We start from the raw sequence: 144,179 nt of genomic DNA on the forward strand, positions 1-144,179 counted from the left end.
AAGTGTAATTCGCTGTTAGATGGGGGCCACCTTCCGAAACAAGCATTGGGGGCTCATGTCACGGTCCTACCAAAGGAGGGCAAGGACATTACCTCTTGTGCTAGTTACAGGCCAATCTCGCTACTCAACCTCGATGTGAAAATTTGGGCCAAGATCCTAGCTAACCGCCTAAGTGTGGTCTTACCAAAACTGATACATCCAGATCAGATGGGCTTTGTGAAGGGGAGGGAGGGGAGGCATAATGTTATAAGGGTTCTCCATGCGATCCAACATGCACAAGAGTGTGGCATCCCTCTGATACTCTTAGGTACAGATGCCCAAAAGGCCTTTGATAGAGTAGCGTGGGATTTCATGGAGAGCACTTTACTCAAATTTAACTTTCCTCCCCAACTGATCTCTGCCATATTCTCTTTGTACACTAAACCATGTGCTAGGAAAAAAATAAACGAACGGCACACTCTCACCGCCTTTCATGATACGCAATGGGACACGTCAGGGCTGCCCCCTCTCGCCTACACTGTTCATGTTGACGGTTGAGATCTTCCTTCAGAGCATTCGCCAGGACCCAGAGATATCTGGTCTAACAGTGGGCAGACATACGCATCTCACCTCAGCATTTGCGGATGATATATTGCTCCTACTAACTAAACCGATGAAATCGATGCCTGGAGTTCTTAGGGCCCTGGCGGCATATAGCGAGGTCTCAAACTTTAAAGTCAATTACACGAAATCTGAAATTTTGAACATCTCAGTTCCCACAAATCAAGTTACAAAATTGAAGACATTGGCCCCCTTCCTTTGGCCTAAAACTTCCATGAAATATTTGGGCATACAACTGACCAGTTCTTTATCCCTATTGTATGAGGCTAATTATATCCCCTTTCTGCGTAAATTCACTAACTTACTTAAATCATATGACATACCGCTCATCTCTTGGATGGGACGTAAAAATCTCCTCCAAACATATGTGTTCCCCATTTACCTCTATACGCTTACTCTTATGCCTATACACCTCCCTAAACATTTCTTTCAACAATTGAAGCGCCTGTTCTCCAATTTCTTGTGGAGGAATACCAGACCTAGGATGGCACATTCTCTTCTGACCTGTGGAAGAGACGTGGGGGGTTTGGGATTGCCTGATGCTGAATTGCAATACAGAGCCATGCACCTAAAACGTTGGGTTGAAATAGTCACAGGTATGGGAATCCTACAGGGACCTGATTTAGAAACCGAACAACTAGGGGAGAAAAAACTGAGCCTACTGTGGGTAACCCGCAAAACGGAGTTGTCCACTTTACATAATCCCTTATTAAAAGGCACTCTACTTGTCAAACAAGCCTTTTGTGCCGAAAACAGGAGTCCTCAACTGATATCACCCATGGCCCCGGCTGCTCTTATCCCACAGGTTATGGATGTATCGGCACTACCAGGTAACCCTCTTTGGCCCTTACTTACCTCAGTGACACTCGAAGATTTCCTACCGAACAACGCACCTCCCAGCCTAGAACTACTCCAGTCTCTGGTGGGGTCTCACCCTTCTGCTGTGCTACATAGCTACTCTGCAAAGCAAATTTGTAAGGCTTTCCTAAAGAAGTTTAACGTAGCCAATTCTACTACTTGGTTAGATGATATCTACACTAATAGCAATAGAACTAAACTTAGGCTAGCCACTTTCAAGAGATCCCTCTCGCAAGACAGAATCTCTAATGCCCCTCTGTACTTACATTCTTGGGAGAGGGAACTACATATCACACTTACAGAGGATGAATGAAAATTCATACTCTGTAACTCCCATGGTTTCTCTCGCTGCACTAAACTACAAGAGAACCATTTCAAACTTTTATCTAGATGGTATAGAACACCTGAGGCACTGTACAGATTGGGATTGCCGAGCTCTAGCTCTTGCTGGAGATGCGAGAGTGATGTGGGTTCATATACACATATATGGTGGGATTGCCCCATGATCCAACCTTTCTGGAGGGAAGTAGAACGATTCATTATTAATTTGGTATGTGACAGCCGCATCTCGCTCTCCATGACAGTTATTGCCATCGCCATACCTTCACCTTCCTTGCGGCCCTCTGCCAAATCTCTTCCAACACTTATGCTTACAGCAGCGAAGACACTTATTCCCCTAATGTGGCACCAAAATTCACCTCCCACAAAAGCACAATGGCTAGAGAAAATAAAGCAAATATTTAGATTTGAAGAGATGTCCAGCTGGGTGTCCAATACACATTACAAATTTGAAATAGTGTGGGAGCCCTGGATATCACACAAACGCTTATATACTTCCCAGCTTCCTCTAACACACCCTCATGTAGTGGGTGACTTGATATATATCGATTTATAGCCTGTCCACCACGAATTCACCAAGCTTCCTATTGACCACCATACCCGACCTTCCGCCCCCCCTCACTGCTTCCCCTCCCGCTATTCCACCTGCCTCTCCCCGTTACCACTAATGTGTTTTGCCCAGACCGTATCTTGGAGGGCGGGTATATGTTTTGCACATCTTAAAATGACGTTTGCTAATTTATATGCTCTCCAGGTGGGGTTACACGGTTCTTTCTGTGAGAAAAACTACGTGACTTGCTCTTTTAATTATTATGTTATAGTTGATTGAATGAGATTCATCAATGGACTCTCTTGACTCTTGTTTTTCTTGGTCTGGATCAATTGTTATAGAGTCCCAAACTGTATGTTTGACACAGCTGAACTGAACCTCATTCCTTTGTTATGTTTATTCTGTTATCTATGTTATAAAATAATAAAAACTGATTTGAAAAAAAAAAAGGCGCTCCTTCTCTTCTGACCATTGTAGTTTGCCTGCAGAGCACTATACATCCACATTTGGAGTATTTCCATACTAAGAAGAAATGGGGTTACAGATCCAACTTTAACCTCTTAAGGACCCAGCCATTTTACACCTTAGGACCCGGCCATTTTTTGAACATCTGACCACTGTCACTTTAAACATTAATAACTCTGGAATGCTTTTAGTTATCATTCTGATTCCGAGATTGTTTTTTCGTGACATATTCTACTTTAACATAGTGGTAAAAAAAAATTGTAACTTGCATCCTTTCTTGGTGAAAAATTTGAAAATTTTATGAAAAATTTGAAAATTTAGCATTTTTCTAACTTTGAAGCTCTCTGTTTGTAAGGAAAAGGAATATTCAAAATATAAAAAAAAAAATTCACATATACAATATGTCTACTTTATGTCTGCAACATAAAATTGACGAGTTTTTACTTTTGGAAGACACCAGAGGGCTTCAAAGTTCAGCAGCAATTTTCCAATTTTTCACAAAATTTCCAAACTCACTATTTTTCAGCGACCAGTTCAGGTTTGAAGTGGATTTTAAGGGTCTTCATCTTAGTAATACCCCATAAATGACCCCATTATAAAAACTGCACCCCCTAAAGTATTCATAATGACATTCAGTCAGCATTTTAACCCTTTACGTATGTCACAGGAATAGCAGGAAAGTGAAGGAGAAAATTCACAATGTTCATTTTTTACACTTGCATGTTCTTGTAGACCCAATTTTTGAATTATTACGAGGGGTAAAAGGAGAAAGTGTATACTTATATTTGTAGCCCAATTTCTCTCGAGTAAGCACATACCTCATATGTCTATGTAAAGTGTTCGATGGGTGCAATAGAGGGCTCAGAACCGAAGGCGTGACAAGGGGATTTTGGAGAGTACGTTTTTCTGAAATGGTTTTTGGGGGGCATGTTGCATTTAGGAAGCCCCTATGGTGCCAGAACAGCAAATAAAAACCACATACCATACCATTTTGGAAACAAGACCCCTTGAGGAACATAACAAGGAATTAAGTGAGCCTTAATACCCCACATGTGTTTCACGACTTTTGCATATGTAAAAAAATAAAATTTCACTAAAATGTGTGTTTCCCCCCAAATTTCACATTTTTGCAAGGGTTAATAGCAGAAAATACCCCCCCAAAATTTGTAACCCCATCTCTTCTGAGTATGGAGGTACCCCATAAGTTGACCTGAAGTGCACTACGGGCGAACTACAATGCTCAGAAGAGAAGGAGTCATATTTGGCTTTTTGAGAGCAAATTTTGCTCGGGGGCATGTCCCATATAGGAAGCCCCTATGGTGCCAGGACAGCAAAAAATACCCACATGGCATACCATTTTGGAAACTAGACCCCTTGAGGAACGTAACAAGGAATAAAGTGAGCCTTAATACCCCACACGGGTTTCACGACTTTTGCATACGTTAAAAAAAAAATTCATTAAAATGGGTGTTTCCCCCCAAATTTCACATTTTTGCAAGGGTTAATAGCAAAAAATACCCCCCAAAATTTGAAACCCCATCTCTTCTGAGTATGGAGGTACCCCATAAGTTGACCTGAAGTGCACTACGAGCAAACTACAATGCTCAGAAGAGAAGGAGTCATATTTTGAGAGCAAATTTTGCTCGGGGGCATGTCGCATTTAGGAAGCCCCTATGGTGCCAGAACCGCAAAATAACCCCCACATGGCATACCATTTTGGAAACTAGACCCCTTGAGGAATGTAACAAGGGGTACAGTGAGCATTTACCCCCATTGGTGTCTGTCAGATCTTTGGAACAGTGGTCTGTACAACATTTTTAATTTGCACAGCCCACTGTTCCAAAGATCTGTCAGACACCTGTGGGGGGTAAATTCTCACTGCACCCCTCATTACATTCCGTGAGGGGTGTAGTTTCCGAAATGGGGTCACATGTGGGGTTTAGTTTTTTTTGCGTTTGTCAAAACCGCTGTAACAATCAGCCACCCCTGTGCAAATCACCTCAAATGTACATGGTGCACTCTCCCTTCTGGGCCTTGTTGTGCGCCCCCAGAGCACTTTACGCCCACATATGGGGTATCTCCGTAGTCGGGAGAAATTGCATTACAAATTTTGGGGGCTTTTTTCCCTTTTACCTCTTGTCAAAATGAAAAGTATAGGGCAACAGCAGCATGTTAGTGTGAAAAAATTATTTTTTTACACTAACATGCTGGTGTAGACCCCAACTTCACATTTTCATAAGGGGTGAAAGGAGAAAAAGCCCCCCAAAATTTGTTAGGCAATTTCTCCCCAGTACGGAGATACCCCATATGTGACCCTAAACTGTTGCCCTGAAATACGACAGGGCTCCATGCGCATTTGAGGCCTAAATTAGGGATTTGCATAGGGGTGGACATAGGGGTATTCTACGCCAGTGATTCCCAAACAGGGTGCCTCCAGCTGTTGCAAAACTCCCAGCATGCTTGGACAGTCAACGGCTGTCCAGCAATACTGGGAGTTGTTGTTTTGCAACAGCTGGAGGCGCCATTTTGAAAACAGTGGCGTACCAGACGTTTTTAATTTTTATTGGGGAGGGGGGCTGTGTAGGGGTATGTGTATATGTAGTGTTTTTTACTTTTTATTTTATTTTGTGTTAGTGTAGTGTAGTGTTTTTAGGGTACAGTCACACTGGCGGGGGGGTTACAGCGAGTTTGAGCTGCCACGCAAAATTTGCTGCATTTCAAACTTGCAGCCTGATACTCACTGTAAGCCCCCTGCCCATGTGAATGTACCCTGTACATTCACAGGGGGGGGACCTCCAGCTGTTGCAAAACTACAACTCCCAGCATGCACAGTCTATCAGTGTATGCTGGTAGTTATAGTTTTGCCACAGCTGGAGGCACACGGGTTGGGAAACACTGAGTAAGGAAACAGACAATGTTTCCCAACCAGTGTGCCTCCAGTTGTTGCAAAACCACAACTCTCAGCATTCTCAAGCATGCTGAAAGTAGTAGTTCGGCAACATCTTTAGAGACAGATGTTGCCGAACTACAACTCCCAGCATGCTTGGAGTTGTAGTTTTGCAACATCTGGAGGACTAGTTTGTAGACCACTAATACAGTGGTTCCCAATCTGTGCCCTTCCAGATGTTGCAAAACTACAACTCCCAGTATGCCAAAACTGTCCAGGCATGCTGGGAGTTGTAGTTATGCAACATCTGAAGGGCCAGATGTTACAGAACTACAACTCCCAGCATGCCTGGACAGTAAGGGCATGCTGAGGATGTGTAGTTTTGCAACATCTGGAAGGGCACAGTGGTCCCAAACTGTGGACCTCCAGATGTTGCAAAACTGCAACTCCCAGCATGCCCAGACGCCAAGGACTGTCTGGGCATGCTGGGAGTTGTAGTTTACAGGGTCCCATTACAGCAATGCATGTCGCTTTACGGCGATGTGCATTGCTGTAAAGGGCCCGACCGCGGCTGAAGATATACTCACCTGTCGCAGCCGCCGCCATCTTCCTCGCCGGGATCCGGGTCTTCAGGGACGAGGTAAGTACCGGGGCCGGTCCCCAGCATTCCCCCGTCCCCCGCCACGTCCTCCGGTCTTCCTCCCGTCCTCTCCGGACTTTCAGGGGCCGGGCAGGATAGGAGGAAGTAACCGCCCCCCTCCTGCGATTGGTCGGTTAACTAACTGACAGATCGCAGGGGGATCGGAGAAGGTGGCAGGCTTGCTTGCCACCTCGCTCCTAGGCTCCAGCATGGTCCTGGCTGTCTGTGACAGCCGGGATCATGCGAAATTACCGGGCGGTCGGGTCCCAGAGACCCGATCAGCCCGGTATCGCCGCAGATCGCAAGGGCGATTTCCCTTGCGATTTGCGGCGATCGCCGACATGGGGGGCCTACATGGCCCCCCTCGGCGTTTGCCCTGGATGCCTGCTGAAGGATTTCAGCAGGCATCCAGTTCCGATCTCTGCCCGGTGCGCGGCAGAGACCGGAAAACGCCAGGGCGTATGGATACGCCCTGGGTCCTTAAGGCCAGGGGTGTGAGGGCGTATCCATACGCCCTGGGTCCTTAAGAGGTTAATGAAAAGTCAAACACCTGTGGGGTGTTAAGGCTCACTGTACCCCTTGTTATGTTACTTGAGGGGTGTAGTTTCCAAAATGTTTTTTTTTTTTTTTTGCTGTTCTGGCACCATAGGGGCTTCCGAAATGTGACATGCTCCCAAAAACCATTTAGAAAAACTCACTCTCCAAAATCCTATTGTCGCTCCTTCCCTTCTGAGCCCTCTACTGCGCCAGCCGAACACTTTACATACACATGAGCTATTTCCTTACTTGAGAGAAATTGGGCTAGGAATTTTGGGGGGATTTATTTGCTTTTGCCCCTTGTAAAAATTCAAAAACTGGGTCTACAAGAACATGCGAGTGTAAAAAATTCAGATTTTGAATTTTCTCTTTCACTTTGCTACTATTCCTGTGAAATACCTGATGGGTTAACACACTTTCTGAATGTTATTTTGTATACTTTGAGAGGTGCAGTTTTTATAATGGGGTAATTTATGGGTTATTTCTAATATGAAAGCCCTTCAAATCCACTTCAAAACTGAACTGGTCCCTGAAAAATCCAGATTTTGATAAAAATTTGAAAATTGCTGCTGAAAAGTAAAAACATGTCAACTTTTTGATGCAAATATAAAGTAGACATATTGTATATACAAATCAATATATAATTAATTTGGTATGTCTATTTTCCTTAAAAGCAGAGAGCTTCAAGAAATGATGCAGGTATCGGTTAAAATGTAACACTATGTTAAAGTAGAATATGAATTATAGAGAAAACAGACATGGTTGCACAACCACAACATGCGCAATGATCTAATGCTTCTAAGCAATATTTATTAAACTAACAGGTAGTTAGTGTACTTTATGATCATGAAATGCAAGCCCACAAGCCACGTCACGGCCACCTGTAAGTGGTGGGTCCCTAACGTCCCTATCATAAAATGGCGTAGCACTGGGCGTCGACCACCACTACAACACCAGTGCCCATAGGGGGAACGACCCACTGGCAGAGCAGCCCCGATGCCACTCAAACCAGTCCAAGGACCGCGCCTCCCCATGGACACGGTGCCATGGCAGCAATGGACGCTGCACAGCACCACACCAGTCTGAACAAGGTATAAAAGCTCACTTACCATGTGCTCCCAGTCAGACTGGGAGGCTGCCGGAAAGGAAGGGGCCCTGTGCAGCTTTCTGCTAATCTATGTAGGGCTGGGCTGAGGGGGAGGGGCAGAGCGCAGACCAAGTAAAAACAAAAAAAAGAGGAGGATAGAAAACACAATGAGGGATATTTATAAAAACCTGTCCAGAGGAAAAATTGCCCTGTTGTCCATAGCATCCAATCAGATCACTTCTTTCATTTTTCAGAGTCCTTTTCAAAAATTAAAGAAGCGATCTGATTGGTTGCTATGGGCAACTCAGTAACTTTTCCTCTCCCAATGTGAATTCAAATAGAGAAAACAGACAAGGTTGCACATCCAAAACATGTACAATGATCTAATGCTTCTCATTTATTAAACTAACAGGTCATGGTGTACTTTATGATCATGAACTGCAAGCCCACTAGCCATATTACGGCCACCTGTAGGTAGTGGGTCCCTAGCATAAAATGGCGTAGCACTGGGCGGCAACCACCACCGCCCCAACAACAGTGCCCACATGAATTCACATTGTGTTTTCTATCCCAATCTTTTTTTTTTTTGTTTTTACTTGGTCTGCGCTCTGCCCCTCCCCCTCAACCCAGGCATATATAAATTAGCAGGAAGCTGCACAGGGCCCGTTTCTTTCTGGCAGCTTCCCAGTCTCTGGCTAGTGGTCGCCGCTCAATGCTACGCCATTTTATGTTATGGACCTGCTACTTACAGGTGGCCTTGAGGTGGCTAGCAAGCTTGCACTTCATGATCATAAAGTACACTAACGACCTGTTAGTTTAACAAATATTGCTGAGAAGCATTAGATCATTGTGCATGTTGTTGATGTGAGAACATGTCTGTTTTCTCTACATGAATTCTTAAAGTAGAATATGTCACGAAAAAACAATCTCGGAATCAAATTAATAAATAAAAGCATCCCAGAGTTATTAATGCTTAAAGTGACTGTGGTCAGATGTGCAAAAAAGGATCTGGTCCTTAAGGTCATAATGGGCTGTGTCCTTAAGGGGTTAATGTTTTGCATAGCTTTGTCATATTTATAAACAGGAGATTACAAATATCTTTCCTCGTGGAGGTCAATTTAGCTGGTTATGCTTTTCAGAATCCAGGAGCTTGCACAACAGCTTGCACAACAGTACTGTTCCATTCTCTGTTTCTAAGTGTTTGCAGCCAACTTAAACGGGTACCCCGCCCCCTAGATATCTTATCCACTATCCAAAGGATAGGGGATAAGATGTTAGATCGCCGGGGTCCCGCTGCTGGGGACCCCCGGGATCTCCGCTGCGGCACCCACCTGAAGCGGCTTCTGGAATCGCTGGAGGTCCTCACGCTAAGTCCATCCCGACCACGGGGTCTGAAGATCGTGACGTCACAACTCCGCCCCCGTGTGACATAACACTCCGCCCCCTCAATTATAGTCTATCGGAGGGGGCGTGACAGCTGTCACGCCCCCTCCCATAGCCTTGCATTGAGGGGGCGGAGCGTGACGTCACACAGGGGCAGAGAGACGTCACAATGCTCCGGCCCCGTGATCGACAGTAATCAGACCCTGAGCAAACACGCCACGGGAACTGATTTTAACGGGGGGCGGCGTCAGTCCCCCGCGATCAGGCATCTTATCCCCTATGCTTTGGATAGGGGATAAGATGTCTAAGCACCGGAGCACCCCTTTAATGAGAAGCTACAAATAAATTCTGTGTGAGGGTTGCATAGGGTCAAGCTGTTCACTTCCTCAGTAATCCTCTAGTTGCTAAGTAATTTCTGATTCTTAGAATGGGACAGTAGGAAGTTGTTGATTCTCCACAGGCCGGATGGGGAGCAGGTAAATTGGCTAGAAATGGAAAGAACCAGCTGGGCATGGTCTGACCATGTGATAGTCCTTATCTTGGTCTTCTTTACCAAATATAAAGATCAGTTATGGTCACATCTTATGGATGTGAGAGTAAAATGTGTATTCTCTAGCTGAGGAACCAAGAGTGTAGGCCATGTGGGGGATTTTTACCTGTGTACATAAAATTGAAACCTCCACCAATGATTAGATGGCTCTTTTGGGTAGTCCCTACCATTTTCATCACTGTACAGAGGAAATAAATTTGTGCAGTTTTAGGTGAGAAGTGTTACGCCGAGCGCTCCGGGTCCCCGCTCCTCCCCGGAGCGCTCGCTTCACTCCCTCCGCTGCAGCGCTCCGGTCACGTCCTCTGACCCGGGGCGCTGCGATCCTGCTGCCAGCCGGGATGCGATTCGCGATGCGGGTAGCGCCCGCTCGCGATGCGCACCCCGGCTCCCCTACCTGACTCGCTCCCCGTCTGTTCTGTCCCGGCGCGCGCGGCCCCGCTCCCTAGGGCGCGCGCGCGCCGGGTCTCTGCGATTTAAAGGGCCACTGCGCCGCTGATTGGCGCAGTGGTTCCAATTAGGGTTTTCACCTGTGCACTTCCCTATATTACCTCACTTCCCTTGCACTCCCTTGCCGGATCTTGTTGCCTTAGTGCCAGTGAAAGCGTTCCTTGTGTGTTCCTTGCCTGTGTTTCCAGACCTTCTGCCGTTGCCCCTGACTACGATCCTTGCTGCCTGCCCCGACCTTCTGCTACGTCCGACCTTGCTTCTGCCTACTCCCTTGTACCGCGCCTATCTTCAGCAGCCAGAGAGGTGAGCCGTTGCTAGTGGATACGACCTGGTCACTACCGCCGCAGCAAGACCATCCCGCTTTGCGGCGGGCTCTGGTGAAAACCAGTAGTGGCTTAGAACCGGTCCACTAGCACGGTCCACGCCAATCCCTCTCTGGCACAGAGGGTCCACTACCTGCCAGCCGGCATCGTGACAGTAGATCCGGCCATGGATCCCGCTGAAGTTCCTCTGCCAGTTGTCGCTGACCTCACCACGGTGGTCGCCCAGCAGTCACAACAGATAGCGCAACAAGGCCAACAGCTGTCTCAACTGACCGTTATGCTACAACAGTTGCTACCACAGCTTCAGCAGTCATCTCCTCCGCCAGCTCCTGCACCTCCTCCGCAGCGAGTGGCCGCTCCTGGGATACGCTTATCCTTGCCGGATAAATTTGATGGGGACTCTAAGTTTTGCCGTGGCTTTCTTTCCCAATGTTCCCTGCATCTGGAGATGATGTCGGACCTGTTTCCCACTGAAAGGTCTAAGGTGGCTTTCGTAGTCAGTCTTCTGTCCGGAAAAGCCCTGTCATGGGCCACACCGCTCTGGGACCGCAATGACCCCGTCACTGCCTCTGTACACTCCTTCTTCTCGGAAATCCGAAGTGTCTTTGAGGAACCTGCCCGAGCCTCTTCTGCTGAGACTGCCCTGTTGAACCTGGTCCAGGGTAATTCTTCCGTTGGCGAGTATGCCGTACAATTCCGTACACTTGCTTCAGAATTGTCCTGGAATAATGAGGCCCTCTGCGCGACCTTCAAAAAAGGCCTATCCAGCAACATTAAAGATGTTCTGGCCGCACGAGAAATTCCTGCTAATCTACATGAACTTATTCACCTAGCCACTCGCATTGACATGCGTTTTTCTGAAAGGCGTCAGGAACTCCGCCAAGATATGGACTCTGTTCGCACGAGGCGTTTCGTCTCCTCGGCTCCTCTCTCCTCTGGTCCCCTGCAATCTGTTCCTGTGCCTCCCGCCGTGGAGGCTATGCAGGTCGACCGGTCTCGCCTGACACCTCAAGAGAGGACACGACGCCGTATGGAGAACCTCTGCCTGTACTGTGCTAGTACCGAACACTTCCTGAGGGATTGTCCTATCCGTCCTCCCCGCCTGGAAAGACGTACGCTGACTCCGCACAAAGGTGAGACAGTCCTTGATGTCTACTCTGCTTCTCCACGTCTTACTGTGCCTGTGCGGATGTCTGCCTCTGCCTTCTCCTTCTCTACAGTGGCCTTCTTGGACTCTGGATCTGCAGGAAATTTTATTTTGGCCTCTCTCGTCAACAGGTTCAACATCCCAGTGACCAGTCTCGCCAGACCCCTCTACATCAATTGTGTAAATAATGAAAGATTGGACTGTACCATACGTTTCCGCACGGAGCCCCTTCTTATGAGCATCGGATCTCATCATGAGAGGATTGAACTTTTGGTCCTCCCCAATTGCACCTCGGAGATTCTCCTTGGACTTCCCTGGCTTCAACTTCATTCCCCAACCCTGGATTGGTCCACTGGGGAGATCAAGAGTTGGGGGTCCTCTTGTTCCAAGAACTGTCTAAAACCGGTTCCCAGTAACCCTTGCCGTAACTCTGTGGTTCCTCCAGTAACCGGTCTCCCTAAGGCCTATATGGACTTCGCGGATGTTTTCTGCAAAAAACAAGCTGAGACTCTACCTCCTCACAGGCCTTATGATTGCCCTATCGACCTCCTCCCGGGTACTACTCCACCCCGGGGCAGAATTTATCCTCTCTCTGCCCCAGAGACTCTTGCCATGTCCGAATACGTCCAGGAGAATCTAAAAAAGGGCTTTATCCGTAAATCCTCCTCTCCTGCCGGAGCCGGATTTTTCTTTGTGTCCAAAAAAGATGGCTCCCTACGTCCTTGCATTGACTACCGCGGTCTTAATAAAATCACGGTTAAGAACCGCTACCCCTTACCCCTCATCTCTGAACTCTTTGATCGCCTCCAAGGTGCCCACATCTTCACTAAATTGGACTTAAGAGGCGCCTATAACCTCATCCGCATCAGAGAGGGGGACGAGTGGAAAACGGCATTTAACACCAGAGATGGACACTTTGAGTATCTGGTCATGCCCTTTGGACTGTGCAATGCCCCTGCCGTCTTCCAAGACTTTGTCAATGAAATTTTTCGTGATCTGTTATACTCCTGTGTTGTGGTATATCTGGACGATATCCTAATTTTTTCTGCCAATCTAGAAGAACACCGCCAGCATGTCCGTATGGTTCTTCAGAGACTTCGTGACAACCAACTCTATGCCAAAATTGAGAAATGTCTGTTTGAATGCCAATCTCTTCCTTTTCTAGGATATTTGGTCTCTGGCCAGGGACTACAGATGGATCCAGACAAACTCTCTGCCGTCTTAAATTGGCCACGCCCCTCCGGACTCCGTGCTATCCAACGCTTTTTGGGGTTCGCCAATTATTACAGGCAATTTATTCCACATTTTTCTACCATTGTGGCTCCTATCGTGGCTTTAACCAAGAAAAATGCTGATCCCAAGTCCTGGCCTCCTCAAGCAGAAGACTCCTTTAAACGACTCAAGTCTGCCTTTTCTTCGGCTCCCGTGCTCTCCAGACCTGACCCTTCCAAACCCTTCCTATTGGAGGTTGATGCCTCCTCAGTAGGAGCTGGAGCTGTTCTTCTACAAAAAAATCCTTCCGGGCATGCTGTCACTTGTGGTTTTTTCTCTAGGACCTTCTCTCCAGCGGAGAGGAACTACTCCATCGGGGATCGAGAGCTTCTAGCCATTAAATTAGCACTTGAGGAATGGAGGCATCTGCTGGAGGGATCAAGATTTCCTGTTATTATCTACACCGACCACAAGAACCTCTCCTACCTCCAGTCGGCCCAACGGCTGAATCCTCGCCAGGCCCGGTGGTCTCTGTTCTTTGCCCGATTTAATTTTGAGATTCACTTTCGTCCTGCCGATAAGAACATTAGGGCCGATGCTCTCTCTCGTTCCTCGGATGCCTCAGAAGTTGATCTCCCTCCGCAACACATCATTCCACCTGACTGCCTGATCTCCACTTCTCCTGCCTCCATCAGGCAGACTCCTCCAGGAAAGACCTTTGTTTCTCCACGCCAACGCCTCGGAATCCTCAAATGGGGTCACTCCTCCCATCTCGCAGGGCATGCGGGCACCAAGAAATCTGTGCAACTCATCTCCCGCTTCTATTGGTGGCCGACTCTGGAGACGGATGTTGGGGACTTTGTGCGAGCCTGCACTATCTGTGCCCGGGATAAGACTCCTCGCCAGAAGCCCGCTGGTTTTCTTCATCCTCTGCCTGTCCCCGAACAGCCTTGGTCTCTGATTGGTATGGATTTTATTACTGATTTACCCCCTTCCCGTGGCAACACCGTTATTTGGGTGGTCGTTGATCGATTCTCCAAAATGGCACATTTCATCCCTCTTCCTGGTCTTTCTTCTGCGCCTCAGTTGGCTAAACAATTTTTTGTACACATTTTTCGTCTTCACGGGTTGCCTACGCAGATTGTCTCGGATAGAGGGGTCCAATTCGTGTCTAAATTCTGGAGGGCTCTCTGTAAACAACTCAAGATTAAATTAAATTTTTCCTCTGCATATCATCCCCAGTCCAATGGACAAGTAGAAAGAATTAACCAGATCCTGGGTGATTATTTGCGACATTTTGTTTCCTCCCGCCAGGATGACTGGGCAGATCTCCTTCCATGGGCCGAATTTTCGTATAACTTCAGGGTCTCTGAATCTTCCTCCAAATCCCCATTTTTCGTGGTGTACGGCCGTCACCCTCTTCCCCCCCTCCCTACCCCCTTGCCCTCTGGTCTGCCCGCTGTGGATGAAATTTCTCGTGACCTTTCCATTATATGGAGAGAGACCCAAAATTCTCTCTTACAGGCTTCTTCACGCATGAAGAGGTTCGCGGATAAGAAAAGAAGAGCTCCCCCCGTTTTTTCCCCTGGAGACAAGGTATGGCTCTCCGCTAAATATGTCCGCTTCCGTGTCCCTAGCTACAAGTTGGGACCACGCTATCTTGGTCCTTTCAAAATTTTGTGTCAAATTAATCCTGTCTCTTATAAACTTCTTCTTCCTCCTTCTCTTCGTATCCCTAATGCCTTTCACGTCTCTCTTCTCAAACCACTCATCCTCAACCGTTTTTCTCCCAAATCTGTTCCTCCCACTCCTGTTTCCGGCTCCTCGGACGTCTTCTCGGTCAAGGAAATTTTGGCTGCCAAAAAGGTCAGAGGGAAAAAATTTTTTTTAGTAGACTGGGAGGGTTGTGGTCCTGAAGAGAGATCCTGGGAACCTGAGGACAACATCCTTGACAAAAGTCTGCTCCTCAGGTTCTCAGGCTCCAAGAAGAGGGGGAGACCCAAGGGGGGGGGTACTGTTACGCCGAGCGCTCCGGGTCCCCGCTCCTCCCCGGAGCGCTCGCTTCACTCCCTCCGCTGCAGCGCTCCGGTCACGTCCTCTGACCCGGGGCGCTGCGATCCTGCTGCCAGCCGGGATGCGATTCGCGATGCGGGTAGCGCCCGCTCGCGATGCGCACCCCGGCTCCCCTACCTGACTCGCTCCCCGTCTGTTCTGTCCCGGCGCGCGCGGCCCCGCTCCCTAGGGCGCGCGCGCGCCGGGTCTCTGCGATTTAAAGGGCCACTGCGCCGCTGATTGGCGCAGTGGTTCCAATTAGGGTTTTCACCTGTGCACTTCCCTATATTACCTCACTTCCCTTGCACTCCCTTGCCGGATCTTGTTGCCTTAGTGCCAGTGAAAGCGTTCCTTGTGTGTTCCTTGCCTGTGTTTCCAGACCTTCTGCCGTTGCCCCTGACTACGATCCTTGCTGCCTGCCCCGACCTTCTGCTACGTCCGACCTTGCTTCTGCCTACTCCCTTGTACCGCGCCTATCTTCAGCAGCCAGAGAGGTGAGCCGTTGCTAGTGGATACGACCTGGTCACTACCGCCGCAGCAAGACCATCCCGCTTTGCGGCGGGCTCTGGTGAAAACCAGTAGTGGCTTAGAACCGGTCCACTAGCACGGTCCACGCCAATCCCTCTCTGGCACAGAGGGTCCACTACCTGCCAGCCGGCATCGTGACAAGAAGACATTACAGAGGGTATTGCATATACCCTCTGTAATGTCTACTCACCTAAAACTGCATTGTTAACCCCTTAAGGCTGCGGCCTGTATTTACCTAAATGACCAAGACCAATTTTTTATATCTGGCACGTGTCTCTTTAAGTTGTAATAACTTTTACTTTTAGTAAGCTAAGCTATTCTTTTTTTTTTGTGTGTGTGTGTGTGTGTGTGTAACATATTCGACTTTATATTAGTGGTAAATCTTTGTTGATATATGCAGCATTTTTTGTGAAAAGCTCCAAAATATTTTTGTGAAATACTGTGAAAAAATTGAAAATTTCTGCTGTTTTTTAAAATATTTTTTTATGACAATTAGTGTTGCTCGCGAATATTCACAATGCAAATTTTATTCGCGAATATTCACGAATATAGCACTATATATTCCCAATAACGAATATTCTTTTTTGTTTGTTTGTTTGTTTTGTTATTTTTTTTCCCCAGTACACATCACAGTGATCATCCCTCTCTGCTTCCAGCTTGTGTGGTGTAAAGAAGGCTCTAATACTACTGTGTGAGACTGGCGTACTAATTTTCGCATAAGGCAAAATTTACATATGCTCATTTTCGCAAATGCTAATTTTAGCTTATGCTAATGTTCGCATATGCAAATTTGTGTTTATGCTTATTTTTTGAATATGTAAATGTTCGCATGTGCGAAAATAAAACGTGAATATTATGAATATGCAAATTTAGCGAATATATGACGAATATTCGTCCATATATTCGCAAAATATCGCTAATTTGAATGTGGCCTATGCCGCTCAACACTAATGAAAATCACTGGCCAGTAAAATTGATGTTATCTTTATTCTATGGGCCAGTACGACTATGGCGATACCCAATTTATAAAGCTTTTTATGTTTTTTTCCTTTTCACAACAAAATCCTTTTTTCCCCCTTTTTTGTGTTGCCTTATTCTGACAGCCATAACATTTTTATTTCTGGTCCCATGCCATTATGTGTCAGCTTATTTTTTGCGGGAAGAGTTGTACTTTTTATTGGTACCATTTCTGCAATGCATGCTACCTTTTGATCTTTTTTACTCCATGTTTTGAATTAAAATTAGCCACTGCGGAGAGATCCCAAATTAGCAGCTGCAGTAGGATCCTGGCCGTGATTGCACCTGGGTTCCGCCTGCGATCTCCTGAAGCACATTGCTCTGAGCAGAAGATCACTAGGACGTATGCACATGTCCAGTTGCATTAACATGTCAGCAACTGGGACAAATGCATATGTCCTGTAGCAGGAAGGGGTTAATGAAACAGAGTAAAATTAAGAAGCACCCTCCAGAATCTGCATAATATGAGGAGTAGGAAAATTAACTCCTTGGGGACGGAGCCCATTATGACTAGAGATGAGCGAATTGAAGCAGACGGACCTGAATTTGTTACGAATTTCAGGATATATTCAATTCGTAACAAATGCGAATATCGACGCAATTCTATAGCGCAAATCGCTTCCTTAAACTCCATTTTACAGCGTTCCAGGCTCCAGGACACCTAAAATGGCGGATCCACATGTCAGTACATGGGGCAGGGGATTCTGGGAAGGCAAGGCGGGAAGGGAGGTAGGCGGGATGACTCTGAATCATGCAGGATGCAGCCTATCAGCATTCATTGACCCCTGTGATGTCGCAGCCCTAAATAAATCGGCAGCCATTTTGTGGGTACTCATTTCACGCCATACACTGCAGAGGGATAGAATGGACTGCGTGCCTCTGTGTGTTGCACAGACACGCTGAATTGATCATAGCGCAGCGTTCCACTGCCAACTGCTAGTCACATTAGAGTTGTGGACATGGAGCTGTGCAGTGCTTTGCTTGTTGTAACTGAGAAGGATTTTTACGCTAGCCATAAACCTCCCAGTCACTTTATTCTGCATTTTATCAGACAGGGGCAGATAGCTTTTCGTTGCCTTATACTTATCAACAAGCTGCCTCATGAACCGTATCACAGGCAGGAATGAATTTTCAGTGCAATTCTGTGTATTTTTCCCACAAGAAATCATCAGCTGCTTATACTAGTCTGTAGATGGTATAATAACCAGCAATTCCCACCATTCTTAATACTCTGTGACAGAGTGCAAATGTTTTTTTTGTGGTGCTGCACTGTTGTGTCCTGCTGCTGTGCAAAAATAAGTTTTTTCAGCGGACTGTAGTGCATTTTTCTGCCCTCATACATGCATACCACATACCTAGATCAAAGCAGTCTACTATTTTGTATCTGTAAATCTGTAACAAGTCTAGATACTGGGATAGTCCAGGTAAAAGTAATCACCGGCTGGTGTTTTACAAAAATAAGTTTTCCAAGTGTACAGTAGTGCATTTTTTTGCCCTCATTCATGCATACCACATACCTACATCTAAGTAGTGCACTTTTTTGTACCTGTTAATCTGTAACAAGCCGACATACAGTGAAAGGCCAGGGAAAACTAATCACTGGCTGTTGTTTTATGAAAATTGATTATCCAAGTGTACTGTAGCGAATTTTTTTGCCCTCATACGTGTATACCACATGCCTACATCTAAGTAGTGCACTTTTTTGTACCTGTTAATCTGTAACAAGCCTACATACAGTGAATGGCCAGGGAAAACTAATCACTGGCTGTTGTTTTATAAAAAAATTGTTTTCCAAGTGTACTGTAGCACATTTTTTAAATAATTTTTATAATTCTTCACTCATACTTGAATACCACATACCTACATCTAAGTAGTTTACCATATTGTACCTGTTAATCTGTTAAGGGCGTAGATACTGTAAAAGTCCAAGCAAAAGTACCCACCGGCTGGTGTTTTACAGAAATACAGACTTTTTAATGCGTATTGTATCACATTTTTCTGCCCTCATCATTGCATACCGCATATGTACTACTAAGTAGTGTACCATTTTGTACCTGTTAATCTGTCAAGGGCCTACATACTGTGAAAGTCTAAGCAAAAGTAATCACTGGTTGGTGTTTTACAAAACTTTCAGAGTTTGTAGGCTCATTGTAGCGCATTTTCCTGCCCTCCTAAATGTATACCGCATACGTAAATCTAAGTAGTGTACTATTCTGTACCTGTTAATCTGTCAAGGGCCTACATACTGTGAAAGGTCAGCCAAAAATAATCATCTGCTGCTGTTTTAGACAAATGCTGTTTTAAGAGCATATACGCACTAAGTATGTCAGGCAGAGAAGTGCCAGGACGTGCACAGAGGAGTGGCAGAGGCATAAATCCTTCAGGCAGAGGTCACAGCAGACTAGGGGCGAGTGGCAGCAGGAGTCGCAGCGAGAGGCCTTAGCTCCCGTAGTCGGCTAGCGGTCGTGTTTCGACCAGCAATCCATCTGCCGTTGATTGTTAACACGGTCATCTACTTCATCACAAGTGACATCTGACACCCCCAGTCAACAGTCGGTGGGTTCCTCAGACACAACCCTCAGTTGGCATGGCCCGAGAGCAGTCCCTGTCCTCCCATTGCCTCTGTACTATGCAGTTCCCTCTCCTAGAGAAGTATATTATGCTGTGGGTTCAGATCCTCTATTCACTAAGGATGATCTAATAGAGGACAGTCAGCAGCTACTGCCCAGCCAAGAAGGGGAGGAGACATGTGCCGCTTCCTCTGCTAGTCGGGCAAGTAGTGATGAGGAGAGTGATGTGGGAGGCGGTGTTGCCAGGGTTCAGGGTCCTGAAGCAGACACTGTTGAGGAACTTGAGGAGGACAATAGTGACGTGCAGACACGACTCGATGATGAAGCCGATCACAATTGGGAGCCGGGTGCAGAAGGGGCTTCATCATCATCAGGAGAAGAGAGTTGCAGGTTGCCCGTGAGACAGCAGCTGAACAAGCAAGGTTGGCAGAAGTAGAAATTCGTGGTGGCAGAAGTAGAAATTCTGGAGCCAAATGTGCCCGGGGGAGACCACCTGCTTCGCAACAGCCTACCTTTCTGGGAGGTAGTGGAACAGGGGTTCCTGAAGACGGCGGCAGTAGCAGTCAATTAGTGCGGACTATTGGTGGGAAAATCAGCTACTCGGCGGTGTGGCAGCTTTTCATCAAGCATTCGGAGGAGGTTCACATAGCCACATGCAAAATATGTCGGCAGAAGATGAAGCGTGGCCAGAGACCCAATGTTGGCACCACGGCCCTGCGTGAACACATGCTTTGCCACCATAAAGCGGCCTGGGAGAACCTTGGCTCCGATGTAGTGGTCCAGCCTGCTGCATCACCCAGTGGCCAGCCACTCCCTCCTTCAGCCAGCCAAGGCTCCACCACCTCAGCTGAAGGGAGCTGTGTGTCTTACCCTCCCACTTTTAGTCAGCCATTCTGCCAGCATTCCATCCGCGAAGCCATGTCCAAGAGACAACAGTATGCGCCCACTCATCCAACGGCGCAGAAGCTGTATGTGCTCCTGTCTAAGTTGCTGCTGCTGCAGTCTCTCCTTTTTCAAGTGGTGGGCTCTGCACCTTTCAGAGAACTGATGGCTTGTGCCGAGCCATGGTGGAGAGTACCAAGCCACCATTTTTTTGCTAAGAAGGCAGTACCAGCCCTGCACAATTTTGTGGAAGAGATGGTGGGCCAGTCCTTGAGACAGTCAGTGTGTACCAAAGTGCACAGCAGCGCTGACGTCTGGAGTCATGTCCTTTACGGCTCACTGGGTGAATGTGATTCCTGCACAGCCACAACCCCAACTTGAACAGGTCACGCCGCTTCCTCCTCCATGCTGTCAGCCTGTTGGTCCTGTGACAGTGTGCGACTTTGCCTCCGTGTCCTCAGCCTCCACTGCCCGGACAAGTCTCAGTTGCCCTTCAGTATACCATGTTTGCAGGGCACGGCGGTGTCAGGCTGTTATTCACATGGTTTGCCTTGGCGAAAAGAGTCACACAGGGGATGAACTGCTAAATGAATGAATCAGGTAGGGATCAGCCAGGATTTCCATCCACCAATGCCAGATGCATAAGAGTTGATTGACCATGGTGCAACACCAACACTGCAGAAATATGGATAGCGCCAAACAGACTTAAGCCACTTCTCCCCAGTTACAAACATTCCAGCATCCTTTATCACCGGGTACTGGTATTGCCACCCACCGCACCACTCTGTCACCGGGTCACTTTCAGGACTCCTGATGCTGCTGCTGCCACCTCCAGGCTGTTTCATTCAGCCACTATTTTGTATCCATATGCTTCTGTCAACACCAGGCTGTGTCATTCAGGCAATACATACTCTCCCAGCATTATTGCCATGTTGATACCAGACCAGTAATAAAAGGAATATTGCCAAGGACCAGCAGAAACAGGGAACTGTGGCTACTGACCACCGGCTGTTGGAACTGACTGACTATCCCAGGTGGTATATTTACCATTTTGAAGTTCGATAGTTCCAGTAGGCTTTAAGTCGCTCATTCTTTGTTGTGGTTCTTCAGTTGCAGAATTAAGTTGTATCATCTTTTCCTGTTCCTCCGATGAGCCAATGTCACTGGAACACACAATACTCATATTGTCATCTAATGAAGGATCCTTTTCTGAAGAGAACATATCTATCATTTTATTATTTTGAATGTCAGGTGGTATTTTGAAAATTTTTGTGAAGCCCTAGGGTCTCCTCATGCTTCAGCCAACTCCAGGCTGTGCCAATCAGACACTATGTGGTCTCCTCCTTCTGATGACACATCCAGGCTCTGTCATTGTGCTGACATGTGACTGCTTGTTAGAATTGGTCCTTTGTACCCACACGCCGGGGCCCGGGCCACTAAAACTTGTGAGTTAAAAGTTCCATTTCAAAAACCTCAATTTCAATTTCAAAATCTTAGATTTCTATTTAAAATTATTGTATTTCAATGGTCCCCTCATGCTTCAGCCACCTTCATGCTGTACCATTCAGACACTTCATGGGCTCCTTATGCTTTCCCCACCTCCAGGCTGTGTCATTCAGCCAATATATTGTTTTCTGATGCTACTGGGACTGGAATATTAACTCCAAATATGTTCTGGTAGCACTAGCTAACATAAATGTTTAATTGAGATTTCAAGATTGATCTTTCAATGTAAGGGGTTATGAAACCCTCTTGGGTACTGCTGATGCCTGTTCCTGACTGCTCCTGAGTCTTTCAGGAAATACTTGGCTTACTGATGCTTCAGGGTTTGGGCTTTAAATTTTTGGATGTTTTGCACTAGCTTACATACATGCTTAAATGAGATTTCAACATTGATCTTTCAATCTAAGGAGTTATGAAATACTCTTATGTACTGCTGATGCCTTTTCCTGACTGTGTCTTTCAGGACCTACTTGGCTTACTGATGTTTCTGGGCTTGGGCCTTAAATTTTTGCATGGTAGCACTACCTAACATGCATCTTCAATAGAGATTTCAACATTCACCTTTTAATTTTCGGGGTTGTAAACCCCTCTTGTGTACTCATGCTGCTTCCTGCTCCACTCTGTCAGCCCGTTGGTCCTGTGACAGTGTGCGACAAGGCCTCCTCATCCTCCAACGTATCCTCAGCCTCCAATGCCCGGACAAGTCTCAGTGGTCCTACAGCATACCATGTGTGCAGTGCATGGCGGTGTCACGTTGTTCCTCACATGGTTTGCCTTGGCGAAAACTGTTGGAAACAATGGCTGGTCATGGCAATGGAGATGTTGCGCCTAAATCTCACGGCCACATGAGCCCTGTGGGGGCTTGTTAGATTTGGCCCTTTGTATCCACACGCCAGGGTCCAGGACACTGAAACTTGGGAGTTAAAAGTTCAATGTAAAAATCATTAAATCATTAAATTTAAATAAAAAAAAAATCATACATTTCAATGTTCTCCTCATGCTTCAGCCAACTTCAGGCTGTGTCATTCAGGCAATATATGGTTTACTAATGCTGCTGCTGGGCCTGGGTCTGTGAATAAAAATGTTATGAAAGGTAGCACTAGCTATCCAAAATCTTCATTTTAAATTTCAAAGATTCTTGTGTTTTTTCTTAGGGATTGTGAAGCCCTGGTGTGTACTCATGCTTCAGCCAACTCCAGGTTCTGTCATTCAGGCAATATATGGTTTACTGATACTGCTGCTGGGCCTGGGAATAAAAATGTTGTTATGGTAGGTAGCACTAGCTATCCAAAATCTTCGGTTTAAATCTCTGAATTGCTCTTTCTGAGTGTTGCTGTGTAAGAGGGGGCGTGAAAGAGGAGTTTCAAAAACTGTGATTATCTGTTGTGCGGAGTGAAACTGTGGAGTGGGTGCGACTGTCTATAGTCCACATTCATATTTTGGGGGGAGGAGGAGTAGATTGGGCACAGGTGTATAAATCTTAGCTTGGGACTCTTATTGAGAGCTTGCTCTTTCTGAGTGTTGCTGTGTAAGAGGGGGCGTGAAAGAGGAGTTTCAAAAACTGGAGTTTGAAAGCAGGAGGTTGAGATCGCTGTGAGTTTTAATTTTTGAACCCACAAGGTCTACAAAAAATTTTAAGTGTAATTTTGACTGTCTGTTTTTTCCTATACATTTGTGAAATCCCCATAACTAGATGGCCTCCATGTTGGAAAATGCAGTCCAATGTACATCCTGTTCAATGTATGCAATCCTTGAACAACAGTTTGAGGGTGCATATTGTTGTGCGAGATGTGTGCTAGTTGTCCGTTTGGAAGCCCAGATCCTGCATCTAGAGGGGCGACTGGCAACAATGAGAAGCATTAACAACATGGAGAGGAGTCTCCTGCTCACTGAGCAGGCACTCTCGGGAATAGAGGTGGGGGAGGACAGTGGGACGGAGTTGCAGGACAATCAGGCAGTTAGCTGGGTTACAGTTAGAAAGAGGGGTAGGGGAAAAAGTGTCAGGGAGGCTAGTCCTGAACTGGCACACCCCAACAAGTTTGCCCGCTTGGCAGATGAGGGGGATGCCATTACAGAGCTAACAGAACTGCAGCAGGATACCGCCTCTGACCGCCAGGGGGGTGTCTGCTCCAGTAAGGAGGGAGGGAGGAGTACAGGGCAGGCCAGACAGGTACTAGTGGTGGGGGACTCAATTATAAGGGGGACAGACAGGGCAATCTGTCACAAAGACCGGGATCGCCGAACAGTGTGTTGTCTGCCTGGCGCACGAGTTCGGCACATCGCGGATCGGGTTGACAGGTTGTTGGGCGGGGCTGGAGAGGACCCAGCAGTCATGGTACATATTGGCACCAATGACAAAGTAAGAGGTAGGTGGAGTGTCATTAAAAATGATTTCAGGGACTTAGGCCGCAAGCTTAAGGCAAGGACCTCCAAGGTAGTCTTTTCTGAAATACTACCAGTACCACGAGCCGCACCAGAGAGGCAGCGGGAGATCAGGGAGGTAAAGAAGTGGCTCAGAAGCTGGTGTAGGAAGGAAGGGTTTGGGTTCATGGAGAACTGGGCTGACTTTGCTGTCGGTTACCGGCTCTACCGTAGGGACGGGCTGCACCTCAATGGGGAGGGTGCAGCTTTGCTTGGGGAGAAGATGGCTAGAAGGGTGGAGGAGTGTTTAAACTAGGGACTTGGGGGGAGGGAACCTACAGCAAAGAGGGGGAAGATAGTGTAGATAGAGAGGTGGGAATTATAAATGTACCTGGGGGTGGAGCGGAGGGAGGGGTTAGAATAGTTAATAGGAATAAGCTTCATAGGAAAATAAAACTTACACCCTTGAATCCCATTAACCCCAATAACATAAGGGATGGAAATGTAAAGTGTATGTTCACAAATGCCAGAAGCCTAGCAAATAAAATGGGGGAGGTTGAGGCCTTGATACTGGAGGAACATATTGATATAGTTGGGGTCACTGAGACATGGCTGGACTCCTCGCATGACTGGGCTGTCAATCTGCAGGGGTTTACATTGTTTCGCAAGGATAGAATGAACAGAAAAGGTGGTGAAGTCTGTCTGTATGTAAGAAGTGGTATGAAAGTCAGTGTGAACGATGCCATAGTGTGTGATGATTCTGAGGATGTGGAATCATTGTGGGTAGAATTACAAAAGGAGGGAAATACTGAAAAAATAGTATTTGGTGTAATCTACAGACCCCCTAATATCACTGAAGAGATAGAAGTTCGGCTTCATAAACAAATAGAGAGGGCCGCCCGGGCAGGTACAGTGGTAATAATGGGAGATTTTAACTATCCAGATATAGATTGGGGTCCGGGGTTGGCTAAAACTACAAAGGGGCGACAATTCCTAAATTTATTGCAGGATAATTTTATGGGCCAGTTTGTGGAGGACCCAACAAGAAGTGATGCCTTGTTGGATCTGATCATTTCCAACAACGCAGAGCTGGTTGGTAATGTAACTGTGTGGGAAAACCTTGGTAATAGCGACCACAATATAGTTACTTTTGACTTAAAATGTAGAAAACAAAGACAGGCGGGGAAGGCAAAAACATATAACTTTAAAAAGGCAAATTTCCCTGGGCTGAGGGCTGCACTACAGGACATAGACTGGGGGGAGGTGTTGTCAAATACTGATACAGAAGGTAAATGGGACATTTTTAAATCAACTCTAAATAACTATACAGCTAAATATATACCAAAGGGGAACAAATATAAACGATTAAAACTAAATCCTACATGGCTGACACATGATGTTAAAAGAGCAATACACAACAAAAAAATAGCCTTCAAAAAATACAAATCTGATGGGTCAGCTATAACATTTAAACAGTACAAGGAGCTTAATAAAATCTGTAAAAATGTAATAAAACAGCAAAAATTCAAAATGAGAGACAGGTGGCCAAAGAAAGCAAAACTAATCCTAAATATTTTTTTAGATATATAAATGCAAAAAAACCAAGGACAGAGCATGTGTTACGCCTAGCGCTCCGGGTCCCCGCTCCTCCCCGGAGCGCTCACGGCGCCTTTCTCCCTGCAGCTCCCCGGTCAGCGCTGACCGGGAGCGCTGCCCTGTCATGGCCGTTGGGGATGCGATCCGCACAGCGGGACGCGCCCGCTCGCGAATCGCATCCCAGGTCACTTACCCGTTCCCGTCTCCTGCGGTCATGTGCTGGCGCGCGCGGCTCCGCTCTCTAGGGCGCGCGCGCGCCAGCTCCCTGAGACTTAAAGGGCCAGTGCACCAATGATTGGTGCCTGGCCCAATTAGCTTAATTGGTTCCCATCTGTTTCCTGACTATATCTAGTCTCCTCCCTTGCACTTCCTTGCCGGATCTTGTTGCCCTAGAGCCTAGTGAAAGCGTTTTTGTGTGTTTATACCCTGTGTACCAGAACTTTGCTATCTCCCCTGACTACGAACCTTGCCGCCTGCCCCCGACCTTCTGCTACGTCCGACTTTGCTTCTGCCTACTCCCTTGTACCTCGCCTATCTTCAGCAGCCAGAGAGGTGAGCCGTTGCTAGTGGATACGACCTGGTCACTACCGCCGCAGCAAGACCATCCCGCTTTGCGGCGGGCTCTGGTGAAAACCAGTAGTGGCTTAGAACCGGTCCACTAGCACGGTCCACATCATCCCTCTCTGGCACAGAGGATCCACTACCTGCCAGCCGGCATCGTGACAGTAGATCCGGCCATGGATCCCGCTGAAGTTCCTCTGCCTGTTGTCGCCGACCTCCCCACACTGGTCGCCCAGCAAGCCCGACAGATTGCCCAACAAGATCACCAGCTGTCGTACTTGACCACCATGACTCAGCAACTCCAGTCGCAGCTACAGCAGATTCAGTCTCAGCTACAGCAGCAGCAACCATCTCCTCCGCCAGCTCCTGCACCTCTTCCGCAGCGAGTGGCCACTCCTAGCCTCCGCCTGTCTTTGCCGGACAAATTTAATGGGGACTCTAAGTTTTGCCGTGGCTTTCTTTCCCAATGTTCCCTGCATCTGGAGATGATGTCGGATCAGTTTCCTACTGAAAGGTCTAAGGTGGCTTTCGTAGTCAGCCTTCTGTCTGGAAAAGCCCTGTCATGGGCCACACCGCTCTGGGACCGTGATGACCCCGTCACTGCCTCTGTACACTCCTTCTTCTCGGAAATTCGAAGTGTCTTTGAGGAACCTGCCCGAGCCTCTTCTGCTGAGACTGCCCTGCTGAACCTGGTCCAGGGTAATTCCTCCGTTGGCGAGTACGCCATACAATTCCGTACTCTTGCTTCTGAACTTTCCTGGAATAATGAGGCTCTCTGCGCGACCTTTAAAAAAGGCCTATCCAGCAACATTAAAGATGTTCTGGCCGCACGAGAGACTCCTGCTAGCCTGCATGAACTCATTCATCTAGCCACTCGCATTGACATGCGTTTTTCTGAGAGGCATCAAGAGCTCCGCCAGGAAAAAGACTTAGATCTCTGGCCACCTCTCCCACAGTCTCCACTGCAATCTGCGCCTAGGCCTCCCGCCGAGGAGGCCATGCAAGTGGATCGGTCTCGCCTGACCCTGGAAGAGAGGAATCGCCGTAAGGAAGAGAATCTTTGTTTGTACTGTGCCAGTACTGAACATTTTCTGGTGGATTGCCCAATCCGTCCTCCACGTCTGGGAAACGCACGCTCACACTCAGCTCTCGTGGGTGTGGCGTCTCTTGATGCCAAGTCGGCTTCTCCACGTCTAACGGTACCTGTTCGGATTTCCACTTCAGCCAGCTCTCCCCTCTCAGCCGTGGCCTGTCTGGACTCTGGAGCTTCTGGAAATTTTATTCGGGAGTCCTTTGTGAATAAATTCCATATTCCGGTGACCCGTCTTGTCAAGCCACTCCGCATCTCCGCGGTCAACGGAGCCAGGTTGGACTGTACCATACGTTTCCGCACGGAGCCCCTTCTTATGAGCATCGGATCTCATCACGAGAGGATTGAACTTTTGGTCCTCCCCAATTGCACCTCGGAAATTCTCCTTGGACTTCCCTGGCTTCAACTTCATTCCCCAACCCTGGATTGGTCCACTGGGGAGATCAAGAGTTGGGGGTCCTCTTGTGCCAAGAACTGTCTAAAACCGGTTCCCAGTATCCCTTGCCGTAACTCTGTGGTTCCTCCTGTATCCGGTCCCCCTAAGGTCATTAAGGACTCTGCCTGCCACAGGAAATGCCCCTCCCCCCCTCCCAGGCAAGCTTCTGTGTCCCCTCATGGCCCTCGTCCTGGTGTCACACTGCCCCGTGCCAGGTCTCGCCCTCTGCCCTCTCTCCCCATTCCTACTCCTGCGGTTCTGCCTGCCGTTGAGGAATCCCTCCATCCTTTCCCGGTGTCCTCATCCCAGGGGAGGCAGTTACCCGATAAAGAGAAGGGGAGACCTAAGGGGGGGGGTACTGTTACGCCTAGCGCTCCGGGTCCCCGCTCACGGCGCCTTTCTCCCTGCAGCTCCCCGGTCAGCGCTGACCGGGAGCGCTGCCCTGTCATGGCCGTTGGGGATGCGATCCGCACAGCGGGACGCGCCCGCTCGCGAATCGCATCCCAGGTCACTTACCCGTTCCCGTCTCCTGCGGTCATGTGCTGGCGCGCGCGGCTCCGCTCTCTAGGGCGCGCGCGCGCCAGCTCCCTGAGACTTAAAGGGCCAGTGCACCAATGATTGGTGCCTGGCCCAATTAGCTTAATTGGTTCCCATCTGTTTCCTGACTATATCTAGTCTCCTCCCTTGCACTTCCTTGCCGGATCTTGTTGCCCTAGAGCCTAGTGAAAGCGTTTTTGTGTGTTTATACCCTGTGTACCAGAACTTTGCTATCTCCCCTGACTACGAACCTTGCCGCCTGCCCCCGACCTTCTGCTACGTCCGACTTTGCTTCTGCCTACTCCCTTGTACCTCGCCTATCTTCAGCAGCCAGAGAGGTGAGCCGTTGCTAGTGGATACGACCTGGTCACTACCGCCGCAGCAAGACCATCCCGCTTTGCGGCGGGCTCTGGTGAAAACCAGTAGTGGCTTAGAACCGGTCCACTAGCACGGTCCACATCATCCCTCTCTGGCACAGAGGATCCACTACCTGCCAGCCGGCATCGTGACAGCATGTAGGACCCCTTAATAATGATAATGGGGAGGTTGTTACAGGCGATCAAGAGAAGGCAGAGCTACTGAATGGGTTCTTTAGTTCTGTATACACTATGGAAAAAGGAGCTGACATTGGCCAGGTCAGTGCTGGTAACACATCATGTAATATACTGAACTGGCTTAATGTAGAGATGGTACAAGGTAAGTTAAGTGATATAAATGTAAGCAAATCCCCAGGACCGGATGGACTACACCCAAGAGTTCTTAGAGAGGTAAGTTCAGTAATATCTGTACCCCTGTTCATGATATTTAGAGATTCTCTGGTGTCTGGTATTGTGCCAAGGGACTGGCGCAAGGCGAATGTGGTGCCAATCTTCAAAAAGGGCTCTAGGTCTTCCCCAGGAAACTATAGACCGGTAAGTTTAACGTGCATTGTGGGTAAATTGTTTGAAGGACTTATAAGGGATTACATACAGGAATACATAGGGGATAATTGTATTATAAGTGATAGCCAGCATGGGTTTACTAAGGATAGAAGTTGTCAAACCAATCTAATTTGCTTTTATGAAGAGGTGAGTAGAAGCCTTGACAGAGGAATGGCTGTGGATATAGTGTTTCTGGATTTTGCTAAAGCGTTTGATACTGTCCCTCATAGACGTCTGACAGGTAAGTTAAGGTCTTTGGGTTTGGAAATTTTAGTTTGTAACTGGATTGAACACTGGCTCATGGATCGTACCCAGAGAGTGGTGGTCAACGATTCGTACTCTGATTGGTCCCCGGTTATTAGTGGTGTACCCCAAGGTTCAGTCCTGGGACCGCTGTTGTTTAATTTATTTATCAATGATATAGAGGATGGTATTAACAGCTCTGTTTCTATCTTTGCAGATGACACCAAGCTTTGTAGCACAGTACAGTCTATAGAGGATGTGCATAAGTTACAAGATGACTTGGATAGACTAAGTGTCTGGGCATCCACTTGGCAAATGAGGTTCAATGTGGATAAATGTAAAGTTATGCATCTGGGTACTAATAACCTGCATGCATCGTATGTCTTAGGGGGGATTAAACTGGCAGAGTCACTGGTAGAGAAGGATCTGGGTGTACTTGTAGATCACAGACTACAGAATAGCATGCAATGTCAGGCTGCTTCTTCCAAAGCCGGCAGGATATTGTCATGTATCAAAAGAGGCATGGACTCAAGGGACAGGGACATAATACTCCCCCTTTATAAAGCATTGGTACGGCCTCACCTCGAATATGCTGTTCAGTTTTGGGCACCTGTCCATAAAAGGGACACTGCGGAGTTGGAAAGGGTGCAGAGACGCGCGACTAAACTAATATGGGGCATGGAGCATCTTAGCTATGAGGAGCGATTAAAGGAGTTACAATTGTTTAGTCTTGAGAAGAGACGTTTAAGGGGGGATATGATAAATGTATATAAGTATATTAATGGCCCATACAAAAAATATGGAGAAAAACTGTTCCAGGTTAAACCCCCCCAAAGGACGAGGGGGCACTCCCTCCGTCTGGAGAAGAAAAAGTTTAGTCTCAAGGGGCGACACGCCTTCTTTACCGTGAGGACTGTGAATTTATGGAACGGTCTCCCTCAGGAACTGGTCACAGCAGGAACAATTAACAGCTTTAAAACAGGATTAGATACATTCCTGTAACAAAATAAGATTAATGCTTATGAAGAAATATAAAATCTCATCCCTTCCCCAATATCGCGCCACACCCCTACCCCTTAATTCCCTGGTTGAACTTGATGGACATATGTCTTTTTTCGACCGTACTAACTATGTAACTATGTAACTATGTAATCTTAGGGATTGTGAAGGCCTAGTGTCTACTCACGCTGCTGCCAACTCCTGGCTTTGTCATTCAGCCACAAAATGGTCTCCTCATGCTTCAGCCACCTTCAGGCTGTACCATTCAGACACAATATGGGCTCAATATGCAGGCTGTGTCATTCAGCCAATATATCGTTTTCTGATGCTGCTGGGACTGGGATATTAACTCAATATATGTTATGGCAGCACTAGCTAACATAAATGCTTAATTGAGATTTCAACATTGATCTTTCAATGTAAGGGGTTATGAAACCCTCGGGTGTACTGCTGATGCCTGCGCCTGACTGCTCTGCTCCTGTGTCTTTCAGGAATTACTTGGCTTACTGATACTTCTGGGCTTGGGCCTTACATTTTTGGATGTTTAGCACGAGCTAAGTACATGCTTAATAGAAATTTCACCATTGATCTTGCAATGTAAGGGGATATGAAACCCTCTGGTGTACTGCTTATGCCTGGTCTGGACTGCTCCTGTGTCTTTCAGGAATTACTTGGCTTACTGATGCTTCTGGGCTTGGTCCTTAAATTTTTGGGTTGTAGCACAAGCTAACATGCATCTTCAATAGAGATTTCAACATTCACCTTTTAATGTTAGGGGTTGTGAATCCCTTTTGTGTACTTCTGCTGCTGCCTACTCCTGTATGTGTCATATAGGAACTACATGGTTTAGTGATGCTGCTGAGCCTAGGAAATTACATATATATGTTTATGGTAGCACTAGGTACAATACATCTTCAAATGCAGTTTCAAAATTCATCTTTTATTATTAGAGATTGTTATGCCCTATTGTCTCCTCATGCTGCCACCACCTCCACACTGACATTCAGCCAAAATATGGTCTCCTGCTGCCAACACCTCCTCACTGTGTCATTCAGCCACTATATGTCTCCTCATGCTGCCAACACCTCCATGCTGTGTCATTCAGCCACTATATGATCTCCTCATGCTGCCAACACCTCAATGCTGTGTCATTCAGCCACTATATGGTCTCCTCGTGCTGCAAACACCTCCACGCTGTGTCATTCAGCCACTATATGGTCTCCTCATGCTGCCAAAACCTCCACGCTGTGTCATTCAACCACTATATGGTCTCCTCATGCTGTCAACATCTCCACGCTGTGTCATTAAGCCACTATATGGTCTCCTCATGCTGCCAACACCTCAACGCTGTGTCATTCAGCCACTATGTGGTCTACTCGTGCTGCCAACACCTCCACGCTGTGTCATTCAGCCACTATATAGTCTCCTCATGCTGCCAAAACCTCCATGCTGTGTCATTCAGCCCCTATATGGCCTCCTCATACTGATGCCACCTCCAGGCTCTGTCATTGTGCCGCTCTGCGGCAGTGATTCTAAAAGCGATGCCGGTAATCTGCATGTTATTCTGAATTATTTGTATTATAACAGCATTACCCCAGCACACTCCATATGCGTGTTAGAACACAGCAAAGTGTTCTATACCCCTATTGAGGCTCTCTGTAGGCCAGAAATAGCTGTTTTTAATATAGAATCGACGCAAATAAATTCAGATCGAAACTAATATTTTCGGAAAATTTGGCGAATCGAATTTTTGAAAATTTTGCTCATCTCTAATTATGACCCTAAGGATGGGAGCATTTTTTTCAAATCTGACCTCTGTTACTTTATGCATTAATAACTCTGGGATGCTTTTACTTATAAATTTGATTCCGAGAATGTTTTTTCGTGACATATTCTACTTTATGTAAGTGGTAAATTTTCGTCGATAAATTTGAACATTTTGCATTTTTTTTACTTTGAAGCTCTCTGCTTATAGGGAAAAGGGACAAGTCAAATAAATTACATATTGATTCACATATACAATATGTTAACTTTATGTTTGCATCATAAAGTTGACATGTTTTTACTTTTTGAAGACATCAGAGGGCTTCAAAGTATAGCAGCAATTTTCCAATTTATAACGAAAATTTCAAAATCTGAATTTTTCAGGGACCAGTTAAGTTTAGAAGTGAATTTGAGGGTCGTTATATTTGAAATTCCATATGATACATCCCATTACGAAAACTGCACCCCTCAAAGTATTCAAAGTGACATTCAAAAAAATTTGTTAACCCTTTAGGTGTTTCACAGGAATAGTAGCAAAATGGAGGAGAAAGATCAAAATCTAAATTTTTTACACTAAAATGTTATTGTAGCCCCATTGTTTTCGTTTTTACAAGGGGTAAAAGGTAACCCCCCCCCCCCCCCAAAAAAAAAGAACTTGTAATTCATTTTCTCTCAAGTAAGTAAATACCTCATATGTGGATGTAAAGTGCTCCGTGGGAGCACTAAAGGGCTCATAAGGGAAGGAGCGACAATGGGATTTTGGAGAGCGAATTTTGCTGAAATGGTTTTTGGGGGGCATGTCGCATTTAGGAAGCCCTCATGATGTCAGATCAGTAAAAGAAAAAACACATGGCATATTTTGGAAACTACACCCCTCAAGAAACGTAACAAGGGGTAAATTTAGTCTTTATACCCCACAGGTGATCGACAAATTTTTGTTAAAGTGGGATGTGAAAATGAACAATTAGATTTGTAACACTAAAATGCTGGTGTGACCCCAAACTTTTCATTTTCACAAGGAGTAATGGGAAAAAAAGCCCCCCAAAATTTGTAACCCCATTTCTCTTGAGTAAGGAAATACTTCATGTGGATGTAAAGTGCTCTGTGGGTGCACTAGAGGGCTCAGAAGGGAAGGAGCTACATTTGGCTTTTGGAGAGAAAATTTTGCTGAAATGGCTTTTGAGGGGCATGTCACATTTAGGAAGCCTCCATTATGCCAGAACAGTAAAAAAAAAAATTGAAACTACACCCCTCAAGGAAGGTAACAAGGGGTAAAGTGAGCCTTAACACTCCACAGGGGATTGACGAACTTTCATTAAAATGGGACAGAAGAAAAAGCCCCAAAAAATGTGTAACCCCATTTTTTCAGAGTATGGTAAAACCCCATATGTGGAGGTAAAGTGCTCTGCTGGTGAACTACAATGCTCAGAAGAGAATGAGCGCCATTGGGCTTTTAAAGAGAATTAGGCTGGAATTGAAGGCCATGTGCGTTTACAAAGCCCCCATGCTGCCATAACAGTGGACCCCCCCCCCACATGTGACCCCATTTTGGGAACTACACCCTTAACGGATTGTAACAAGGGGTGCAGTGAGCATTTACACCCCAAACGTGTCTGACAGATCTTTGGAACAGTGGGCTGTGCTAATGAAAAATTTAATTTTTCATTTTCACGGACCACTGTTCAAAAAATCTGTCAGACACCTTTGGGGTGTAAATGCTCACTGCACCCCTTGTTACAATCCATTAAGGGTGTAGTTCCCAAAATGGGGTCACATGTAGGGGGGTCCACTGTTCTGACAGCATGGGGGCTTTGTAAACACACATGGCCTTCAATTCCAGTCTAATTCCTAATTCCAACGTGTGGCAACGTCACAAATCAGACTATGTTGGGGGATACCGTTCTGACGCTGCAGCTCAAGGAGGGTGTGCTTTGCGGTGTACGAGTGGCTGAAGTGCATGCAAACTTTCCTTCCCATATTTGGGATGTCTTGCAAATGGGGGGAACACTTCGGGAGCTGCTTCACAACCATATTAAACACGTGTGCCATGCAGGGCGCATGGCTTAGCCTTCACAGTCGCAGCGCATGCAAGATGTTCTTCCCATTGTCAGCCACCATGGTTCCCATTTCCAGTTTTTGTGGAGTAAGCCATACTCCGATTTCTTTTTGATTGACTTTTAGCAATTCATCCCCTGTGTGACAGTTTTCGCCAAGGCAAACCATGTGAAGAACAACGTGACACTGCCGTGCCCTTCACGCATGGTATGCTAAAGGACCACTGAGACTTGTCTGTGTAGTGGAGGCTGAGGACATGGTGGAGGATGAGGAGGCGGAGTCGCACACTGTCACAGCACCAACGGGCTGAGAGCGTGGAGGAGGCGTGGCTGTGTAGGAACCACATTCACCCAGTGAGCTGTAAAGGACATGCATTGTCCCTTACCATAGTTACAGCTCCAGATGTTGGCACTGCAGTGCACTTTGGTACACACTGACAGGCTCAAAGACTGACCCACCTTCTCTTTCACAAAATTGTGCAGGTTTGGTACTGCCTTCTTTGCAAAGAAATGACGGCTTGGCACTCTCCCCCTCGGCTCGGCACAAGCCGTCAGTTCTCTGAAAGGTGCCGAGTCCACCACTTGAAAAGGGAGAGACTGCAGCACCAGCAACTTTGACAGGAAAACATTCTGCTTCTGCACCGTTGGATGAGTGGGCACATGCTGTTGTCTCTTGGACATGGCTTCGCGTATGGATTGTTGGTGGAATGGCTAACTAAAAGTAGGAGGTGCAGGAGCATCTTGGGCGACAGCCTTCTGCTGAGGTGGTGGAGCCTTGGCTGGCTGAAAGAGGGAGCGGAGTGCCACTGGGTGATGCAGCAGGCTGGACCACTACATCGGAGCCACGGTTCTCCCAGGCCGCTTTATGGTGGCAAAGCATATGTTGACGCAGGGCCGTGGTGCCAACATTGGGTCCCTGGCCCCGCTTCACCTTCTGCCGACATATCTTGCATGTGGCTATGTGAACCTCCTCCGGAAGCTTGATGAAAAACTGCCACACCGCCGAGTAGCTGATTTTCCCACCAACAGTCCGCACTAATTGACTGCTACTGGCGCCGTCTCCAGGAACCCCTGTTCCACTACCTCCCAGGTAGGTAGGCTGCCACGAAGCAGGTGGTCTCCCCCGGGCACATTTGGCTCCAGAATTTCCACTTCTGACACCATGCTGACTGCCAACCATGCTACCGCATTGCCGGCTCAGATGCTGCCTCACAGGTAACCTGCAACTCTTTTCTCCTGATGATGATGAAGGCCCTTCTGCACCCGGCTCCCAATTGCGATCGGCATCATCATCATCATCAACAAGTGTCTGCACGTCACTGATGTCCTCCTCAGGTTACTCAACAGTGTCTGCTTCAAGACCCTGAACCCTGGCAACACAGCCTCCCACGTCACTCTCCTCATCACTACTTGCCCAGCTAGCGGAGAAAGCGGCGGATGTCTCCTCCACTTCTTGGCTGGGCAGTAGCTGCTGACTGTCCTCTATTAGATCGTCCTCAGTGAATAGTGGAGCTGAACCCACAACATAAGATATTTCTGTAGGGGAGGGAACAGAGGACAGAGGCAGTGGGAGGACAGGGTCTGCTCCCAAGCCATGCCTACTGAGGGTTGTGTATGAGGAACCCACCGACTGTTGACTAGGAGTGTCAGATGTCTCTTGTGATGAAGTGGATAACCTTGTTAACCAACCGATGATGACAGATGGGTTGCTGGTCGAGACACGACTACTAGCTGATAACGGGAGCTCAGGCCTCTCACTGCAACTCCTGCTGCCACTTGCCCCTAGTCTGCTGCGACCTCTGCCTGAAGGATTTAAGCCTCTGCCACTCCTCTGTGCACATCCTGGCACTTCTCTGCGTGACATACTTAGTGCGTATATGAGGGGAGTACAATACGGTTTACTATGCTTAAAACAGTATTTATCAGGGGCGCGGCCTGGACGCGCTGGTGATGAGCCGTACCTAATGTGAGCTCCGTGCAGGATCGCGAGTTAAGGGTTTTATTCCCCTGTTATGGGAGGCAAACACCGGGGAAAGAAGAAAACTGTCCCTCACCACCTCCGAGAACCCTCTACACGGAATTCCTGCCTACTTTCAGCGGTCACTCAGCCAGCCTGCTCAGCTGCAACCTCCGGCCTTGCTTCCGCCATTGCTGGGTGAGAGCGCTCTCCTCACACTGCCGCTGACTCCTCCCTCCGCCTCACACACTCTTATGGCTACCGCTTTGGACCCCCGAGCTGGGGACAGGAAAGAACGGGATACATCCCTCATGCCTGCGACGGACAGTGCTGCGTGCGGAACAGGGAGACCACATCAGACTTTGCAGCGCCTCAAATGAGGGGTGGGGGGGACAGCGACCACGCACACTGCAGTGACCCAGGAAAGTTTGACCTCCGCCCCGTTTGTTACAACCTTGACAGAGAGTGGAGGCCCCCCTGGCACTTCACCTCAGCCCACTACGAGGACGGAACCTTCAGCAGCAAGCGATACCACGGACTAGAGGAGTTTGTCCTCCTCCCTGCTTGTGTCACCAATGGCAGGGAGTGGAGGCCCCCCTGGCCCTCCACCTCAGCACCACGCCACATCGGAGACCGGGACTGCACGGTATATTACAGCCCAGGGGAGTTTTACATCCTCCCTGCTTGTTACACCTATGGTAGGGAGTGGAGGCCCCCCTGATGCCCCTACCTCTCTCTCGACTGTGCCTGGCTCTAAGATCAATGTGACTCCCAATGATCCCCCCCTCTCCTCCTCAGGGACCCAAGCCTGCAATGGTGTTATCCTGGATCATCCACCCTCCCACCCCCATCTCTCTGAGCTGGGTGACACTTCTATCCATGTCTCTGGACATTCACGTACTGTGGATCCCCACCACATGCCTGGGGTAGTCTCCTATGCCCTAGCCACTGTGACACCCCCTCTAGAGAAGAGACAGAGGGATCCCAGCTGTCGCACGTCCTCCACGGCGAACTCCCCTACCCTACGTCCCTCTGTTCCTATGGGACTGTCACCACCGTTGCTCCAACTGCCTGTTCCAGGCCCGCCTGCCCAGGATGTCACTGATTGGTCAATTGCTATGGACTCGGGGTCTGCAAAAAAGACCCTCTTCAGAACTCCTCTTAAGCAAACCACTGGATCATCTGCCATCTCCGGCCACTCTTCTTCTGATGACACTGACGGACTTTAGACGCCCTGCATGCCGTTCTCAAATGGCAAGTAGTGCTCCCTCTCCTCCTTTGATCCATCTGGCGCCTAACCTGCCTACACCTGAGGCTGCTGCTACTACACTACAGATCTTTCCGGAACTACAGGCTCTACTTGCCTTGCTACCCATCAAATTGGACATGCAAACGATGTCCTCTGACCTCAAAGCAGCCTGGCGCCAAGATCTTAAGCCTGTAAAAGCGGAAGTCGCACACCTGCGTGACCGTGTAAAAATCCTAGAAGAATTCCGTACATCCATTACCTCTCAGATTCATTCCTTGAGAGATACTACAGTAGCTCTACAATCCCAACAATTGCAGGAGATTGAACACTTGGACGATTTAGACAACAGAAACCGGAGGAACAACATCCGTGTTAAAGGTTTACCAGAATATGTTCAACCCAAGGACATTACTGTTACCCTACAGAAACTTTTTAATGAGGTTCTTCAAAGGCAAGTCCAAGACACACCTCTGGAACTGGATAGAGCCCACCGTGCCCTCAAAGCAAAAGATCCTGACCCTAAGAAACCGCGGGACGTAATTTGAAGAGTCCACCACTATCTTGTGAAAGACGAACTTATGCGGAAGGCAAGAGATCTGAAAAACATCTCCTATAATGGCTCTCCAGTTTCTGTATACCCTGACTTGTCACTACGCATGCTCAGATTGAGAACTGCTCTCAAGCCTCTCCTTCATCTCCTGCAGGAATTGTCTATAGGTGGGGCTTTCCTTTTTCTCTGCACGCCAAATATGGAACCACGTCAGCTACACTTCGGCGCCCGGAGGACTTGCCATCTTTCCTTCACACTTTCAAATTGCCTCAGGTTCCTCTACCTGACTGGGTCCGTCTGTTCCAACCCTCTCTCACAATGCCCCCAATGACGCCCACCCAACGGCCTCGTAATGGAGAAGCCAGACCCTCCTGAGTGCCCGAACCACCTCCTCTTGTTGGCAAATGCAAGACCTGAGTTTACTCTGCCCTGCTTGCCACCGTTATGTCGAAGAACTGACTTACTCTTAGGTCTCCTACTAAGTCTCACTGGACTTAAACCTTGAGTAGCCATTGGATTCGGGACTATGTCTCGCACAGATTGCTGTTTTTGTGTGCTTTCTGATGGTTTTCATGTTTACTTTTTCATAAGCTACGACTATTCACCTACACTTATACATTATACATCACTTCCCCTCCATAGATAGTCTATTTTGCTACCTTTGCCTCCCAACAGTCACATTACTAGGCGGTCTCTTGACTGTCTTCTGCTTGATTAGCCCTCACCTTCTGCTACCATGTTCCGACTTAAGATCAGCGGAACACGGTTACACATAGCTACATGCTCGTATCCTGTACTTACCCTCTCACATACTATCTTAGTTATTACACATGACTAGTACTCCTACCACGTTTTCCCCCACTAGTATACTGGTTAGGCTGGCCCTAATCCTGTCACTGACCCTTATGGTCGCTCCTTGTAGGCCCCTTGTGGCCACACACTTGTGGCTGCTATTTACTTCTTTTTACCCTATTACTATTCCGTTCTTCTCTCCTCTTTTCCCCCTTTTTCTTTGCAGGTTTATTGACTACTCCGTCCTCACATCGCGAGGCCTTGGGATTCCTTTCCTCTGTGACCCCGCTGGTAAGTGGACCACACCACATTCCTCTCACCATGGCAGCTGACATTAAAATGGCCTCCCTTAATGTTAAGGGTTTTAATACTCCTGAAAAACGAGCCAAGATTCTTTACTCCTTTCATAAACAGAGAATACAGATCTTGTCGCTCCAAGAGTCCCACTTTTAGGATGGCCATTTGCCCTCCATCTCCTCAAAGTACTACTCACACTGGATTCATGGAGTTAACCAGGACTCCAGAATCAAAGGTGTCTCCTTAGCATTTCATAGATCACTCCCGGTCTCGATTACTGCAACACACATAGACCCACAGGCCCGCTTTGTCTTTGCTAACTGCACGATTGCTGGCCTACCACTCTCGGTTGCAACGATCTACGCTCCTTACCAAGATCAGATACCTTTCCTTCTCAGGGTTCTGGACGCCCTGACATCCTTTGCCACGGGTCCGATTCTGCTCAGTGGGGATTTTAACCTCCCGCTGTCCCCACGTGTGGATACATCTACTGGCTCCTCCACCATGTCACACAACAAGCTTCACTCTATGCAGCTCAGCAATGTCTGGCAGTCCCTACACCCACAGGACAGGGACTACACGTTCTACTCCCACCCGTGCCAGATGTATAGTAGACTAGATTACATCTTCTGCCGCATCACCTCCTGCCATCCATCTTGCATGCTCAGATAGGTACCATCACCCTCTCAGACCATGCTCCGGTGTATTGCTAGCTGACTCTTCCCACTTTTTCCAAGCCCCATTCTAAGTGGAGATTGAATGACTCTTTCCTCCGTGACTCTCTATGTCTGCAAGAACTGCTATAGACCACTTTCAACAGGATCATGTCTCGGACCCCTCTTCTCCCATGGTCAAATGGGAAGCACTTAAATGTGTGCTTAGGGGCATCCTGATGCAACATGGTTCCCGGTTAAAGAGGGAAAGGTCAGCCAAATTTCACACCCTCCACTCCAGATTAGCTACACTTGAATCTCTTCACAAACAATCTCAGCTAGATAGCACCTTCCGCGACCTTATCCGCACTCGAGGAGAGCTCCTGGAACTTCTCTCTTCTCAACATAGGTACTACTCTCAGCTAACTGTGAGACTCTACTACGAGTGGAGAAATAAGGCAGGAAAGTTGGTTGTCCGAGCTCTGAGAGATCACAAATCCTCCCTTTTCGTCCCTGTGATCAAAACTCCCACAGGCTCACATTGCTCCCTCACCCCTGATATACTTGAGGTTTTCAGACGATACTATCAAGACCTTTATAACCTCCCCGCACCTATCGACTCCTCTGCACAGACCTCCGACCCTATCTCCTTATCCCAATATATCAATGGCACTACCTCGACTACCAGATTCGATTATTCAAGACATGAAGGGGCATTTCACTGTGGAAGAATTGGAGACTGCTATTTCCTCCATGTCTCTGGGAAAAAGTCCGGGCCCTGATGGCTACACGGCTAGCTTTTATAAGATTCTCTGCACGGAACTGTCCCCTCCCTTGCTTGACGCCTTTAACAGCATCGCCCTAGCTTCTCCCCCCCCCCCATGATTTTCTACAGGCCTATATCACTGTTATATCAAAAGAAGGTAAAGATCCCCTCCTCTGCCCAAACTATCGTCCCATCTCCCTCATCAATACTGATGCCAAACTTTTTACTAATTTGATAGCCAATAGACTGGCGATGCACATGCCCTCTCTAGTCCACCCGGACCAAGTGGGCTTTCTACCCGGTCATGAGGCCAGGGATAATACCCTTTTCGGCTATCCATTATGCCAAGAAACATAATTGTCCTCTTGTCCTTTTATCTCTAGATGCCGAAAAGGCATTTGACCGGGTGGACTGGAGGTTCATGTTCAATGTCCTCTCCCAAATTGGCCTGGGACACCGGATGCGTACCTGTATTATGGCTATGTATGCAAATCCCCGAGCACTGATCTGCATTAATGGTGTTTTGTCTGCTCCTTTTCCCATCAAAAATGGCACAAGACAGGGCTGTCCCCTCTCCCCTTTACTATACGCCCTATGTATGGAACACCTACTGGTGGCGATCTGCAATAATCCTGACATCAAAGGTTTGCTTACCCCCACTACGCATTACAAATGTTCGGCGTACGCGGATGACCTTCTTTACATATCCTCCTCTCCCTTCCCTCTCTGATGTCCACGATACGTCAATACTCCTCTTTCAGCAACTTAACCTGAATAAATGTGAGGCTCTCAACATATCCCTCTCCCAACACTCCCTCCGTCTCCTTCAAGTTTATTATCCATTTAAATGGCAAACCCATGCACTCAAATACCTGGGCGTTCAGGGCCCGGTTAATCTTGCCGATTCTTTCAAGCTCAACTTCCCCCCACTCCTCCATTCCCTGAGATCGGATCTGGCTAGATGGGAGAACAAGGACTTTTCCTGGCTGGGCAGGGTTAATATAATGAAAATGAATGTCTTCCCTAGACTCTTGTATTTATTTTCTAGCATGCCATTACACCTTCCCCGTACCTTTTTGCAGGACCTCTCCAAACTTCAATCTGGTTTTGTATGGAAGCATAAACACCCTAGATCGGCATATTCTGATTAGACGAAACAGAAAAGGGGGCTTGCATTACCGCTGTTCTCACAAGAGTCTGTGATTGCTGTAATCGTGATACGGATAAACAGTGGGTGGGCTTAGAGAGGCAGGTTATTGGTGCTGACCCAGCGGCCTTCCTTTGGACTCCCTGTACCTCCCCCTCCAATTACTCCCCTTTCCTCTTGCCACCGGTGCGCCATTCCAAGACGAAGGTATATGTGGAGCCTCCCATTGTTCCCTTCAGATGGTCTGTTGATGCCTCTTTTTGAAAACCCGTCCTCCCACCTGACTGCCTCTGGCGGGTCCTTCCTCACCTACACCAGAGACAATAATATGGTCTTTAGGGACTTCCTGATGCCTACTTCCCTTAAACATGTTTTACGCGATGCCCCTGTAACACCTATACATCTATTTCAATACCACCAACTGACTCATTTTTATAACACCTCTAAAAATAGCCTTAATCTCCATCGCCAACTAACTGAATTTGAACGACTGTGCGTGCTTGCTCAACCGCCCCCCCCCCGGATGATCAGTTTGATATACTCTTTCCTCCTGGACAAAGCAACCTCACGACCTTTGCCTTTTTAGGAATGGCTGGGAAGCGGACCTTGGATACCATATCTCTGATGACGATTGGCATAAAGCCCTTCTTAATTGCCATAGATCCTCCATATCCTGTAAAGCACAGGAAACCAATTATAAGGTTCTCACTAGATGGTATAGAGTCCCGGCTCTACTAGCAACCTTTTACCCGGGGCTGGATGACACGAGTTGGCGATGCCTCGCCTCTGCAGGCACCATGTTACACATCTGGCTGACCTGCCCACTGTTATCAGATTTCTGGTCCAATGTCTTTGCCATAATCTCCCACATCTCCTCGACACATTTACCTGTTACACTGGAGACTGCCTTGTCTATATTCCCACCAGACATACCCAAACCCCGCTCTCGTTTGGCCTCCTTTCTGCTTCTTGCAGCGAGGACGGTGATTCCTCGACTGTGGAAATCTACTGTGTCGCCTACGATATCTTCCTGGCTCCAGGAGGTGACCAACATCCACAGGATGGAAGAACTTCTGGCTGACTCTCCTTCCAAGTTAGCGAAATATGAAACCACCTGGTCCCCCTGGCTATCTTTCCTATCCTCACCGGAGTTTGAAACCATGGGTATATCCCACACCTCCCGAGACCCTACCCTGCCCACCACTCATTCCCTCCTACACGACCTGAGGACGCTACATAATTTCCACACCCTGCACTGCCGTTTTACACTCACACTTACCACGGTCCAGTCGGAGGTTGCGGAGGGATGGATCCAGACGTCTGACCCGGTGTGTATACGGTTTGGTTACCGACCTGCATACTACTTTCTTCTCTGCCTCTCCCTTCTTTGCTACCCCTTCTATCTCTCCCCTTCTGTCGCTTCTTCCCCTTTCCTTCTATACACTACCTGCGCTTGAATGGTGGACCATACCTCCCTACTTTGCCTATGACTACTGTGATTCTCTACACGTTTGCCATTGGGTTTGCTTACTCCCTTTTGGTGACATGCGTTTCTGTCTCTACCATTGATGATCTTCTTCTCTCTTTGAGATTTACCACTGATATTTTCTGCTTTAATATATGAGTGTTTTTGGTTCTATTGAGACACAGTTTTGTCCTCACAACTGTAGTTCATGACTCCCTGCACGAAGCCCAATTTTATGGTCTTCCTTGTTTTTATGGATCTCTGGCCCTCAGGCCTTGTCTGTTTCAATGGTTTAAATGTTTAATAAAACTCTACTTTAACCCCTTAAGGACGCAGGACGTAAATGTACGTCCTGGTGAGGTGGTACTTAACGCACCAGGACGTACATTTACGTCCTAAGCATAACCGCGGGCATCGGAGCGATGCCCGTGTCATGCGCGGCTGATCCCGGCTGCTGATCGCAGCCAGGGACCCGCCGGCAATGGCCGACGCCCGCGATCTCGCGGGCGTCCGCCATTAACCCCTCAGGTGCCGGGATCAATACAGATCCCGGCATCTGCGGCAGTTCGCGATTAAAATGAACGATCGGATCGCCCGCAGCGCTGCTGCGGGGATCCGATCATTCATAACGCCGCACGGAGGTCCCCTCACCTTCCTCCGTGCGACTCCCGGCGTCTCCTGCTCTGGTCTGTGATCGAGCAGACCAGAGCAGGAGATGACCGATAATACTGATCTGTTCTATGTCCTATACATAGAACAGATCAGTATTAGCAATCATGGTATTGCTGTGAATAGTCCCCTATGGGGACTATTCAAGTGTAAAAAAAAATGTAAAAAAATGTAAAAGTAAAAGTAAAAAAAAAGTGAAAAATCCCCTCCCCCAATAAAAAAGTAAAACGTCCGTTTTTTCCTATTTTACCCCCAAAAAGCGTAAAAAACATTTTTTATAGACATATTTGGTATCGCCGCGTGCGTAAATGTCCGAACTATTAAAATAAAATGTAAAATGTAAAATAAAATTCCTACTTTTTTAATTCATTTTATTAAAAAAAAAATTATAAAAAATGTATTAAAAGTTTTTTATATACAAATGTGGTATCAAAAAAAAGTACAGATCATGGCGCAAAAAATGAGCCCCCATACCGCCGCTTATACGGAAAAATAAAAAAGTTATAGGTCATCAAAATAAAGGGATTATAAACGTACTAATTTGGTTAAAAAGTTTGTGATTTTTTTTAAGCGCAACAATAATATAAAAGTACATAATAATGGGTATCATTTTAATCGTATTGACCCTCAGAATAAAGAACACACGTCATTTTTACCATAAATTGTACGGCGTGAAAACAAAACCTTCCAAAAATTGCGTTTTTCGTTTTAATTTCCCCACAAAAATAGTGTTTTTTGGTTGCGCCATACATTTTATGATATAATGAGTGATGTCATTACAAAGGACAACTTGTCGCGCAAAAAACAAGCCCTCATACTAGTCTGTGGATGAAAATATAAAAGAGTTATGATTTTTAGAAGGCGAGGAGGAAAAAATTAAAACGTAAAAATTAAATTGTCTGAGTCCTTAAGGCCAAAATGGGCTGAGTCCTTAAGGGGTTAAAAAAAAATAAATAAAATACAGTATTTGTCTAGAACAGCAGCAGGTGCACACTTTTGGCTGGTCTTTCACAGTATCTAGGCCCTTGACAGATTAAAAGGTACAAAATAATAAACTACTTAGATGTAGGTATGTGGTATGCACTGATCAGGGCAGAAAAATGCTCTACAGTACTTTCACAGTATGTGTTAGGGACGTATCGGGGGACAGTGAGAGTGAGCCCTAAACTGACCCTAAAACCGCTCTCCCTGCCTACTTGCCCACTCGCCCTAAACGTTGAGTCGACAACTGGGCACCGGTCCCTTCCTGAACTAAAGTGCTAGGGCCCAATAAAAAACACATAATAATAAATATTTGGTCACCAACCAGAAAACTAATAGGAAAATACAACTCTATAGTATATGACCTATAGAAGAGAAAAACCTAACCACATAAAACCAACTCCTCAGAAACTATGTATCAGACTTGGAGATATTAGAACAAAATACCAATATAGTCACCTACATGTGCATATAGCACACAAAATAACGTCTCCAAGCAAGTGAATTGTAAAAGTAGATTACTTTATTAATGATTGCAAAAAGCATAAAAAACACATGATAGTATAGATAACACACATGGTAGGGAACAAAAAAGGGGATACTGGGGTGGAGAAAGTAATGTACAGGTAAATAGCTGTATGTCTGTAAATAACAAATGGTGCACTGCAGCAGATAAGTCAAAGAAGTAACTGGAGCCCCCCTAAGTGACAAAAAAAAGGGGGGGAAACCAAGGAGTATAAAGAACCAAGTACAGACGGGTGAGAAACATGCACCCTGACTGGAGGAAAGAGAAAGAAGGCTGGCCTAATAAAGTGAACGAGTACTACAATACAAAAAGCAGCCTAAAAAAGAACTAAATGAGCAGCAATTAATGACCCCATTAATAGATTAGTTTATGATGGGAACACTTTGGCTCCCATTGCAGTACCGCTAATCTGTTGCTAGGTGGCACTGTCATATGTGAAGATTTTTTTTTTTCCAGTACAAACTCAGATCTTTTATGGAAAGAAGATTGCTGCTCCATAAGGTTCCCTGGATATTGTGTTAGATACATGGAGAAAGTTCTTAGTCCAATACCATGGGCTATATTGGTGTAAAGAGAGGTGACATCACAGGTAATACGTTTTCATCCTGGTTGCCACTGCACAACCATAAGTAGCTCTGAAGCACTAGAGGAATTATCCTGGCACATATAAGGAAGATCTAAGAACAATTATTCCAGATTTAGATTTTTTTTATCAATAAATAATAATATAGTAATGTAACATAGAATTAATCTGACATTCTTAAAGGCACTAAGCACATAACATTAACATCAATTGTTTTTTACCTTTCCTACAGCTCCAGCTTAGGAGAATACAGACATATCCTGTCATTTATATTTGCCATTAATGACATTAACAATGACCCAAACATTCTACCAAATATCACCCTGGGATATCACATATATGACTCTTGTGGGCATGTGAATAAAGTTATAAAGGACGTCCTGCAGATAATGTCTGGACACTCAGTGACAGCTCCTAACTATTCCTGTATGGAGCATGGGACGGTAGCCGGTTTTATTGGGGACCTTCAGTCTGTCACCACTCTACCAATGGCCAAGTTTTTGGGGATATATGGATATACACAGGTAAGTAGTGATAGAGAGATTGCAGAGATCATACCAAAACTGCTCCATTTAGTATTTTGCTTTTGCGTTAATTCAAACCAGAGGTTTGCTACAAAATATTTGTTGATATTAAACAAATGTGCTAGTTTACTTTATCATGGACCACGCATTCTATCTACATACATTCTGACCACTTTAAATTAAAGCAGTATTCTTGTGACATACCGTAACATGTATGTTAGTAAATGCATAACCACAGAATATGTAGATTTACAATATATACTATGGTCAATAATAATGATTTCCAGGAGTTTACCTTGTGCCAAAAGGCCAGTACTGGACGTCACATTATATTCAGCTTGTCTCAGGGCCTAATTATATTGAACATCCTGTAACTGCATTGATTGGGCATGTGATTTCCTGATGTTGATGTTTGTTGTGCTCACTCAATCTTTATGTATGCTCTATTGAGCTTTTTCAGTGTTTTAATCTGTATATTCCTCCATGAGTTATAAATAATAGGCTATTGCAATTTACTTACATTACTAACTACTTTTAAAAGATGAAGATACGATCTTGAAATTACTGATGACTGTTACTGCTACTGAAATGCCAAACTGTTACAGCTAAATGGACATTGACTTTTGCTTAGCAAGCAATGATGTATATCGACAGTCAATGTCCCTAACCAAAAAGTGAATGTTCCAAGGTAGAGATCATTACTAAAGTGGTGCCACCTATCTTGATGAATCTTGTATTTTTAGTGAATTTCTCAGGTTGGTAAACCTGTAGGGAGCGAACAAATCCTGAGATGCCAAATATTGCTGGCTAGAAGAATGCTGTCCACATTTCAAGGCATGCATAGCTTCTTCAGCAGTGACATAACTTAATAATAATGTCCATTCATAGAGTTTTTTTTGTATAAAGAAATTACAATGGAATCATAATAAGAAATGTAATGGAAAATGTTTAACTCTTTATTTTAAATGTAACTTTATTCTTTTTTGTGTTTTGTTTTAACTTGTCATACCATCATACATACCATCTCATACATACACATTGAAGTTGACCATAACTAGAGTTGAGCAAGCTTTTTAAAATAATTTGGTTCATGGCAAATAGGTTCTTCACAAACAGGCAATGCAATAAGCCTCATAAGATATGCACAACACTGCAATGTATTCCAGAAGTTTTAGACACTATGGGGGAGATTTATCATTAGGTGTCTATTGTAGACACAGATCTGCCCCTTTACACTGCTTGTCTAATTTACACTCTTGCTCAGAATTTACTAAAGTTGTGCACTCCTTTAATAAATCATATGCAAATATAGAATCGCCCCACCCCCTCGCTCTACCGTGCACTCCTTCTCTACCTTACAGGAAAAGCCGACAGTGGTTCTATTGCTTTGAGGTCGGATTCCATTGAGGTTTTTTGTCCATCATTAAAAAAACGTCAGAAAAACTGTCCCAGCTTTTTCCTGCGTTTTGCATTTTTGCTGGTGTGTGGAAACAAAAAAATGTACAAAACTTTTTTTTTCTCTGAAATTTAGATATGAATGCGGAGGACTATGTCAGATTTTGTGGATTGCGACAATGAACAGCGTTTTTTTAAATGTAAATAAAAGGGTTAATGAGGGCTGTGGGGGGAGTAGTGGAAGGCAACTTGTAGACATAATCTATTACTATGCCGGGGCTTAGCATTAGCCCCCAGTAACAATGGGGAGGGCCAGTAACAATGGTCCTTGCTCACCCTCGTAACGTCAGGCTGTTGCTGCTTGGTTGGTATCTGGCTGATACTGAAAAAATAAGGGAACCACACACGTTTTTTATTTATAAAAAAAAACGCATAGGGTTCCCCCTATTTTTAGTATCCAACCAAGCAGCAACAGCCTGATGTTACCAGGGTGGGAGAGGACCATTGTTACTGGCCCTCCCCAGCCTAAAAAACACCAGCCTGTTACCACCTAGCCCCAGGAGCACCATTTTTGACACTCCGGGCCTGTTGGTACCAGCTCTTCCCAGCACCCCTGTGGCAGTGGGTAATGGGGTAATAATTAGAGGTTAGAATTTGCTGATTTTAGGGCTATTGCTAAGCCCTGGCTTAGTAATGGATTCCGTCTATAAGACAGCTTCCACTACTAACCCTGAAAATTCATTTATAAAAAAACACAACACATTGGAAAAAACTTTTATTTAAAAAAAAAATACTCCCCCACAGCCCTCATTAACCATTTTATTAAAATAACAAAAAAGGTGGTCATTATGCAGTCTACCGAATCTGACGTAGTCCTCTCACGTATCTGAAATGAGAAGAAAAGAAACACAAGAAATATGGGTTAGTAATTTTTTTTTTGCTCTCCTCTGGGAAGAGTGCATATAATGCACTTGTTCCTAAACAAAGAGCCTCCAATTGTTGCTAAACTACAACTCCCATCATGGTGGGCTGTAGTTAAGCAACAGCTGGAGTCTCCCTGTTTGGGAACACACTGCCAGAAAGACTCTGTTCCCATTATGCAAAACACATAATGTGAACAGAAATCTGTCCCTCTGCCCTTGCCCTTCTACTCCTATCATGGGACAGAGCCTGTCCCATGATGGGAGTAGTTGCAGTACCGCAGCGCTGCTGAGGGATGGCACTTGCACATCCCCTGGCTGCAGGACTTTTAGGACTACTCCCATCATGGACAGACTCTGCCCATGATGGGAGTTATAGTCCAGGGGCTGAGGTGCAGATCGCACCGGGTCATTCTGCAGAGACCCACTGCGATCCGCATTTAAGTTAACAAGCCAGCTGTACATGCGTCTACACTATGCTAATTCATAATTCCCGCCACCAGGAGAAGGGAGCTCTGATTGGTCAATAGCTATCCACCAATCAGAGCTCCCGTCTCCCGGCGGCAGGGATTATGAATTATGACAACTGTATATAGGAGTCATCGGGGAGCACAATGTAGACGCATGTACGGCCGGCTTGTATAGTTAATAAATGCAGATCGCAATAGATCTCCAGAGAATGATTTGATGTGATCTGCATGTAAGTTAAAAAGCCAGCGGTACATGCAGCTACACTACGCTCCTTTGCTCCTATATACACTGACATAATTCATAATCCCCGACGGAACACTCGAGCTCTGATTGTTGGATAGCTATTGACCAATCAGAGCTCCTGTCTCCCGGCATCGGGGATTATGAATTATGAGCGGTGTATATAGAAGCTGGCGGGCAGTGCATTGTAGAGGCATGTACCGCCGGCTTGTTATCTTAATAAATGCGGATTGCAGTGGGTCTCTGCAGAATGACCCGGTGCGATCCGCCCCTCAGCCCCTGAACTATAACTCCCATCAGGTGTCTGGGCAGCGCCACCCCACAGACACAGCACCAGGGCAGCAATGGATGCCAAACAGCACCGCCCCAGGGGGAACAGATGTAAAAAGCTCATTCATCATGGGCTCCCAGTATGAGACTGGGAGGCTGCCAGAAGGAATAGGGCCCTAATGCAGCTTCCTGCCAATAATATAGGCCTGGGCTGAGTGCAGACCTAGCAAAAACAAAAAAAAGAGGGGTGCTGCGGTGCTGTTTGGCGTACGTTGCTGCCCCGGCACCCCCTTCCCATAGACTTTCGTTGAGGGGGTGGGCGTGATGTCACAAGGGGGCAGGTGTGACATCACGAGGTGGCGGCCTCGAACACGGAAGCCCGCTCACAGCGTTCGGAGGAATAAACTTCAGGACGCTGTGAGCGGAGCTCCGGAAGGCAGGGCAGCGGAGAACCCCTTTAAGTGTGAGAGGAGCTATGATTGGAGGAAGCTTGACAACCCCCCCCCCTCAGCACTTTAGGCTGCACTTCCTGTGTTTGGACTTCTGTCAGGCCAGACGCATGAGATGGGGGAAAATGTGCTCTGAACAAGTAGGGAGACATCTAGTGGCAGCTTTTTTAAACACAAATAAAACATAGAAAACTTTTTTTTTTAAACAAAGTACATTAGAAAGATTTTTTTATTTACCATAAGTTAAGTGCAATAGCAAAAATTTGTTTTAATGAGAGTGCCCATTTATACCATTGTCATCACCTTAAGTATACCAATTTATGGAAATAATTGCATGATGGACCTGCCATTCCTTTATTAAAAAAAGAAATTTATGAATGGACATAATTATTAAGGTATACAGTATCAATGCTAAAAAAGTGGCTTTGTGTGCCTTGAAGTTATTTGTAGTTTACAGACAAATACTAACCATCAAAATTTGGCATCTGGGAACTTTGTTACTTAATTGCCTGCTCCAACTCCACGAGGGTGCCACTGTTGGAAGTAGAAGATCCTCTGTATACACCTAAATGACTAGAGAACTCTCATGCTTGGTCAGCCTGTACAACAGGACAAGCTGACAGGGACCAAGCTTCACTCCACAACGGACATTGTTACAACAACAACAGAATGGTGAAAGGAACATAGTAATAATCTTTCTTCCTGCAGGATTGCCAACCTCAGCACTTCACTAAAGATAGGGCAGGTTTGCCCTTCAACTCTGCAAATGCGTAATACTTACTCAGCCAATATAGTATTCACGATATATCAAACATATCCATCACAGTAATAATTCACGTGTCTGAGTGACATATATTGTCTTCTGGCCTTTGTGCAAATTTTGCCTACAATGGTTTTATCCAGGTATACCTTTGTAATTTACTTATTTTAACCAATCCAACACATAACTGCACATTTAACATAATGATCCATGTTATTTCACATAACTCCGTTGCTAGAATATAACTTTTGGGTAGTGCATCTTATCTGGGTCAACAAGTAACCAGAAGTGATATGCCACTAAAAGACATAAATATGAGCCTTTGGAGGTGAAACTCCAAATCTGTGACCTTTTTAAAGTGGTGAGTTACTCCCAGCCACAGAACAATGTCCACTGGATCTGCTAACAAGAAGTTGTATTCTAGTACTGTGAGGAACGTTGGACAAACAATAAAAACACTGTGTTAACAAAAGTCTAAACTAAGCCTCATGAGCCAGGGCAGTGTGCAAGTATCCTGTACAGAACCCTAAGAGTGACAGCTCCTTAGTATCACAAAGCTGTGGGCACACCAAGTGGGGGAGATTTATCAAAATCTGTGCAAAGGAAAAGCATCCCAGTTGCCCATAGGAACCAATCAGATTGCTTCTTTCATTTTGCATAGGCCTTGTTAAAAATGAAAGAAGCGAGCAGGCAACTTTTCCTCTGGACTGGATTTGATAAATCTCCCCCTATATGTGGAGGTTGTGGAAATAAATCCTCCTTAGGCCGATTTTCCACGAGAATATCACACACATTTTTAAGTCTGTAATGTAGTGCCGCCCTCAAATATGTGACTAAGCTATTTTCATGTTCAGGTTAGTTATGGGGCCAGAGACCCCGCACTCAGTGACAGAAGATTATATCCACATTTCTTTCGTACGGTTCAGAATAATGAAGAGCAATATGTGGCTTTAGTGAAGTTCCTGATATATTTTAAGTGGAACATGGTTTGTATCTTTACTACAAATGATGATATTGGAGAACGGGATCTTCGTCTCCTTACCGCGGAGCTGCAAAAATCTGGAATATGTATTGAACTAGTCTGGGTTTTTACACACAATAAGTTCATAGAATTTTCGGTTATGAATAACTTAAAAGCTGAAGTTGTTATACTTTGTGGTGCAAATAGTGGACTGGCTAAAAATATTATAGGACATTCAGTACAAAGTATCAGAGACAAAACTTTCATCTTTATGACATCTTGGACAAATGATCATGATCTGATAGGTTCTCCTGCTTTTGGAATGCCTGTTAATTGTAGCTTTATGATTAGCCCTATAGCTTATGAGATTTTCGGTTTTGAGGAAAAGTTTTTAAGCGTTCATCCTTCCACACACCCACATGATCCAATTCTGGAGGATATTTGGATCACCTCTTTTTATTGCCTGTCACAAAATGCTTTGAAGAATTCTTTATTACAGGCTACTATTTCTAAACCCCTTCATAACTGCTCTGGTAAGGAACGCTTTACAAAGCGCACACGTTATATAGAGGATGGATTTCCATACAATGTTCTCAAAGCTGTACGAATGATGGCCCAAACATTGCATCATATGCATAAAGCCTTACTAATGAGTAAACTAAACAAGAAAATAAATAAAAATAATGTCTACAGAAAAAAGGTGAGCAAATGGTTTTATATTAGAAGAAAAATTCACTGCACTGGGTTGATCAAACTGTATGGAAATAGCAGAAGTAAGGGTGATGGTGGATTGGTGTTACTAGTAGTATCCAGCATATGGCAAGAGGTGGCAGACTGGTGTTACTATTAGTAGCCAGCATACAGTAGGAGGTGGCGGACTATCAGTGTGCAGCATACAGCAGGAGGAGATGGACTGGTGTTCATTTAAAGTATCCAGCATACAGCAGTAGGTGACAGACTGGTGTTACTAATAGTGGCCAGCAAACAGCAGGAGGCAGCGGATTGAGAGTATCCAGAATAAAGCAGGAGCTGGCAGACTGGTGTTACTATTAGTAGCCATTGGACAGCAGAAGGTGGCTGACTTGTAGTAGCCAATGTACAGCAGTAGGTGGTGGACTGGTGTTACCAGCAGTAGCCAGTGTACAGCAGAGGTTGTGGTAATACTGTCTAATCAGTGGCATCTGGCACAGAAGGTTTGAACTCTTTTGGTCCATGCCTGATTTTTTAGAGCAAATGTAAGTTTTTCCACGTTGCTGGCTGACAATCTTGTTCGTTTAGGGGTGACGTTGCTAGCTGTTAACATTTTCTCTGATGCTACACTGGAGGTTAGACAAAAAAAAAACACCTATGGTAAACTGGGCAAGTTCTGGCCAATGGTCTAATCTGGTGACACAGAAGTCCATGGGGCCATCTGTCAGAGAAAGGGCTCTGCTAAGGTAGTCTATCACAGAGAAGCAGATACAAAGATACAAATATGAACAGACTAGGACAAAGTTCGCTGTAGTTAGAAGTATGTGCTCTTTTAAAACTTAACATTTATTTAGTATGCAATAAAACAAGTGTCCTAAAACACACAAACAAAAAGTCCTACAAACAGTACCATAGTAATGTGCCATTAACACAAAAAAATCCCCAAATCCTAAGTCTAAATTAAGGGCAAGTCGATTATTGCCCCTATGCACATTAGAATGCCGCCTGTAAAAGATGTGCAAGTTTTGTCCTATATATCAGTATATTTATAACACCTAGATACACATAAAGTCCTGACACATTTCCCCCCATAAGCAGATCCTATACCAATGCAAGGGATTCATCAGGGGACAAAGAACTGGAAACAACAGGCATAATAACACAATATGGCAATAGAAAAATCATAAATAGTTGCCAAAATAATGATGGGTAGGTCCAATAATGGACCACTCACTTAGACGCCCTGCATAACTTGATGCTGGTTCTGGAGTGGGACATCCAAGTTAGCAGTCCCACCTGCTCTTAGACCTGTAGAGACCACTTGTTAGACATACCTTATTTCCTTTGGCGCCAAGAACAAACTAGGATGACGTTCCCTAATCCAGTTCACTATACCTCCACCGCGCCAATCACTGATGTGATGCCATGGTAGCGCCAGGCGCATGTGCCCGCCGGCGCCAGGAGAACCGCCCTTGTGGCAGTATAGTACTGTTGACACACGCGCACTGATAAAAACGAGTGCCTATATGCTGGATCTTGAGCATGTGCAGTAGCATGATCTCCGTACTGAGAAAAAAGCCTGAAGATGCGAGCGCACTGGGGAGATATAGCTGTTGATACTAGTAATCCCTTCCCTACTGGCACTAATGATCCCTCCCCAGTGTGGTTAATGACATTAACAAATGCATAATAATAATAATAATAATAATAATAATAATGGGATAATGGCACTGATCAATGTATGATAATAATAATAATAATAATAATAATAATAATAATAATAATAATAAAGGGATAATGGCACTAATCAATGTATGATAATAACATGATACCTGCATCAATAAATGATATTGACATGAACTAGAGATTAAAATGAAAATGAGACTGGATATTTGAGGGTGCAGATGGTAAATAGATAATATTATTTTTTAATTATAAGCTAAGAAATATATATATATATATAGATGGAATATTCAGAGGTATGAATATCTGTGTTCGAGCCTAAAGATGTGTTACACAATTAAAGTGGGGATGGCCAATTCAATAATATTAAGATAAGCATAAATTGAACATGCCAATCCTATACGATCGTCCTTGATATCCAAATATTAATATCCCAACCTCATATCCTGTCCTCATATCCTGTCCTCATATGCTATCCTCATATCCCGTCCTTATGTCCCATCCTCATATCCTGTCCTCAGGTGGGACTGATTTGTGATGAAGATATTGTAAGCTGAAAATAGAAGGGGATGTGGCTTTGTGGGATTGGGCGTGATTTGCAAGCCAGACCGATGCACAAAAAGGGTAGAGAATAAAAGGGGTTTGGCTTAAAAAGTGGGTGTATCTTTGTGAGATGGGGTGTGGTTTGCAAGCCGGACTGACACATTCACCAGGAGATACAGAGAGGAGCTTGTGCTGTAAGGTACTGGAAGTCCCATATACTTGAATGCTTGCAAAAACCCATCTTTTACATAAGGGTGTAGGTAAGGGTTAATTTAAATATCATATCTTTTTCTTTGACATATAAGTAATATTTGTACCAGGTATTATTGAAATATCTCCAGCCGTTTGGAAGTTATGCAGTAACATATTTCCCATAGACTTGTTTGGGGCTTTAACCAAAAACCCTGACCTTGGCAAATGGGGGTGAGTAAGGGTTAAATCACCTATCCTATGTTTGTTGTTGACATATAAGTAACATGTGTGCCAAGTTTCACGTTAATATATTTAGCCGTTTGGACGTGATGCTGGACATTCACACATTCACACATGCACACACACACACACACACATTGGGGACATTTATCATTAGGTGTCTATTGTAAACACACATCTACCCCTTTACACTGACTGTCTAATTTACACTCTTGCTCAAAATTTACTAAAGTTTTGCACGTCCGTTGATAAATTTTGTGCAAATATAGAAACGCCCCCCCCCCCCCCCCCAACTTGCTCTACTGTGCACTACCGAGCTGCACTTCACAGAGATGTGGCATTTTTTAGGCACAAAAAGCATCGACCACATTTTCAAAGAGCTTTGTGCCGCGGTTTACACTGTTCACGTCAGTTTTGTAAAAGTGGGCGTGGCCACATATATTGTCGGCTTTACATGATACTTTGAAAGGGGTGAGAGTCCAGTTTACATCAAAAATTTCACACCAGCTTTTTGATCACAGAAATGGTTGTACTTTTAATGTTTTTGTTATTTTTCTTAGTTTTTTGTGAAAAGGTGTTATTTAAGTAATTATGAAAAAAAAAATTATTTTAGAAAAATGTTTTAAAAAAATATATATCTTTTTTTTTTCTTGGTCACTGCACCTGCACTATCATTTAAGCTCAGAAATGTTTTATTTATACAGTTATCATTTGTTTGGGCACTATTAACCATGGAATATTTTGTGAGATGTTTCTACCAGAAAATTCTGGGATGTAAAATTTGGCACCAAAATTGCAGATTTTGGTGCCAAACTCTGCAATTTTGTCGCAAAAAAAATCAAATATGGCTGCAACAAAAAAAATTTGGGCTGCGAAAAAACAAAAAACAAAAGTGGTGGAAAATGAATTTTCACATATTTTCATATTCTCAAAGCAGCAAAAGAGACCTTTGAAAATGTGAGTAGGAAAAAAAAAAGGTAGTTTTTGAGAATCTCCCCTAAAATGTCTGGGTTTAAAAAAATATATAATTTTGCTTAACAATCTGTCCCCTTACCTCTATATGAGTGTTTACCAACCAGAATGCCTCCAAGTGTTGCAAAACTTGACATGCTGGGGGTTGCAGTTTTGCAACAGCTGGAGGCACCCTGATAGCAGAAATTAGTATGCAACATGAGTATGAAGCATAGCTGAATGTGTGAGTATGTGTAAGCATGACCACACACACTCAACTCTGCTACATACACCTGATCACACACTTAGCTTTGCTACATACACACACTCAGCTATGCTGCATACCCATGATCACACACTCAGCTCTGCTACATACACACTCACACACTCAGCTCTTCTGCATTTACACAACCACACACTCAGTTCTGCTACGTACACACACTCACACACTCAGCTCTGCTACATACACACACTCAGCTCTACCACATACACACAAGCACACACTCAACTCTGCTGCATACACATGATCACACACTCAGCTCTGCTAGATACACACTCACACATTTAGCTCTGCTTCATTTACACACTCACACACTCCGCTCTGCTGCATATATATGATCACACATATACATTGACCTAACAGCCTACCTCCTTCTCCCTCCCTGCACATACAGTGGTATTCTTAGCTGTACAGTCACCATGGTTACATTACACAGGTGCAAAAAGGTTTCGATGGTAAGGGATGTCTTTTTGCTGATGACACAAAGATATGTAACAGGTTTGATGTTCCTGGAGGGATATGCCAAATGGAAAAGAATTTAGGAAAACTAAAAGAATGGTCAGAACTCTGGCAACTGAAATTTAATGTGGATAAGTGCAAGATAATGCACCTGGGGGGTAAAAACCCTCGGGCAGAATATAGAATATGTGAAACAGTCCTGACCTCAGTATCTGAGGAAAGGGATTTAGGAGTAATTATTTCAGAAGACTTAAAAGGTAAGACAATGTAATAGAGTAGCAGAATGCTTGGATGTATAGGGAGAGGTATAAGAGGTAGAAAGAGATAAGTGCTCATGCTGCTGTACAGAACACTGGTGAGACCTCACTTGGAGTATTGTGCACAGTACTGAAGACCATATCTCCAGAAGGATATAGATACTCTAGAGAGAGTTCAGGGAATAACTACTAAACAAGTACATGGATTGCAGGATAAAACTTACCAGGAAAGGTTAAAAGGACCTTAACACGTATAGAAGAAAGAATATACATAGTGGATATGATAGAGACTTTTAAATACATAAAGGGAATCAACATGGTAAAGGAGGAGAGCATATTTAAAAAAAGAAAAACTACCACAAGAGGACACAGTTTTAAATTAGAGTGGCAAAAGTTTAAAAGTAATATCAGGAAGTAGTACTTTACTGAGAGAGTAGTGGATACATGGAATAGCCTTCCTGCAGAAGGGGTCATTGCAAATACAGTGAAGGAGTTTAAACATGCATGGGATAAGCATAATGCTATCCTTCATATAAGACAGGGCCAGGGACTATTGATAGGATTCAGATTATTGGGCAGATTAGATTGGCCAAATGGTTCTTATCTGCCAACACATTCTATGTTTTTATCACCTGCACTCATCAAGAACAGCAGGAGTTTGAATTTTACACAGTTCAAAGTTTGAACTGTGCCAGGAAGTATTTCACCAGCACTATATCCGTTGTATGGGGTTAGACTGCAGGTGAAGGGGTGATCACAAGTGGTCCATAAACATTGCATTGTCTTTAAAAGGTACATGGAAAAGGTTTTAAGTATCCCAGAGATAATCTGACTGCTGCCACACCCCCTTCCATAGACTTGCATTGAGGTGGCAGGGGCGTGACATCACGAGGGGGGCGGGGTCGTGATCGTGATGTCACAGTACCCCGTTCCCTGTATTGCCCATCATCAGCCACGGAGCAAACATAGCTCCAGGCTGTTGATGTATAGGGGTGCAGCAGGAGATATCGTGAAGGTCCCCAGCAGTGGGTCTCCCCGCAATCAGACATATTATCCCCTATCCTTTGGATAGGGGATAAGATGTCTAGGGGAGGAGTACCCCTTTAAGGACCAGAGCATTTTTTGCACATCTGACCACTGTCATCTAAGCATTAATAACTCTGGGATGATTTTCCTAATCATTCTAATTCCGAGATTCCGATATAGTCTACTTGAACACAGTGGTAAATTTTCTTGGTGAAAAATTCCAAAAGTTCATGAAAAAAAATTACATTTTGCATTTTTCTAACTTTGAAGCTCTCTGCTTGTAAGGAAAATAGACATCGCAAATAAATTATATATTGATTCATGTAACACTCACGTTTCTGAAGACAGGAGCTCCGGTGTATGTGGATCTGCTGGACCTCTGTTTTAGATGACTCGGACCGTAACAGGGAGCAGAGTCTAAGGTGCCACTGGTCTTCACCAGAGCCCGCGGCAAAGCAGGATGGGCTTGCAGCTGCAGGCGACACCCAGGTTGCTACCCCTAGCACGGCTCTACCACACAGGTGGCTGAGGAGATGCGAGGCACAGGAGGGATGAGGAAACTCGTAGTCTGGATAGCAGTAGTCAGGACGTAGCAGGAGTTCAGTAGGCAGGTGGCAGAGGAGCAAGGTCAAGTCACAAGAGCAGGAGATCTGGAACACAGCAAGGCGACATAAAGGACCGCTTTCTCTTGGGCACAAGGCAACAAAGATCCGGCAGAGAACTGAGGAGGGTGGAGGAATTTATAAACAAGCCACAGGTGGTTACACTAATGAGCGTACTGGCCCTTTAACTCTTAAAGCTCCAGTGTGCGCACGCCCTAAGGGATGGAGACACGTGCACCGGAGCAGAGAGGTGGAGGCAGAGGCAGTAGAAACACCTGGAAAGTGACGGACTGGGGCTCGCATGCGGGGGCGTCCAGCGTTGCGAGTCCCAGCCCCGTCAGCAGCAGAAGGGGACCATGCGCTCACAGCCAGCGTCTGAGGCCGGAGAGCAAAGTGTAACAATTCACATATAAAATATGTCTATTTTATGTTTGCATCATAAAGTTAACATGTTTTTACTTTTGGAAGACATCAGAGGGCTTCAAAGTTCAGCAGCAATTTTCTAATTGTTCACAAAACTTTCAAAATCTAAATTATTCAGGGACCAGTTCAGTTTTGAAGTGGATTTGAGGGCCCTTCATATTAGAAATACCCCACAAGTTGCCCTATAATAAAAACTGCTAAATGACATTCAGGAAGTTTGTTAACCCTTTAGGTGTTTCACAGGAATAGCAGCAAAGTGAAGGAGAAAATTCAAAATCTTCATATTTTACACTCTCATGTTCTTGTAGACCCAGTTTTTGAATTTTTGCATGGGGTAATAGGAGAAAAAGCCCCACAAAATTTCTAACCCTGTTTCTCTCGAGTAAGGAAATACCTCATATGTGGATGTAAAGTGCTCTGTGGGTGCACTAGCGGGCTCATAAAGGAAGGAGTAACGATGGGATTTTAGGAGAAAATGCCCCCCAAAATTTGTAATCCCATTTCTTTGGAGTATGGAAATACCCCATGTAATGACATAAAATGCTGATAAGAGGAGTCACATTTGGCTTTTGGAAAGCAATTTTTGCTGAAATGGTTTTTGGGGGGCGTGTCATATTTAGGAAACCCCTATGGTGCCAGAAGCGCAAAAAAAAACAAAACACACATGGCATACTATTTTGGAAACTACACCCCTCAAGGAACGTAACAAGGGGTATAGTGAGCCTGAACACCCCACAGGTGATTGACAACTTTTCGGTCGGATATGTAAGGGAAGATATGTTTTCACTAAAATGTTGGCTTTTCCCCAAATTTTACATTTTTACCAGGGGTAATAGGAGAAAAATCCCCCCAACATTTGTAAAAAATTGCTCCCGAGTACAGAAATACCCCATATGTGGCCCTAAACTGTTCCCTTGAAATATGACAGGGCTCCGAAGTGAGAGAGCGCCATGCGCATTGGAGGCCTAAATCAGGGATTTGCATAGGGGTTGACTCGGATTCTACGCCAGTGATTCCCAAACAGGGGTCCTCCAGCTGTTGCTAAACTTCCAGCATGCCTGGACAGGAAATGGCTGTCCAGAAATGCTGAAGGTTGCAACAGCTGGAGGCTTCGTTTTGGAAACTCTGCCATACTATACGTTTTTCATTTTTATTGGGGGGGAAGGGGGGGGCAATGTAAGGGGGCGTATAGGTAGTGTTTTACCCTTCATTTTGTGTAGTGTAGAGTAATGTAGTGTTTCTAGGGTACATTCACATGGGCCGGTGTTTACAGTGAGTTTCCCGCTAGGAGTTTGAGCTGTGGCGGAAAATTTGCCACAGCTCAAACTTGAAGCAGGAAACTTACTGTAAACCCCTGCCAGTGTGGATATACCCTGTACATTCACATGGGGGATAAACCTCCAGCTGTTACAAAACTGCAACTCCCATTATGCACTGACAGACCGTGCATGTAAGGAGTTGTACTTTTGCAACAACTGGAGGCACACTGGTTGGAAAACTTTGATTTAGGTTCTGTTACCTAACTCAGTATTTTCCGACCAGTGTGCCTCCAGCTGTTGCAAAAGTACAACTCCCAGCATGTACTGATCACCAAAGGGCATGCTGGGAGATGTAGTTATGCAACAGATGAAGGCACACAACTACAACTCCCAGCATGCCGAGACAGCCGTTTGCTATTCATGCATGCTGGGAGTTGTAGTTTTGCAAGATTTAGAGGGCCACACTTTAGAAACCACCACACAGTGATCTCCAAACTGTGGCCCTCTGGATGTTGCAAAACTACAAATCCCAGCATGCCCAGACAGCAAACTGCTGTGTGGGCATGCTGAGAGTTCTAGTTTTGCAAGATCTAGAGGGCCACAGTTTAGAGACCACTGCACAGTGATCTCCAAATAGTGTTGAGCGGCATAGGCCATATTCGAATTCGCGATATTTCGCGAATATATGGACGAATATTCGTCATATATTCGCAAAATTCGCATATTCGTAATATACGCGTTTTATTTTCGCATATGCGAAAATTTGCATATACAAAATTAGCATAAGTGAAAATTTGCATATGCGAAAATTTGACAGCCTCACACAGTAGTATTAGAGCCTTCTTTACACCACACAAGCTGGAAGCAGAGAGGGGTGATCACTGTGATGTGTACTGTAAAAAAAAAAAAAAACAATATTCATAATTACGAATATATAGTGCTATATTCGCGAATATTCGCGAATTTGCGAATATGCGATATTCGCGAATAAAATTTGTATTGCGAATATTCGCGAGCAACACTATCTCCAAATAGTAGCCCTCCAAATATTGCAAAACTACAAATCCCAGCACGCCCAGACAGCTGTCTGGGCATGCTGGGAGTTGTAGTTTTGCAACATCTGGAGGGCTACAGTCTAGAGACCACTGTATAGTAGTCTCCAAACTGTAGCACTCCACATGTTGCTAGGCAACAACTCACCAGCTTCTGTAGTCAGCAGGATTGCCGCACCAGGGAGAGGATCACAACCTACCACCGATCGCTGCCGGTAAGTGACCCCCGGCCACTCGCAGCACCGAACTTTAACCCCCACACCCCCGATCTGCTATTGGTTGGTCGCTTCTGACTGACCAATAGAAGGGATAGGAGGGGTGCCACCCCTGCCACCTCACCCGGTCTGAACTGATGGGCGATTTGCGGCCTTCGCCGACATGCGGGGTCTCAGGACCCCCCAGGCGTTGTCAGGAATGATTTCAGCAGGCATCGCGGTCCGGTTCCAGTCCGGCGAGCGGAGGGGGACTGGATTTCCCACGGGCATACAGGTACGCTCTGTGTCCTAGAGGGGTTAAGCACACTGAGGAGGGATCATTAGTGCCAGTAGGGAAGGGATTACTAGTTTGGGCTTTTTTCTCAGTACGGAAATCATGCTACCGTGCAGACGCAAGATCCAACATACCGGCACTTGTTTTTATCAGTGCGCATGCGTCGACAGTACTATACTGCTACAAGGGCCATTCTCCTGGCATCACCGGGCACATGCGCCTGGCACCACGATGCGGAGACACACATCAGCGTGGCGAAAGTATAGTGAACTGGATGGGGTGACATCAGGGTCGCTCCCCTGTAGGGGCAGCATCCTAGCTCGTTCTTGGCGCCAAAGGAAATAAGATTTAACAAAGGTATGTCTAACAAGTGGTCTCTGCAGCTCTTAGAGGAGGGAGGACTGCTATCTTGGATGTCCCCCTCCACAACCAGCAACCAGGTCATCTGAGTGAGTGGTCCATTATTGGACCGACCCATCATTATTTTGGCAACTATTTATTATTTTCCTATTACCATATCATGTTATTATGCCTGTTGTTTCCTGTTCTTTGTCCCCTGATGAACCACTTGCATTGGTATAGGATCTGGATATAGCGGGGAAATGCGTCAGAACTTTCTGTGTATCTAGGTGTTATAAATATACTGATATATAAGACAACACTTGCACATCTTTTACATGCTGCATTCTAATGTACATAGGGGCAATAATAGACTTGCCCATTGATTTAGCCTCAGGTTTTGGGGCCTTCTTGTGTTAATGGCACATTATTATGGTGCTCTTTGTGGCACCTTTTGTGTGTGTATTTTTTTGGGACACTTGTTGTAGTGCATACAAAATAAATGTTAAGTTTTAAATGAGCACATACTTCTAACTTCTGTGACCACTGCCAAGATACTCCTCAACCTGGTTGTTCAGATGCTGGTTTACATCCCTTAGGGGGCAATCCCCCCTGAGTGCTTCATTCCGAGGGTCTAATGTGTCACTATCCAGTACTAATATACCTGTCACTGAGCAAGCACGAAAGCATACAGCTAGCCATCCTTGCCAACTTTTCTAAGGGCCCAGCTTGTTCCTCCTCCTTCCCATACTGCCAAGGTTGGCCATTGTCCTTGTCTTCATCATCTTAATCATCAGTGTTACCTTCAGGGTACACCATCATTGTAGGTTTCTTGTCTTCATCTTCAAATCCTCCTTCACAGGTCCCACTTCCTCATCCCCCTCATCCAACTCCTCCTCCTCACGAAGTCTGTCAGTGCATGCTGGGAAATGTAGTTTTGCAACAGCTGGAGGTTTGTCCCTGTCCCCCATGTGAATGTACAGGGTACATTCACACGGGCAGGTTTACAGTGAGTTCTGCTGCAAGTTTGAGATGCAGAAAATTTTCCGCCACAGCTCAAACTCCCAGCAGGAAACTCATTGTAAACCTCCGCCCATGTGAATGTACCCTATAAACACTACACTATAAATAATAAAGGGTAACACACAACATATAAACATACCCCTACACAGTCCCCCCCCCACTCCAATAAAATAAAATAAAAATGTATTGTACGGCAGTGTTTCCAAAACGGAGCCTCCAGCTGTTATAAAACAACACCTCCCAGTATTGCCGGACAGCCACTGACTGTCAAGGCCCGGGAGTTCTGCAACAGTTGGAGACACCCTGTTTGGGAAATACTGCCGTAGGGTATTTTTGAGTCCTCAAATGCGCATGGCGCTCTCCCACTTCGGAGCCCTGTCGTATTTCAAGGAAACAGTTTAGGGCCTCATATGGGGTATCTCCGTACTCGGGAGAAATTGTGTTACAAATTTTGGGGGGCTTTTTCTCCTTTTACCCCTTATGAAAAGCATGCACAAAAAATTGAGTCATTTACAAAAGAGATATTTTTCATACATATAAATCTTTATTAAACACGGTAAAAAGTTGTGAGGAATCCACCCAGAGGGGGAAAGAACAATGGGTGTCGCTCAGATTGCCATAAAAATGTCTATACAGAAATTCATACTGACATCATAAATCACTGAAAGTGCTATGGAGCTAAGTCCCAAGATAAGAATAGCATATAGCTTATACAGTCAATAGTACACAGCATTAAACATAATACATTACCAAACAATAACACGACAGGCACCGGAGCAACACGACCCCACTGCTGGTGTTTCGGCAAATGCCTTATGAAAAGGTTGGGGTCTACACCTGCATGTTAGTGTAAAAGAAAAAAAATGTTTACACATGCTGGTGTTTTCCCATACTTTTAATTTTCACAAGCGGTAAAAGGAAAAAAAAGACCCCCAAAATTTGAAACACAATTTCTCCTGAGTACAGAACTACCCCATATGTGGGCGTTAAGTGCTCTGTCAGCGCACAACATGGATCAGAAGTGAGTGTGTGCCATGTACATTTGAGGTCTAAATTGGTGATTTGCACAGGGGTGGCTGATTTTACAGAAGTTCTGACATGAACCAAAAACAATAAATACCCAGATGTGACCCCATTTTGGAAACTACACCCCTCACGGAATGTAACAAGGGGTATAGTGAGCACTAACAACCCACAGGTGTTTGACAAATTTCCGTTAAAGTAGGATGTGAAAATGAAAAAAATAAGTTTTTCTCACTAAAATGCTGGTGTTACCCTACATTTTTCATTTTCACAAGGGAGAATAGGAAAAAAGCCCCCAAAATGTGTAGCCCAATTTCTTCTGAGTAAGAACATACCCCGTATGTGGATGTAAGGTGCTCTGCGGGCAAATTACAATGCTCAGAAGAGAAGGAGCGCCATTGGGCTTCTGGAGAGAGAGAATGTGTCCGAAATTGAAGGCCATGTGTGTTTACAAAGCCCCCATAGTGCCAGAACAGTGGAACCCCCCACATGTGACCCCATTTTGGAAACTACACCCCTCACATATTTTAATAAGGGGTACAGTGAGCATTTACAACCCACAGGTGTCTGACAGATTTTTGGAACAGTGGTCCGTGAAAATGAAAAATTTTATTTTTCATTTGCACAGCCCACTGTTCCAAAGATCTGTTAAACACCAGTGGAGTGTAAATACTCACTGCACCCCTTATTAAATTCTGTGAGGGGTGTAGTTTCCAAAATAGGGTCACATGTGAGGGGGTACACTGTACTGGCAACATGGGGGGCTTTGTAAACGCACATGGCCCCCGACTTCCATTCCAAACAAATTCTCTCGCCATAAGTTCAATGGCGCTCCTTCTCTTCTGAGCATTGTTGTTCGTCCGCAGAGCACTTTACATCCATATATGGGGTATTTCCATACTCAGAATAAATGGGGTTACAAATTTTTGGAGGCTTTTTCTCCAATTACCCCTTGTGAAAATGAAAAATTTGGGGTAAAACCAGCATTTTAGTGAAAAAAATCTAATTTTTCATTTTCACAGGGAAATTTGTCAAGCACCTGTGGGGTATTAAGGCTCACTCTACCCTTTGTTACGTTCCTTAAGGGGTGTAGTTTCCAAAATAGTATGCCATGTGTTTTTTTTTGCTGTTCTGGCACCATAGGGGCTTCCTAAATGTGACATGCCCCCCAAAAACCATTTCAGCAAAATTTGCTTTCCAAAAGCCAAATGTGACTTCTTCTTTTCTGAGCATTGTAGTGCGCCCACAGTGCACTTGACGTCCACACATGGGGTATTTCCATACTCAGAAGAGATGGGGGTTACATATTTTGGGGGGCATTTTCTCCTATACCCCTTGTAAAAATGTAAAAGTTGGGGGGAAACCAGCATTTTAGTGAAAAAAAATAAAAATTCATTTACACATCCAACTTTAATGAAAAGTCATCAAACACCTGTGGGGTGCTATGGCTCACTGGACCCCTTGTTATGTGCCTTGAGGGTAGTAGTTTCCAAAATGGTATGCCATGTGGGGTTTTCTGCTGTTCTGGCACCATAGGGCCAAAATAGTATTTGGTGTAATCTACAGACCCCCTTATATCACTGAAGAGATAGAAGGTCAGCTGTATAAACAAATAGAGAGGGCCGCCCGGGCAGGTACAGTGGTAATAATGGGAGATTTTAACTATCCAGATATAGATTGGGGCCGGGGGCTGGCTAAAACTACAAAGGGGAGAAAATTCCTAAATTTATTGCAGAATAATTTTATGGGACAGTTTGTGGAGGACCCAACAAGAAGTGATGCCTTGTTGGATCTGATCATTTCCAACAACACAGAGCTGGTTGGTAATGTAACTGTGTGGGAAAACCTTGGTAATAGCGACCACAATATAGTTACATTTCACTTAAAATGTAGAAAACAAAGACAGACGGGGAAGGCAAAAACGTATAACTTTAAAAAGGCAAATTTCCCTGGGCTGAGATCTGCACTACAGGACATAAACTGGGGGGAGGTGTTGTCAAATACTGATACAGAAGGTAAATGGGACATTGTTAAATCAACGGCAAATATATACCAAAGGGGAACAAATATAAACGATTAAAACTAAATCCTACATGGCTGACAAATGATGTTAAAAGAGCAATAAACAACAATAAAAAGCCTTCAAAAATCTCAAATCTGATGGGTCAGCTATAACATTTAAACAGTACAAGGAGCTTAATAAAATCTGTAAAAATGTAATAAAAACAGCAAAAATTCAAAATGAGAGACAGGTGACCAAAGAAAGTAAAACTAATCCTAAATATTTTTTTAGATATAGAAATACAAAAAAAACAAGGACAGAGCATGTAGGACCCCTTAATAATGATAATGCGGAGGTTGTCACGGGCGATGAGAAAGCGTAGCTACTGAATGGGTTCTTTAGTTCTGTATACACTATGGAAAAAGGAGCTGACATTGGCCAGGTCAGTGCTGGTAACACATCATGTAATATACTGAACTGGCTTAATGTAGAGATGGTACAAGGTAAGTTAAGTAAAGTAAATGTAAGCAAATCTCCAGGGCCGGATGGAATATGCTGTTCAGTTTTGGTCGCCTGTTCATAAAAGGGACACTGTGGAGTTGGAAAGGGTGCAGAGATGCCCAACTAAACTAATATGGGGCATGGAACATCTTAGCTATGAGGAGCAATTAAAGGAGTCACAATTGTTTAGTCTTGAGAAGAGACGTTTAAGGGGGGGATATGATAAACGTATATAAGTATAGAAATGGCCCATACAAAAAATATGGAGAAAAACTGTTCCAGGTTAAATCCCCCCAAAGGACGAGGGGGCGCTCCCTCCATCTGGAGAAGAAAAGGTTTAGTCTAAAGGGGCGACACCCCTTCTTTACCGTGAGGACTGTGAATTTATGAAACGGTCTACCTCAGGAACTGGTCACAGCAGGAACAATTAACAGCTTTAAAACAGGGTTAGATACATTCCTGGAACAAAATAACATTAATGCTTATGCAGAATTATAAAACTACATCCCTTTCCCTTATCCCCATACACCCTTCACTTCAATTCCCTGGTTGGACTTGATGGACGTATGTCTTTTTTCAACCATACTAACTATGTAACTATGTAATAGGGGCTTTCTAAATGTGACATGTGCCCCAAAAACCATTTCAGCAAAATACACTCTCCAAAATCCCATTGTTGCTCCTTCCCTTCTGAGCCCTCTACTGCGCCTGCCGAACACTTGACATACACACATATGAGGTATTTCCTTACTCGAGAGAAATTGGGTTACAAAATTCGGTGGGCTTTTTCTCCTTTTATCCCTTGTAAAATTTCAAAAACTGGGTCTATAAGAACATGCGAGTGAAAAAAATTAAGATTTTGAATTTTCTCCTTTACCTTGCTGCTATTCCTGTGAAACACCTAAAGGGCTAACACACTTTCTGAATGTCCCAGAGTTATTAATGCTTAAAGTCACAGTGGTCAGAATTGCAAAAAAGGGCTCAGTCCTTAAAGGGGTACTCCGGTGAAAACCTTTTTTCTTTTAAATCAACTGGTGGCAGAAAGTTAAACATATTTGTAAATTATTTCTATTAAAAAATCTTAATCCTTCCTGTACTTATTAGCTGCTGAATAGTACAGAGGAAATTCTTTTCTTTTTGGAATGCTCTCTGATGACATCACGAGCACAGTTCTCTCTGCTGATGTTATTATAATAATAATAACGCTTTATTTATTGTTGCCTTAGTGGGATCTGAACCCAAGTCCCCAGCACTGCAAGGCAGCAGTGCTAACCACTGAGCCACCATGCTGCCCTTAGCATACATCGGCTATGCATCTGCTCTGCATGGTTGCTAAAATGGACAGAGATGTCAGCAGAGAGCACCGTGCTCGTGATGTCATCAGTGTTCCAAAAAGAAAGGAATTTCCTCTGTAGCATTCAGCAGCTAATAAGTACTAGAAGGATTAAGATTTTTTAATAGAAGTAATTTACAAATATGTTTAACTTTCTGCCCCCAGTTGATTTAAAAGAAAAAAGGTTTTCACCGGAGTAGCCCTTTAAGGTGAAAAAGGGCTCAGTCCTTAAGGGCTTAAGTACCAAGCATTTTTCCACTTATGATTTTTAAAAGATAAGGAGAAAAAATCAAAACCCTTTCAATTTTGCACCTAAAAATCCATATGATTGCTTTTTTTGTGCCAACAATTCTACTTTGTAATGACATCAATCATTTTACCCAAAAATCTACGGCAAAACGAAAAAAAAAAAAATCAGTGTGCAACAAAATTGAAGAACAATTGCCATTTTGTAACTTTTGAGGGCTTTTCTTTCTATGCAGTCCATTTTTCTGTACAAATGACACCTTATCTTTATTCTGTAGGTCCATACAATTAAAATGATATCCTACTCATAGGTTTGATTTTGTCGTACTTCTGGAAAAAAATCATAATTACATGCACGAAAATTAATATGTTTAAAATTGTCATCTTCTGACCCCTATAACTTTTATTTTTCTGCGTACAGGTGTGAGGGCTCATATTTTGCGCTGTGATCTGAAGTTTTTATCGGTGTCATTTTTGTTTGGATCAGACTTTTTGATTGCTTTTTATTCATGGTATAAAAAGTGACCAAAGATTCGCTATTTTGGACATATATGCCATTGGCCATGCGGTTTAAGTAATGATATATTTTTATAGTTTGGACATTTACGCACGCGGTGATACCACATACTTATTTAAAAAACTTTTACACAATTTTTTTTTTTTTATGGGAAAAGGGGGGTGATTCAAACGTTTATTAGGAAAGGGGTTAAATCACATTAGTGGTTGACCAAGCATGATGACTAGTAAGTAAGATTTACATTATATATACAATAAGCGGCTTGCATTGTGCCCTAGCCGCCGAATGAAAGTAAGCCTATAAAGTGGGCATACCCTGTAAAAAGGTAAGTATGAAAGAATAAATAAAAAAGGGTGGGGAAAGCTGTGATAACGTCAGTGTAGGAAACGACCTGTGTGCTTTAAGTAGGGACAGTAGCCCCTCCTACAACAGGTGTGAAAGCCTAACACACCAGTGACACACTAGATATAATTGAGGATGACGTTCACTGCTGCCTGTGAGTGCAGTGTGAATGAGCTGCCCCTCCCACAAATATGGCTAATTTAACCGAACACTTATTAACTTTTTTTACACTTTTTTTTTGCAATGTTACAGCCCCCATATGGGGCTATAACATGCATTACACTGATTGCAGGCACTGATCAGTGCTATGCCATAGCATGTCATTGATCAGTGTTCTCTGTGTTTGATTGCTCAAGCCTGGATCTCAGGCTTGGAGCAATCAAATGGCGGTTGGACAGTGTGGAGCAAGGTAGGGAACCTCCCGCTGTCCTCTCAGCTTTTTAAGATGCCACAATTTCACCACGGTGATCCCAAACAGCTCCGCTGAGCTTGCTGGCATGGATTGCTCTCATTTTAGATGTCAGAATCAACTTTGAGCGCTGCTTCTAAAGGGTTAATACCAGACATTAGCCCGATCAGCGATGTCCGGTATTAGCCGTGGGTCCCAGTTGCTGATAGCAACTGGGATCCCGTAGATATGAAGCGCGCTCAGCTTCTGAGCGCTTCAAATACTTTTGAGCCTGTATATATTTACGTCTGTGGTCGTTAAGGGGTTAAAAATTGGAAAGGGGGGGTGATTCAAACTTTTTTATGGGAAGGGCTTATTCACATTTAATAACTTTGTTTTAGCCTCCATAGTGGGCTATACCATGATATCTTTTGACTGAATACACTGTTCAATGCCATGCCATAGCATAACATTGATCAGTGTTATTGGTGCTCTGCTGCTCCAGCCTGAACGGCAGGCTTGAAGCAGTAGAAGACCGATCAGACAGCAAGGAGGAAGGTAAGCCCCCTCCTGCTGTCCTCTCAACTGTTTGGGATGCCGCGATTTCACCACGGCGGTCCCAAACAGCCAGCAGAGCTAACCGGCAACAGTTTTCTTCCATTTTAGACGCTGCAATCGACTTTGATCACAGCGTCTAAAGAGTTAATACCGGACATCAGTTCAATCGGCAATGTCCAGTATTAGCCGTGGGTCCTAGTTGCTGATAGCAACCGGGACTCACCAGGTATAAAACTGTGCGCACTTCACATAATGGGAGCCAAGGACATAAATATATGTCTGTGGTCGTTAAGGGGTTAAATTAAAGGTACCCCTTTTTGTTAGAAGATACCTGCTGGTGTTAAAATGCACACTGATTTATTGGAAGATGCAGTGTCTTTTTCCAAGTGTTCCAGAAATGTTTCTCTTTGGGAGTTGCAACAGGAATGGTTTCTCAAAACAGTGAAGAATGGTGGACAGCAGAGGTTGTGCACTAATGATACTTGTAGACAGGCCTTTTGATGCTGTTCCATGTGCTTATATAGAGCCATCATTTCTAAACTTAGACCGTGGCTATGCCTTTTTTATTTTTATTTTTTGCATCTAGTAAGATAGAAAATTATTTTTCAGAGGACAGAATGCAGTTAAGAGGTAGGTACACTACAACTCAACTGTTCCCTCCCTTTTTTCTCAAGCCTACAGTTGCCTTAGTATTGGCGTCACCTGCTCATGAGCTGATCATACCAGCAGGCATATATCTGGTACATTTGACTGAAGTGATGGCATATCTCAGCCAGGTATTTGAATATACAGTATACTATATACACCTCCTTTATGCAACGATATTTCCCAATGGTCACATATACTGATATCATGATATAATGCACATCACAAACTTCCAAGTTACTTAGCTGCTAGTTCTTAATACTCCATATAGTATGCAAGGTATCAATATTCACCTTATGTCCTGTGTTCGTGGCATTTTTCTCCGGTATAGAAATGTCCTGGGAGATTACCTTGCTTGGAACGATCCTATGCTGGGGAAGGAAATCACAATTTCCAAAACGTGTTAGATGCTTTTTGACCCATATCAGCAACTGTAATGATGTCACAAACAGCTGTAGGTCTCTGCAACTTACTACACAATGGAATCAGCTGGTAGAAGACGCTGCTAGCTGGGGCAGTCTCCCAGCGTATGATCGTTCCAAGCAAGGTCATCTCCCAAGACATTTATGTCCAGGAGGAAAACGCCACGAACACAGGAAATATGGTAAATACGGATACCTCACATACTATATGGAGTATTAAAGGGGTATTCCAGGCAAAACCTTTTTTTTATATATATCAACTGGCTCCGGAAAGTTAAACAGATTTGTAAATTACTTCTATTAAAAAAATCTTAATCCTTCCAATAGTTATTAGCTTCTGAAGCTTTCTGTCTAACTGCTCAATGATGATGTCACATCCCGGGAGCTGTGCATGATAGGAGAATATCCCCATAGGAACTGCACAGCTCCCTGGACGTGAGTCATCAGAGAGCAGTTAGACAGAAAACAACAACTCAACTTCAGAAGCTAATAACTATTGGAAGGATTAATATTTTTTAATAGAAGTAATTTACAAATCAGTTTACCTTGATATATAAAAAAAAGTTTTGGCCTGGAATACCCCTTTAAGAACTAGCACCTAAGTAACTTGGATGTTTGTGATGTGCTTATATTGCGGTATCAGTATATGGGACCATTGGGTAATATTGTTGCATATAGGAGTTGTATATAGGTCTAATTGGGGACTGCTAGTAGCATACAATAGCATATATATTCATGGAGTTGAATACACACCCTGGATAGGAACATTAATTCTATTATTACAGCGCTGGCACTTTATATTAATATTTTTAAAATATATATAATGCACTAATCTATGAATAGTATTTAACGATTCTAACAGTCTGATTCACTGTACAGTGGTCCCTCAAGTTACAATATTAATCGGTTCTGTGACGACCATTGTATGTTGAAACCATTGTATGTTGAGACCATAACTCTATGGAAACCTGGTAATTGGTTCTGAAGCCCCAAAATGTCCTCCGAAAATAGGAAAAAGTGAGGATTAAAGAAAAATAAGTAGATAACTATATAGATAATGCAAGTCCTTACATATAAAAGTAAGAAAGATCTGCTGGGAGCTGTAAATCATTGTCTATTTCAGTGTTTCCCAACCAGGGTGCCTCCAGCTGTTGCAAAACTACAACTCCCAGCATGCCCGGCTGGGAGTTGTAGTTTTGCAACAGCTGGAGGCACCTTCTTTGGGAAACACTGGTCTATGTAGAAGTTTCTTCAGGGTCCTGTTCAGAGCACGCAATATCCTCAAAAAAGGTAAAGAGTACATGTAATATCTACATGTACTGTAGGGGGCGCTACCAGACACCAGTCAGTGCATGCACTTCAGTAATACAGGTAAAGTGTACAGAACTGTAGGGGGCGCTACCAGACACCAGTCAGTGGCGCATGCACTTTAGGAATACAGGGGTTTTACCAGTGAAATGTCCATTCTGATTGGTCGGTTCTTCCAGCCATTGACACGTTTCGCAGATTCCATAGCATTGTATGTTGAGTCTGGTTTCAAGTTACAATGGTCCAGAAAAGAACATTGTATGTTGAAACTATTGTATGTTGAGGCCATTGTAAGTTGAGGGATCACTGTACATAGCACCTTACAGTATTAGTCAATATTATAGCCTTTAAAAAAAAAAATAATAATTAATGGTGAATCGACCGAATTGTATTTTTCTAAAATTTGCTAATCTCTAGTTGACATCATCTTCCACTTCATACCTATCCTCCTCTTCATACCCACCATTCCTCTGAGCATGAACGTCTGATGTCTGATTATGGGGCATTTAGGATGCGCTTATCAGGTTCAACTAATGATACCACCCGCCAATCCTCCACTTGTCCTCCTGCTTGTCCTCAGTGTACAGAGCCCTGCTTGTCCTCAGTGTACAGAGCCCTGCTTGTCCTCAGTGTACAGAGCCCTGCTTGTCCTCAGTGTACAGAGCCCTGCTTGTCCTCAGTGTACAGAGACTTGCTTGTCCTCAGTGTACAGAGACCTGCTTGTCTTCACTGCACAGAGCCCTGCTTGTTCTCAGTGTACAGAGCCTTGCTTGTCTGCACTGCACAGAGCCCTGCTTGCCCTCAGTGTACAGAGCCCTGCTTGTTCTCTGTGTACAGAGCCCTGCTTGTCTTCACTGCACAGAGCCCTGCTTGTTCTCAGTGTACAGAGCCCTGCTTGTCCACTCACACTTCCTGTATTTGGGCTCCTCACAGAGACACACAGGCAATAGCTGCAGGGACAAAAATATACACATTTTAACCAATGTATATTACAAATATACATCTAATGGTATTATCTACAATATAAAAAAAAGTTTTTATTAACGAGTGCAATTTAAAGGGGTAGTCCAGTGGTGAAAAACGTATCCCCTATCCTAAGGATAGGGGATAAGTTTGAGATCGCGGGGGGTCCAACCGCTGGGGCCCCCTGCGATCTCTCTGTACAGGGCCCCGGCTCTCCGGCCAGAGAGCGGGTGTCGACCCCCACACGAAGAGGCGGCCGACACGCCCCCTCAATACATCTCAATGGCAGAGCCGGAGATTGCCGAAGGCAGCGCTTCGGCTCTGACATAGAGTTGTATTGAGGGGGCGTGTCGGCCACCCATTCGTGCGGAGGTCGACACGCCCCCTTCCCGCAGGCTGTCGGGGCTCCATACAGGAAATCGCGGGGGGCCCCAGCAGTTGGACCCCCTGCGATCTGCAACTTATCCCCTATCCTTAAGATAGGGGATAAGTTGTTCACCACTGAGTCACCACTGGACTAGTCCTTTAAGGCAAAGTTCTGAGCAAAACTGGGTTCTATGGGAACGTCTCACTCATCTCTATTATTATTTTTTATTGTTGTTGTCTATGAGAACAAATAACTTTGATATATGTTTCTCTGTTTTGTAGGTAAGACATTTTATGAAATTAGGGTGTATACAATTACCTGAAAGGACTGAAATAAAGTGTTTTAACAATAAAGGTGAATTGTCTGAACCACTGGTGATTTCCAATGTAATAAGTAAAGAAAATATGGATTTAGTCATTTATGTACTAAACACCAGACATATTGGAACATTTGATGGATCTTCACAAGATTGGCATCTGAATATGACACCTTCTCCTATAGTATGGATTAATAATAAGGTAAATTATCATATAACATAAAATTTTCCTCCAAAAAAAATAAAAAAAAAACCTGAAGTAATAAGGATATAACATATATATATTTTTTTTGTTTGATCATTAATGTTTTGGCAGAGTGTTCATGGATTTATGTTTCGGCAAATTAACTTCTATTTGGAGACACAGGTACAAAAGTGTGAGGCTATATACACTGCAATTGTTATCAAAAAGAAAAGCTCTTAGTTTTAGAATGATAATTTTTTTTCTGTTGGATTTTAAGTGAATGGGTCAGTATGAAATCAGAGGTCTACAGAGTAACAGCAAGACCATATTATGGCTGTAAAAGAAATTTTACTTTTTTTGTTTTTATTTCTTTTATTATTACTTTGTTGTGGGTTCAGTAAACAATAAAAAAATAAGTGTTACTTACCTACCCGGGCCACCACAGATCCCATTTTAGCTACTTCTAGTCGAATTCTGGTCTTTACTCATTCTAACTTCCAAGACGAGTCATCTCAGCCGGACCTTTACCAATCACCTACTTCTCCATTTATTAAAAAAGAACACAGATCAAAATTAGTGAGCACTTTCAGATATCTGCAAGTTATTGGTGTTAGTATGGCAACTGGTGCTAATTTCCTTAATGATCTGACAAACCCTATTTAACAGGCAGCCTAACTTTCCAGTTTTCACTGACTTTGCAAAAATGGTGTGCCGTTCTAAAGTGACTGAAACCCTCCGGCAGCACGTTGTCGAGATGAAGGACAAATGGGGTGACCGTATCAGCCATAGCAAGAGAAGTTGGTCGTTCCTAAAATATTGCATATTTACAACATCACAAACTCATTCAAGTCCCCCAAGAAGGCTGGTCGCCCTCAAAAGACAAATGCAAGAGAGGACAGGATAATGAAGAGAATCTCCATGGGTAATCATTTTAACACTGCAGCTGGAATTGCTCACCAGTTTAGCACTGAACAGGGTAAGGATCTGTGTCCTCATACAGTGTCTTGATGTTTAAGAGTATTTGGACCGAAAGCCAAACCTCTCATTAGCAGAAAGAATCAAAAGGCTAGACTCATCTTTGCTGCGGAGCATGTTGTGTGTACAGAGGAGAAGTGGTCCAGAGTTAAAGTGTAATCCCCACCATCCTTTTTTTTTTTTTGTCTGTCCCTGCCTATTGCCCATCTATCCCTAACCCCCTCCCTGCCTTTAATTTTTTTTTTTTTTTTTACTATATTAAAAATGGCTTTTTGTCTGCCTGGTAATGTGCTCACTATCAGGCAGACTTCCCCAGCAGGCACTGATGCCTGCTGGGGGGGCCGACTTCCGCCCTTAGTTCATCTACACAGGGTGCCTCCGGCTGTTTTACCACTACAACACCCAGCTTGCCCTGACATCTATTGGCTGTCAGGGCATGCTGGGAGTTGTAGTGGTGAAACAACTGGAGGCACCCTGTGTGGAAATCAATATGTTAGGGCCATGGCTGTGGCGCTACCCCCCCTGTTGAAAACCACGAACCCCCGCTGTTGAAAACCACGAACCCCACTCCGCTCTTCCCCAACCACGCTCTCCCCAAGACATACCCAAGTGCAGAGTGTACTCGGCATGCAGGAGACATCCCTGGCGTGCAGCAGATATAATAGCGTAGAAGACATACCCGGCGTGTGAGGCCAGGGAGCCGATGGGCTCTCAGCGCTCACTCCCGCCTGTCATTGACAGACAGGCAGCGAGCGCAGACTGAATGAATTTGCACCGATTGCCCGGCTGGCATCGGTCCGAATTCATGCTTTACGTCACGCAAGCCTGCAGCCGGCCACTAGGAGGGAGACCCCTAGTGGCCGATTTTAAAAAGTAAAATAAACTATTTTAATGAAAAAAAAATTATGGATGTATATTAGGATATGTTGTAGTACTTAAGTACTACAACATATCAAAAAAGAAGTTTGGTGACAGTGCCCATTTAATTTTAGTGATGACAGCAAGTTTAACCTTTTAAGGACTTAGGGCGTACCTACCCCGGTCCCGGTGGGAAAAATGGGGTCACGCCGTGACCCCGCATCACACCCGGTCGGTCCCGGCTGCTAACGATAGCCGGGACCCTGGGCTAACAGCGCGCTGCATCGATCGTTGTGCCGCGCGCTGTTAACCCTTCAGACGCGGCGATCAAAATTGATCGCCGCATCTGAAAACAAAAGTAAACGGTTCCCGGCAGCTCAGTCAGACTGATCGGGACATCGCAATAAAATCGTGATGTTCCGATCAGCTGGGACGCAGGCGGAGGTCTCCTTACCTATCTCTGCGGCGTCCGATCGGGGATTAATTGCTCCAAGCCTGAGCTACAGGCTTGAGCAATCGAGCCCTTATCTGACTGATCCCTGCAATGCTATGCCAGATCAGTGTGTGCAGTGTTATAGGTCCCTATGGGAGCTATAAAACTGCAAAAAAAAAGTGAAAAAAAAAGTCATTTAACCCCTTCCCTATTAAAAGTTTGAATCACCCTCCTTTTCCCATAAAAAAAAACTGTGTGAATAAAAATAAACATATGTGGTATCGCCACGTGCGAAAATGTCCGAACTATAAAAAGATATCATGAATTAAACTGCACGGTCAATGGCGTGCGCGCAAAAAAATTCCAAAGTCCAAAACAGTGTATTTTGGTCACTTTTTACATCATTAAAAAATGAATAAAAAGTGATCAAAAAGTCCGATCAATACAAAAATGGTACCGATAAAAACTTCAGAAAAAAATTTGTCCTCATACCGGCCCGTACGCGGAAAAATAAAAAAGTTATAGGGGTCAGACGATGAAAATTTTAAACGTATAAATTTTCCTGCATGTAGTTATGATTTTTTTTCCGAAGTACGACAATATCCAACCTATATAAGTAGGGTATCATTTTAATCGTATGGACCTACAGAATAAAGAAGACGTGTCATTTTTACCGAAAAATGTACCACGTAGAAACGGAAGCCCCCAAAAGTTACAAAACAGCGTTTTTTTTTCAATTTTGTCGTACAATTTTTTTTTTCTGTTTCACCGTAGATTTTTGGGCAAAATGACTGATGTCATTACAAAGTAGAATTGATGGCGCAAAAAATAAGCCATCATATGGATTTTTGGGCGCAAAATTGAAAGAGTTATGATTTTTTAAAGGCAAGGAGCAAAAAACAAAAAAGCAAAAACGGAAAAACCCCCGCTCCTTAAGGGGTTAAGGGGTTAATTAATTTGGATCTGATGGAAAACATTATGATCTTCAATAGAGATGAGCAAATTTAAATCGGACAAATCCGAATTTGTTACGAATTTTATGAAAAGTTTGATTTGCAACGCATACAAATATCGTCACGTTTTGATAAAACAAATAAAACAAATCCCTTCATTAAACTCCATTTGGTGCAGTCCAAGCTCCAGGGGATCTTAAATGGCAGCTACACGTGTGAGGACATGGGGCAAGGAACTCTGGGAAGGCGGGTAGGTGGGATCACCCTGAATCACATGCAGGATTCAGCCTATCAGTAGCCAGCCCTGTGATGTCACAGCCTTATATATTCGGCAGCCATCGTTCTAGACAGCGATTGCTGGGAATTTTTCTTGAGAGACCAGGCAGTGTCTGTCTGAGAAAAAAGATCTTTACAGCGGTGAATCAATTCACCTGAAGCCCACATCACTGCAGGCAGGCAGATAGACAGGGACAGGAGAGAGAGAGAGAGTAAACTTTATGTTGTAGCTGTACTGGGGTGTATTACTCTAAGGGAGAGCACTAAAAGTCCTAGTCACCTGCTTTTAACGCCTAATTAAGGTGTAACCATACTGTGGTGTATATTGCTATCCTAAGTGTAATATATACACACTCATCGCTTTTACGTTTTTTTCCTGTTAAACTGATAGGGGCCAGTTATTGTTAAAGGCCAGAAATATACCACACCTGCTTTTAATGCCTAATTCAGGTGTAACCATACTGGGGCATATTTTGCTATCCTAAGTGTTATATCTACGCACTCAGCGCTTTTATGTTTTTTCCTGTTAAACTCATAGGGGCCAGTACTAAGTCCAGAAATACCTACTTTTAATGCCTAATTCAGGTGTAACCTTACTAGGTCAAATTGTCACCACGGCCCTGCGTCAACATATGCAGCGTCACCATCAAGCGGCCTGGGAGAACCGTGGCTCCGATGCAGTGCTCCAGCCTGCTGCAGCAACCGCTGCATCACCCAGTGGCACGCTGCTCCCTGTTTCAGCCAGCCAAGGCTCCCCAACCTCAGCTGAAGGGAGCTGTCTGTCATTCCCATTCTATTTTGGTCCAGATGCTCCTGCTCCTCCTACTTCTAGTCAGTCATTCTGCCAGCAATGCATCACTTAAGTGATGTCCAAGAAACAGCAGTATGCACCCACTCATCCAATGGCGCAGAAGCTGAATGTGCTCCTGTCCAAGTTGCTGCGGCTGCAGTCCCTCACTTTTCAAGTGAACTTTCAATGAACTGATGGCTTGTGCCGAGGTGGAGAGTCCCAAGCTGTCATTTCTTTTAGAAAAAGGCAGTGTCAGCCATGCACAAACATGTAGAACAGAAAGTGGGCCAGTCCATGAGCCTGTCGATGTGTACCAAAGTGCACGGCAGTGCCGTTGTGTGGAGCTGTAACTATGGTCAGGGACAATACATGTCCTTTATGGCCCACTGGGTGAATGTGGTTCCTGAACAGCCACACTTGCAACTTGTCCAGGTCACGCCGCTTCCGTGTCCACTCTCTCACACCATTGGTCCTGTGACAATGTCCGACTCTGCCTCCTCATCCTATCCTCTACCGTGTTCTCAGCCTCCACTGCATGGACGAGTCTCAGTGCCCCTCCAGCATAGATGTATAGATGTTTTTCCCTAAAAGCAATTGTTATAAAAAAAGAAAAGCTCTTAGCTTTAGAATGACACATTTTTTTCTGTTGGATGTTAAGTGAATGTGTCTGTACGAAATCAGAGGTCTATAGAGTAACAGCAAGAGCATATTATGGCTGTAAAATATTTTTGTTTACATTTTTTTTTATTATTACTTTGTTGTGGGCTCAGTAAACAATAAAAAATAAGTGTTACTTACCTACCCGGGCCCCCACAGATCCCATTTTAGCTACTTCTAGTCCCCTTCTGGTCTTTACTCATTCTAACTTCCAAGACAAGTCATCTCAGCCGAACCTTTAACTGATGGCTTGTGCCAAGCCGAGGTGGAGAGTCCCAAGCCATCATTTCTTTTAGAAAAAGGCAGTATCAGCCCTGCACAAACATTTAGAACAGAAGGTCCATGAGCCTGCCAGTCCATGAGCCTGCCAGTCAGTACCAAAGTGCACGGCAGCGCCGACGTGTGGAGCTGTAACTACGGTCAGGGACAATACATGTCCTTTATGGCCCACTGGGTGAATGTGGTTCCTGCACAGCCACAACAGCAACTTGTCCAGGTCAGGCTGCTTCCACGTCCACTCTCTCACGCCGTTGGTCCTGTGACAATGTCTGACTCTGCCTCCTCATACTCTACTGTGTCCTCAGCCTCCACTGCATGGAGAAGTCTCAGTGCCCCTCTAGCATACCATGTGTGCAGGGCACGGCGGTGTCAAGCTGTTCTCCACATGGTTTGCCTTGGCGATCTGAGTCACATAGCGGAGGAACTGCTTAAAGTTATTCGAATCATGGCTTTCTCTGCGACAACTGGAAATGGTTACCATGGTGACCGATAATGGGAAGAACATCATGTCTGAGCTGCGTCAAGGAAGCCTGAGCCATGCCCCCTACATGGCACACGTCTTCAATCTGGTTGTCAAGCGGTTCCTGAAGTGTTCCCTCCATCTGCAAGACATCCTGACAATGGGAAGGATGCATTTCAGCCACTCTTACACCGCAAAGCACATCCTCCTTGAGCTGCAGTGTCAGAATGGTATCCCCCAACATAGTCTGATTTGAGATGTTTTCACCCATTGAAATTCCATCCTCCATATGTTGGACCGACTATACAAACAAAGAAAGGCCATCAATAATTTCTTGATGATCCAAGCAGATAGGGGTACTCCCCTGTGTAACTTCAATGTCAACCACTGGCAGCTCATACGTGACACCTGCCGTTTGCTCAGGCCCTTTGAGGAAGCCACATTATTAGGGAGTCGCCAGGATTACGGGATTAACGACGTCATTCCCCTGCTTCATTTCCTACAACAGATGGTAGAAATGATGGCTGTCAGGGGACGTGGCACCTACATCTTATGGTCACATGATCCCTGTGGGGGCTTAACTGGAAGAGGGGGAGGAGGATGGGGAGGAGGACAGTGGAGCACAGGCAATGTGTAGCAAAATGGGTGGTTTTCATAGTCATCTTACAGGAGAGGAGGAGCAGGAGCAGCCAAAGGAGCTACATGGGGATGAGGAAGATGAGACAGAGGACCCAGACACATTGTGGCAGTGTGCAGTGAAGAAGGAGGCAGGGAGTCCCTCCAAGTTGCACAAATGTCACGATGCATGTTTGCTTTCGTAGTGACTGCCGAATTGTCACCATTTGGCAGCGGGATGACTTCTGGCTCTCCACCTTGTTGGACCCTCGCTACCTGCCCAAAATGGGGGCCTTTTTACACCCACCCAGAGGGAGGACAAACTGACCAACTACAAAGATATCCTACGTAGTCAGTTGGCCAATGCCTTTCTGCACCATCGTCCATCCTCTTGCAGGTCTGACTCAGGGGGCCCTCTGCACTCACATTCCACTGTCATGGCTGCTGGGGAGGGGTGGGGTGGCAGGAGCAGTACCAGCTACATCAGCAGCAGCCCGAGTCTACAGTATCAGATGAGTAGCTTTCTTCACGCGCATAGTGAAGCAACTCATCAGCAGCAAGTAGACCTTGAGCAGGACCTAAACCAGCAGGTGGTGGCATACTTTGACATGACCCCGCTGGACTTCTGGGTAGCCAAACTGGATATTGTGGCCACAACTAGCAGAGTTTGCCTTGGAAAAGCTGTCCTGCCTGGTCACTAGTGTACCCTCAGAGTGGGTGTTTAGTGCATTGGGGGCCATAGTAACCCCAAGAAGATCTCTCCTGTCCACCAAAAATGTGGAGAGACTGACCTTTGTCAAGATGAATCAGGCTTGGATCAGCCAGGATTTCCACCCACCAGTGCCTGATGCATCAGTGTAGATTAACCATGGTGCCACACCAACACTTTACAAATATGGATACAGCCAAAAATATTTAAGGTGCTGCTCCCCAGTTGAAGAAATTACTATGCATCAGACCACATTTAAGTAGTGAGGATATGCATTAGCTAAAACGTAACTTTTCTTAGGATAAAATATATGGACCCAAAATTTTTTAGAAATCAAACAAAAGGAAAGGTGTGCAAAAAACACCACGTGCCACCTACACCACCAAGTATTGATGTGATGCAAAAACCTCTAAAAGGTGGAAGGGAACAACTAGGGATGAGTGAATCGAATCTGACATATCTGAATTCTTTACAAATTTCAGGAAAAAATTCAATTTCCAACGAAAGCGAATATTGCCGCGATTCGATCCACATGTGAGGACATGGGGAAAGAAATCCTGGGAAGACGGGAGCAAGGGTCAGCGGGATGACCCTGAATCACATGCAGAATGCAACCTATCAGCAGTCAGCAACCCCTGTGATGTCACATCAGCATTCTATTCCATAAAGAAAGGGACAGACAGCACTGTGTGTTGCACAGAAAAGAGAGAGAGAGAGAGAGAGAGAGAGAGAGAGAGAGAGAGAGAGAGAGAGAGAGAGAGAGAGAGAGAGAGAGAGATAAAGGAGCAGTGTGTGTTGCACAAAAAAAGCATTTTTACAGCAGTGCAGAGAAAAATAGACAGAGAGCAGTGTGATGCACAGAAAAACTCTTTTACCGCAGGGGTTCACCTAAAGCCCAAATCCAGCCTAGAAGCACTGATAGGGAAGGGAGTGAGATTGATAGAGAAAGTGCTATTTTGGGTGTAGTACACAGTGACTGTGTGCTGCAGCACTGGTGTGTACAACAACTGAAAAGCTAATAGTAGCCAGACAGTTAGGGTGGGCAGAGTGCTAAAAGCGTATTGTCCTCTATTAATTGTAACCTGTGTGTACCATTTTGTTCCGGTTTTAAGCATTCTGGAGCGCATTGTCCTCCCCTCATAAGTGCATACACATACGTACATCTAAGTGGTGTACCAATTTATTCCTGTTAAAGGCTTAAGGGCCTAGACACTGGCAAATATAGGGGAAAAAAAAAAGAAAATGGAGAGGACAGCGCCTTGTGTAATTCCGTGGGTATTATGTCCCATATGACCCCCGTATGATATGCGCTAACCTGGGGTAGGTCTTGGTAAAATTGTGTCACTCCTCGTGTGGGGTCAAACAAGAGATCTCGGGCTGCAGCCTGCGGAGTCTGGCAGAAATAGTCAGGCAGAGGTCGGCAGAGGATATGGGGATATTGGAGGTAAAACATGATCTGCAGTGGCGCTGCCTTTCGGAGACCAAATTCAATTCCAGTCCGGTTTAAAACAAAGTATTCACATTTATTAATGCATACATGTGGTGGACAATCATGCAAGATGCGGTTTGGTAACCATCGACTTGTAGACAGATACAAGATTAGAAAAAGCTAATTATTCCCCACCTAATTGGAACAGTTTAACAGAAACTGGGGTATAGAATTATTAAAATATAACTTTTATTACATTATCTCTAAAAGCTTAAACACCCAAAGATACTGACATAAATAGACTGTCAAGGTCCTAAATAGACACATAAAAGTATATACTTGCACCATTCACAAAAGAATGTACGATCAGATAAATACAAGCTCTAAATAATTAGTCACAAGAAAGATACAATAGAAATAAATGTGAACTAATATTAGTACAACAGAGAGCACATAGGAAATATCAGAAGAGCAGGGGCTCCCGGAGATGATAAGAGCAGGTTGCCGTGTGATATATTGGCTTACCCTATGCTCCCTATTTCTCCCTATAGTGTAGTGCAGGAATACCCTATAACAATCAATCCCTAGCTCGTAGTCTAACAAGGGTGACCCACGTACCTCAGGAACCTGCGTACTACACTACACAATCCATATGTAAACACACAATAAATAGCAACAGATCAAAGTGCAATGTGCAAAGATAAGGTGCAGTCCACACTGTGTACTCATAACCTGTCTCCTACCCGGCGTTTCGCCCTGTGGCTCGTGAGGGAGACTCCTTAAGATACATCAGTCCTGGTTAACGGAAGTGGCAGTGGCGACTAACCTGAAGACCCGGCGGTCTTTTATATCGTCATGCTCCGCCCCACGTCCAGTTTCTACCCCCGTCATCACTACATCAGTGTAGAGAGCCGACACCTGCACATCAGAGGCAGGGGGAATTACCCAGGGCTGAAGTCACGAGAGGCAGTGGCCACAGTAACCTGCGCCGTCCCTCTGCAGCTGCGTCATCAACAGACACTCCCCTGGATCCAGACCGCACCCGCTCTCCACTGAACCTAGCTGGTGACGTGGGAGAGGAGGAGGAGATAGTTGTGAAGGGGACGATCAGCGCATCCCGAGGAGAGACTTACATTCAGCAAGTCTCCCAATGTGATCTCCGGACTTGACAGACGCAATCACAGAAGCAACACATGTTACAAGTAGGCGGCGGGGAGTTTTCCGCTCTGGCAGATTGTCATTTAACTCATGCATTGCTGTTTAGAACTAGGCTGATGTTTCAGCTCCTACAACCAATTATTATAGACATAGATTATTAGCGATACAGAAAGGTTAGTATTGATTGCAGATATATACAGACTTACACAAAACAAGATATCAATTTTGATATCTCTTGATATATATTTTATAGTGTCAAAGACAAAATAACCTCACATACCCTGTCAGATATGTTCAGAGCCCTCAAGATGGATTATAAAGAGATTTAAAAAATATAACAATCTTGATTCTTATACAAAATTACCCCACATCACATATTTAAATAGCGTGGTCAAAAACACCCACTCTACAAATTCCCATAGGTGCATGTTGTATATTTAAAAAAGAAAAAAACGAATATAACAATGATCCTGCTATTTTTCCACATTTAGATCCTATCTATGGGTATACTAATTCTATCTATGTCTCAAAGGCTATCTAACACGAGTACATGCCTTACATCATATCACATCACCCCACACACCGTCTACCATCACTAATTGTATCTTTACCGATCAGTATAGTAGAAGATATTCTGCCAGGTTATTTCCACAGGATATACATCCATATTTTGTGTGTCTATTTAGGACCTTGACAGTCTATTTATGTCAGTGCAATAATTTTTTATCTTTGGGTTTTTAAGCTTTTAGAGATAATTTAATAAAAGTTATATTTTAATAATTCTATACCCCAGTTTCTGTTAAGATTTCTGGGGTTAAGCTACCCCTTTCTCAATTGCAGAATAATAGATGTCTGCATTTTTACAGTACTGTTATATTTAATTAGTAAAAAGGGCATCAAAAACCCAGGACCAGAAGCCAGCCCAGGGTGGTTTGTATAGTGCTTCCATGATATATTTTTATACATAAAAACATATATTTAATAATATTTTGCAAACATACAATAAAATTGGTAGTGGGTGCAATATTTTATATGTCGTGGTTGTTCGTGTAACGGGAAATGAACGTTTTAAAGTACGGGCAATACTTCAGGCTATTCCCGTACTGGATTAACGCTTGTTAATTCATAAAAGTGGCAACCAATCACACGGCTCGAGGGCCCTGACGTAATTTTTCTTGCGGGCGGATCTGGCCGGGAGCTTTGTTTTATATAGTCACATGTGTCGGCTTTCAGCCAATCCATGGTGCTCCATCAGATGTTTTCAAAAGAAAGGAGGCCAATCAGAATGATGCCGACTTGGATGCGTATTAACAGTAAACTGTATTCTTGATGTCATATCAACCAATAGCAAACTTGCCGACGTGAGGGCGCCAAACGATCCATTCAAAAGGAACTAGTCGGCCAATCAGGTTTGGACTGGTTTTCTATGAGAGTAGTTGTATTGTTACATGTGAAAAGGCAACCAATCAGTTGCAACAGGAGAGTAGCCAATCAGTGTGGTGCCTCTCTAATGCTGAATAAAGGGGGGACATTGTAAATTTCAGACATGGTGGAATTAAACAGTGTGTTCGATATATTCGTTCAAACCCAGAGGTTTTAAAGTTTTCAGTTTAAAGATCAAAAAATTCTCTCTTCTACACAGCTGTGTGTAACATCTATGGCAGGTAGATGGGATGTGTTCAATCGGTATCACAGAACAATTGGAGAATGTGCCGCCGTGTTGGGATACACTATATAGATGATAGCCGTTTTAGACATTAGACCTGTGTTTATTTAGTCTGGTGCACAGCATTTGGGTGGTACGTTTCACATATTGGGCAAGGGCATTCCAATAAATAGATAACGTAATTTGATTTGCATGACACAATATAGTTAATTTGGAAAGTTTCACCTGTTTTTTTATGTAAATTCTTTGCACCAATTTTTTATATTTTGGCAGCATTTGCAGTTAGGGGTACAGCAATGGAAGGATCCTGTTGTGGTTTCACTCAAAAAGGTGGATTTTTTAATGTTCTTCAATTTGCTCAGAGCCAGGATATTCTTTAGGGGCATGTTTTTTCTGAATGTGATTTGGGGACGTGATGGTAGAATGTCCTGTAAGAAGGGATCCATCAGGAGTACGTTCCAGTGAAATATTTGTTTAATCATTTTATGATCGGCGGAATATGTTGTGAGGAAATTGTAGAAATGGGTATTGGTTGCAGGTGTGTCTTCGGTGGAGCTGTTTTTTCTGGGTTGGAAAAGAGGTTTTTTGATCCAAGAGACTGGCTTTGAATTTACTGTTTTTGATAATGGATGTTGGATAGCCCCTTGCCTTAAACCTGTTGTCCAAAATTTAGCTCAGGTTATGGAAATCCGCCTCAGATGTGCAATTGCAGCGGGTACATGTCCATAGGGAATGTTTCTTGTCCGTGTCTCGAAATGGCAGCTGGTATAATCTAGTTAACAATTCCTGTCAATGGCCTTGAAGAAAGTTTTGGTTTTGATGTGGTTATGGGCGTTGTGTGAGACCATGACATTTAAGAATTCCGCATTATTGTCGACATGGGTATATGTGAAATAGACTTCCCAAGAACTTTCATTCACAGAGGACATGAATTGTTTAAGAACTGATTTCTTGCTGTCCCTCATAATGCCCTTCTGCTCAACAGGAAGTTTCTGTCCTTCCTGAGTTAGCCTTAGGACACCTGCGTTAAGGTTTGACAGGTGTACCGCCCCATCGATGTATCTGCAGTATGTGATACAAGGCTTGAAGAGGGGGTTCTGATAAATGAGTAGCTTTTCAAAGGCCCCCATAAAAAGGTAAGCCAGGCTGGGTGCTAACCGCGTCCCCATCACCATCCCTCAGTGCTGATGGTAGATGTGGTCATTAAATTTGAAGAAATTGTGTTCCAGGATGAATTTGATGGCTTCAAGTAGAAAAGTTCATTATTTTCCAGGCACGTCTTCATTGCGATCAAGGCAGTGGGACACGGCTGAAATTCCTTTATTGTGTTGTATGATGGTGTATAAGGATGTGATATCCATAGTCAGGAAAGAATAATGTTTCTTCCATTGTAAATCTATAATAGAGTTGATGAAATCTCTAGTATCGCGGGTGTAAGATCGTAGTTTGCAAACATTTTTCCGAAGATGAAAGTTAATGTATTGTGATAAATTTGATGTTAAAGAATGAATTCCAGATATAATTGGGCGGCCGGGTGGATTGGTTGGATGTTTGTGAATTTTTGCTCGGTGGTAAAACAAGGGGATTTCAGGTTCTGAAATCTTTATAAAGTTGAATTCTTGTTCGTTAAGGACTCCATCTCTCAGACAAGTTTCTAGTAGGGTATCCATTTCCTTGGCTTATTTGGATGCCAGATTTTTATCCAGAGTAATGTAAAATGATTTGTCAGAAATAAGTCGGTTTGATTCGGATAAGTATTAATTCCTATCAAGAACCATTATTCTGCCTCCTTTATCTGCCAATTTTATTATAACGGTGTCATCATTGGCTAGAGTTTTGAGGGCTTCTCTTTGTTGAAAGCTGAGTTTAGAATGATTTGTTCTTTCCTTATTATTATTCATACAAAAATGTGAAAAAGAAGTGTGTATGCAAAAACTTAAACTCAGATCCGACTACAAAAATAATAACATAAAATACTGGTTAAAAGAGCCTAACAACCCAAATACAAATAAAGATGTTTTTTTTTTTTTTTTAAATACAAAACAACACAAAAAAAAAACTATACTTGAAAATATAATATTATAAATACCACAAAAAAAACCTCACGCCCGGCTCCTATTCCTCTTAATATCAAACCAATCCCAGCCTTGAGGAAAATCCAGACAACCAGACCACCCCTCAAGATGTCTAATATCACACAACCTCAGATTACAATCACCTCTAAACCCATCCCAGAAGAACTTTTAGAATTCGTCCAAAACTCTGCATCCTCTCTCCCATCCGGACGGTTCCAACCACCACCAATACAGTAGGAAGACATCAACTTCAAAGACTCTGTCATCATGACTCAGGAAGCCTGACAACAATGAAGGAACAAGTCTCTCAGGAGTCCTTGAACCATTTTTCACCCCGTGCACCAACCGCGCAATGGATCAGGATACCAATGAAGATGCCATGTTTGACTTCAACCACACCTTACTTGCCGAGTCTTTTTTAGGACTTCCACCTGTCCTGAAAAGAAAGAGGAAGAAGAGAAGGATTTAAAAAGAAAGAAACTATGAACCAACAAGAGAAACCCTCTGCTTCACTAACTACAGATGCCACGGACACTGAAATTACAATGGATACTGTTAAAATATTTAACTTGTCAAAAAGAGCCTGAAAAACAAGAGAATTGAGCATCCTAGCCAAAGGATTATCCTTTTGTTCCTCGAGACAATCAAAAGACTTTGATTTATTTTTGGATCTGAATGCTTTCATCAGAAAACTTACCTTGAAAATACACTTTAATTTACCAAGAATATAATCAAATGACCAACTGAATGAACCTAATAAAAACGAAATACTTGACCTTACTGGAGCTAACCCCCATGGATAAAGGCCTGAAAGGCAAATCAAGCTTCTTTCCCACCCATCACCAAGGGAACTTTATAGAAACAGTTTTGGCCTGTGTATCTCGAGACTTTGTGAATTTGATTATGAATAATAAGAAAAGAACAAATCATGCTAATCTCAGCTTTCAACAAAGAGAAGCCCTCAAAACTGTAGCCAATGATGAAACTGTTATAATAAAATCGGCAGATAAAGGAGGCGGAATAGTGGTTCTTGATAGGGATCAATACTTATCCAAATAAAACCGACTCCTATCTGACAAATCATTCTACATTACTCTGGATAAAAATCTGGCATCTGAATATGCCAAGGAGATGGATACCCTACTAGTAACCTGTCTGAGAGATTGAGTCCTTAACAAACAAGAATTCAACTTTATAAAGATTTCAGAACCTGACATCCCCTTGTTTTAACACCTGCCAACAATTCACAAACATCCAACCAATCCACCCGGCCAATTATATCTGGAATTAATTCTTTAACATCAAATTTGTCACAATACATTGACTTTCATCTTCAGAAATATGTTTGCAAACTACCATCTTACAACCACGATACTAGTGATTTCATCAACTCTGTTATAGATTTACAATGGAAGGAACTTTATTCCTTCCTGACTATGGATATCACGTCCTTATACACCATCATACCACACAATAAAGGAATTTCAGCCGTATTCCACTACCTCGACCATGATGAAGAGATGTCTGGAAAACAATGAACTTTTCTACTAGAAGCCATCAAATTCATCCTGGAACACAATTTCTTCAAATTTAATAACCAAATCTACTGTCAGCACTGAGGGACCGCGATGGGAATGCGGTTCACACCCAGCCTGGCTAACCTTTTTATGGGGGCCTTCGAAGAGCTACTCATTTATCAGAACCCCCTCTTCAAGCATTGTATCCCATACTGCAGATACATTGATGACATGTTCATTGTATAGGATAGCGGCAAATCAGATCTTAAACATTTCATATCCTCTCTGAATGAAAATTCCTGGAATGTCCATTTCACATATACCCATGTCAACAATAATGTGGAATTCTTAGATGTCGTAGTCTCATATGACGCCCATAACCACAAAAAAAACCAAACTTTCTATAAGGACTTTGATGGGAAGAGTTATCTAGATTATACCAGCTGCCATTTCAAGAAATGGACAAGAAACATTCCCTATGGACAATACAAACTTATACGCCGCAATCCAACATCCAAGACCACAGTAAAATGTGGGACAACAGGTTTAAGGCAAGGGCTATCCAGCATCCATAATCAAAAACATTAAAATTCAAAGCCAGTCTCTTGGATGAAAAATCCTGTCTCCAACACAGAAATACCTGCTCCACTGAAGATATACCTGCAACCAATACCCATTCCTACAATTTCCTCACAACATATTCCACCGATCATAAAATGATTCAACAAATACTTCAGACTCACTGGAACGTACTCCTGATGGATCCCTTCCTAAAGGACATTCTACCATCATATCCCCAAATCACATTCAGAAAAAATGTGTCCCTAAAGAATATCCTGGCTCTGAACAAATTGAAGAACATAATTCTATCTGGATGTCACCAGCGCTGGAATGGAATGAATATGTAATACTAATATATAAAGAATTGAACAGCACCCAAACTAACAGCCTGAATGATGACCAGGACTTCAAAATCAAGATTCCTATTATCACACAATATAATTCACACAGTTTACTATTCTGCAAAATTGTGAAACGGCATTGGAATCACCTTAAGAATGATAAAATAGTGGGAGATCTTACCCCCAGCACTCCTACCTTTGTATATAAAAAAGCACATAATTTAGGAAATAAAATAGCCCCCACCATTAAGGTCCATACAGAAACTAGGAACCCTACAAACATGCCCCTACAATAAAAAAATGGGTTCCATCCATGCAGAAAGTGCAATGTAGGCAAAGCCACAAACAACCATACTCCTACTTTAAAGGGGTACTCCGTTGCCCTGTGTCGGAAGCTCCGCTCCCCAGAGTTCGGAATTTTGGGTGCTGGGTGTGACATCATAAAGGGGGTGGGTGTGACATCACGAGGGGCGGCCCTGAACACGGAAGACCGCACACAGCGTCCGGAACAATAAACTTCCGGACGCTGGGGAGCGGAGCTTCCGACACAGGGCAGCGGAGTACCCCTTTAACAGTGAAAAACCCTACGGATAATAATGAATATAAAATAAAACACCATATACATTTCAAAACCAGTGGAGTGATTTACATTATTATTTGCCCCTGCAATAAAATATACGTAGGATGGACCAAAGACAACTAGGGAAATGTATAAAAGAACATATTTACAACATCCAGAGGTAATATGAGGGACACCCCCTATCCATGCATTATAAGGAGAAACATAAGCAGTCTCCTATAGGTTCCACCTTTTTAAGGCTAGAAAAAATTATACCCCATTGGAGGGGGGTGGGGGGTGGGGGGACTTTATCGCACAGTTATCAAGAGCCAAAACAAAGTGGATTTATAATCTAAATCCAATGAACCCGCATGGTCTTAATTCAGAGTTTGAACTGTTTGGTTTTTTGCAATAACAACACTGGCACTGGGGGATTTACAATTCTGTCCGGACCATCACAGGTTAAAACCTGAAAGTGCACTGATGAGCATAATAGAGGATCCAGCTACCACAGCACCACTCCAGACGAAGGAAACCGCCCCAAGTTTCCGAAACGCGTCAAGGGTATTGTGGACCATAGGAGCTGCCGTAGTGACGTCACTACTCCTCATTTTTTTCTCTCACACAGCACAGCAGCTTGGTTGAGACGCCACCGGCCGGGGCGTTCTCCCACTGCATTTAAGGAGGAAACTCCATGGACACCGAGACGGAATGACCGCGCCAGAATCGGAGGACCCTCCACACCGCCAATGACGGGTAATCAGTGTTACAACTATGTACTATCAAAGTTACACTTGAACTCAGGTAACACTTCTTTACTTGAGACACGCAAGCTCTGTTAACTGCTAGTGCAGGATCGCCGATAGATCTCTGAGCGCATTTGTTAAAGCTACTTATGGCATTCTAACTTAGTTTTTTAGAACTATGTACAGTACACAATAATCCACATATTTGAATGGGCATCACCCACCCATAGCAACTAGCCACAAGGACGACGCTAACACACTCAGCTGACGCTGAGCTGTGTAAGGTAAGGGAACAACACGCCAGCAGTACATCTATAAGCACATTCAGAAGGCAATTTAGACCATTTATTAACAATTACATACTTTGTGTGTGTTTGATTAAGCTCAATCAAGCCTCCAGTTTAACCTCCAGCACTACTCTACACACCTGTTTCATAGTAAAGTGTCAGTATTGAAACACCCTTCTGTCCGAGGGTATGTTCACACTACGGAATTCCCGCAGAATTCTGCGAGTGGAATTCCACGGTGTGAATTTAACATTAGTGTGAATGGGTCTCCACGAGACCCGTTCACACTGCGGAATTTCAGCTGTGGACAAATTGTTCAGCGCAAAGAAAGAACATGTTCATTCTTTGCGCGGAAGCCCGGGAATACAGCATAGCCGTCAATGGTGACGACGCAGTGCTGCACCGTCCTACCGCCGCCGTCGGCTGCCAGTCTGAATCTCTGCTCTGTAGTGTGAACATACCCCTACAGGAACAGGTATGCTTTTCCTTTTCCTTTCTCTGTATTAAAAACACAAAAAAGAAGAATACTCAGGCCTCAGCACAACCACTCAGCTGAGGACTTCTTTTTTACATTCACTTTACTTATTCTCTATTGGGTGAGATAATATCTCAGCTGACATTTTTTTCTGTGAGCTACACTCTTATATTTTTTGTCTTAAAAACACACTCTCTCCAGCAGCGCATACCAACCAATAGTTAAATTGAAGAACATCAAAAAAATCCACCTTCTTGAGTGAAATCATAACAGGATCCTTTCGTTGCTGTACCCCTAACTGCAAATGTTGCCGAAATGTTACTGAAAGCGGGCGGCTTCCAAAGTAAGTAGTACATATTTTAATGTAGCAGAATCGGGTGCTTGCATTGCATAGAAAGTTACTCTTCTCTAGGCACATAGGAAAAAAGAGAGAACGCTGGTGATTCATAATGGATGATGCACAGAAAAAAAGTAAAAAGAAAGTAAGGGAAAAGTTATTTTTATAGTACCTACCTAGTAGCTATAATATGTCTCGGTCCGTATCTCAGCACATATAGCCCGTGGGTAGGCTGTAAACCACATCATCTGCACAGTGTTCAAAGAATGGACAACATATTGATAATGGAATGGCAGATTCAAGTGTTGGCTGGGCTGAATGACACTAATAATACTAATCACCAACAGTATGTAAGATAGAAAATTATAATGCAGCAGTGAGTACCGTAATACTATTCTCAATCATAGAGCACTCTCTCCCTATAGAAGGACTAATGAACTGCAATACCAGCCATATATATTTGGCAAACATGTCATCTTCCATACGTGGGATTCACAAAAAGATAGTTAAAAATAGTTATTCACTTAAAGTGCTTTTTTGCTTAAGTCTAGTATTACTCACTGTTGCATTAGAATTTTCTATCTTACATACTGTTGGTGATTAGTATTATTAGTGTCATTCAGCCCAGCCAACACTTGAATCTGCCATTCTAATATAAATATGTTGTCCATTCTTTGAACACTATGTAGATGATGCGGTTTACACCCTACCCACGGGCTATATGTGCTGGTATACCAGCCAAATTGTATTATAGGTACTACTTACGGATGTTATGGGCAAGTGCAGTCCCTCATTTGCAATTGCTAAATTTATCCTATACATGCTCGTACTACGATGAAACATGCAACTTTGAATTATGACTCTGAGATAAGTCCATTCCGGAGTTTGCGTGTGACTTTGCTATGTGTGCATGATGAAAATAACTTTTCCCTTACTTTCTATTTACCTTTTTTCTATGTATCATTCATTATGAATCACCAGCGTTCTCTCTTTTTTACTATGTGCCTAGAGAAGAGTAACTTTCTATGCAATGCAAGCACCCAAATCTGCTACATTGACATATTTACTGCTTTACTGCGTTTGCATTCAAATCATAGGCAATGCATGCAGGTGCACGAGCTGATATCCATGTCATGTTTTACCTAGTGCTCATGCATCCTTGCAGACGGAACTGTCGTCACACACCAGGAACGATTGGAAAGCATTGCTCTGGTAATCATCACAATTTTATCGTGTGTATATAAGCGAGCACTGTCCTCTGAGTGTTTTTATGCACCTATTATTTTTGTTTTTTGCACCATGTTTTAATTGGATTTATTAAAAGTCAAGTTTTTAACTGGAACCCACGAGGCATGAGAGCTGCACCACCATTCTCTTTCTGCTCATCTGAGTAAAAGCCTGTCTATTACAAATGGAAGAGGTATTTAGCCACAATTTGCCTGCAACCATAGGCTAAGGCATTTCAGCCTCAGATTTCTAACATTTTTCTTATTATGCTAGGGGCACAGTAAAAGTAATCAATAAGTAACATTTTTGTTTCTCTCTTTGGCCATAGGTTCCAAAAAGTCAATGTTCAGAACAGTGTTCTCCAGGCTACAGAAAAGTAGTTAAGGAAGGAGCCCACATTTGCTGCTATGACTGTATCTTGTGCTCAGAAGGAAAAATGTCCAATGTGTCTGGTATTTACCATAGTGATTCCTTAATCTAAATGTACTAAGTCTTAAAAATGCTAAAAAGAGACATACAAACTATATGATCAGTGGGGGTCCCACTACATGGTTTACTAGCAACCATTTCTGGTTGTCAGACAGGCCCTCTTTAGAGCCAACACTATTTTGCTGTTTAACTGTCTTAAAATTATGTTTTACCAATTACATTTCATAATGCCTAGAAATATCTACTGAATATTGTTCCTAAAGTGTTCTTCAGAAATTTTGGGGTTGTTCTGTAGTAATGACAGATTAAGTGACTTACATATTGCTGTATTAGAAGCCTATGGTCAAGGGAAGAGGTGATTAACCACAAATTACCTAGATGGTCATTAACCTCTTAAGGACCCATGACATACCGTTACGTCATAAGTCCGCTACCGATCTACAAGGCGGGGCCACGATGTCTAACAACAGCCGGGACCCGTGGCTAATAGCATGCAGCACTGATCGCAGTGCCGCATGCTATTAACCCTTTAGACGCAGCGTTCGAAGTTGAACGCCACGTCTAAAGTGAAAGTAAAACCATGCCGGTTAGCTCAGGGAGCTGTTCGGGATCGCCGTGGCGAAATTGCGGCATCCTGAACAGCTTACATGACAGCCTGAGGATCCCTACCTGCCTCCATGCTGTCCGATCACCGAATGACTGCTCAGTGCATGAGATCCAGGCATGAGCAGTCAAGCAGCAGAATCATCGATCACTGGTTTCTTATGAGAAACCACTGATCAATGTAAAATATCAGTGTGTGCAGTGTTAGAGCCCCCTATGGGAGCTATAACATTGCAAAAAAAAGTGAAAAAAAAGTGAATAAAGATCATTTAACCCCTTCCCTAATAAAAGTTTGAATCACCCCCATTTTCCTATAAAAAAAACTGTGTAAATAAAAATAAACATATATGGTATCACCACGTGCGGAAATGTCCGAATTATAAAAATATATAATTAATTAAACCGCACGGTCAATGGCGTACACGCAAAAAAATTCCAAAGTCCAAAATAGTGCATTTTTGGTAACCTTTTGATAAGTCCTATCAATGCAAAAATGGTACCGCTAAAAACTTCAGATTACGGCGCGAAAATGAGCCCTCATACCACTCCATACGCGGAAAAATAAAAAAAGTTATAGGGGTCAGAAGATGACAATTTTAAACGTATAAATTGTCCTGCATGTAGTTATGATTTTTTCCAGAAATATGACAAAATCAAACCAACATAATCATATGGACCTATGGAATAAAGATAAGGTGTCATTTTTACCCAAAAAATGTACTGTGTAGAAACGGAAGCCCCCAAAAGTTACAAAATGGCGTTTTTTTTTTCAATTTTGTCTCACAATGTTTTTTTTTTCCATTTCACCAAAGATTTTTGGGTAATGACTAGTGTCATTACAAAGTAGAATTCCTGGCGCAAAAAAATAAGCCATCATATGGATTTTTTGGTGCAAAATTGAAAGAGTTATGATTTTTTAAAGGTAAGGGGGGAAAGGGGGAAAAGGAAAATGCAAAAACGGAAAAACCCCGGGACCTTGAGGGTTAAAACCTTTTTTTCCCCAAACACTGATTTACTGACTGTGTATATACACTTATGGACTTTATTTGATTAGGAACATACGTTACAATCTTGTGATGTGACACCTCACTTGAAAAAGCAAAACACTCTGATTGTATCAAATGGCTGAATGCAATGGCCAATGATAGCCTGTACCAGATAGACTGTCATAGTAGATCTAAACCATTTCTGTAGAGTAAGTCCAAAATGTTTGAGAGACAGGACACACTATATGTTAAAACCTACTGCACAGCCCCCCTCAACATGTTTCACCTCAACTATTGCTTTCTCAGCGGGCCATGGCAAAGACGCCATATTGGGGGTTATATATCCTCCCTTAGAGACCTCATCTTTTAGTAGACCAATCAAAAAACACATAAACATGGAACAAAAGCAAAAGAGACCAATGGATTCTCAGTATTCTTTGTACAGGTTCACACTGAATTACATGCTGCGTGGTCAGATGATTCATTGCACAGAAACTTATACCGAGATCGCAGCCAGAGAGCAGACATGTGCCAAAAAGATGCACTCCACAGAGATGCATACAGACTTAAATTATACTCAACTTAGCCGAACCCGCTGAGCCTGCAAACTTACGCAGCTAAGCTAGACCTTACTGTACATGTGAGAGAGGTTAAGGATGATCAAAAGAAGAAGTAAAGCCTCTTATTAGTAAGATGAAAATAATCAAGAGCTCCTACCTGCGAGTCATTACATGTGCAGACAACTGGTATGGCTCTTTAACTAAGATGCACCATGTATCCTATGACACAAAGTCTCTATAGATGCACACACTAATAGGAGTGTAAACCAACTCTATAGCTATGATTCTGTGTGCACAGCTGATTTATTTGAGGCAGGAGAGTCATACGTGGAGCTGGTCTCTAGGAACTAGTCACTCCCATTTTGAAAGGACTGTCAGAAATTAGAGCAGATTCCAACATGTCGGCTCGAGATTGAAGACTCTGAAACAACAACAGTCCAACATTGTACACCACAGTGCATCCTTAGCTCTTACTTATCCCATGTCAATGTTGCAATCCTGGCTATAGAGGACCAAGAAAATAGGAACAGGTGGAAGAATTTGTGTCAGAGAGGCTTACCCCAGTCCATGCTCATGGAGCCCTTCTACTCCCCGCAAATATATTTCCTTCCTTGCTTGGCTTAGAGAGATCAGCTGGGTTACCATAAAACACATTCACCGAGCACTTCATGACTGCACTGTACAGGGCGACCCACCTCGAGTTATTTATTAATTAATTTTCTTATTAAAGTTTGCTAAAATGGAGAAGGAGGAGGTACAGAAACAAAAGAAGAAGGAGGGGAAAAAACAGACAAAATCATCAATTGGTCCATAATAAAAACACAATAAATCACATTTCGCAGTTACCAAAACTAGAGCCTAAAGCGCAACTGTCATGGATATTATACCCCTCCCCCCAGACTAATAACATGATAGTATAGATTATGACACGTGTAATGCAGCTGTACTTTTGGCTGCTCTTTATCACACTTTTTCAGCAGGAAAATAGTTTTATCGTGCGGTCAGCAACTGTCGGTTAGGCGTGGCTGGGGATCGTATTGCCCCACCTACTCCACGCCTATCCCCTGCAAATGAGTGCTGGGACCACTGTGTGATTGACATATAGGTCCCCATCCTCGATGTTCATGATGTGTGGGCCGGTGTGACTCCTCTGAGCCTATACATATTATGTGCACCTTTATTATATACAGTGCCCGTACTCCTCTTCTCCTGGTGCCGGAGATGTGCTGCTTCTGCTTTCACTAGAGGCACAGAGCTGGTGGCAGACAGCTTTCTCTCTGCCTCTAGTGAAAGCAGAAGCAGTGCGTCTCTGGCACCAGGAGAAGAAAGAAGAGGAGAACGGGCACTGTATTTCATTTATCATAAAGGTGCACATAATATGTATAGGCTCAGTGGAGTCACGCCGGACCGCACATCATGGACATCGGAGGTGGGGACCAGTGTGTCAATCACACAGTGGTCCCAGCAGTTACTCACAGGGGATAGGTGTGGCGGAGGTGCATTACGATCCCAAGCCACGCCTATCCGACTGTTGCTGACTGCACGATAAAACTTTTTTGCTGCTGATAAAGTGTGATAAAGAACAGCCAAAAAGTATAGCTGCATTACAAGTATCATCATCTATACTATCATGTTATTAGTCTGGGGGGTATAATATCCATGACAGTTGCCCTTTAATAGGGGGGGGGAGCATTTTTGAGCCTAGTGTCAGTAATCCTATAGATAACATCAATCACTTTAGTCCAAAAGGGTTGGATCACAGAACAGCTCCACCACACGTGTAGCAAAGAACCCCGTTCTCTGCCACATCACCAACAGGAGTCACAGGTTTCAGGGGAAAATGTATAAAATATCGTAGGAACACGATACCATCGTGTCATGATCTTATCGTTCCTCTCCTGAATCCTGCCAGAGAGTGAGACCTTATGACAAAAAGTCATAGATTTATTCCAGTCTCCAGGAGTAAAACTAAGACCTAGGAGGAGATTTATCAAACCTGCCCAGATGAAAAGTTGCTCATAGCAAACAATCAGATCGCTTCTTTCATTTTTGAAAAGGCCTCTAAAAAATGAAATAAGCAATCTGATCGGTTTTTATGGTGAACTCAGCAACTTTTTTCTCTGGACAGGTTTTGATAAATCTCCCCCTAGTTCCTTTTCCCAATTTGCTATAAAATGTAGAGGAGTGTTAGCTTGCACTGTCTATAATATATCGTAAATCTGAGACACTGTTTTAATAAGGGGTTAAGAGGCACAACACAATGATTCAAACCACAAATTATCTTATTCAGTCTTCTCTCTTACGTGACTCTTTTTAAAGCTGCAAGATAACATGCTCCGCTATTCGTAAAAGGGCATAATTACCAATTTTTCCAAGACCTGACATCTACCGCTCTTGCAAAGCGCCGCCTGCTAAAACTGCTCCTGGAGGCCATGAGAGCAAAGAAAATACTGTTCAGGTGGCTTTACCCCTTTGGCCTGAGTAAACTTTGAAATAGGAAACTGGTGCTAATTCATATACTGTATCTGAAGATCTGCTGGCAGTCTGGAAGAAATCAGAGTCAGACAGAGCTGATTCCTTTCCCTTTCTGGCTGCCATTTATGCCTCTAGAAGATCTGCCTAACCTACTGGACCCACATAACTGGTCTGTGTGACATAAATTTAAATAACCTAAGCAACACAGAGGATATTGCACCTTGAAGATAAAATTCTTGAACTTTTTTTTGCTAAATTTGTGTGGCGGTCCCTTCATCTTGTGGAGTCCTTGTGGTTGTTCTTAATCCACCCTAAACTAATAGCATATGCTAGAAATCTGCCAACAATTTATAGGAAAGGAATTCAACTTATAATCAGATGTATAAAAGAAAAGCATGTAACATATTTATTATAGCTTCAGTTGATGGCTTTTGTCTGTCAGCATTTTAAGAAACTGGAATATATGTATTAGGTTCAGTAGCTTAGATTCCCAACACTTCAAAAGTTTGGTGCTGATCATGTATGGTGGGATGTTAAATTACAGAAACCTCTCAATAAAGACATTAAATGGGTATTCTGAGGTTCTAATACTTTCGTTATATTGCTGAGGTTGTTAAGACAAAAAAGAAAAGAAATGATACTCTCCCCTGGTCCCTCACAGCTCCTGTTGCAGCTACCATTCAGCTCCTTCCATTCCCGATGCTCATTTCTTCTGCATGCTTCTAAAATAGGAGATCAGGGAGCATAAAAAGGATCAAAGGGAGCCCAATGGGGGCTACAGCAGGAGCTGTAGGGGATCTGGGGTATGTAAGTATATATATATATATATATATATATATCGTATTTATCGGGGTATACCACGCACCGGCCTATAACACGCACCCTCATTTTACCAAGGATATTTGGGTAAAAAAAGTTTTTTACCCAAATATCCATGGTAAAATGAGGGTGCGTGTGTGCGCGTGTATACCCCGAAACACCCCCAGGAAAGTCAGCGGGAGAGAGGCTGTCGCTGCCCGCTTCTCTCCCCCTGCCTTTCCTGGGGTCTAAAGCCCTGCTGCCGGCCCTTCTCTCCCCCTGGCTATCATGCGCCGCGCCGTGCAGCGCATAGCAACGACGCAGGGGACGCACGCCGGAGGCTGGCAGCAGCGCGGACCCGACCCCCGCAACAGGTAATTATGCCACCGGGGATGGGGGGAGGCAACGGGGCAGCAGCGCCGGCAATGGGTGCCGCTGCCCCTTCTCTCCCCCTGGCTGTCGGCGCCAATAGCCAGGGGGAGAGAAGGGCCGGCAGCAGGGCTCTAGACCCCAGGAAAGGCAGGGGGAGAGAAGCGGGCAGCGACGGCCTCTCTCCCCCTGCCTTTCCTGGGGGTGTATCGGCGTATAACACGCACATAGACTTTAGGTTAAAAATTTTAGCCTAAAAAGTGTGTGTTATACGCCGATAAATACGGTATTTTTTTTTTTATCAGCCCCAACAATATAATAGATACAGTATTTTATAACACGGGAAAATGCCTTTAAGTATCAGTTATTTATTTAATGGAGTGGGATTATGTATATTATCTTATTAACCTATATTCTTCCTTATTTTTATTACATTTTTTCTTTAAACTTAACTTTTATATTTTATTTTACAGATGCCGACAACTGTAAGAAGTGTTTTAGCACTGAATGGCCAAATGAGACAAGAGACAAGTGTATTCCTAAAATGATGGACTTTCTTTCTTATGAAACTGATGTTGTAGCTTATGTTTTCTTATTATTTTCAACATTATCTTCTATTGTTATTGTATTAATAATTGGAATATTCATATATTTCCGGAATACTCCTGTTGTCCGAGCTAATAACCGTAACCTCAGCTTCATCATGCTTGTTTCCCTCAAGCTTAGCTTCCTTTGTATATTCCTGTACATTGGTAAACCAGAGGACACAACCTGTATGTTCCGTCACATCTCCTTTGGAATCATCTTCACTGTTGTGTTGTCATCTATTTTGGCCAAGACTATCATGGTTTGTATTGCTTTCAAGGCCACCACACCTGGCAGCTACTGGAGACAATGGATTGGTGTTAGACTCCCCAATGCTATAGTGTTGGTCTTCTCATCTCTTCAGGTCCTGAATGGAATATTTTGGTTGTCATTTTCTCCTCCATTCCAGGAGGAAGACATGGACTCATATCCAGGGAAAATCATCATTGAGTGCAATGAGGGTTCAAGACTGGCCTTTTATTGCATGTTTGGTTATATGGGGTTTCTGGCAGGAGTGAGTTTTGTTCTAGCTTTCATGGTGAGGACATTACCTGATATGTATAATGAAGCCAAGTACATCACCTTCAGCATGCTGGTGTTCTGCAGTGTCTGGATCTGTGCCATCCCGGCCTATCTGAGCAGTAAGGGCAAAAATATGGTTAGTGTAGAAGTGTTTGCTATATTGGCTTCAGGTAATGGGATATTGTTTTGTATATGCTTTCCTAAATTATGGTATATACTGACAAAACCAGAACTAAAAACAAGATGTTTATTATAGAAACAAATTGCTTATTTTTTTTCTTATTTGCATTTGCTAAATTGTTAACATTGCTGTTTTGCATCATTGGGTTATGTATAGATTGTGGTATCGTGCAAAAACTGTGGAGTGTGTAATGTCACTTCAGAAAAGAAGATGTGTTTGTGATTTCCATTGGTTCAGTGATTCTAAATACATTAAATAATCCCTAATAAAGAAATTACATCTCCTCCTTCTTCTCATCCTTCTTGGTTATAGAAGTTATAGTTATGATTTAGTCTTTGTAGAAATCTTCTCTTAAAAAGGTTCCTTCACAATTATGGAACCTCAGTGAAAATGTATGTAACTTTTCAATATTCTAATATGTTTATATTCTAGTAGTTCAATTTGCTGTTGATCATTAGGAAAATGTATGCATATGTTTTGGCTATAATTCTGCAGAAACCTCATTTCCTCACAGCTAAGAATGTATACCTTTAGCGCCCAGTCTAAGTAGTTCTTAGTGAGCTAAGCAACCATTTCTTCTGGCTTATTCCACAGTAGCTACATTATTTTGTTAAGAAAAAAAAAACACCTTCTGTAGACTTCTCATAGTCTATAAGTATTAGATTGACTTTTTCATTTTTGCACTTTTGTTTTTTTACCCCCACCTTCTAAAAATCATAATGCTTTCAATTTTCCACCTATAGACCCGTATGAGGGCTTTTTTTTTGTGCCAACCATTTTAATTTGTAATGACATTAGAGCTGCAACGATTAATCGATAAAATCAATTAAATTAGATAAAGGGATTCGTTGTCGACGAATCTCGTTATCAAATAATCGCCAGATTTGTTGTCCGCAGCGGCAGTGAATGAATGAATGAAGCTGACATGTCCCGCATGTAGCCTTCATTCATTCACCGCCGTCGCCCCACATGTCCCTGCTGCTGCTCTACTCCTAGCGCAATTAGCGCAGTGCCGGGACATGTCTATTCTTTGCTGCTCATCTCTGTACCCAACAGAGATTAGCAGCAGAGAATAGACATGTCCTGGCGGTGTGTTGATTGCGCTAGGAGTAGAAAAGCAGCAGGGACATGTCGGGCGGCGCAGTGAATGGAAGTATCGGGCCAATACTAGCAATTTGCATGGTATCGGGGACTCGTCCAGTGCTTCTCCGGTTCTCTCGTCCGCATCCCGTCCCATGGAGGAGCATGTGACACACACGTCACTCCACCTCTTCCCCCCATGCCCAGCGTAACGCTACGGAGGAAGCAGAGTGACGTGTATGTCACATGCTCCTCCATAGGACAACATGATGCGGACGGGAGGACGGGGCAGAGAAAGGGGTGTGGAAATTTAAAAATAAACTACTTGTCCAAGGGGCTAAAGCGGAACACAATCTACTTGTCCCTCAAGAAAATCCACTTGTCCTGGTAGATAAAATAATTTCAACCAAAATAGTACTATGATTCACCCCACTAGACCACCAGGGATGGATATAAGATCCCTTTAGACACTGCTGTCAACTTAGACAGCGGTGATCTAATGGTTTAATAGCTGGTCACGGTGATCGCAGCATGCCAGACTATTAGTGGCGGGAGAGCTGTAGCTAGCTCCTTTTACACCCAAGGCAAGCCCAGAAAATTGCACCCCCCCCCCATCTGACCCCTATAACTCCAATTTTTTCATATACAGGGATGTATGAGGGTAATCTTATGTGCCATGATCTGTAGTTTTTATCGGAACCATTTATTATCTGAACTTTTATAAGGAAAGGGGTTTATTCACATTTATACGCACTTTTTAAAATATTTTAATCACAATTTTACAGTCTTCATAGGGATTCATATATGGAGTCTTTTGATTGGAAAACACTAAACAACGCTGTGTTACTGGCGGTATGTTCTGCTTCTCCAGTTTATGTGGTGCATTTTATTTGCGTTCAGGCTCCATCCATGTACTAGTGACAGGAAACGTATCCTACATACCTATACAAAGATCTAACCCTAGTAGAGTGGTCTGAGTTGTGCCATAACCGCGTAATGAGGGCACGCCTATAGAGGGCATGCCCTATAGTGAAAGAATAAAATAAGGGAGGGTTCCAAAAATGTCACGTGCTCCGCCCCTGTTGGAGAGCGGGAGTTATATACACGCGCCCCCCACCGGTTCCCAATAAGCCCCACCTGGAAATGCAGGAGGCGATAATTACTTCATCCCTCATACAGATACAGCCCTGCGGGCTTAAAACTTGTGTTCAGGCTCCATCCATGTACTAGTGACAGGAGTTGTGCCATAACCAAGTAATGAGGGCACGCCTATAGAGGGCAAAAAGCAATCATGCTAGGATGAATACAATTCCTGAGATAACACATCTTACACCCAGCATCAATCTTCACATACCTGAAGTAGACTATTCCTTGTGTGCTGAAAGAGTAGCCTCGACCAACTAGAGGTGGTAACCATACCTTAGAAACTGTGGTAGTAACAACCGTTTCAAATGGACATTGAAGGGCTAACTTCGTGGCAGGTCTGACAAGCACCAATCCCCTGCTATTTAAGAGGCAAAACTAAACTGACAGGTAAATGACCAGAAATACCTATCTACATTATAGACCGTGTGGGTCATGTCGCCTGACAAGGTTCCCAAAGCCACCTTTCCTGATTGCAATTGTACCGACAGGCGAACCTAACTAGCCAATGTACTGACCCAACTGGACTTGGGAGTGATGACCCGTTGCAGATGAGAGGTCTCTGCGTGAGCAACGTACCTTACCTGCAGACATGACCAGATGAACTATCATGCCTATAGACCTGACATGTCTTTGTGACACCGTCGTGCCTGTACCTGTCACAGGTTCCCGTGAGACCATCGAGCCTGTAGACATAGGTCTTAAAAAAAATCATTGTGCCTTTAACTGTGACAGGTCTTTGTAAACCATTTTTTCGGCAGGGGAGGGGTTAACTGCATCTTCTTTCAGCTCTGCCGGTTAACTGAGTTCAGTCAGCGGGCAAAGCTGCTCGAAGGTGCCAGGGACCCCCCCTCTGTGCGATCAGAGCCCCCTCAGGGAAGAAGATCTGCAGGGACAGAGCAGGGAAAGAATACACTTCAGGGCAAGGTAGGAGTGAGTGTAAAAAAGTAAAAAAAAAAGTAAAAAAAAAAAATCCCCCCCCCTGACCCCCTAATAGGTCCCCAAGGGTCCACCACAAATTTTTCAGTGTGACCCGGGCCCTATGTCCGCAATTTTTTTTCCTCCCTTATATAACGGTGTTTGATTTCTAATCACACACCGTTATATCTAATAGTTACACCAAGCACTCACTACATACATCCCCGCCCCCCCCCCCCCCCCCGCCACCATAGAAAAAGGCGATGGCTCGCCAGGCATTTTCGGCAGCGGAGGCATACGCTTTTCTTGCCTCCGACTCCGAATCTGTCAGTGAGGACGATGAAGATGCAACATTCCTGTGTTCTTCATCGTCCTCCTCATCATCTAGTACTGATGATGAGCCCCCTGCACGGCGGCGGAGATGCCACCAGGCGAGGCCACGCACCCCCCATGAAAGTGGCCCAGTGGCCGGCACTAGTACGAGCGACAATGCCGCTCATACTGGGAGTCCGACCCCCCAGGTGATTTTACTGGAGCCCCCTTCCGGTGAACCTGTCTGGAGACCCCCAGAGGGTTATCAGCCACGGGTTCCGGAGTTTGTTGGCGACTCCGGAATCCGGATTGACATGGCTGGGTTCACTGAATTTTACTTTTTCAGTTATTTTTTCAGTGACAGCCTGGTCAATCTAATGGTGGAGCAGACGAATCTGTACGCCAGGCAGTTCATCGCCCACCACCCTAATTCTTTTTTGGCCAGGTCCAATGAATGGTACACTGTCAGTGCAGCCGAAATGAGGACATTTTGGGGCCTCGTGCTGCACATGGGCCTGGTCAAAAAGCCAAGTGTCAGGCAGTACTGGAGCGGGGACATCCTATACCAGACCCCGCTCTACAGTATGGCCATGGCACGGAAGCGGTTGGAGGCCATTCGGAAATGCCTTCATTATGCTGATAATGAGGCATGTCCACCCCGAGGGGATCCCGCCTGTGACCGACTTTACAAAGTGAGGCCGGTCATCGATCACTTTGGGGCCAAATTTTTGGAGGCCTACGTACCGCTAAGAGACCTCTCTGTAGATGAGTCTCTCATCAGTTTTAAGGGGAGACTCATATTCCGCCAGTATATTCCCTCGAAGTGGGCACGGTATGGTGTGAAGCTTTATAAACTTCGTGAGAGTACCTCCGGGTACACTTACAAGTTTAGGGTGTATGAGGGACGAGATTCCCGTATTGAACCCCCAGATTGTTCCCCACTCTGGGTGTTAGCGGGAAAATAGTTTGGGACCTTATGTACCCATTGCTGGATAAGGGTTTCCACGTGTACGTGGACAACTTTTATACCAGCATCCCTCTCTTCACATCCCTTCCCACCAGATCCACGTCCGCTTGTGGGACCGTGCGGAAGAATCAGAGAGGCCTCCCTCTAAATTTTCTGCAGACACCTATGCCCAAGGGTGAGTCCCGTGCCCTTACCCATGAAAACCTGTTGCTGGTCAGGTATAAGGATAAGAGGGATGTCCTTATGCTGACCACTATTCATGGCAATGGCAGCTCACCTGTCCCTGTGCGAGGTACCACAACAACAGTCCTCAAGCCCGATTGTATTCTGGACTACAATCGGTATATGGGGGAGTTGATCTTTCTGATCAAATCCTGAAGCCATATAACGCCATGCGGAAAACACGTGTATGGTACAAGAAAGTTGCGGTCTACTTGGTACAGGTTGCCATGTACAACTCTTTTGTACTGTACCAGAATGCTGGCAGCACAGGGACATTCCTCCAGTTCCAAGAAGAAGTCCTAAAGGCCCTGATCTTTGCTGATCGGGAAAGAGCAGGCCGGAGTTCAGAAGGAACTGAAGTAATAGGTGCCAGGATCGTCCCAGGCCAACACTTTCCAGGTGAGATCCCCCACACTGGAAAGAAGGGACGAAAGAAGGGACGTGTCACAGGAGGGGGATACGGAAGGATACCACCTATCAATGTGACACTTGCCCCGATCATCCGGGCCTCTGCATTAAAAACTGCTTCAGGGAGTGTCAAACTTCCATGCTGTACTAAATTTGCCCTTTTCATTTAATTTTCCATAATTTGACCCCAATGTACCAAGTCCAGAGTACATTCCAAATTTTAACCCCATAAAACCACTAAATTGCCCCCAAAAAAATTTCAGCAAAAAATTTATAAATAAATAAACTGATAAGACCTCTGGGGGTATTTTGTAAAAAAAAATGGGTCATGGGTCACTGAGTCACTATCATCGGGGACTTTTTATGTTGCCTCAAATGCGCAGCGCTCTCTCTCCACCTGAGCGGGGTGCGCATTTGAGGCAACAGGTTAGGGACGGCCACACACATCACATGCCCAGAATGATGATTCAGAGCATAGGGTTTGGGGTGGGCATATTCTTTAGTTTTGGCTATGCTCTGGGTCATCATTCTGGGAACATAACCTGTTTTATAATTTTATGTCCCACTGTACCCCATTTTAGTAACTTACCTCATGTAACATTTATAATTACCTCATGTAATGCCCCTTGATGGGGGGTCCCACTGGCAGCGATTTCGAAGCTCAAGGCCCCTGACTGCACTCCTGTTCTTCTGTGACCGGTCCAGATATGAGGTATGTCCTTATTCCAAAGAAATGCATTAACAAATTATTTTTTTTTTTTTGCTGTTCTGGCACTAAATGCGACATGCCCCCCCATTTCAGCAAAATTTGCAAATATGACTCCTTCTCTTCTGAGCATTGTAGTGCGCCTGCAGTGCACTTGACGTCCACACATGGGGTATTTCCATACTCAGAGGAGATGGGGTTACAAATTTTGGGGGGCATTTTCTCCTATTACCCCTTCTAAAAATCAAAAATTTGGCAAAAAAATGCATTTTAGTAAAAAAAAAAAAAAAAAAAAAATGTTTACACATCCAAAGTAGTCAAACACCTGTGGGGTGGTAAGGCTCACTGGACCCCTTGCTACGTTCCTTGAGGGGTGTAGTTTCCAAAATAGTATGCCATGTGTTTTTTTTTTGCTGTTCTGGCACCATAGGGGCTCCCTAAATGCGACATGCCCCCCAAAAACCATTTCTGCAAAATGTGCTTTCCAAAAGCCAAATGTGACTCCTTCTCTTCTGAGCATTGTAGTGCGCCGGCAATGCACTTGACGTCCACACATGGGGCATTACCATACTCAGGAGAGATGGGGTTACAAATTTTGGGGGGCATTTTCTCCTCTTACCCCTTGTAAAAATGTAAAATTTTGGGGAAAACCAGCATTTTAGTGAAGCACATTCAACTTTAATGTAAAGTCATCAAACACCTGTGGGGTGTTAAGGCTCACTGTATCCCTTGTTACGTTCCTTGAGGGGTGTAGTATCCAAAATAGTATGCCATGTGTTTTTTTTTTACTGTTCTGGTACCATAGGGGCTTCCTAAATGCGACATGCCCCCCAAAAACCATTTCAGCAAAATGTGCTTTCCAAAAGCCAAGTGTGACTCCTTCTCTTCTGAGCATTGTAGTGCACCTGCAGTGCACTTGATGTCCACATATGGAGTATTACCATACTCAGAAGAGATGGGGTTACACATTTTGGGGGGCATTTTCTCCTATTACCCCTTCTAAAAATCTAAAATTTGGGGAAAAAACTGCATTTTAGTAAAAAAAAAAAAAAAAAATTTACACATCCAAAGTAGTCAAACACCTGTAGGGTGGTAAGGCTCACTGGACCCCTTGTTACGTTCCTTGAGGGGTGTAGTTTCCAAAATAGTATGCCATGTGTTTTTTTTACTGTTCTGGCACCATAGGGGCTTCCTAAATGCGACATGCCCCCCAAAAACCATTTCTGCAAAATGTGCTTTCCAAAAGCCAAATGTGACTCCTTCTCTTCTGAGCATTGTAGTGCATCTGCAGTGCACTTGACGTCCACACATGGGGTATTACCATACTCAGAAGAGATGGGGTTACATATTTTGGGGGGCATTTTCTCCTATTACCCCTTCTAAAAATCTAAAATTTGGGGGAAAACCAGCATTTTAGTGAAAAATATTTTTTATTTAATTTACACATCCAACTTTAACGAAAAGTCGTCAAACACCTGTGGGGTGGTAAGGCTCACTGGACCCCTTGCTACGTTCCTTGAGGGGTGTAGTTTCCAAAATAGTATGCCATGTGTTTTTTTTTTGCTGTTCTGGCACCATAGGGGCTCCCTAAATGCGACATGCCCCCCAAAAACCATTTCTGCAAAATGTGCTTTCCAAAAGCCAAATGTGACTCCTTCTCTTCTGAGCATTGTAGTGCGCCGGCAATGCACTTGACGTCCACACATGGGGCATTACCATACTCAGGAGAGATGGGGTCACAAATTTTGGGGGGCATTTTCTCCTCTTACCCCTTGTAAAAATGTAAAATTTTGGGGAAAACCAGCATTTTAGTGAAGCACATTCAACTTTAATGTAAAGTCATCAAACACCTGTGGGGTGTTAAGGCTCACTGTATCCCTTGTTACGTTCCTTGAGGGGTGTAGTATCCAAAATAGTATGCCATGTGTTTTTTTTTACTGTTCTGGTACCATAGGGGCTTCCTAAATGCGACATGCCCCCCAAAAACCATTTCAGCAAAATGTGCTTTCCAAAAGCCAAGTGTGACTCCTTATCTTCTGAGCATTGTAGTGCACCTGCAGTGCACTTGATGTCCACATATGGAGTATTACCATACTCAGAAGAGATTGGGTTACACATTTTGGGGGGCATTTTCTCCTATTACCCCTTCTAAAAATCTAAAATTTGGGGAAAAAACTGCATTTTAGTAAAAAAAAAAAAAAAAAAAAATTTACACATCCAAAGTAGTCAAACAGCTGTAGGGTGGTAAGGCTCACTGGACCCCTTGTTACGTTCCTTGAGGGGTGTAGTTTCCAAAATAGTATGCCATGTGTTTTTTTTACTGTTCTGGCACCATAGGGGCTTCCTAAATGCGACATGCCCCCCAAAAACCATTTCTGCAAAAGCATTGTAGTGCATCTGCAGTGCACTTGACGTCCACACATGGGGTATTACCATACTCAGAAGAGATGGGGTTACATATTTTGGGGGGCATTTTCTCCTATTACCCCTTCTAAAAATCTAAAATTTGGGGGAAAACCAGCATTTTAGTGAAAAATATTTTTTATTTAATTTACACATCCAACTTTAACGAAAAGTCGTCAAACACCTGTGGGGTGTTAAGGCTCACTGTACCCCTTGTTACGTTCCTTGAGGGGTGTAGTTTCCACAATAGCATGCCATGTGTTTTTTTTTAACTGTTCTGGCACCATAGGAGCTTCCTAAATGCGACATGCCCTAGAAAAACCATTTCAGCAAAATGTGCTTTCCAAAAGCCACATGTGACTCCTTCTCTTCTGAGCATTGTAGTGTGCCTGCAGTGCACTTGACGTCCACATATGGGGTATTACCATACTCAGAAAAGATGGGGTTACAAATTTTGGGGAGGCATTTTCTCCTATTACTCCTTGTAAAAAATTTAAATTTGGGGGAAAACTAGCATTTTAGTGAAAAAAAAAATATTAACACATCCAAATTTGACATAAAGACGTGAAACACCTGTGGGGTGTGAAGGCTCACTGTACCCCTTGTTACATTCCTTGAGGGGTGTAGTTTCCAAAATAGTATGAGATGTGTTTTTTTTTTTTTTTTTTTTTTGCTGTTCTGGCACCATAGGGGCTTCTTAAATGTGATATGCCTCCCAAAAACCATTTCAGAAAAACTCACTCTTCAAAATCCCATTGTCGCTCCTTGCCTTCTGAGCCCTCTACTGCACCCGCCGAACACTTGTCATACACATATGAGGTATTTCCTTACTCGAGAGAAATTGGGTTGCACATTTTAGGAAGATTTCTCTCCTTATACCCCTTGTAAAAATTCAAAAACTGGGTTTCCAAGAACATGAGAATGTAAAAAATGAAGATTTTGAATTTTCTCCTTCACTTTGCTGCTATTCATGTGAAAACACCTAAAGGGTTAACACACTTACTGAATGTCATTTTGGATGCTTTGAGGGGTGCAGTTTTCATAATTGGGTCATTTGTGGGGTATTTCTAATATGAAGGCCCTTTAAATCCACTTCAAAACTGAACTGGTCCCAGAAAAATTCCGATTTTGAAAATTTTGTGAAAAATTGGAAAATTGCTGCTGAACTTTGAAGCCTTCTGATGTCTTCCAAAAGTAAAAACTTGTCAACTTTATGATGCAAACATAAAGTAGACATATTGTGTATGTGGATCAATGTATAATTTATTTGGGATGTCTATTTTCCTTATACACAGAGAGCTTCAAAGTAAAAAAAATGCAAAATTTTGAATTTTTTCATAAAATTTTGGAATTTTTCACCAAGAAATGAAACAAGTATCGACAAAATTTTACCACTAACATAAAGTAGAATATGTCACGAAAAAACAGTCTCTGAATCAGAATGAAAGGTAAAAGCACCCCAGAGTTATTAATGCTTGAAGTGACAGTGGTCAGATGTTCAAAAAATGGCCGGGTCCTTAAGGTATATTTGGGCTGGGTCCTTAACCCCTTAAGGACACATGACGTACTGGAACGTCATGTGTCCACTCCCGATCTATAACGCGGGGCCACGGCGTGGCCCCGCGTCATAGCGGTTCGGGCCCGGCCTCTAACAACGTCCGGGACCCGTGGCTAATAGCGCGCGGCATTGATCGCTGTGCCGCGCGCTATTAACCCTTTAGACGCGGTGTTCAAAGTTGAACGCCGCGTCTAAAGTGAAACCGAAAGCATGCCGGCTAGCTCAGTGGGCTGTTCGGGATAGCCGCGGTGAAATCGCGGCATCCCGAACAGCTGACAGGACAGCGGGAGGGCCCCTACCTGCCTCCTCGCTGTCCGATCGCCGAATGACTGCTCAGTGCCTGAGATCCAGGCATGAGCAGTCATGCGGCAGAATCATCGATCACTGGTTTCTTATGAGAAACCAGTGATCAATGTAAAAGATCAGTGTGTGCAGTGTTATAGGTCCCTATGGGACCTATAACACTGCAAAAAAAAAGTGCAAAAAAAAGTGAATAAACATCATTTAACCCCTTCCCTATTAAAAGTTTGAATCACCCCCCTTTTCCCATAAAAGAAAAAACACAGTGTAAATAAAAATAAAAATAAACATAAATGGTATCGCCGCGTGCGGAAATGTCCGAATTATAAAAATATATCATTAATTAAACCGCACGGTCAATGGCGTGCGCGCAAAAAAATTCCAAAGTCCAAAATAGTGCATTTTTGGTCACTTTTTATATCATGAAAAAATGAATAAAAAGCGATCAATAAGTCCTATCAATGCAAAAATGGTACCGTTAAAAACTTCAGATCACGGCGCAAAAAATGAGCCCTCATACCGCCCCATACACGGAAAAATAAAAAAGTTATAGGGGTCAGAAGATGACAATTTTAAACGTATAAATTTTTCTGCATGAAGTTATGATTTTTTCCAGAAGTGCGACAATATCAAACCTATATAAGTAGGGTATCATTTTAATCGTATGGACCTACAGAATAAAGATAAGGGGTCATTTTTACCGAAAAATGTACTACGTAGAAACGGAAGCCCCCAACAAAATGGCGTTTTTTTTTTCAATTTTGTCTCACAATGATTTTTTTTCCCGTTTCACCGTAGATTTTTGGGCACAATGACTGACGTCATTACAAAGTAGAATTGGTGGTGCAAAAAATAAGCCATCATATGGATTTTTAGGTGCAAAATTGAAAGAGTTATGATTTTTTAAAGGCAAGGAGCAAAAAACGAAAATGCAAAAACGGAAAAAACCCCGGTCCTTAAGGGGTTAAGGGGTTAAAGGGGTACTCCAGGAAAAAAAAAGTTTTTATATATATCAACTGGCTCCAGAAAGTTAAACAGATTTGTGAATTACTTATATAAAAAATTCTTAATCCTTTCAGTACTTATGAGCTTCTGAAGTTAAGGTTGTTCTTTTCTGTCTAAATCCTCTCTGATGACACCTGTCTCGGGAAACACCCAGTTTAGAAGAGGTTTGCTATGGGGATTTGCTTCTAAACTGGGCATTTCCCGAGACAGGTGTCATTAGAGAGGATTTAGCCAGAAAAGAACAACCTTAACTTCAGAAGCTCATAAGTACTGAAAGGATTAAGATTTTTTAATAGAAGTAATTTACAAATCGGTTTAACTTTCTGGAGCCAGTTGATATATAAAAATTTTTTTTTTCCTGGAATACCCCTTTAACCTGAAGAGGAGTCACGCAACTGGGTAACATCATGAGTATTTCTGACAACAAAACCTGTGTGGAGCTAGCATGTTGCTCTGAAGGCGTGTCAGTAATAACAATGACCAAATTGTGACAAATACCCTAACCAAGATGCAACCTCCATCCAATGTATTTTTTTTCTTTTCTTTTTAATGCCTGCCAGTGAACCTAGGACCGTATGTATGATATGAATGCGATGAACGTATGCACAAATGAATGCTATCAGCAGACAAACAGTATAAAACTATGAGCGTATGTACGGCATGAATTAAGTGAGCATATGACCAACATAATTGCTACAAGCAATATAACAGCACAACGCTATGAGCATATGTACTGCAATGTACCAGCAATTAAGCAGCACACTATGAGCGTATGTACTGTATGAATGTAAAGAACGTAAAACAGCATTGAACCATAAGCATATCGACAGACTAAAGCCATAAGCATAACCAGACTACCTACATAACCACGTGAAATTGGTTGCACCGACAATGAGACAGCCACAACCACAGTTCAACCCCTGATCCTGAAGAACAGAGTCAGGTGACCGGATGGATCAATGATGGAATTGCTCTGAGAACGAGTCAGTAGCAACCGACATTAACCCCTTAACCTAAAGAGGAGTCAGGCAATAGGGCAACATCCTAACCAACCTGTATGAAGCTATGGTATGAATAATGTGCACAAATATACAGTATGAATGCTATATGCACATACATACAGTAAAGCTACGGGAGCATATGTGTAGTGTGGACGATAAGGATGAACATGCTAAATAAATACTATTACCAACATGCAGTAAAACGCTATGGATGTTAGTGCACAGAACATAACAGAATAAAAGCTACAAGTACACAGAATAAATTCTACGGCGTGTCAGCAGAATGACTGCTACAATCTTATAAGCAGAAATAAATGCTGTGAGTGTATGTGTAGTGTATTGCTACAATAATATGTGCAATATAAACGACATGAGCATGTATGTGGTATAACACAATGAGCTTATGTGCGGTATAAATGCTATGAGGGTATATGCGGTATGATACTATGAGCAGTATAATGCTATGAGTATACTTACGGTATCAACGTTAAGAGTGTATGTGCAATATAACACTAAGTGAATATGCAGTATGACTACTACGAGTATACGTATAGTATAACGCCTATTAGCACGTGCAGCCTAAGTGCTACGAATGAATGCGGTATGATTCTATGAGGTATAAATACCATATGCAGTATAATGCTGTATACCTGCTACGAGCGCATGCCACAACTGCATGAAACAGCATGACACTATGTGTGTGAACCCTGAGTGTATGAAGGCCATGAGCGTGTGACCAATTTTAGAACCGTGAGTGTATGACAAATAAAACCATGAGCATGTGAACAAAGTAACTGCCATGAGCGTATGAACCGTATAATTAAGCATGGGCAGCATAATGCCGTAACCAGTATGAAATACCCTTAGCAAATGAACAGTATGAAGTTTGAGCGTGTGAACCAGTAATAAAGTATGAAGCGTTTGGCCATCATGAATGTAACATCGTATGAAATGAACGTACATGCCAAGAACATATGAACAGCATGAAAGTCAAGAGTTTGTGGACCGTATAAAAACAATAAGCGTGAGGAAGAACCACCACCATGAGGTGAACAGAATAAACAAGTTTGCCAAGTATGAATGCTATGAATGTATCGTCCGTAAGTATCTGTACCATATAAATGCTATGGCATATAAAACTGTATAACTACTATGAGCGTGTGAGTAGTGTGCCATAAGCTTATGAATTAAACCATGAGCGTACGGACGATAAGCACATCATGGAGTTTACAAAACGAATATGTTCTACCCGTGTGCACATTATAAAAGTAATGCGTGTATGACCAGTATAAGCCAAAACGTATGAATCGTATGGATACCATGATCGTACAATAATAAGTGTTTATAATCAGCACACTATAAGCATATGCACTGCATGAATGCAATGAGCGTATGAACAGTATCAACTGTAAACGTGTAGACAGCAACGAGAGTGTGAAACAGTATAATATTATGAGCAGATATACAGTATAAGCTACCTATGTATAGGTAAATGCTACGTATGACGTTTACTGTAGTAAAAAGAAAAAGGGGGAGAGCAGAGCTTCCTCTAAGGGTAGACAATTTGGTGATTTGTCATATGGCAGGTACACATGTATAGATGTGAGCTCACCTGGCCGGGTTGTGTGTCAGACACAACCACCATGCAGCGCTTGTTTAAGCAGATCAGCGGAGCAGCCTCCCGGGAATCAAGCTAGGATTCCCTTAGTCGATCAGGAACGTCAGTGAGGAGTGAGGAAAATACCGGGTTATTCCAGGCGCATACCGCAGTGATGAGATGTAGTCAAGATGAAATAAAAGTTTCTTTATTTGGAGCCAATATCAGACGCGTTTCGAGGCTGCTGCCTCTTTTTCAATGAACAAAAGCTTCTAACAAGGAGCATACTGCACGTTATTTAAAACCATAAAAAACCCGCAAACGGGAGGGTGACAGATCGTCCGGTGTGAACTGCCCCCTGGAATGACGTTTTCTCGGCACTCCCACTCTGTGATGTCATGGCCGGTGTGTCTAGTGTTACAAGTTAGAGCGCCGTGCTGGAAATGCACACAGCGCGTCTAACCCATAAGACAAGCAAATTAAAAAACATAACATATAATATAAAACATAATGTAAAAAACAGTGGCAATATGAAAATGCATGTACACTTAAATAATTATGAATGAGAAGCCTTTTTATAATTTGGGTTAAAAAGTAGCTTATTTCTTAAATGAAAGATAAGCCGGGACACTGCATACAATGATGTGTCCAGCGGTATGTTATTCTGAAACTTTCTTGTAGCGCTCATTTGAGAAACCCTCAATGCATCAGCTGATAGGATGTTTCGAATTGAAACTTATTCCTTAATGTATCTATTTGTGTTCAGAACACCGTTCTCTTCAACCTGTCAGGTTGGCTGGCCTGAGCGCTGCGATCACCATAATGGGATCACATGTTCAGTGAGTGATACGGGGAGAGGCTGGTGTGTGGGGCTCCGACAACACCTCTGGGCAGTGCACATGCGCACTGAATGGAAGTCAGGAATCTCATTGATAGCAAGGAGGTCCTTATGATGTTGCAATGTATCAGAGATTATAACCGTTCACAGCGCGTCTGCGCTCTTGGGCAGGATACGGCACCTGTAATATTCTGTGTGGCCGTACGCTCGTACATGGAGAGAGAAGGTAAGTAATGCAAGTGGACTAGGTCAGGTGTTTAATTAGGAAAAGAAGTTCACATAATATTATTCTGAAGGATAGTTCTGTTTGTTATTTATAGAAATCGGTGGCATATATTTGGATGTTAGTGTTCCACAAGGTAGGATTACTTATTGCTTGAGAGGAGCATCTACGCCAGTACCATAGTGATGGATGCACTGTGAGTGGAATGGTCCTGGTAGCAAAAATAAATTTGCATTATTATAGTCTATTGTGAGGATTTTGTAGGTGAAATATGAGTCAAATAAATAGTACAGTGTTTAGATTTAAACTGACCCTGTAAGTACATGCAGTCGTGTGGATGTGGAGATGTAATGTACATGTAAGATGTGTATGGAGTATGGATGATGGATATGATAGATATGATGAATATAATGGGTGTAATTGTAAGGCCTATTAATTGGAGAATGAGGAGATGGATAGAAGGGTTTGTATAAGTTATATGGAAAATGTGTGGATAGATGAAATGATATATGAGAACAATAGCAAGAGATTGATGTAGTAAATGCGATGGGGGATGAGAACTAAGTGGGAATGTTGAATTTCCGTGCAGATTGTTTTCTACGGCTGTTATGTGTGTATGGAAGGAAGATGTTATCTGGGTTGATGTACTATATATTCTCCAAACATTCATTCAATCCTGATGGAAACAAAGTGTCCATTTTGTATATCCAGTATGATTCTCTTTTGCAGAGTATACCGAATCTATTCTCTGTTTCCTCAGATACCTGTTCAAGTGCTGTCACGGTGAAGTCCTTGAACTTGCTCCTATGGGTTTCCATGGCATGCCTCGAAACACTGTGTTTAAGAAATTGGTGAGTTATGTTGTACCTGTGTCCGTTAAACCTACTCCTTAGTTGTTGAGAGGTGCGTCCTATGTATTGTAAACCGCACTTGCATTCGATCATGTATATGATATATGAGGACCCGCAATCTATGTGGGTTTTGATCTGGAAAGTCTCACCTGTATGATTGCTGGTAAATGATGTGACTTTATTCCTGATATTTTCACACAACTTGCAAGATTTCTTGTGGCATTTATAGCAACCTCTATTGCTAGTGATAGTTTTCTGATTCGTGATCTTCTTGAGTCCTCTAAGTCAGCTTGGTGCAATGTTATTTTTTAATGTAGCTGCCCTCCTATAAGTGAATCCAGGTTTTTCTGGTAAGATTTTTTTAAGTATGGGGTCATGTTGTAGGATTTTCCAGTGGGTCCGAATAATGTTGCCAATGGTTTTAAAGCCTGCAGAATAGTCTGAAATGAAATTGAATTTAAAGTCAATCTGTTTGTTTGCTTTTTCAGTTCGGGTCTGTATTCCTGGGCAAGAGGTTAATGCTTTTTTGTAAGCAGTTTTTACTATATTCTTTGGGTAACCTTTTTCACATAACCTTTTTTCAATGGTTTTGCTTTGGGTTACCAAAAGAATATAGTTGTTAGTAATATAATATGTTGTTTTCTAATTGAATGTGTAATGATTTAGCCTATAAATATAGAGGCTTGGTTCACTTGTGTTAAGCTTGAGAAAGACCAGGAGAGCTGGTTGAAACGTCGCTGTAACTTTCACCTGTTATGGAATAAATACACTTTTTTTTTGCACCTATTTGGACTTGTGTGCTGGAGATTTCTACCAATTTATTTATATATATATATATATATATATATATATATGTATATATATATATATATATATATATATTACAAGAGATGGGAGATGCACAGTGTTCAGACCCTTACAAGGGATAGTGGGTGCCCATCCTCAAGCTTGACCAAGGCAAACGTACCAGTAGAAGAAATGGAAGACGGCACTCCGGTATTGGTGTCCAAATTCAAGAAAGGTGGTTTATTGATCCCAATACATACAAAATGATGCAACGTTTCTACCTAACAATAAGGTCTTTATCAAGCACCAGTGCTTGATAAAGACCTTATTGTTAGGTCGAAACGTTGCATCATTTTGTATGTATTGGGATCAATAAACCACCTTTCTTGAATTTGGACACCAATACCGGAGTGCCGTCTTCCATTTCTTCTATATATATATATATATATATATATATATATATATATATATATATATATATAAACTTTCTGGGAAGAAGGACATAGAGCTCTTTGAGCAATCAGTTATAGTGCTGCCTTTTTTGCCTTGATAAAGCAGTTTTTAAATTAAACTCTGGTCTCACCAGTATTCTATAACATTTAGGGAAGAATATGCAGCCTAAAATACCAATACTTGAAGATATTACCGCAAATATTTCTACAAGAACTGTATTCTTCCCAGTAACACTCATATAGGAGGGGATAAAAGCCACCCAGACACTGCAGACAACCAACATGCTGAACGTGATGTTTTTAGCTTCATTAAAACTATCTGGTAAATTTCTGGCCAAGAAAGCAACAATGAAACTAACAGCTGAAAGTAGTCCCATATAGCCCAGGAGTATGGAGAAGGCCAGCATGGACCCTTCATTACACTGGAATATTATCTTGTCTTTATATACGTGAGAGTTCTTTTCTGGGAATGGAGGAGATGTAGATAACCAAATGATACTTATTAGGACTTGAAGAAATGAACAGAAGAAGACAACACAGTTTGTAATTTTCACACCAATAAATTTCCTCCAGAAACTTCCAGGTTTGGTGGCTTTGAAGGCCATGTAGACCATGATGGTTTTAGCCAGAATAGAAGAGATAGCTACTGAGAAGATGATCCCGAATGAAGTCTGACGGAGCATACAGGTGACATGTGTAGGGCGACCCAGGAACAAAAATACACAGAGGAAACTCAACATGATGGAAACCAGGAGAATGAAGCTCAGGGTTTGGTTATTTGCTCTGACCACCGGAGTGTCTCTAAATTGAATGAAGATGCCCAAGATTGTAGATGCTTGGAGAAAACATAAGATTGTAAGTATGTAGACTGTGAGAACTGTGGGGTCACTTTCGTAAGACAGAAATTCAATAGGTTTTGGTACACACTCATTCATGTCATTTGGCAACTGATCTTCAGGACATTTTTTGCATGAGACACTGTCTACAAAAATAAATAAATGATATTTATTTATAGTTTTTCATGAGAGTAAATCATTTTAAAACATGTTAAGGTAACTATATCATAAGGGGCACATGCATGCAGCTCACTAGTGAGGTGATGTGAGCTCCGTGCCAGCCACTCACTAATCAGCACTTTTCAGCGCCCACTGGGCTCCTAAGCTGCAGGAATTTCACCCACTGTCTCCTGAAGATGTCCAGGTCAGCCAGGAAGAACAAGCAGAAACTCGCCCAAAGCCTGTCACAGTCAATTCCTGAATTTTTCCGGACTTTGCTGGCCTCCAAGATGTGGCCTGCTTCTCCCTCACGCTCGGACGTGCCCTCAGTCTACCCTAGAACAGCATCTCAACTTTTGCTCGATTATGCTTGCCCTTCAGTGTGAGCAAATCAAATATAAATGGGGCTTTCCTTTCTCGCTCTCTTTTCAGGTTGGCTCACGTTCCTATGTGGTGCAAGACTTTTATGTTTTGTCTTGTTTTGTTTGTTTAATGATGTGCATACAGGCGTCTTACTCATACCATCTCTCTTGCCTTCATGACGGGTCTTCATGCTGCCTATTTTGGGTTTTGTTGGGGGTTGTAACCACTGCCTTAAATACTTTGTACTGTCTTTATGCATATGTTTTTTTCCATTATGTGTCATTTACTGTCACATAGTGTGAGGGGCTTCAACTCCCCTCCTAAACGTAGGAAGGCTTTTCGGGACTGTGTCCGCCATGTCTCTGATATCCCATGCCTACAGTAGACCCATTTTACCATTCTCCTCCTTCCCCAAACACCTCCATTGTTTGCCCAACCATGCTGTATGCCTGTTCTGGTTACTGTTTTTTACTTATATGCTCTCTTTCTGAGTTCTGGGCTGCATCCCGGATGTGCTGATTTACTTAAAGCTACCTTTTGTTTCCAGAACCTTGATCTGTTTGATACTAAGATAACAATTAGATCATATTTGTCATCTTAGTTACCTAAAAAAACAGGAAGGGGCCGACAGTAACAATGATAATATTGTGAAAATGAAAAGACAAAACTTAAATTTGATTCTTTTACCTGTTTCATTGGATATTTCTCCCTTTGAGCATTTCAAACATTGAAAGCAGCATTTATGTATTCCTGACTTTAAAATTCTCTTATAACCTGGAGGACATTGTTCAGAGCAGGTAGACACCGGGATCTATAACAAATATGAAAATATGAAGAAATAGCAAAGTATTGTGGAAATCAAAAGGCAAATTAAAATATATGCAATATTATGTCAATTTAGTTTGGATTACATGGCATGCCTGTTTGTTTATTTAATTTTACATTCATTTTTTTCAGTTGGTTTCTATTTAACCCCTTAAGGACATCGCCTATTTTAGCCTTGAGGACACAGCCAATTTTGTTTTTGCATTTTAGTTTTTTCCTCCTCGCCTTCTAAGAGCCATAACTCTTTTATATTTCCATCCACAGACCCATATGAGGGCTTGTTTTTTTTTGCATGACCAATTGTGCTTTGCAAAGACATCACTCATTTTGTTTGAAAAAGTTTGTTTAAAATTTTGACCACCTACAACTTTCTAGTTTTTCCGTTTAGGAGCTTTTGAGGGCTAAATTTTTGCATCATGATCTGTAGTAATTTTTTCCTCATTACTTTGCATATCTGGGAATTTTTACTGCTTCTTAATTATTGTTTTTGTCATGTAAGGCAATAATTTCGGACATTTTTTTTTAATTCCTATGCCGTTCACCATAAAGGATCATTTATGTTTGATAGTTTGGACATTTACGCATGTGCCTATACCATATATGTTTGTTAATAATTTTTTTTTCAACACTTTTTTTGGGTAAAAGGGTTCAGGGGTGAAATTTTTATTGGGGAGGGGATTTTTTTCACCACTTTTTATTAATTTTTTACATTTTTAAGTCCCCATAAGGTGCTATTTTTTAGGAATTATTACCGTAGTTATATATATATATATATATATATATATATATATATATATATATATAAAACACAAATTTTTTAAGCAAAAATTTTTAGCTTAAAGTCTATTTGCGCGTTATACTCTTTCTGGCCCCGCAGAAGCCGCTGCGGTTCAATGATTTAAAGCGGCCGCTTTAAATCAAGTAACTGCAGCTGCTTCTGTGGGGCCAGAGTCCCGCCACCGCTGCCCGATTCCCTCCCCATCCCCGGCTTTCATATTTACCTGTCCTGGGGCGTGCACTTTGGCTGTGCGCTGATGAGGGACGTCCTCAACGCGACGAAACCCACCTGTCATTGCAAAGCAACAGCGCAGGATGCTGCTGGAGCCTGCAGGAGAGCCCCCCGTACAGGTAAATATGAAAGCCGGGGATGGCGAGGGAATCTGGCGGTGCCAGTTGGACTCTGGCTTTAATGAGTGCCTATTTAAGGAAATAAAAAATGTTTGTGTTTTCTTTTTTTTTTTTTTATTCTTCTTCAAAGCTGTTTTTTAGTTGTTCAAAACTGTTAAATCCTGATCATGTACATATCATTGTTATGTGTCTATGACCTATATTTCTCTCAGAATTAGCTTTATTTCTGAATTACCTTAACCCCTTAAGGACCACAGGTTTTTCAGTTTTTGCACTTTCGTTTTTTCCTCCTCACCTTTTAAAAATCCTAGCCCTTTCAATTTTGCACCTAAAAATCCATATGATGGCTTATTTTTTGCACCACCAATTCTACTTTGCAGTGACATCAGTCATTTTACCCAAAAATCAACGGCAAAATGAAAAAAAAAATCATTGTGCGACGAAATTGAAGAAAAAATGCCATTTTGTAAATTTGGGGGCTTCCGTTTCTACGTAATACATTTTTCGGTAAAAATTACACCTTATCTTTATTCTGTAGGTCCATACAATTAAAAGATACCCTACTTATATAGATTTGATTTTGTGGTACTTCTGGAAAAAAATCATAACTACATGCAGGAAAATTTATGTTTAAAATTGTCATCTTCTGACCCCTTTAACTTTTTTTTTATTTTACAAGGTATGGGGCTCATTTTTTGCGCCATGATCTAAAGTTTTTAGCGGTACCATTTTTGTATTGATCGGACTTTTTGATCGCTTTTTATTCTTTTTACATGATATAAAAAGTGACCAAAAATACGTTATTTTGGACTTGCGTATACGTCATTGACTGTGCGGTTTAATTAAGGATACAATTTTATAGTTCGGACATTTACGCATGCGGCGATACCACATATGTTTATTTTTATTTACATGTTTTTTTTAATGGGAAAAGGGTGATTTGGACTTTTATTAGGGAAAGGGTAAAATCACATGACCTCGCGTTATATCGCCGGAGCTGGCCAAGGTAGTAAATATACGTCCTTGGTCGTTAAGGGGTTAAAAGACAGAACATAATGATTATTCATTGCTTATCTATAGAAGAACAATAGTTATATTACATCAAAATGTTTCCAAGCTATTTTGTGATTTTTCAACACCATCTGACTTCCTTTTTGAGCCGTTTCATTGAAATATCCAACATCTGTGAAGATCAGTTCTCCTTCAATGAGATATGCGTAGCTAAGGGTGTAATAGAGAGTAGACAATCCTCCTTTCTCATTAAAATGAACTTCTTCTCCTAGAGGATCTCGGAAATGAACTCTTCTTAGGTACTAGGAGAATGAACAATACATTACATGGGATTGACAGTAAATGAAAAACATTTTTCTGATAGGATATTAATGTAGCAATTTAGTATCATGCTTCTACAGGTGTCATAATGTTTGAATGAGCAATTCCATATTTTATGTTAGAGAAGCATTGTTAATGCTTACCCTGGCCTGGGACTAAATTATATTTGTTACTTACCTAGTTTATATTTTTAGTTTCATGTTTTTTTGGGGCGCAGTGGTGGTGGATTGGTGGTAGCTGTAGCCAGCGGACAGCAGGGGTGGTGATAGTACTATCTAAGCAGAAATCCTCAGTGAATTTCTCACTGATCCATGTCTGATTCATTTTAACAAACATGATTTTCCACAATGCTGGCAGACAATCTTGTTCGCTTAGGAGTGACAATACCATCAGCCAAGCTAAAAAAAAAAATCTCTCTGATGCTACATTGGAGGGAGGACAAGACAGAAAACCAATGGCCAACTAAGTTCTGGCAAGTGGTGTAATCTGATGATCCAGAAGTCCATGGGTCTGGGCTGATGGCTACAGAACATCTCTAAATCTTTCTAAAGGTTTCACTTTCTCATCCAACTTCACCTCAACATCCATACTGCAGTGAGCCAGCCCTTGCTCAGTCATCACCTCAAGCATTTGCTCCAGAAGGAATATCGAAAGGCCTAACATCATTAATCTCGCTGTTGTTCCTGCTGGCAAATCTATTTGTCTCCCCAAAAGACCTGAGCATGTGAAAAATGTCTGATCAGATGTCAGTGCATGAGCTAAAAGGCACATTGGCTTCAATAGCTGTCCATCTGCAGCATTAGGTAATCAGTCACTACTGGTATAGGGGGTCCAACATGTGTTTAGTTCGACTGTGTTGGAATATCACAGATTAGGCAATGTTGAGGAAGGCCATTTTGCAGCTGCAAGTCTAGGTGGTAGTGCTTAACCCCTTAAGGACGCAGGTCATTTTCACCTGAAGGACGCAGCCCTTTTTCACAATTCTGACCACCGTCACTTTAAGCATTAACCTCCCTAGCGGTATGATTCCGTCTGGAAATTTGTACCAAAAGCGGTACAATTTTTTGCATTAAAATTCCACATCTCCCCCCCGTCACATTCCCCCTCCCTTGTCACATTTCCCGCCCCCCCCATATCACATTCTCCCCCTCCTTGTCACATTCCCCCCCCTGTCACATTCCCCCCCCTTGATGCATTCTCCCCCCCTGTCACATTCATCTCCCCTGTCACATTCTCCCCCCTTGTTACACTCTCCCCCCCGTCACATTCATCCCCCCCTGTCACATCCCCCCCCTTGTTACATTCCCCCCCCTTGTTACATTCTCCCCCCTCCATGTTACATTCCACTCCCCCCCCTGTCACATCCCCCCTTTGTCACATTCCTCCCCCCTGTCACATCCCCCCCCTTGTCACATTCCCCCCTATGTCACATTCCCCCCCCTTGTCACATCCCCCCCCCCTTGTTACATTCTCCCCTTTGTCACATTCCCCCCTCTGTCACCTTGTCCTGCAGCAGAATACACTAGGTTTGCCGGGCAGATTTCAAACCTAGTGTATTTGCTGCAGAACAAGCCCTTTCCCCTTCAGCCAATCACAGGCTTTACACCACTGCGGCCTGTGATTGGCTGAAAAGGGAAAGGTCCTGTAAGATGAATAGAGCAGGGACCAGAGCGCACGGAGGGGAACGACATCTGCAGGGACCGGGATTAGGTGAGCAAAAGTTTTTTTATTTTCTTCCTTTTTACTTTTACACTTAGTTCAGGGTTTTTCTACCAGGGGGCTTCCAGCTGTTGTGAAACTACTGCTCCCAGCATGCCCGGACAGCCTTTGGCTGTCCGGGCATGCTGAGAGTTGTAGTTTTGCAACATCTGGAGGCCCCCTGGTTGAGAAACACTGACTTTTAGTATATGTCTTTACCTGCTCTGGCCGGCCCCCGCCACGGGAGCCGACCCGAGCAGATAATCACATATTTTCCCGGGGGCTGCATCACTACATCGCAAAAAGCAAAAATCGTGATTTGATTGATTTTGCGATATACTGTGCAGCCCGCACAGCAACTCTGCAATTCTACCCCGAGCGTGACTCGGGGTTACCGCTTCTAGCAGCGAAAATTAACCCCGAGTCACGCTCGGGAATACCGCTAGGCTGGTTAATAACTCTAAGATGCTTTTACCGATTATTCTGATTATGAGATTGTTTTTTCGTGACATATTCTACTTTATTTTAATTGTAAATTTTCGTCGTTACTTGCATCCTTTTTTGGTGAAAAATCCCCAAATGTCATGAAAATTTTGAAAATGTTGCATTTTTCTAACTTTGAAACTCTCTGCTTGTAAGTAAAATTGATATTCCAAATAAATTTTATATTGATTCACAAATACAATATGTCTACTTTATTTTGGCATCATAAAATAGACATATTTTTACTTTTTGAAAAAATTATAGGGCTTTGAATTATATCAGCAATTTTCTAAATTTTCATGATCATCCGATCATCCCTATTTTCCAGGTGATCGGGTCACCAGAGACCCGATCAGCCCGGAATAGCAGAAATTTGCATGTCTGAATTGACATGCGATTTTCTGCGATCGCCGACATGGGGGGGTCTCAGGACCCTCCTCGACGATGTGACGGGATGCCTGCTGAATGATTTCAGCAGGCATCCCGGTCCGGTCTCCAACCGGCTAGCGGCGGGGACCGGAATTTCCACGGGCGTATGCATATGCCCCACGTCCTTAAGGACTCGGGATGCAGGCCGTATGCATACGCCCCACGTCCTGAATAGGTTAAAGGGGTACACCCCTGGAAAACATTTTTTTTTTTTTTTATCAACTGGTGCCAGAAAATGTAAACAGATTTGTAAATCACTTCTATTTAAAAATCTTAATACTTCCAGTACGGATCAGCTGCTGTATACTACAGAGAATGGAATCAGAAACAAAAAAAACTAATAAAAGGAGTGGACAGCCCACTTTCACAGTGCAGCAATTCACGTCCTCTCTGTTAGATGGAAGGTTCTTTAGTGTGAAGACCTTACAATCATGGCCACAGCCGTCCAAAAGACCATTTATTGCACATGGAACAATTAAATATACATAACACAATAAAAGGACCCGCATTGCGGAGCTTCCTCCTTCCTCAGGGGTTCAACCTGGACCCTTAATCAAAGAGAAAGCTCCGCAATGCCTCAGGTCCTTTTAATGTTTTACAGTTTTATGTATATTTAATTGTTTCTTGTGCAATAAATGTTCTTTTGGACAGCTGTGGCCATGAGTGTAAGGTCTTTACACTAAATAACCTTCCATCTAACAGAGAGGACGTGAATATCAGCAAGAGGAAAGAAACAGCTGGAGACGAGTCTGTGAGTGTGACTTGGGAAGCAAGCCGGCACGGGGGGGAGCATAAGTTTTCAGTTTTTTTGCGTCTGATTCCATAAATTCAGGCTGAATTTGTGTGAGGGGGTGGGAATTCCCACACCCCTCGCACCTCTAGGCGGAGCCATGTTAGGGGTATAAAGGAGTATAAAATGTCCCTGCATCATGTAGGTGGGGCGTACATGATGTTTGCGGAAGGACGTCGGCAGTTGGTCCAGTTCTCTGAGCGGGGCCATGTGTGTATGGTGCAGCAGAGGATGAGCGTAGCAGTTCGAGATAGCGTCAGGAGCGGTTCAGTAAGCGCCGGGCTCCGGCAAGGTTTCTTACCTTTTGGCTGGTGTCCTGAGCCGCAGCATTATGCTCCCCGGGACCCAGCGGGCAGCTTCCGGCACCAGTATTGTTCTGGCCTGCTGTGCGGCTGGTCTGCACAGCTGACGCTCCCTTGATAACCGCTTGCAGTCTATTGTTCTATCCCGGGGGTCTCCGGCAGGAGCCGCTCGCTCGTGGCCGCGCTGCTGAGAAGGGGCCGGCGTCCCACGTGCTTTTGCTTATTATGGTGACGGCAGGCTTGGTTGCAGCGGACGGCGTCTGTTTGCCTCAACAGGCCTGCGGTACCGTTTTTTAAGCCGCTTGCAGACGGCAGGTGACGCTGTTGTAAAAAAAAAAAAACAGCCTCTGCCGGCTCTGCCTCAGACCTGAGGATTCGGGAACCTGGAGCGCATACGACCAGAGTATAGTATTATTGTCATAGCGTTACCAGCACAGAATTGCAGAGGGTATTTAGTGTTGTAAGGGGCGGGGGGAAATGTTTGCATGCCGGCAGCATTATATGCTGGACGCCCGTCGCCCTCAGAGCCCCAATGTTGTGTCCTCGGAGGTACTGGAGGGGGGGGGCCTTCTAGCTTCTCGAGGCAATTTGAGCCATGTAATTATAGGGTGCCAGTATGCAAGTAGTTCCTGTGCTCATTTCATACAGGTTGTAGTGTTTCCACGCTTTCATTCACTGCGCCATTACCATAGATTCACTCATAACTGGGCGATCATTATTTGCAAGCCTGCATTCCGCGCATTCTTACAACATATTACATATGTACAGGGTGCATTTTCTGCATTTATACCGTTCATTACGTTCATACCGTGTAGTCACTCATTACGTTCATACCATGCACTCACTTATTACGTTCTTACTGTGCAGTCCCTCACAGCATTTATGCCGTGCAGTCACTCATGGTGTTTACCTGCAGTCACTTATAGTGTTTCACACCGTGCAGTCACTCATAGCGTTTCACATCTTGTAGTCACTCACAGCAGCCATACCGTGCAGGCACTCATAGCGTCCATACCGTGCAGGCACTAGTAGCGTTCATACCGTGCAGTCATTCATAGCGTTCATACCGTGTAGTCACTCATAGCATTTCATACCGTGCAGTCACTCATAGTGTTCATGCAGTCGTTCATAACATTCATACTGTACAGTCACTCAAAAAAAATAAAAAAAGCGTATATATAGTACATACATGCGTTGTAGTATCATATACAGAAGGTGCAGTTACAGTGTCGTATACAGTACACAAGGTCATAGTAGTGTGCAGTAGGTTACAGGGTTAGGCATAGCACATACGCTCGTGGCGTACTTGCAGTCGGTACGTTGTAGTATCGTATACTGTACATACGCTCATAGTGTTATATTGCAGTGGGTAGTTAGTGTTGTATTCAGTCTATGCGCTCATAGGGTTTTTGCAGTGGGTATAGTTAGTTTGTACACCAGTTTATATGCTTATAGTGTTATTTTTAGGGGTTACACTCAGGTGCTGCATACAGTAAATATGCTCATAGTATCACATGCAGTAGGTACAGTTAGGGTAGTTTGCAGTACATATGTGCAGTGTCATGCAGTGGGTACAGTCACACTGGTATGGTATACAGTGCATACGCTCATAGTGTTATAGGCGGTAGGCACAGTTAGGTGGCATACAGTGCTTATGCTCAGTGTCATATGCAGCAGGTACAGTTAGTGTTTTTGTTACAGTACATACACTCATAGTGTCATATGCAGAACCCTCAGTTAGTGTTGCATACAGTACATGCGCCCATAGTGACTCATGCAGCAGGTAGAGTTACTGTTGTGTACAGTTCAAACGCTCGTTGTGTCACACGTAATGTGTACAGACATAGGGTCATACACTCAGACCTTGAGCACTGTTCGTGTGCTTGTCGTGGTCATATTGTACTTACGCGTGCCGTCCTTTCCATACATACGCAGGTCGCTGTCCAGTACATATGCTCATAACTATTGTATCTAGTTTCATACGGTCTTACCATACACACGCTCATAGCTTGCACTATTCATACGCCCATGGATTCACATGGAATATACTATACATACGTTCGTACTTTCATACTTTACAGATGCTCATAGCTTGTTCTCTACAATCATTAATAGTTACAGCAAACATACCTCTGATACGTTTAAGTTTGCACTGAACATATGTTTGTAGCATACGTTTGCAGTTTGTGGTCAGCATCAATCTGTTTAGTTCATTCAGGTCAACATCACGCGAGCGTCCACCACGTCCACAGCTTTATTCCAAAGTCCTGTCACGTCTACAGGTACGAGGTTTGATTTAGTTGGTCTTGTTACAGCCACGATGATTTCGCAAAGACCTGTCACATCTACAGGCACGAGGATACGCAAGACCTGTCTAATCTACAGGTACAATAGGCACGCAGAGACCGATCATGTCTACGGACACAATGCTTGTGTTAAGTACAGCAGGTACAGTTAGTGTTTTGTTTACAGTACGTACACTCATAAGTGTCACATGCAGGAGCCACAGTTGGTGTTGCATATAGTACATGCACTCATAGTGTCTTAGGCAGCAGGTACAGTTACTGTTGTGTACATTTCATGCGCTCGTTGTGCTATATGCAATGTGTACAGACAGTGTTAGACACTCAGGCCTTGAGCACTGTTCGTGTGCTTGTCGTGGTCATATTGCACTCACGTGTGCCGTCCTTTCCATGCATACTCGGGTTACTATCCAGAAACATATGCTCATAACTGTTTTCGTATCTAGTTTCGTACTGTCTTACCATACACATAGCTCGCACTGGTCATACGCTCATGGATGCATACGGAGTATACTACACATACGTTTGTAGATTTCATACTGTACAGATGGTCATAGCTTGTACTCTACAATCACAACTAGTTACACTGCACATACCTCTGTGCCAGTATACTTCGCATACGTTTAAACTTGCACTGAATATACGGTGGTAGCAGTCCACGGTGCGTACGTCTGTAGTTCGTGGTCAGCATTAATCTGTTTAGTCCAGTGATGTCAACATCACGCGTACATACTTCACGTTCTCAGGCTTACTCAAGATCTGTCACGTCCAAAGGTACGAGGTTTGAGTTAGATTGTCTTGTTACGAGCACGATGATTACACAAAGTCCTGCCATATCTACAGGCACGAGGGTACGCAGGACCTATCTAATCTACAGGTACGATAGGCACGCAGAGACCGATCATGTCTTTAGACACAATGCTTCTGTTGATACCTGTCACGCGTTCATGTACGACAGTCTATAGGCGCAATTGTTACACGAGTTCTGTCAAATCTACAGGAATGTGCATGACAAGGAGACCCATCATTTGCTGCAGGTCATCACTCCTCAGAACTTATTTATGACGACATGTTGGGCAGGTGAGGGTATGGCTCACTGTTCAGTCGAGTCAACTCTTCAGGTAGGTTGCTTATCGAGGCTTAATTGGTATAGGCGTCATGCCAATGTAAGGTCATTGTTACCAAAGGTCGGTTATTGTGCCAGGTTGCGTATCACTTGACTAACAGCTGAAACTTTGCCACTTATTAGCAGGGACTCGAGTATGTTATGCCTGGTAAGTTTATTGGTTCCATCTTGCTGCATTTGTCACAGTAAGTACATCAATAGGCTTGAATCAGCCAGTATGTAGTCAGGTCCTGTTCCAGCATCAGGCCGTCCGTAGTAGGCGGCTATACCGTTACTTCTCAGGGTCAGGTACTGCCAATGTGGTCGGGAGCCGGCAGGCTCAACTCTTTTTTGATTGCTCGAGGTCAGTTAGTTCAGTTAGGGGTAGAGAGATATGACTAATGGGGTGTGGGTTATCTTGATCAGGAGCAATGTTATCAATCTTATGTCTGAGTTTTTTGCCCTCTTCAGGCGTGCCCTCATACGCGGTTATGGGCACAATTCAACCGCTGAGTTAGTCATTCTCATTGGTATAGGTTTAGGTCTGTCTGTAAGGTGTAATCTCAGGTATGGAAGAACTCTAACCTCTTGGTAAGTCAATATGTGTTTATGTATAAATTGATAGTCAACTCTTGCAACCATGTGCACGAATGAAAGCCCTGAGCACAAGTGGGAAGCCTATCAGGCTGAATTTGTGTGAGGGGACGGGAATTCCCATACCCCTCGCACCTCTAGGCGGAGCCATGTTAGGGGAAGGAGTATAAAATGTCCCTGCATCATGTAGGCAGGGAGTACGTGACGTTTGCGGAACCCTCCCAACCCTCCCTTATTGTTATCAACTCATCATAGGGCATGCCCTCTTCAGGCGTGCCCTCATATGCGGTTATGGGTACAATTCAACTGCTGAGTTAGTCATTCTCATTGGTATAGGTTTAGGTCTGTCTGTAAGGTGCAATCTCAGGTATGGAAGAACTCTAAACTCTTGGTAAGTCAATATGTGTTTATATATATAAATCAGTAGTCAACTCTTGCAACCACGTGCACGAATGAAAGCCCTGAGCACAATATATATATATATATATATATATATATATATATATATATATGTATAAATATCAGAAGAGAGCGACTCCCATTCTGAAAGAAGTGTAGTGGACAGAGCGGTTATTTACTGTTGATACGCATTGTGTAAGTGGCCAGTTCGGGGACCATTCTCTAAGTGTAAGTTACACTACTAAATATATGTGAGTCATACTCTGAATATGTTAAAAGATCCGAGGCTGCTCACTTGATTTTTTCTCTGTCTCCATGTCTCCCCCAACCGTGCTACCACCTTGCTGGCTCAACTGCTGCCTCACGGGCAACCTGCAACCCTCTTCTTCTGATGATGAGGATAATGAAGCCCCTTCTGCACTCAGCTCCCAATTGCGTTCGGCTTCATCCTCATCAACAAGTGTCTGCACGTCTCCGGTTCCTCAACAGTGTCTGCTTCAGGACCCTGAAGGCTGGCAACACCACCTCCCACGTCACTCATCTCATCACTACTTGCCCGCCTTGCGGAGGAGCGGATGTCTCCTCCCCTTCTTGGCTGGGCAGTAGCTGCTGACTGTCCTTTATAAGATCATCCTGAGCCCACAGCATAAGATACTTCTGTAGGGGAGGGAACAGCATAGAACAGAGGCAATGGGAGGACAGGGACTGCTCCCGGGCCATACCAACTGAGGGTTGTGTCTGAGGAACCCACCGACTGTTGACTGGGGGGTGTCAGATGTCACTTGTGATGAAGTGGATGACTATGTTGACCAATCAATGATGGCAGATGGGTTGCTGGTCGAGACACGACGCTAGCTAATTCCAGGAGCTCAGGCCTCTGGCTGCGACTCCTGCTGCCACTCGCCCCTAGTCATCTGCGACCTCTGCCTGAGTCTGATGAATTTAGGCCTCCCACTGTCTCTCCCATTCAGCCAGATGGTATGGCAGTGATTGCACCACCAGCAACTTGTCCAGGTATGTATTCAACCACATGACAACTGGTTGACTAGGTACATACAGTTGTTTGCAGGTTATTGATTCCATAAGAGATAATGGATGTGAAGGAGGAGGAACATTTGACAGTAATGACGAGAACATTGAGACTGTACTGCCTTGTATTCACACAAAGAGTATCCAGCACAGCATATCTGTCTCCACCATGATCATACCCAATGTCACCCCCACGCCTACCACCACTAGTCCCACTAGTGCTATGGTTGGCCACTGCTTCCACCTGCACCACCTCTGCAACATACTCCAAAGGCTGACTGTAATTACACAACTCCTTCTCATGACTATCCTTCTCATTGACCCTAAGGGGAAGCATAAACAGAGATGATGGTTAGAGATGAGTGAAGTAACTGATTTGATTCGTCATGAACCTCGCGACTCGGCGGTTGCTGACTTTAGCCTGCATAAATTAGTTCAGCTTTCAGGTGCTCCGGTGGGCTGGAAAAGATGGATACAGTCCTATCAGACTCACCTAGGACTGTATCCACATTTTCCAGACCACCGGAGCACCTGAAAGCTGAAGTAATTTATGCAGGCTAAAGTCAGCAACCGCCGAGCCACGAAGTACGTGAAGAATCGAATCACTAATTTCGCTCTTTAATGATGGTGGGACAGACATGCTAGAAAGGTCTCATGCACTGTGCCACGTAACTCTTCAGGGTGAGGAATCCACTTGCACATGGCTCAATATAATACCATAAGACTTCCTCTGTCTGAGATTACCAAGAAAAAGATATCCAGTCCGCAATGGTCACATCATCCTTCAAAAAAAAACACGATTTCTGGAGGAAAACATTTGGCTTGCTGATGCTGCCAGTACTACCAGACACATGGCTGCTGCTACTTGTACTGGGCCTGGGCAAATGGCTGTTGCTCACAGTGCTGGTACTGATACCAACATGCTTACTGACAGAGGACATAGTATGGGTGATCTTAACTCTACTTTGTCTTTTCCCAACCATTCACTTAACAGGCATTTTATGGGGGATTTTAAATGGGAATTTCATTGGACATTATGATGGATATACTTAATTTTTTTCTTAACTCATAAAATCAAAGGTTTTGGGGTGATCACCCTCAATGCAAGTGCCACATAATGTGTCAATCATGTCTTAATTAAACCATGACTGTAACACTCACATTTCAGAAGACAGGAACTCCGGTGTATGTGGATCCGCTGGACCTGTGTGGCAGATGACTCGGACCGTGCCAGGGAACGGAGTCTAAGGTGCCACTGGTCTTCACCAGAGCCTGCCGCAAAGCAGGATGGGCTTGCTGCTGCAGGCGACACCCAGGTCGTAACCCCCGGCAACGGCTCGATCACACAGGCGGCTGAGGAGATGCGAAGTACAGGAGGGATGAGACAACTCGTAGTCAGGATAGCTGTAGGTCAGGGCAGGCAGCACAGTAGCGTAGTCGGGACGTAGCAGAAGTTCAGTAGGAAGGCGGCAGAGAAGCAAGGTCACAAGAGCAGGAGATCTGGTACACGGCCGGGCAATGCAAAAGAAAGCTTTCTCTAGGGCACAAGGCAACAAAGATCCGGCAGAGAACTGAGGAGGGTGGAGGAATTTATCAACAAGACACAGGTTGTTGCACTAATGAGCGTACTGGCCCTTTAAATCTTAAAGCTCCTGCACGCGCACGCCCTAAGGGACAGGGACATGTGCGCCGGAGCAGAGACGTGGAAGCAGAGGCAGGGGAAACACCCGGAGAGTGACGGACTAGGGCTCGCATGCGGGTGCGTTCCGCAGTGCGAGTCCCAGCCCCGTCGGCAGCAGAAGATAAGGGGACCATGCGCTCACGGCCAGCGTGTGAGGCCGGAGCGCATAGCGTAACAATGACCAACATGTTAAATAAACTGACAACAAATTGTTTTTTGGATGATGTTTCATTAACTAATAAAGAATGTGTATATATACAATTGACTTGAATATGTAGCAGTGTTTATTTTGCAATTTGTTTTCTCAGCTCAGACAAATTTTTCCCATGTATATGTTTGTGCCACTAGCAAACACTAGCACTTGAATATGATCTTGAACAACTGTGCGCAAATATGACACAAAACCCTTGCTTCCACACCTTTTCCCCTCAGTGTGTCACAATCAAAATTACTCTTTACCCCCTTAAGGACTGAGGTAATTTTGGCCATAAGGACAGGAGCATTTTTTGCTCAGCTGACCACTGTCACTCTAAGCATTAATAACTCTTGGATACTTTTACTTATGAATTTGATTCCAAAAAGGTTTTTCGTGACATATTCTACTTTATCATAGTGGTCAATTTTTGTCGATACTTGCATCATTTCTTGGTGAAAAATTCCAAAATTTCATGAAAAGTTAGAAAATTTAGCATTTTTTTAACTTTGAAGCTCTCTGCTTGTGAGGAAAATAGACATACCAAATAAATTATATATTGATTCACATAAACAATATGTCTACTTTATGTTTGCATCATAAAGTTTACATGTTTTTACTTTTGGAAGACATCAGAGGTAGAGATGAGCGAACTTTTCAAAACTTTGATTTGGCCGATTCGCCAAATTTTCCTGAAAGTTCATTTCGATCTGAATTTGTTTGCGGCGAATCGATATTAAAAAAAGGCTATTTCTAGCCTACATACAGCCTCTATAGGGGTATAGAACACTTTGCTGTGTCGTAAAACGCATATGGAGTGTGCTGGGGTAGTGAAATAATACTGTTATTCAGAATAGCATGCAGATTACCGTCATCGCTCTTAGAATCACTGCCGCACAGCAGCACAATGACAGAGCCTGGTGGTGGCATCAGTGTCAGGAGACCATATAGTGACTGAATGACATAGCGTGGACATGTTGGCAGCAAGAGGAGACCATTTAGTGGCTGAATGGCACAGCGTGGAGTTTGCTGATGCACTAGTACACTACACACCAGGGCTTCACAATCCCCCCCCAAAAAAACAACACAATATATGAAATTTTTGACAAAGATTTCTCATTGGTAGCACCCGCTATCCAAAATTTTTAAATGAACAGACCCAGGCCCCACCTCTGCGGCATCAGGAATAGTGTTGAGCGGCATAGGCCATATTCGAATTCGCGAATATATGGACGAATATTCGTAATATATTCGAGAATATTTGCATATTCGTAATATTCTCGTTTTATTTTCGCATATGCGAAAATTTACATATGCGGAAATTAGCATATACAAAAATTAGCATATGCGAAAATGCGCACACCAGTATCACACAGTAGTATTAGAGCCTTCTTTACACCACACAAGCTGGAAGCAGAGAGGGATGATCACTGTGATGTGTACTGTGAAAAAAAAAAAAAAATATTCGTAATTCCGAATATATAGTGCTATATTCGCGAATATTCGCGAATTCGTGAATATGCGATATTCGCGAATAAAATTCGAATTGCGAATATTCGCGAGCAACACTAATCAGGAACCCATGTATTGCCTGAAGGACACAGCCTGGAGTTGGCTGATGCACCAGTACACAACCGGGCTTCACAATCCCCTCCAAAAAACAACAACATTTTAGAAATTTTTTAAAGAAATACCTTTGTGTAAGAACAAGCGCATATCCAACAGTTCACAAGACTCTATAATGCAGGACGGTGGACCACCCAAAGACATTCTTCTCAAAAATAATAAACCACACAATGTTTGAATTTTTTTTACAAAAACTAATTCAATACGTGTGTAAGCGCATCTGTCTCCAAAAGATCAGATCACCAAAGGACTTTTTTCGCCCAAAATCATTAAAAAATCACACGCAACAAGCGTTCCATTGTGTAACGATTAGCATTCTGGAAAATTCAATTGTATTACCGATAAAATTATCATTAAATAAAAAAAAAAAACACTACCCAAGAGCGTTTAATTACCCCATACATTACATCAGGAGCAGTCAGGAGTAGGCCTCAGCAGTACCCAAGAGGCTTTAATAACCCCCTACCTTTGCACAATCAGTTGCGAGATCGAGCAATACCAGGTGTGTTATGCCTTCAGATTTCCGAGGCCGCAGGCGCGCTCCACTGAGCGGATTAGCGTGTCTCTATCTTTCTTTTTTTTTAAACAGTAGAAGTTTATTGTAAATATTCAGTATAAACAGTACGAACACTGTGTAAGGCACATGTACAGTCTAACACACAGGATAAGATAAGCAAGAAATACATGCGTGTCAAGAACCGTAAAAAGAATCCTAATCATATGTAATGAAAGCTCCACCGTAAAGGTAGCGAGGGACTGTCCCAGCTAGATCTCAACTGAGTAGGTATGATGGAGCGCTGCGTCAAAGAGTTAAAGAGGAGGACAGAAAGAAAAGGAAGGTGGGGTAGAAAGAAAGATAGACAAATGAGAAGAAAGCTAGAGTAGAAGGCAGCAGATGAGAGCGAAGAACAAAGGTATAGGAAGGAGAAGGCTTACCTCACAACAGGGCGCACAGGCTAAGACTCTCTGACATGGCATGTCGATTTCAGGTAGGTATTAGATATTGAGGAAGAGAAGGGCGTGAGTATCCCTCAAGTTTGCAGTCAACTTGGGGGGCCCAGATGTTCCATGTTTATAGACCTATATTCAGGGGAAGACATGAAAGAGACCCAAGGTCCCCAGATCAGATGGTGCCTGTCCATTGATCGTCTGGAATCAGCTATTAACTCCTTCATCCTATGGAGATGCGAGAGTTCTCGCAGCCACGATGAGAAAGAGGGTGGGGAAGTGGATTTCCACAGTCTGGGAATGACTGTCCTAGCCGCTAGTAGCATGAATCTAGCTAGTTGGGCGGGCCATTTAGGGAGGAGGGGGGGGGGGGGAATGGATAGTAGTAGGGGTCCCGGGTCTTTATCCAGTCTTATGGATGTTAATCTATGGATCACATCCAGCACCTGGGTCCAGAAGGTGCAGAGTCTTGGGCATTTCAACCATATATGAGTCATGGTGCCCCCCGTCTCTCCACATCTCCAACACACATCCGGGGTCCCCGGGAAAAACTTGGACAGTAGAGCCGGGACCCGGTACCACCTGGTGAGGATTTTGAAGTTAGTTTCCTGGGCCTTACAGGAGGCAGAGACTTTATGGCAGTAGCGTAGGGCTCTGTTTCATTCCTCATCTGAGTATTGAGTCATCAGCTCCCTCTCCCAACCCCTCTTATATGGCAAAGGACCTTTACTGAGTTCATCAAGGATAAGTGAGTAAATACCACTAATCGGACGGGTCGGACGAGAGCCAGACGTGCATAGCTTCTCGAATGGGGATAGAGAGCGATGGAGATGGAGTGTATGGTGATGCTTCAAATAAAAGTGACGCAATTGGGTGTATTGAAAGGAATGCATGAAGGTGGGGGGTGTATCACCCAGTAGGTCATCTAGAGGCCTCAAACCGCTAGGAGTCAGGAGAGTGAGAAAAGTAGGTGAGGTGTGTTTCGACAGGCCAAGGAACGAAGAGGTAGATGAAGTTGAGGGGAATAACGGGTTATTGAACACCGGCGTCAGCGGACCATCTGGGGTAAACAGACGTGAAGTAGATAGGTAAGTGTGTCTTGTCTGAGCCATCGTGGCTAATACTGGGGGCAGGTCAGATAATGTGTGGGAGGAGTGCGGTATGGAGGGACGCCACATAAACGTTTTAGGGTCTAGGGAGCATGAGTCACGTTCCAGGGATATCCAGAGCCTTGTCCTCGCGGAATCCTGACAATCCAAGACCCTAGTGAGGACTGAAGCTAGATGGTAAGCAAGACAGTCTGGAAGGCCTAGGCCTCCCTCAGACTTGCGCCTAGTTAAAATTGTGCGAGCTAGTCTCGGGCGTTTATGGACCCACACAAAGCCAGACAGGAGCGAAGAGAGTCCCCCAAAGAAGGATCTGGGCAGAAGAGCTGGCACAGTGGAGAATAGATAGAGCAGGTGAGGAAGAACGTTCATTTTCAGCATGTTAATTCTTCCCAGCCAGGAGAAGTCTCTGCGCTCCCATCTAGCCAGGTCGGATCGCAGGAGCTGTAAGAGAGGTGGATAATTAAGCGTGAAAGTGTCAGCTGGGTTAGAAGGGACCTGTGTTCCCAGGTATGTGAGTGATCTATGACACCATTTAAAGGGAAAGGAGGAGCGGAGCTGTGCGACTACATGGGAGGGAAGGGTGATATTGAGAGCTTCACTTTTAGAAGGATTTATCTTGTAGTTGCTGTATTGAGAGTAAGTGTGTATGGTGGAGGGAAGAGAGGAGAGGGTCGTGACTGGAGAGGAAAGGAAGAGCAAAATGTCATCCGCAAAGGCCGAGCATTTGCAATGACATGAGGCAGTCTGCAGGCCCTTAATATTCTCGTTGTCTCGGATCGCGTTGAATAGGTGTTCCATGCAGAGCACGTAGAGGATTGGTGAAAGAGGACAGCCCTGCCTCGTGCCATTGCGAATGTTAAATGGAGGGGATAACTGACCATTGACTCGGACCTGCGCTTGGGGGTTGGAATAAAGAGCCATGATTTGAGCCTTCATCATAGGGCCCAGACCTATCTGGGACAGAGCATCATCCAAGAAGTTCCAGTCCACCCGATCAAAGGCCTTCTCGGCGTCAAGAGACAATAGGAAGAGAGGACTAGCGTGTCTACGGGCATAGTGGATAGTGGAGAAAGCCCTCAGGGTGTTGTCTCTAGCCTCTCTTCCTCTGATAAACCCAACCTGATGTGGGTGGACCAAAGACTCCATGTGGATAGCTAGTCTGTTAGCCATTAATTTCGCAAAAAGTTTGGTATCCACATTCAAGAGTGAGATGGGCTGGTAATTCTGGCAAAGTGTGTGGTCCTTACCTTCTTTAGGGATCACTGTGATGAAGGCTCTCAGAAAGGAGGGAGGAGGTTGTGGAAAGTCAGGGATGGAATTGAAGGCCGTGAGGAGTGGGGATGCCAGCTCCGACCGGAGGGCCTTATAAAACTTGGCAGTATATCCATCCGGACCTGGAGATTTACCCGCTGGTAGGCCGGATATAGCAAGTTCTAGTTCCTCCGGAGAGAACGGGGACTCTAGGGAGGAGACAACATCTGGCGAGAGAGTGGGTAGGGCTGTGGAGGAAATATATTGTTGCAGAGACGGGTGCGGAGGGAGGGAGGGGGGTGAGGTGGAAGGTCTTGGCAGATTATACAGGTCTGAATAGTATTGTCTGAAGGCGGATAATATGTCCGGTGTCAGATGGGATAGCGTGTTAGATGAGTTTTTGATGGAGGGGACAAAGAGTGAGGATCTCTTCTCTCTCAAGGCCTTAGCTAGAAGTTTACCCGATTTATTGCCCCATTCATAATAATATCGACCTGTCAGTTGCTTATAGTACCTGTGTTTCGAGTTCAGAACAGACAGGAGTTCCTGGCGGACTCTAATCAGGTCTCTAAGTTTCTGCTCTTGCAGATTTCTCTTGTGTTGAGATTCAAGCGCCAGTTTGGCCGAGTTCTCTCTCTTTAACCTAGCCCCATGCTTGACCAGTACGCCGCGCAGAACACACTTTAGGGCTTCCCACTTAATGAGTGGTGGGGAGTCGTCATTCGCATGGTCAGTCTGGAAATTAGAAATTGTGAGCTTGAGCTTCTGGGAACACACTGTGTCCAGCAGTAGAGCTTCGTTCAGGCGCCAGGTGGCATGAGGCTTGGAAAGAGAGGGAAGTCGAAATGAAAAGAACGAGGGGGCATGGTCAGAGAAGGTGATGGGGCCGATAGAGGCAGAAGTGACATAGGGTAGCAGGTGGTGAGAGCAAAAAGCGTAGTCAATGCGGCTATACATTTGTCTGGGGTGGGAGAAAAAGGTAAAGTCACGGCCCTGTGGGTGTTGAGTGCGCCATGTGTCGCTGAGTTGTAGGGAGTGAAGGTGTTGGCGGATAGCGCGGAGCTGACGGTATGACATGTAGGAGTGACCCGTGGAGGTATCAGAGAGTGGGTGCAGGGGGATGTTAAAATCTCCGCAGAGGATAATATGTCCAACTGCAAAGGAAGAGAGGGTTTCAAGTGTAGTGCACAGAAATGAAGTTTGGCCCTGATTAGGGGCATATATGGAGGCTATGGCGAACTTTTGGTCTGAGATTTCGCAGTTGACAAATAGGTAACGCGCGTTAGGATCGCTCATAGAGTCTAAGATTTTAACGGGAAGAGATTTATGGAATGCCAGTGCCACCCCTTTAGTTTTCGCTTCAGAGTTAGCACTGTTAACCCAGGTTGGGTAGTACCTATTAGTGAACTGCGGAACATGTCCCTCCATAAAATGAGTCTCCTGTAAAGCCAGGATTTGTGTCCTCTGTTTATGGAGGGAATATAAGATTTGGCTATGTTTTTCGGGGCCGTTCAGCCCTTTAACATTAAATGAGGCTACCTTAATTTTGACCGCCATGTGGATCAGAGAGAATGTAGTAGTAGTCTTACCGCCACATGAAGAGTCCGCCTGTGCAGCCACTGTCCGAGGTGGAGATGGATGTCATGAGGTATACCTAGGAGAAAAGGAGTAAGAAGGAAAAAGGGTGAGGTTAGGAAAGAAAAGAACAGCAGCAACCTAAAGGAGATAGCTACACAGGGTCTAACAGTGGTGGTCATAAGGACCATAAACAAGGTCAGTACCTGTCTGACCGTATCCCTAATGGGGGTAAAGTGGAAGGGGCGCCAAAAAAGGAACAGAACTGTCGTCAACATTAACAACCTCGACAGTGGGGAATTCAGAGGGCTCGCTACAAGAGCCTGGATGAGATCAGATGGTGGCTCCCGGAGGGAGAGCCTCACATGGCAAGGGCCGTTGTTAAACAGGGGTGCCAATGGTCACCCATGAAAGCTATGGGCAGGGCGTCATGTCCAAGACATCTATTAGAGGACAACATTCTAACCATATTAGGGTAGTGAACCTATGAACCGTGAACATAAATGTCAATAACAATGCTTTAAGGACCTCGAGGGGACCCAGCCGGGTCAGCATCCGCCTCTAGGGGAACCGCATAGAGAGGCATATCAATGACGTCAGAGTCCTTGGGATGTGAAGGTCAGGTTTTGCGCTTCAGCCGTTGCGGATGAGGTGTAAATGGAGTAGTGTCCATGTTCTGCGGTGAAGACGTCTCATCCCGGACAGATCTAGGGCAGGTCGGATATGAGGGCAGGTAGAAGGACTCCCACTCTGGCAGGGTGATTCGGGGGAGCTTGAAGGTGGACAAGAAATGTGGAAGGTCCCTAGGGGAACGTAGAGTGGCTGTGGTGGAGCCGTGTCTGGCGATCAATGAAAAAGGGAATCCCCATCTATATAGTATGCGGGCATTTTGTAAGGTGTGAAGGAGGGGTTTGAGTGAGGCTCGGAGGCGCAGGGTGCGAATCGAGAGGTCGGGATAGAGTTGGATGGGAGTCCCGTTGTATGTCAAATGTTTGAGATCTCTAGCTTTTCTCATGACCGTGTCTTTGGCGGTGTAGTGATGTACTCGGCATATGACATCTCGGGGTTTGGACGGGTCCGGATTTTTCGCTTTCAGCGCTCGGTGGGCCCTGTCCAGTTCTATCGGATTATCTGCGGGTTTTTGTAGTACTTCATTGAAGATCCGTTGAACCACTCCCTGTAGTTCCTGGGTGGACACCGATTCTGGGAGGCCCTTAATTCGGACGTTGTTACGTCGATTGCGATTGTCAATGTCATCTAAATGGTCGATCATTGTCGCATGAGATGAGTAGAGTGTTGCAGTAGCTGATTTAAGGTCTTTGATGTCAGCAATCATATCCGTATGAGAAGTCTCCAGAACCTGAACTTTGGTAGTTAGACTAGCAACTTCTATTTGTACCGATTCTAGGTCTTTCTGCCAGGCGGTTTTTAGGTCCGCGGCCAATGAGAGCATGTCCATTTTTGTGGGCAATAGGGCCAGAAGTGCCTGTAGTTTCGGGTAGCTTTTTAAAGTGCGTACCGCCATTTCTGGTGTTGTAAGTGTGGGTTCCACAAGGTAAGCGGAGAGATGCAGAGTCAGTAAGCATTACAGGTGGAGGTGAGGATGAAGTGGAGCCAGCATGGCGGCGAGGGCGCTGCTCTCCCCCATGCGCCTCCTCCGAAGAGGAGTAATCTGTGTAGGCTCGGAGTGATGGGGTACCCCTTTGAGGTGTCCGGAACAACTTTTTTTTTGCTGGAGGACTGGCCCCCTAATATTCGGGGGGACTGTCACCCTCAGTGGAGCCCCCGCTTGAGGCTGACGTGCCCGAGTCAGTGTGGTTCTGCGCAGACAGTTCAGGTGGGGGGGAAGGTCCAGACAACAGGGGGTTAATACTGCATGGGGAAGATGTCTGACCAGGCTGATTGTGGGGAGGTGGGGGAGATCGCTTGTCCTGCGGGCCTGGATAGACTGTGGTAGCTGGAGGCGTCTTTAACATTCTCACCGCTTCCAGCTGGTGAGAAGCAGTCTCAGCAGCTGGAGTCATAGGGGCTTTATCAGTCCGGCCGGCAGCCCTCAGCGTGTGGGGCTGTGACAAGGGAGAGGAGGCAGCCGGGGCAGAGCGGTCCGTCATTTGCAGGAGAGCAGCGCTCTGTGTGGGGGCCTCAGCAACAGGTAGGTGTTCACGTCTAGGGGATGGTGTACTTGCCGGTCCTTGAGGTGAGGATCGTGCGGCATCGCCTCCGGTATGGGGAGCTGTAAGGTCCGGCATTGCTGACAGGATGGCGGCGCCTTTTGCATGCAGCGCTTCTGAGGGAGCAGGGTGTAATGGCGCCGGCGTCCATGCGCTGGGCTGCGGCCTCTGACTGTCCGGGCTCTCCTCGGCTCGCCTGGGCTGGAAGAACGCCGTGATTTGCGCCACCGAGGTGAGGGGGAGCTGCTGCGTCTTCTGTCTGCGTTTGTTCTTGTGCTTGTTGCCCATAACCACGCTTTATAGCCCTTGGTAAAAGCGGCTCTGCAGGAGCTCTAAGGAGAAGCAGCCATCTTCCAGCGCGCCCAAGCCACGCCCCGTGTCTATCTTTCATCGACCGATGCTGGTAACCCGCTAACTCCCGGAAAGGTAAGCTGCCGCGAAGCAGGTGGTCTCCCCCGGGCACGTTTGGCTCCAGAATTTCCACTACTGCCACACCACACTGACTGCCAACCGTGCTACCGCCTTGCTGACTCAAGGGCAACCTGCAACTCTCTTCTCCCGATGATGAGCCCCCGTTCTCCTGAGATCGAGCAATAACAGGTGTGTTATGCCCTCAGATGTCCGTGGCCGAAGGCGCGCTCCACTGAACGGATTAGGGTGTGTCCATCTTTTTTGGTAGCACCTGCAATCCAAAAATTTTTAATTCCCAGACCCAGGCCCCTCCTCTGCGGCATCAGGAACCCATAGATTGCCTGAAAGACACAGCCTGGAGTTGGCTGATGCACGAGTACACACCCGGGCTTCACAATCCACATCAAAAATTTTTATTGAAATTGTCTGAAAAAATACCTGTTTTTTTTTAAAACAAGCGCATATACAGCATTTCAGAAGACTCTATAATGCAGGACGGTGGACCACCAATAGACATTCTTTTCAAAAATGATAAACCACACAATATGTTCAAGTTTTTAAAAAAATTGAAATTCCAAGACCAAGGCCCCACCTCTGCTGCATCAGTAACCCATATATTGCCTAACGGACACAGACTGGAGTTGACTGATGCACGAGTACACACTACACACCTGTCAACCGGGCTTCACAATCCACAATCCAAATTTTATTGAAATTGTCTGACAAAATACTTTTTTTTTTTTTAAAACAAGCGCACACACAGCAGTTCAGAAGACTCTATAATGCAGGATGGTGGACCACAAAAAGAGATTCTTCTCAAAAATAATAAACCACACAATGTTTGAAATTTGGTTAAAAAAAATTACTACATGTGTGTAAGCGCATCTGTCTTCAAAAAATCAGATGACAAAAGGATTCTAATCGCCCAAAATGATTAAGCAGAGTTAATCCCTCGACATCTTTTTTTTTTTTTCATAAAAAAATCACACGCAACAAGCGTTCCATTGTGTAACGGTTAGCATTCTGCAAAATTCAATTTTATTACTGATAAAATTACCAGTAAATTTAACAATAACACTACCCAAGAGTGTTTAATTACCCCATACATTGCACCAGGAGCAGTCAGGAGTAGGCCTCAGCAGTACCCAAGAGGCTTTAATAACCCCTCACCTTGCCCGATCAAATGCGAGATTGAGCAATAACAGGTGTGTTATGCCCTCAGATGTCCGGGGCCGCAGGCGCGCTCCACTGAACGGATTAGCGTGTCTCTATCTTTCAAGGACAGGTGCGTGTTGCACGCTGAAACTAGTTTGTGATAGGGATCTGGGATTGCAATTATTTAACCTTAAAACGAGGAATTACCAGTAAGTGAGGGTCATAAGCTGCCGTTGA

The 144,179-nt window shown here is 44.1% G+C and overlaps 1 protein-coding gene across 1 annotated transcript; it reads left to right on the forward strand.

The window, feature by feature from the left end:
• The first annotated feature begins 43,035 nt into the window (after positions 1–43,035).
• On the forward strand, positions 43,036–101,665 carry LOC130267154 (vomeronasal type-2 receptor 26-like). The gene is made up of 7 exons (XM_056516859.1): positions 43,036–43,070; positions 46,006–46,297; positions 51,657–52,463; positions 74,168–74,404; positions 94,098–94,221; positions 100,463–101,266; positions 101,637–101,665. The coding sequence occupies exons 1-7, from the start codon at positions 43,036–43,038 to the stop codon at positions 101,663–101,665; spliced, it is 2,328 nt and encodes a 775-aa protein (XP_056372834.1).
• Positions 101,666–144,179: the final 42,514 nt, after the last annotated feature.

Source organism: Hyla sarda, chromosome 1 (assembly GCF_029499605.1).
Source record: "Hyla sarda isolate aHylSar1 chromosome 1, aHylSar1.hap1, whole genome shotgun sequence".
In the NCBI taxonomy this organism is placed as follows: Eukaryota; Metazoa; Chordata; class Amphibia; order Anura; family Hylidae; genus Hyla; species Hyla sarda.

What these genes read in the sequence shown, in the direction of transcription:
- LOC130267154 (XM_056516859.1), top strand. Translation starts at nt 43,036, where the DNA reads ATGACTACTGTGATTCTCTACACGTTTGCCATTGG. An exon ending in CTCTACACGTTTGCCATTGG is followed by an intron (nt 43,071 to 46,005) that starts GTTTGCTTACTC and finishes CCTTTCCTACAG; the next exon opens with CTCCAGCTTAGGAGAATACA. An exon ending in GGATATATGGATATACACAG is followed by an intron (nt 46,298 to 51,656) that starts GTAAGTAGTGAT and finishes TTTCATGTTCAG; the next exon opens with GTTAGTTATGGGGCCAGAGA.